This window comes from Phalangium opilio, unplaced genomic scaffold (assembly GCF_054372755.1).
Source record: "Phalangium opilio isolate 3A_F unplaced genomic scaffold, DU_Popi_V2 ptg001170l_1, whole genome shotgun sequence".
Classification (NCBI taxonomy): Eukaryota; Metazoa; Arthropoda; class Arachnida; order Opiliones; family Phalangiidae; genus Phalangium; species Phalangium opilio.
Window position 1 is genome coordinate 10,561,751 of NW_028324255.1, and position 144,179 is coordinate 10,705,929.

Genomic DNA, 144,179 nt, shown 5'->3' on the forward strand with positions numbered 1-144,179 from the left:
AGAATCTTCTTTGCTCAGTTACGTCGTGCGGCACCCTCATATGTACGATCGCCTTGATTTTATCTTCATCGGGACTAAGTCCATGCTCGTCTATCGTGTGTCCAACGAATTTCACTCGTGATACTGCGAATTTACACTTGACTGGATTCAACGTTATACCGGCCTCTTCCAAACGACGTAGAACCGCCCTGAGGTTGACATCATGTTCATGTTTAGTTGAGCCGTGGATTAAGATATCGTCCTGCAGGTTAACTTGGCCAGGCGTTCCTTCGAGAATTGTATTTATTTGTCTTTGAAAATGTTCGGAGGCCGAACTTAATCCAAACGGTAGTCGATTGAAGTAGTACCGTCCAAACGGGGTAATGAATGTTGTGAGAAGAGCGGATTCTTTCTCCAGGGGTATTTGCCAGTACCCACTGTTGGCATCAAGCTTTGAAAATACCGTCGCGCCAGCTAGCTGTCCCAAAAGGTGATCGACGGCCGGCAACTGGAAACGTTCTCGGCGGACATACTTGTTTAGGTTTGTAAAGTCGACGCAAATACGAAGATTTGGAGGCGTCTTCTGATTCCCATTTTCTGATTTCTTGAGTACTATAACCATGGGAGCGCACCATTCTGTCGGTGCCTCTACTTGTGTGATTACGCCTATCGAAACCATTTGATCAAGTTCCTTCTAATTGGCTTCCATTAGAGCTATAGGGACTCTACGTGGAGTTGACAACGCAAAGGATCGAGCACCGGGTTCCAACCGGATCTTGTATGGATTTTTCATTTTTCCAAATCCATTGAATAGGAGGGAAATTCTTTGATAGGGTCTACTGGCGATTCTTGTATTGAATCTTGCGTCTCGATGGCAGCTAATTTCTTGGCAATTCGAAGATCTTTACTCGCTGATAATCCCAAGAGGGGTACTTGTAAATCATGAATGACGTAAAGATAATCCTCTATGTCTGTATTCTTATGACGCAGGTTGACTCTAAGTCTTCTTTCTGTAGTAAGTTTCGTTCTTCCAGGACCATAAAGTCTTTTGTCTGATGGACTTAGTTGGACGTGACTCAGTGATGACTTGTATAACGATAGAGGAATGGCATTCACATCTGCTCCAGTGTCGACCTTGAATTGGATACTGATTTTGTTTACTTCAACATCCACGGTCCATTTTCTAGTTAGTGTTTCCAAGAACATCCACGTGGGCTGTACTGGTAGAGATTGTACTTCTATCAGCGCTGGATTCTTGAAACAACTGAGTAAGTCCGTAGTCATCGGTTTCCTGGTCTTGGTGGTTTTGGGTTGATATTGATCACAAAAAGACTGACTCTATATCCACTTCATGGATCTGTTGATTACGACACATCTTGGAGTAGTGTCCCATTCTCTCGCATCCATAGCATTAGGCGCTTTTAGCTGGACAACTGTTTCGGTCATGTGTTTGCGACAGCGGCCGCATCCCTTGCTGAATTTGTTTCCGCTATTAGAAGTTAGAGTTTAAGTTTTAGTATTGTTTCTCACCGGTGGAATGTTCTTGACTGGTTTAGGTTTTGACTGACGATGTTGAGGTCTTGGTTTGGCCTTCTGATAGCTTTGGCTTTTTATGCGATCAACATTTTTAGATTGTGTTAAACCTCGTAGATCCATTCTCTCTGTCCATCTTCTAAACTTCGCACTCTCTGAACTGTTTGCTCGAGGGTTAAATTTTCATCATCCTGTAGTCTTTCTGATAGAGCCTTGTGACGGATGCCAACGATTATCCGATCCCGTAACAACTCATCCTTGAGATTGCCATAGTTGCAATGTTCCGCCAAGGAATGGACTGCCGTGATAAATTCGTCTGCTGATTCTCCTTCTCGTTGGTATCGAGTGTTGAATTTGGCACGATCGTAAATTACGTTACGGCGAATGATGAAATGGCTTTCAAATTTGGCGAGTACTGCTTTGAAATCTTTTGCCGTTGCCGCGGATAGTCCAAAGGAATCAAATATATCGTCTGCCTTGTCACCCATTAAATATATCAGAGCGTTAACCTGTTCTTCCTCGGTTTTAGCACTGAGGCCTGAGGTACGCCGAAATCGTTCAAAACGTCTCTTCCATACTGGCCATTCGCTAGGGCACGCGAAATTAAAGGCATCTGGTGGAGTGACTTGGAACGCGGAAGACGTCTGCGCTGTAGGAATCGCCATTGGTAGCTGTTTGTGGTTCGCACTCCGTGAAAAACGTCCGAATTGCTGGAGGATTGTCTTTGCAAACCAATTATAGAACTAAGCCTTAGTCTATACGGTACAAACGCGAGCGAATTTTCTCTAATAAACGCGACTATAACGCGGTCAATTAACCTGAAGTAAAATTTTTCCGACTATTAACCATTTTTGCCCACGCTTGATTTTAAGTCTCGAAAAACCCTTTGAACTCGTAAATCGCGAAGGGGCAATGCGATTACCATATTCAAATCGCAAACGATGAAGCTTTAGTTGAAAAAACAAAGCAGCCATACTAAATAAAAATATGAACCGCAACCAAGGTGCCAGCAAAAAGGTACGGGGAATTTGGAAAAATACTAGAAAACTCCGGCGAAAGTTCCGCGAATCTAAGATTGATGGAGGGAAGGGAGGCGGTGAAAACTCCGAATGCCCGATTCGGCCGTCTCTTACGGCCGCCGAATGATTCGGAGAGGTTATCACCGTATGATTAGGATAAGGTGCTTACAGAATAGGTTTTATTTTCATTCGGAGAAATTGACTCCGAATGAAAAGATTCGGATCGAAATTCCTCCAAAAGGACCTTAGAGAATAGGGTCCCTGAACCCTTAATCCAACACAAAGCATCCCATGAATCAGTCCTATAATAAAATTCAGTTAATTCCTCATTCAAGATAGTCTTCAATTTATTCATTAACCTCGCCCCTATTAACGTAGCCAATAATTCTAATTTGGGAATGGTGATTTTGACTCGCTCTTTAATAGGTGTTACGCCTGTTTTGGAGGAAACTATTTGAACTTCAATTTTTCCTCCCTTCGTTTCAAACCTAACATAAACCACCGCCCCATAAGCTTTTTCGCTCGAATCACAGTAACAATGTAACTGTATATTGACTATATCTGTTTAGAATAAGGGTGGTAAAGGAATCTTGCAATCTTTTCATCTTTAAGGAGGGGAAGCTCCGAGGCCCATTGTTGCAATTCTGTCCTTGAAACCTTGTCGCAATATCTACCGGGAGTTCTTCATCCCATTCAACCTCGGTCGCCCACAGTTTTTGAAAAAGCATTTTACATCTTACCGTGAAAGGGGAAAGAAACCCCAAAGGATCAAAAACTCGCGCCGATATTTGCAAGACATTTCTTTTAGTACAAGCGCTAGTAATTTTATCCATAAAATTTAAAATTCCGTCTATTTTATAGGTAAAAGTGTCCGTACTTGGTTGCCAATATGGTCCTAATACTTTCGATGTAGTTAAGGCAGAATTAGCCATTTCTATCATAGATTTTGATTCTTCTTTGCTATGCCTTCCTTTTTCCACTCTTCTTTTAGAGCAGCCGCATTTGTTTCCCATTTACATAATTTCATATTTGCATCTGCCATGATTTTATTTGCTTCTTTTGATAATAATAAAGCTGCTTCTACGCTATCTTCGCCTGACACCAAATCGTCTACGTAGAAATCTTCTAATAAGGTTTGACAAGGGTAGGTGTTTTCGTATAGTTTTATGTGAAATTTCATTGTTGCTGCCAACAGATACGGGCTTGCAGTGACTCCAAATAGAACCCTCTTTATGCGAAATATTTCCGGTTTAAATTCATTGTTTGGGGAGCCTTGGAAAAACAAGAAGCGCACGGCATCTCTGTCTTCTTTTCTCAAAGAAATTTGCACAAAGCGAGGGGTAATTACTTGTTTAATCTGGTGTACACTCGTTGGGTAATCCCGAATAAAATTCAGTAATCCAAGATAATATTAGTACAAGGCGTCATGATCTGGAGGGCGTCGCTGAGTGCGTCTTTGTGGAAGTTAAGCTGCGCTCTGACGAGTCCCTCCTGATAGGCAACGTCTATTTTCCCCCTTCGTCCACTGACGTTCGTTACCGTACGTTTAAACAACGCCTTCTCCAGGACTTACCAGCCCAGGACACCAACATACTGCTCATTGGGGACTTCAATTTACCCGGTGTTCACTGGCTTACTAATGACTCTTTGGGCTGTACCACCCTTACTGTCAATAGGGCTCGTCACATCTTTGAAGTCTGCTTTTATTACAACCTTGTTCAATTTAATGATTTAAAAAATTCTTGTGATAATATTTTGGATTTATGTTTAGCCAATGTTAACACTTTAGACATTTTACATCTCTCTGAGCCTTACGTTAATCCGGATCCTTATCACCCTCCCTTTATCATTAATTATCCCATTCCTTATTATCCTCCCCCACCTGTTGCAAACCCAACCTTTAAGTTCAAGCCAGGGAATTATCACCTCCTTTATACTACGCTACGCGATTCTGACTGGCAGGCATTACTGAACTCCCGGGATGTTAACTCATGCGCGGAACTACTGACCTTGTATATTCAAGGCGCCATGGAAGCTGCCATTCCTCTCAGGGCTGGCAAAGGTACCGTTGCATTCCCTAATTGGTATTCTTCTGACTTGCGCTATGCGATACGAAGAAAGAAATACTACTTTAATAAACATAAACGTACCAATCTCATGGCAGATTTTATCAACTATAAAAAACAAAGAGCGTTAGTTAGGAAATACACAAAGCGTGATAAAAACATGGAGGGCAAACGCGTCTGTCAGGATGCCTTGACACGTCCTAAGAAATTCTGGAGCTTTGTGAACGGGAACATCAAAGCTGCTTCCCCTCGCATCTCTCTAAAATTTGGCCAAGAAATGGTTACGGATCCTCAGAAACTCGCAGCTCACTTCGGGGACCATTTTTCCCGTATTTCAGTTGATAAGCGCCCTTCCTGTGGCCGTTATGATTACGATTCGTCTTCTACGGAACACCGCCCTTTATCCTCCATGTTTTTCACAGAACAAGAAATCTACCGTGCTATTTTAAAACTACCTAATAAGCAATCTACTGGTACGGATAAGATTCCGGCCTTTATTATTAAGGGTTGCGGTGACCTATTACTGTCCTCAATTGCCCATATTTACAACTTATCTTTAAAAACCCAAACATTCCCTCCCATTTGGAAACAAGCTGTGGTAGCCCCCATTTATAAATCGGGTGCAGCATGTGATGTGAAAAATTATCGGCCTATTTCCTTATTATGCACCCTGGCCAAATTATTTGACATGTTGGTGCATGCTAGGTTACAGGCTTGGTTTTCCACCTTCCCATACGACTGTCAACATGGCTTCGTGCCGGGAAGGAGTGTTGACACTAACCTCGCGACATTCATGAACTACGTAGCGCCGGAGGTGGAAAGTCGTGGCCAGGTCGATGTTGTTTACCTCGACTTGGCCAAGGCTTTTGATCGGGTTTCCCATTCATATTTACTAGATAAGATGCGTATTTTGGGTGTGGGGGACCAACTGTTAGGGTGGTTTCGCTCCTATTTGGAAATGAGAACCAACCGGATTAAATGTAATGGCGTACTTAGCTCTAATATTTACCAAGTGAACTGCGGTGTTCCCCAGGGTTCATCTCTTGGCCCTTTATTATTCAATTTGTATATATATGATTTGCAATTTTCAATTAAGTACTCGAAATTAATAGCTTTTGCTGATGATCATAAAATCTGTACAATTATCAACTCACGTGACGACTGCCGCAAGCTCCAAGCTGACTTAACCGCACTGTCCTTGTGGTGTGACAAAAACAATTTACCGATTAATCCCACCAAGTCATTACAAGTGGCCTTCACCAGGCGCATTAGTAGAGAAATTTGTGTCTCTTACACCATAGGGAATTCAATTATTCCTACACGTTTGGACGTAACTGATCTCGGTGTTACCTTCGATCGCGCTCTGCTCTTCCGAGCACACGTAACGCAAGTAGTAAATCGTTGTCGTAGGACACTGGGGGTGGCGTTAAAGCTATGTCGCTCGCTCAGATCTTTCAAACACTTTCGAATGCTATATCTCAGTCTTGTGCGATCGAGACTTCTCTACGGTTCAGTGGCTTGGAGTGGCTGCAGCTCGTACTTAAGACAGCGTATAGAGGCCGTACAGCGTAAATTCATATCTTACAGTCACACTTTCTTTTTACGTCATGAGAATTACGATTACACACTTTTGTTAGCTCGCTTGGACCTTCCGTCCATTGAATACCAATTAGAATTATTAGATATAAAATTTCTGCATAAATTAATAAATAATCAAATAACGCTTAGCGACCTATTGGCTAATTTAAACTATCTAGTTCCTCATACTTTTCGAAATAATGTCACCTTTTATGTGCCATGTCAATTTTTAAATCCAATTTACCGCATTCAAAGAACGTATAATAAGTACTCATTAGTTTTTGATATTTTTTCCATTTCTATAAAACAAATTCGTTAGCTTACAAATGTTATTTATTCCACTGGACTAAAGTTATATGTTTATCCTTTACTTGTATTCCTGAAAATTAATGTGTATATTCTCGTGAACTATATGTATAGTTTTTTATATGCACAATAAACATCCTATTCATTCATTCATATTAATGATCTCAAGAAAAATCTGCAATTTCAAAATAATCTCCTTAATACTAAAAATTTAGGTTAATACCATATTAATCTCCCTTAATACTTGAAAATTGCCGTTAATCCCAAGAAAAACCACAATATTTCGTGAATCCCAGAAAAATTTTGATAATACTTACTATTTTTATAATCATAAATTAATAGCAAATAATCCCCCTTAATCCATGAAAAATGTCGTTAATCCCAAATAAAACTTAAAATATTTGATGGATTCTTATTTTAATACCAGTGAATCCCTCCCAAAAATCGTAATACCGGTGAATCCCTCCCAAAAAACGTAATACCGGTGAACCCCTGTTTAAAAACGTAATACCGGTGAATCCCTCTCAAAAAACGTAATACCTGTGAATCGCTATGAATCCCTCTTTAAAAACGTAATAAACCCCTGAATCCCTCCCAAAAAGCGTAATACCAGTGAATCCCAGCTTGAAAATTTAACCAGATTTAATCTTACATAAACCTTATTAATCCTAATGAATCTTCGAATTAAAAGTGTAATCCCATTTAATCTTGCCTAATATCAAATTAACCGCCAAGATATTACTTCGTCATTATTAATCCCACTTTTTGTTGAATAATCTCAATTTATTTTTAATACTTTGTAATATTTAATCTGGTGTACACCTTTTCAGGGAGTTATTTCCCCCTCGGCAAATAGGCTTTTTCTAAGTCAGCCATTATCGCTACTTCATGTAATCGAAATCTTAACAGAAGAAAAAATCGGCATTTAAATTAGGTCCAGATAATAAACAATCGTTTAACGAAGCTTCTTCCTGCGCATGCGATGACGCATCAAAAACAACCCTATAACTTTTGTGGTTGATCTTTCGTTTCGATTAACTGGTTGGTGGGGTAAATAATAGACAGGATGGCTAGTGTCCTCTGTATTTTCTTCAATTTTGTCGACTTTTTCGATGATGTTTTTTTTTTCAAATAATCACCAAAGACCGTCTCTCCGTACGTATGAGAAGATACCCCTAGTGAATCTAAAATTGTGATTTCTAATTCACATTAGTCATACAATTTTCTAAGGGCGTTAACATCGCTAGATTTCCTAACAGGTTCGATATCCATTAATTTTTGCATATGAGCATTTTCGACCCTGTCCTTTCTACCGAATCGATTTTTTAATTTGTCAACAGCGGCCACGTAATTTTCAGCGGTTAAAGCTAAACCTCCTACTGAATTATAAGCAGTACCTTTCAGATACGATTTTAAATAACTAAATTTAGATACTGGATCAAGATAAATTTGGTCATGCACATTTACCTTAAAATGATTCCAAAAATTCAGCGACTCTCCTGGTTCACCGTCATTACAAGATTAGGAGTGGGAATTGTTTGTTGGGAATTTGGTCTTTGAGTGTTATTAGCGTCGCTGTGTGACTTGCTGCCGAAGGGATAATTACAGTTGATATTGGTGACTCCTCTTCGTTTCTTCTTTCTTCTTCATGAGTAAATGGAGCATCATAGAAGGTCTCCCACGTTCTTACTTCTGGATGTTCTTCTCTTCTAGCGGTTTGATTGATATTTTCTCTAAGATCTTTGATTTTACATTCGGCTTGTTTTCTTCTTAATCTAACAATGTCCTGTCTTTCTGAAACAGCTATGTACTCGTCTTCCAGCAGGGAAGGGAACGAAATATCTTCCTTTGTGAAGCTTAAAAAGGACAGAGCTGTGCTAATTAATTAGTTAGCTAATTGAATTTCTAATTAATTAGCAACATTTACTAATTGAAAATGGTAATTGAATTTTAATTACCTTAGTGCTAATTGAGAAGTAATTCTAATTAATTAGTATGAATCGGAAAGGGAATTATCTAATTAAAATTTAATTAGATTTAGGATTAACTAATTAGCCAATTGGATTTTCAATTAATCTTTTACGCCAATTTGTTGTAAAAAAATCGAGGAATTAACTCATGATTCATCTATTTGAATAAGAAAAAGCCTTATTATATCAATGAGGAAGCCTTAGTGCTACTCTAAATTTTTCAGCTCCTCAAATATGAGAGAATACTAGTACTAGTAGAATATTTCGTAGTTCGCAACTGCCCCATTTCGAAATTTCGACTGTTTTACCTACTCGAATTAAAAGCAGTGCGCATGTATTTACTACTCAGGAGTCCATTATAGGAACTATGGCAAGAAAATGAAAAAATGAGACAAATTTTAACATGACGGAAGGCTCGAGGCTTGTCTCATTTTTCGAGAATAATTCTTGGCTTCCGTACCCGTTTATCAATTGCATTGAAAGATTAAACTTTGCATTACCAAAGTACTAAATCCATGGGCACTTTTAAACTTTTATGTTTACTTATGGTTTCTTTTTTACCTTAATTAGAAAATAGTAATTCTAATTAATTAGTTTGATAAATAAATGTCTAATTTCTAATTGAATTGAATTAGTTTCTATGTCTAATTGCTAATTGGCTATTTAATTAGTTCATAAATATTTCCCTAATTGCTAATTGGCTAATTAATTAGTTCAAAAATATTTCCCTAATTGCTAATTGGCTAATTAATTAGTTCAAAAATATTTCCCTAATTGCTAATTCTAATTCAATTAGTTGTCAGCTAATTAGCACAGCTCTGAAAAAGGAACACTTAAATTTAAATCAAAAATTTATACAAAAGATAAACCAAATCATAAAATACTACATCTGTTTATAGCATAATCCTTTCTTTTATGATTTCAAGAAGAACGCTACTATGTCGGTCAAATTAACTTTTATTTGTCAATAGGCCTAGTGAACCAAGAAGTAAACGCTTGGTTTTCGTTTCTGTAATGCAGAGACATTAACGGTTCAGAGTGAGCCGAAAGTTAAATACACTTTTAAATAATCAGGCTTAGATTTTATAATTGAAGAAAGCATCATGGTGGAAATCTGGGCCGCGTTCAGCAGATTTCAGCGCTGTTAACAGTGTCCTACAGAAACGGATTTTGTTTTTGAATTTTGACTGTACGGTGCTCAGCGCTGAGCCAGCTCGGTCACCAAAGAAAATAGTCGGGTTTTTGGATAACGTGACGTAACACGCATAGTTCTCAGCTTGGAGGAATTATTACGAATAGCTCTTGCTGAATCTGATGGAACTATACCTATTTAATTGGCGTGAAACCAGTTGATCACACGAGAATTTTAAGAGACATGTTAGTCTTTCTAATTTTAATTATGAAAGATGTTCTTATCTCTCTCTCTATAAATATTTTATCGTACAATTTTTGTTATGCCTTGGTACCTTGCACGCTTTATTGCGCTAGCGTCATTTTTAAAACACCGGAGAAAAGCGTTCAGCCAAGCTATGACGACAGAGCTCACTGGTAAAGGTTTTCCAAAATCCGCTGTCTTTTTTGGTGAGTTCTGCTAAACGCAAATCAGTGAAAGGTCTGATCGTACTCGGATTATAGCTTCGTGTTTTCATGCTTTTTGGTGCTCATTTACTTTCAGTGCATGTAGCCACAAATAAGCTTTGGTGTTATGTAACGTTAACAGTCATGTTGACAAACTAAGAAAATCGTTGAGGTGAAACGAGAGGGTAGTGTTTACACGGCAACCCTGTTGTGAATATGGCTTTGAACATAGAGGGTATACAGTTGAGGAGTAGAAAATTGGGCCTCTACAAACACGTAAAGGTAATATCCCTCCAAAGTTTTATCTCTTCATTTCCCGTTTTTTTTCCCCATCGGATGATTTTAATGTGTACAAGTATATCCTTATTGGATGTAAAATGTCGTCTTATTTACATTATATTCGCTATGCTTTGTATACTGCTTTAATATTTCATAAATTTTAAGTTCATTATTTGTTCATAAATAAAAAGAAACATTTCCATATCTGAGTAAATAAGTTTCTAAGTAGTCTTCTTCACTCGGAGAGGTAATATTTTGGTTTTCACAACTTGTTAATAATAATAAAAGTAAACTATTATCAAGATAAAAATATGTCGTCAACAGTAAAAAACCCCGTTTTTTATGTACAGTTATTACTTTAGTCTAAAACAAGGATGTTTATTTATTTTTGCCAATTCCAACAATTAGTGAGGAACTTCTCAATTTGCTTTAAGAGGGATTGAAGTTTGAAGTAAAAATAAACGTGGCAGTTGGACGGAATTGTAAACTTAACAATTGCGCTAAGCTGGTAGTGGCATTTTTTCAAACCTTTACATTCGGAGTTGCCAGGTTTTTTAATTGCGTTTTCTTTTTTACATTTTGCAACCACTCTGATTCAAAAACCACTTGCGTTATGCCAGCGAGACTCTAGCAAGATATTTTAAGGTACGGTTTAAATTCATTATCATGACGTTTTGTTAGTAGTCGGGATACCTCACATCGACCTGCAGTTAAAGAAATTGATCGAATTAATATAGTTTAGCAAAGAATTTAGAATACTTTTCATCTTGAAATGAGTTCATTAAGTTTGGATTATTTTTGTGAATCTCCGTTTTGGGTATGTTACGTGTTTATTGCTTTTCCTGGAGCTCGGCATTTCCTATTCATTATCCATAAATTAGTGATTAACCTATTATTTATAAGCAAAGTTGTGGATATAATACGATTTAACAATTTGAGGATAATTTACGAGTATGGATAAATATAAAATGACGTAAATAATGGATAGATAATGCCGAGCTCTAGCTTTGCCACGTCCGAGATTTAGCATTTTATAGCTTTGAAATAGGGAAACATGAAATAGGGAAATGTGTTGAATCATGGAGTGTGTAATTATTTTCAACAGGATGTCAATTTAACATGGAACACTGATAACCCCGATTTTACTCCATGTTTTCAAAAGACCATCTTGGTCTGGGTACCATGCGCTGTACTATGGGTGTTTCTTCCATTGGAGATTGCGCTGATCAGCAAGTCGCCATGGCGAAACGTCCGTTGTTCTCAACTTTCGATAACGAAAAGTGTAAGTCCTTAATGAGCAAGGATCATCGTTGTACGGCACATACAGTGGCGTCACTTTGCCTATTTTTGGAGGGGGCCTATAGCCCCCAAATTTAAAACTTAGTCCCCTCAAAATAAACCGCAAAAACCTACCAAAATAGTGGTCGTAGCCCTATAAAATTGTAGAGATTCATTTCAATATCAAACAGTACAATTTTGAAGGAAAAACAACAACAAATAAATAGAGACTATTCAATAAATGGATACATGTAAAGTGTTTCAAATTCTTTCAAAGGGAGTCAGAGTAATGGCGACTAAAACCTAAACTAAAACTAATCTTAAGACGAGAGAAATTCCTTCATCCAAATTGTCTCATGGTCAATAATTTTGTTCCGTACTCTTTATCAATAAAAGTTTGTATATCATTAAAATACGAATAATTTCACGTTGGCACAAATTTTCGGATAGTTATATAGGTCTACGCAAATTCCAATGAAACAATTATGCAAAATTTAGGTACTAATTTCTTATAATAACTTTTAAATAGTTTACCCAGATTACCCCCTCCCAAATTTCAAACCCTAGCGACGCTACTGAGCACATAATGTGCTTGAAAGGATGAACGAATTCTTGGCACTGATTATTCCCGCTCTCGGGATTTATTTGAAAAATTAATGTCCGGAAAGTTCTAAATGCGTAGATACTTGTTATATCTCCACGGACGCCGCGGAGAGGTATTACACTGGACGGATCTGTCAAGAGCAAATGTGTTTGCAGAAAGGAAGTTTTGGCTTCTACTCACATCGTTAAGATTAAGAAGTACGCGGAGATCGGCTAGGGTTAAGAGGAAGTCTAGCACCCCAATGGCAGGGTTCCCGCCAAAGATTCACGCAATTGTCATAAACTATGAATCAATCGCCTTATATACCCTAAATTTACAACAAGTTGGAAAAACCAAAATATTACCTCTCGAAGTCAAGAGGAGGACTATACCACAAACTGATTAACCTTTATGTGGAATTATTTCTTTTTTTTTTGAAGTAAAATTTACGAATTATTAAAGCAGTATTCCAAGCATAGCAAATATACAGTAGAATAGAACAGATTTTACACCCAATAAAGATATGTCTTGGACACATGGAAAATAGTCAATTGTAAAAACAACAGGAAATGAAGTGTTTAACTTTAGGAGAGATATAACCTTTATGTGTTTGAATAGGCCCAATTGTCAACGCCTCAACTGTTAACCCTATATTCTCATAGCTACTTTCACAACTGGTTTGCAGTATAAACACTATTGTCTCGTTTCACCTCAACGATATTCTTAGTTTGCCAACATGAGTGTTAACGTTAAATAACACCAAATCTGATATGTGCCTAGACGCACTGATAGTAAATGCGCCCCTAAAAAATAATGAACACTCCGTAGCTACTACCCGTTTTCCATTAGCCCTTTCACTGATCTAATTGAAACCATGGTGCTTACATCTGCTATAAAATCTAGACCTTATTAATTAAACGTGTACTTCACTTTCGGCTCACTCTGAACCGTCAACGTCTCTTCATTACAGACAAGAAAATCAAAACCCTTAGTTTACTTCACCTTGGCTCTCAATTATTTCCTCTTTGGTTCACTAAGCCTATTACGGATAATACTTGATTTACCCGCCTGGGTCTAGGTCTTGGCTTTCTTCTTGTTATAACTAAAGCAAGGATTATTCTATATACAGATGTAGTATAGCTTAATTTATATCTAAACAGCCATTTCAAATAATAATATTATAAAATATCCTTGGAATATCAAAATGAAACAGAGCTTGAAAGCTACGAAACTACTAAAATTAAGGCTTCGTAACTACGAAAAATATTTCCACATATTTATTTATATTATGGAAAAAGGGAATATTAAGGTTCTGTAGGATTGCTTTACACATCAACACAAGGTGAACTGCTAACGCGGCGCACTAGTGTAACAACGGACGGACACACACAGAAAATCACATAGACTGCTTTTTAACCTTTTTCGTATTCTGAGAGAGCGGTAGCTCTCTTGGATAAGACTTCATAGGAATAACATGGGAAATGTTTGCTGTGATAGTGAAAGTTTCTCGACCATTTTTTGAAGACTATATGTTCGATAGGTCTGAAAATGGTTTAAATGAAAGGTATAACACCTCTTTGGTGCCTTCGGAAGTTTTATTGAAAACAATTAATATAAAGTATTACTTTTTGTACTTTTAAGTACATAATTAAACCTACTTAGATTCAATCACACTTTCACTAAACCCTGTCACCAAATCAACCAATATTTTTACTTCAAGTCCTTCCAATCATTTGTACTAGGTAACAATTGAATTATTAATTATTTTGCGCCCAATCTAACGTTACCTAAGAAAACAATAAACAATGGCCAGATTGCCAACGATAAACAAACGCTACAGAGATTATTTCTGGTGCAACCGGTCAACGATAGCCACTGCGTAGATCATTTTGTTTGCTTAAATTAGTGGAAAAATAATTGATAGATCACACGATCACTAAACCCTGTCAAAAAACCAACCAACATTTTTTATTCTGGCTCTTGCAATTATTTTTATTAGATACATTTTTGATGTTTAAAGTACATTAATTCAAACTACGCAAAAGGGTTTATTCCCTGGTTTATAGACTGGTGCCACCAGCCAATGGCAACCGCTACGAAGATAAGTTTTTGTTTATATTGCTGGTAAAATAAATGATAGATTCAATCACACTATCACTAATTCCTGTCACCAAATCAATATTTTTAATTCAGCCTCTTCCAATCATTTTTATTAGGTATCAATTAAATTTTTAGTTATTTTGTGCTTATTCTAATGTTACCTAAGAAAAAAATAAACAAAGGCCAGTTAATTTATTTAATGGTCTTTTTAGTGCATATTCGAAAGTTACCTAAGAAAAAAATAAACAAAGGCCAGTTAATTTATATAATGCTCTTTTTAGAGCATATTCGAAAGTTACCTTAGAAAACAATAAACAATGGCTAATTTTCGTTTCTCACCAGGTACAACGATAACAGCAAAGAACATAATTTTTTTGCTTTAAATTGCTCGTAAAATAAATGATAGATTAAATCAAACAATCACTAAACCCTGTCACCGAACAACCCAATATTTTTAATTGTGGCTTTTCCAATTATTTTTGTTAGGTAACAATTATATTTTTAATTATTTAAATAAGGCTCATTTTAGTGCATATTGAAGCTACCTAAGAAAACAATAAACAATGGCCAGTTTTTTCCAAGATTATTAGTATGTATTCATGTCAAAATAAAAGTTTACTAAATTTATCATAAGTGCGAAATTACAAATTTATTAATTACTATTAATTAATATAAATTTTGGATAAATATGTAACACACTATCATTATTAAATTTCTGAAGAGAGGAAAAAAAAAGGTTGAAATTAATTTTTTTTTAAATTTAAAAAACAAATTTGGTTCAGAAAAAACCCAGCGTCTGAAGCCTGTCTTATAAAATGTTCACAAGATGATTCGTTCAAGAATATCTAGATTTAAGTCGCCTAGAAGTAATAAATATTTCACCTAAGTCAGCTGACTTGGCCGGTCAGGGCATAGAACATTTGATCCATGCTCACGGACGCTGCTCTGCATCTTGCGTCGTGTTACGCGTGATCGAGTGGGCTATGGGCAGGGTAAACAAATACGGGTCTGCCAGGCTGTCTGTTACACAACAATTATGGCCATTCTCCTTTAAGCTTTGTCCACATTGAACTCGCGCTCGCGTGTTCGCGCCATCGTCTATTCGCATCTTCGCAACAGATCACGAAAAACATTTGCACTTCTGTCCTGATACACGCAAAAATTTTGCTTTTCCCATTCTGAGAGCCAATAAAGTTTGAGCAATCATTGCGCCATCTGCCTGTCGATGGCGACGTTGTCCAAAGAGAAAATCGGAACTAATCGCCCCAGCCTTCTTCTCGTCTGTGATTGGTGCTTTTCTCGCGAAGGCGCGAAATTCTTGGCCTTGTCTCAAGAAATTTGTATGTTCGCGAGGTGAGGACGCAAAGTAGCGAAAACCCAATGTGGACAGTAGCACGATCTTGCAAACAAGCAAAGCGAAGATGCGAACTCGCAAAATGTGTCAGTCTGGACAGGCCTTTATGAGAAATGCTTTTTGTCCAGCGTGGGAAATAAGGCGGTGGCACAGGGCAAATGACCAGTTTAAAAATTAAACCGAGAGTTCAGACATTAACTCAAAAATTTTAATTGTCTAATTCCTAAATTTAGCAGACGACGTGACCTGGGCAATTATTTTAATTTTAAAATAAATTTCGAGTCCAGTTTTGCATTTTTGTATCCACTAGACTAGAGTCCAGAGAGATTTTTTTGGAATAAAGACGGACCACGGCGGCTGGGCCTAGGTCTAGGAGTTCTTCAATTATTTGAAAGAAATACTTATCTTGGTTTTTTCACCAAAATTATATTTGCATTGTTTTCGAAAGACAGATTATTCATTCTATATATATTTTTTGGTATTAACAGTTTTCGAATGAAAATAACCCATATCCGAGTACGGATATGGGTTATTTTTAAAGGTTTCTATTTTCGAACTATAAGAGAAAACGTTGTTTATACCGACTAAATGCAACCGAAGGATGAAATTTTATCTTTCATCATGATTGACATTTTAAACGACGCTTTAGGGTGCTTTGGTTTTTCGCCTGCATTTATACGACCACGATTCGATTGGGTCCCATTTTTAGGGTCGACGATTTAAAATGTTTTATAATTCAATCATTAAAATTTGGATAAAGATATTATTAACAAAAAACCTTTGGTATATTATTGCGTGCGTGAGAACTGTTTTAAATGTTGTGATTGAATTAGTTTGGTATTACTTAGATCTGCAATTTATGAGGAACACATTGTAGAGCAAACGTATAACACGAAACACGTAAATGGACACCGACAAATGGGTGGCTGTGTATTTATTTCACTATTGGGCTTAGTTTCCGGTCTTAAAACGTAATGTAGTTCAAATTAAAAGCTGCAATCCTTTTAAATATCACTAACGAGGAACTGTTTATATCATGGACTATACTGGAAATCTAGCTGTAAATATAAACGATGTCGCGTGTATCTGTTATATAGTGAAGCTTTGACAAGAACCATTTTGAAAGGAATGGTAAATTTAATGATACAAAATTTTTGGGCAAATGTAATTTTGGTGAAAAAAAACGAAGATAAGTATTTCTTTCAAGAAATTGATGTTTTATAATCATGTCTTCAAACTGAAAAAGTTTAATATCTGTTACTTCGGTCATTCCCTTTTCTTCTCTTATCATTTACTTTTTCTAGTCTTTGTCCACTAAGACATTTTTTTACCTCTCCGAGTGACGTATGTCACGGAGAGGTTCTGTAACGATAGTTTGTGTCTGTGTGTCTGTGTCTCTGATGTTACACCCACGTGACCGCGTTCGCAGATTCCAAATCGGAGCAAACGTGTTCGCCATTTCCGATCTGCTTTCAGAGTCACGGAAATGGCTCCTCTACTTGAGTTCTCACACCACCATCTTCTGGTCTTTGTCCATCCCACACGGACACCAGTCTGTACTTACTGGCATCTAGTGACCACCATATTTTGGTCTTCGTCCATCCCACATGGACACCAGTCTGTACATACTGGCTTCTAATCACCACCATCTTCTGGTCTTCGTCCATTCCACTTGGACACCAGTCTGTACATACTGGCTTCTAATCACCACCATCTTCTGGTCTTTGTCCATCCCACTTGGACACCAGTCTGTACACCTGGCTTCTACACCATCATCATCGTTGGGTTTAAGACATTCGCGGCGATCAGCTAGGGTTACGAGAAACGTCTAGCGTCCCTAGGGTGGGTTGTCCACCGGCGTATGCTTCATTTCAAACGCCAATATTAGTCAAGTCTCTCAAGAATGTTTAATTGTTCTTTATCAAAACGATGTAACGCTCAATAAGGCGAACAATTAACGAAGAAAATATTTAATATTAATTATATTTATTTTAATATTTAAGATAATCTTGTTTCTCAACTCAAAATTAATACGGAAAGAGTTAAAAAGCAGTCTATGTTTTTGTCTGAGTGTGTCCGTCCATTGTTACACTAGTGTGTCTTGTTAGCAGTTAGCCTTGTGTTGATGTGTTGAGAAATCATACAGAACCTTAATATTCGCTTTTTCCATAATATAAAGTGAATATGTGGAAGTATTTTTCGTAATTACGATGCCTTTAGTAGTTTTGTAACTTGAAAGCTCTGTTTCATTTTGATATTCCAAGGACATTTTTCAATATTATTATTTGAAATGGCTGTTTATATATTACTTAAGCTACACTACATCTGTATATAGAATAATCCTTTCTTTAGTTATATCAAGAAGAGCGCTAAGGCTTACACTCTGTCAGTTAAATCAAGTATTATCCGTAATAGGCCTAGTGAACTAAAGAGCAAATACTTGAGGCCCAAGGTGTAGTAAACCATGGGTACTGATTTTCGTGTCTGTATTGAAGAGATATTAACGGTTCAGAGTGAGCCAAAAGTTAAATACACGTTTAAATAATCAGGTGTAGATATTGTAATAGAAGAAAAGACCTGGCAATTAGACCAGTGAAAGGGCTAATGGTAAACGGGTATTAGCTACGGAGTTTTCATTTTTTTCATGGTGCGCAAGACCTTCAGTGCGTCTAGAGACAAATGAGCTGTGGTTTTATATACCTTAACACGCATGTTGGCAAACTAAGAACATTGTTGAGGTGAGACAAGACGATAGTGTTTACACTGCAAACCAGTTGTGAATGTAGCTATGAGTATATCGGGTAAACAGCTGAAGCGTAGACAATTGGGCCTTTACAAACACATAAAGGTAATATCTCTCCAAAATTTATATACTTCATTTCCTGTTCTTTTCCCCATCGACTGATTTCCATGTGTCCAAGATTTATCCTTATTTGGTGTAAAATGTCGTCTGCTTTACTGTATATTCGCAATGCATGGAAAACTCCTTCAATAATTCGTAATTTTTTACTTCAAAAAAAAAAGTGAAATAATTCCATATCTAGGTAAATAAGTTTGTAGTAGTAGACCTCTTGACTCGGAGAGGTAATATTTTGGTTTTTCCAACTTTTTATTAATTAATTTTGTGTTGGAAAAAAAACAAGATTATCTTAAACACTAAAATAAATATAATTAATTTTAAACATTTGAAATAAATATAATTAATTTTAAACATTTTCTTCGTTAGTTGTTCGTCTTATTGAGCGTTACATCGTTTTAAAAAAGAGCAATTAATCATTCTTGAGATACTTGACTAATATTTACGTTTGAAATGAAGCATATGACTGTTACTTCGCCTTACTTAATAGGTAGTATATAAAGGTTTTGAATCGCAGCTATAGGTAAGAACAGCGCAATTGCGTGAACCTTTGGTGGAAGCCCCGCCATTGGGAGGCTAGACGTTTCTCGTAACCCTAGCCGATCGCCGGGTATGTCTTAACCTTAACTTTAATGATGGAGATAGAAGCCAGTATGTACAGACTGGCGTCCATGTGGGATGGACAAAAGACCAGAAGATGGTGGTGTTTAGAAGCCAGTGTGTACAGACTGGTGTCCATGTGGGATGGACAAAATACCAGAAGATGACGGTGTTTAGAAGCCAGTGTGTACAGACTTGTGTTCATGTGATATGGACAAAAGACTACAAGATGGTGGTGTTTAATAATAGCCTGTAAGTGGAATACAACTTTCGAAATTTCCGGCAAAACTGTAAATGCGGTCCGGAAATTGAAAACACGTTTGCTCCGATTTGCAAACGGTCACGTGGGTGTAACGACAGACAGACAGACACGTCGAAATTAGAACCTCTCCGTGACATACGTCACTCGGAGAGGTAAAAACTCTTAAAGAGGCATACGCTAGAATTCAAACGTCAACAATAGCTATGTTTAAAATGATTTTAGGAATAACGTTTCTTAAAACGATCAAACTAGAATTAAGGTAATTTACTGACGATTAAAATAATTAATATCATTTATATTTATTCAATTATTTAAGAAAAACCTCTTAATTTTGTCTCGACTCGGAGAGGTTTGGTTTCCGAACTTTTTTTCTTTTGTGTTTTCAGCTCTTGGTTTTCTTACTGGCCGCTGTTAGCGTCTTAAAATTTCTTATAAATATATACTACGGCGATTTTCAAGTCGTTGACCATTTGGCTGTCGTCATTCAATTTGGAACTTATGTAAGACGTTTAGAACACATAGCTAACGTTTTGATGAAATAAATTGAACTTGCGAGTTGCAGATCTTGGCGTTATTCCTCATAATTTACGGCAGAGGGTGTGGCGCAGTGTTGTCCGGAATCCAGACAATGTTTTGGTTTCTCTCAACACTAACGCAAACTATCACATTGAGATCCGTCATTATGAAATACTATTTTCAAGTATGGGAAGATTTTCTTTCCATTTTTTAATAATATTACAGCAACAACAACAGCAAATAATAAAACCTTTAATATTTCAGAACGAAAAAGATGACTATTTCAGGTTGGTAATAGAGTCGGTAATTTGCTCTGTAGAAGCAGTTACACTTGTATTACACACACTGAGTGACAACTCTTCGCACTACGAAAAACATACGTACGCAATCGAACTCAAAATGGTAATACTCAATACATTTTTATTATAAGTTGTTTAAGATCGACACTGGTTAGCAGGAGCTTTAGCCTTCTTGATTGTTGTTCTCGAATTAGCTCTAAGTAAGGTTTTAGTGTCATATGGTACATATGACACAAAAACAGGGTTGTTGATTTTTTTTTTATTACTAGTTTGTAAATTACCAACCTGAAATCTTTTGAGTCAAAATTAAAAAACAGCAAATAATCATGACATTTAAGAAGCTTTTAGATATTTTCTACAGAGTTATTCTTATTGTTACATTCAAATGCTTGTACAAAAAGACTAGCTTGACCGCTATTTTATTTCCTTGCCAGTTTCAAATCTTACTCCAGTTAAAATTGACCACATGAGTGAGAAGACAATCTGGAGTTCTGGGAAAAATTTAAACATTAATATGCCAAAACAATGATAGTTTTTAATTAAAAGCATTTTCTAGCTAAGTTTCTTAAACTTTTTCTTAATATCTTAGAAAACATTTTTTAAATAAAGTAAATATTTGATTTTAATCAAATAATTTCAAAAAAATCGGTTGATTTAAATTAAGATTTAAATCAGTGATTTAAATCCAACTGATTTAAATCAAATAACCCTGCACAAAACATTTCTTTTATTAAATTCTATTTTAAAGTTCCTAAACTAAAAGATGATTATTTTAAAACATCAAGAAATCGAGGGAAAATGATGCATCGTTCTGTTCACGCATGGTTCATTCGTGGCTTACCAGGTATTTCTTTTCCCGTTCTCGTGTACATGTATATTGCTCATACTTGAGGAATTTATTTAATATACTTTATTTTAATTCAAACTTGAAATTTTTTCCATTCAATTTTAAACGATTTGTAGTACCCTGTTGAAAGGTTGGAAAAAAAACCTGGAGCCATCGGATGTGTACGATTTGAATGACTCTGAGCAAGCGCTAACAATCTCACGCCTTTTCGAAAAACGCTGGAAACCTGAAGCTAAGGCTAAAAGTGACAGCCATGAAATTGAAATGAAAAGATCTTCGAAAGAACGAATCAAAGCCAAATGTCACACCAAGTCAATCACTTGGCCCTTGTTGAGGACAGTTGGGCCTTGCTTGATTGTTGGAGTGATCTTACAAGTTCTATCCGATGTTGTGTCTATCGCTCCAGCCTTTTTGACAGGGTAAAAAATTACACTTTTTCAGTCATGGGGACCGTCCATAAACTACGTCACACTCTTATGGGGGGAGGGGGTTTCTAAATTTGTGACGGTCCGTGACAAGGGGGAGGGAGGGGGTTCTTCGATGCGTGACGTCACATTTAGCATTGATTTTGTTACGAAGTCAGTAAGAGGCAGGTTGGCTCTCTTATGTTATGGAAGAAGAAAGACAACATTCCATAGTCCACCGTTACAATAATTTACCAAAATTGTTATTCCATCATCGCTTAAACAGTAGAAAATTATGCAATTATCAACTATTTACACTTTTATATAGCCAATTTAAATAGCGCATTTAAAATAAACTGCGTAATCTCTCTTATGTCTTTGTTTATTCGCCCCTATTATTTGTGAGGATGAATCAAATTCCCCTGCCGATTGAAATGGTTTCGATTCTTTGGCAAATTTTCTAAATCTCAAGCTCGATTAGACTGTTTTCGGTGACAGTGTCGAAACCTAAAAAGTGTGCCCCTTTAACTAAGCTTTATGGAACTTTTTTGAAGCTTATAGAAAGCACATCCAGACATTAAAATTCTAAAGGTCAATCAGAGGGAAAAAGCTTAAAACGGAAGAGAACTTGAATTTTCAGCCGAGCAAAATATTTCTGAGAGGGCGGCATATCACTCAAGAAATTAATCAAATTTAATTTGTAAATTAAGACAAATCATAGTGCGGAGGGGGGGGGTTAAAGAAATGTGACGTAGTTTTTAGGGGAGGGGTCTGAGAAAAGCATGACGAAGCGTGATCTGGGGGGACGGGGGGGTCAGAAAATGCTTTTTTTCGCGTGACGTACTTTATGGACGGTCCCTAGGAAACGTCATAATTTCATGAGTGATTATTTATGGGAAATCAAGAATATAACATTAAATTCAAATAAAAAGAACCAGATTGCGTATGGTTTTTAGTTCCATTATTGATTACTCTACGAGCAAAGATCCTTTATGGAAGGGGTTTTTCTATGCTTGCCTTTACGGTTTGGCCGGTCTTGCACAATCTTTGTTACAAGAAGGCAGCACCATTTTCCACACCAAACTAGGACTAAGACTCAAATCCGCCACCATGCACGTTCTGTTCAAGAAAGTAAGTTAGTCCTATCGAGATAGTTTTATGCTAGTTCGTTAATTAGATTCGTCGAAGCAGACGTTTCGCTTGACAAGCAGTGATCGGCGTGACCTGACAATGGGCGAAATACTGAACACAATGTACGTCGACACGAACAGATTCCAAATTCTCTCCCCGCAACTGGGCCTCTTGTGGTCGGTCCCGGTACAAACAGTACTGTGCTTCACCTTCATGTATCAAGAATTGGGCTATTCAGCCTTTGCTGGCATCGTACCTATTGTGGTTCTTCTTCCATTGAACTATCTCAGCACCAAAAAATACAAAGAATTGCAGGTAGATGCTGTCCAACTAAAACAACACTTGATTTCAATCGGAACCATATGCATAAATTAATAAAAATTATCCGGTAGAACTCATCAGTGAAATGTTAACAGCGATATATAATAAGGCTTTCCAAAAAGATAGCATTCAGAAAAATGTAGCCAGGCAAAAAGCAGAGCTGTGCTAATTAGCTGACTACTAATTGAATTAGAATTAGCAATTAGGTAAATTTTTATGAAGTAATTAATTAGCCAATTAGCAATTAGACATAGAAACTAATTAAATTTAATTAGAAATTAGCCATTTATTTATCAAACTAATTAATTAGAATTACTAATTTCTAATTAATTACTTGTCTAATTAAGGAAAAAAAAGAAACAATAATTAAACATAAAAGTTTAAAAGTTTCCATGGATTTAGTACTTTGGTGAAGCAAAATTTAATGTTTTAATGCCATTGAAAAACGGGTACGGAAGCCGTGAATTATTCAATAAAAATGAGACAAGCCTCGAGCCTTCCGTCATGTTAAGATTTGTCTCATTTCTTCATTTTCTTGCCACAGTTCCTATAATGGACCATGAGTAGTAAATCCATGGGCACTGCTATAAATTCGAGTAGGAAAAAAAGTCGAAATTTCGAAATGGGACAGTTACGATTTACGAAATTTTCTACTACACTGAGAGAAAAAACTACCGTTGAAATTACAGTAAATTCATGGAAGTAGAGTAGCCATGACTCTCCTGTAAATAAAACTCCTATCCGGTATAGTGTTTTTACACCTAAACATATGTGGTATTTACATTATCAATTCCTGTAAAGTTCATGGAGGCAGCTCTGTTAATTTAACAGCGAATTCTTTTTTAAATACATTAACTGTAAATGTAGATTTTACTAAAAATGTGTTGTTTTAACAACTAATCTCGTAGAAAATACATACAAAATTCCTGTCTATTTTACAAAAGGACCAATGCCGCTTACACAGAGCGTGTGGTAAAATTTACGAGAACTAAATAATTCGGTTTTACTGAATAATTGAAGTAGTTTTATGATGAGTGTAGTGAAAAATACGTGAAATACTCCTGTTTATTTCACATCATTTATATGATAGTTCTAACAGAGGTCTCGTAAAAAATACGTTAAATGCTCCAGTTTATTTCACATCAGTTATATTGTAGTTTTAACACTGATCTAGTGAAAATTACGAGAAATACTCCTGTTTATTTCACATCAATAATATGATAATTTTAACAGGGATCCATTAAAAATACGTGAAATGCTCAAGTTTATTTCCCTTCAAAGACATGGTAGTTTTAACAGGGGTTTATTAAAAATACGTGAAATGCTCTAGTTTATTTCCCTTCAAGGACATGGTAGTTTTAACAGGGGTCTATTAAAAAATACGTGAAATACTCCTGTTTATTTCACATCACTTATATGCTACTTTTAACAGGGATCTACTAAAAAATACGTGAAATGCTCTAGTTTATTTCCCATCAAGAACATGGTAGTTTTAACAGGGGTCTATTAAAAAATACGAGAAATACTCCTGTTTATTTCACATCACTTATATGCTACTCTTAACAGGGATCTACTAAAAAATACGTGAAATGCTCTAGTTTATTTCCCATCAAGGACATGGTAGTTTTAACTGGGGTCTATTAAAAAATACGTGAAATACTCCTTTTTATTTCATATCACTTATATGCTAGTTTTAACAGGGATCTAATAAAAATACGTGAAATGCTCTAGTTTATTTCACATAATTTATATGATAGTTTTAATTGGGATCTAATAAAAAAATGTGAAATCGGACAAAATTTATGTTGAGACAAATAGTTTTTATTGTACGTTTAAATTGTTCACAGCATATCACTTTTAATAAACGAGATGTACTTAATCCTGACCTAGAAAAGAAATATTTATGTGGTTTATACGATTAACAATTTTACACAACAAAATACGTTACTTTCAGTCCAATACAATGACTTTTGGGTGAACATTATCTTTTTTGTTTTTATTTATTTTTGCAATAAATCTATGTGGAACAACAATAATTTTAATAATAAAACATGATTATATACTCAGACGAATCATTCCAGTATAAGTACATAATCATAAATGTGCCAGTACGAATAATGTGCTACTAACAGTCTTCACAATATTATTATTATTATTTTTGAATTTTGTAGAAAAATCGGAACGAGAATAATTAAAATTAAGCGCGTGTTATAATTAATTCCCTGAAGTTAATAGTTCTAAAACTTCGTCAGTAAAGGGAGCATGCAATGTTGAAACCAATTCGGTTTGATTCATTTGGAATGATAAAAAAAGGCTCAAAACCGTTATTAAAAAGACTGCTTACTATTGATAGATACATTATCCCTAGTTATGATTCATCATGTTATGATCAACTTATGCATTTATTATTAAATTATGTAATTAGCTATACCTTTGAAAAAATTCCATTGTTGAAATCACTCCTTCTGGATAGCAAACATTTTGAATAAAATAGGTTGAAAATAGCATTGCCAGAGCACATCCAAGTTTTTTGACGTCAACGTGATTGTTGACTATTTTGCCATCAGATGCAAGCATCAGCCCAACAGCTTCTGGCAAGCTTTCCCCTGGAAAAATTTTAGATTTTTAGTCGATCGAATAAAATTTAATTCTAAGCATTTTATCTTACCATATACGACCAAGCAAGGGTGTAATGGCAGTTTCGTTTCCACGGTTTCTTCAGGAGTGCCAGGCTGTATAAGGATTAAATAATATCAGTGTAATTAATACAAATTGAAGGAGTATCTAGGCTAAGATTGCCACCGCCTGTGGAATCCTGGTGCAGATAATTAAGCTAGTGTTTATCGTAAAAAAGTGTTTACCTCAAAAACCGGGAAAATTATTTCAGGGTTTTCTTTGAAGTGGTTCATAATTAAACTTATGATAGTTCCAACCACCATCTTATCCTCTCGCTTTTCTTTTAGTTTTTCCATGCTCTTTTTTGCATATTTCTTTTGTGCTTTTTGCAAAAAATAAGCAAAATATGTTGCTTCTTTTAATAAAAAAATTTTCAAAGAGAAGAAAAACATTCTTCCCTAACAGTTCTGTAATGTGTATTTTCATTCCCGAGGTTTCAAACAGAAATGGCCATAGTTTGATTATTTCCTCGATTTTTCTGCCATTGTTCAAATCCATCCTCTGAAGAACATAGCTTTGTAACATTTTAGCCTCCACTACATTTGAATTTTAATTAAATTCTCCCTTATTTCTTCACATTTTTTATAATCTAAATCACTAATGTCTAGATTGAACTTAAAATCACTTTTTGCCATCAGGTCAACCAGATGTGTCATTTTCTTTTTGATTTCTTTCATTCGTGGCATCACTTGCTCGCGTTCGCGAGAGAAATTTTCCAATCTTGTAATTAATTGCACCTCAAAACTATAGAAGCCGGAACCAATTACCTCTCCGTCAATTTCATCTTTAATCGCGAAAGGGAAGCTAGTAACAAATTTAGAAACGGCCTTTCGCATATCTCCTCGGCTTGGTCTACTACAATGTTTTATAGCATCGTCCACAAGAGTTCTGACTACTATGTTTCTGAATTTTGGAGACAGTTTCACAGCACCAGTTAGCTTTGCTTGGGTTTGTTTATTGAATATTTCCAATCGCGGAATATAGTTTTCACACCAAGTGCCGACGTTTGTTTTTTCAGATACCTACAGTTATAAAAATTGGATTAATTCCCAACCATGTGATTGATGGTAAACAAAAAGCTAAGGTCTGAGAATTTACCGTTGCGGTACTGGAATTGGAAGCCATTTCATCCGTTGATATATCCAAATCTAAAATTGAAACATGGATAAGATTACCCCCAAAATAAATATTTCATGATAAGTAAAATCAGAAGTCTATAAATAAAATCGAAATCGAAAAACTCCCGTTCATACTCCTTGGGTAGGGAGAAACGTTTTTTTTTTCTTTCCGATGGATATTTAAGGTCTGAGAAAAGCTACCACGAGGTTGCGAATGTATCGCGCTCCTTCAGTTCCTTTACACAAGAGAAGGTTGTCCCAGACCCCAATTTGGGTACTTCCTAGGCTAATTTAATGAACTTCTGATAACGTCTATAATACTGAAGCCGTCGATGAAACAATAGGTTTGAATTTCAAACGCGGTCCCCAACTGTAATCGTAGTAATAATTGACTAAGGGAGACTAAAGAGAGCTAGGCTTATTTGGAATTATTCTCATATTTGCGCGGCATAACGTCAGAGGTGAAATAATAAAGACCAAAAATTTTTAACACTGAGTCCGTGCTAGTTTGATAAATTCACGCTTAACAGTATTTCGTGAAGACCTTCCAATATACCAACCTTTTTCTGAAGAACAATTAATATAATCCAAAAGCCTCCTCGACTGGATTGGTTTTAGAGGTGTTTTGTTGAGATCCATTAGTGTGATATATTTCATGTCTTCAACTTTCTCCACCCCTATTTCATCGCTTTTCAGATATTCAGTTATTTCAAGCACAAGGCCTTCTGCCAAACCAGGCAGCGCTTTAATTAATAAGTTTTTTACATCGCAATTAGCCATCCTGAAAAACAATTGTATGTATGTATTTATTGATTTTTGACAACTTAATTTTACTGTGAAGAAGGCTATCGAAAAGAAAGAAAACTACTTTAAAAACAGCTACTTAGAATTGTCACAATCTTAAAAAAGTCAGGGTTTTACGCAGGATGTAGGATTACTCTTAACTTAAATTTCCAGTTCAGTAAGTACTGGTAAGACCCGATGACGTTAAAGATCGGCGTAAACGCTCTTTTCATTGCAAATTCCCTGAATTTGGGCACTCGTTTGCTTCGATTCCCAAACTGCGAACACGCATACGACATACACACACTCACCCTCACACGGACTCGGTCCTAGCAGAACCTCTCCGTGACATACGTCACTAGGAGAGGTAAAACGATCCGCCAAACAACTCCATTTAACAAGTAATAATTTTATTGATCTTTGATACATTAATTTTCCTAATTGGAAACGGCTTTAATAAGAATTATACGCGAAACCTAACGTATACATATATTTAAGGATGGTAAACGCTGTGCTTCAGGGTTATGATTTTTTTGCCGAAAATGCAATAACATGTCAAGGGATAGAAGTCACAGAGTTTAAGTATGTTTAAAATTCGGCTTTGATTCAACTCGTATAGCTCAAAGACATGTAATTTCCAGTTATATTGAGAACGAAACAATGAAGCAGATATGTTAACTTCATCGGATTTGTTTTGAGCAATAATCAATGTTTCTATTCGTCCAAATAATATTTCATCGTGAGATGCTTCTAAAACTACAAATTGGCCACGCTCATAAAGAGTACCTTTAAAGTCGATCTTTGTTGAGCATACAGTGTGCTCCATTCTTATCTTTAAATTTCTAAGTTTTTTTTATTAAATCCAGCGTAAAACATTCCTCTCGTAAAACCTCAGAATTATAGCACTTTAATAAATTAGGAAATGGAGAGCCACTTAAAAAATAGGCTTGCTGAATTTGATGTTTTTCGGCTAAAGTTTTGGTTAAATTTATGAAGTTTTTCGTGTTTTGCGCGTATTTTTTATATGTAGAGTGCTTGCTTTCAAATCTAAGTGTCCACACTCGAATTAATGGTCCGAATTGCACAATTAGTTCTGGATAATGCTCAAGCAAGTAATGATGTTTGGCTTTCAGTTGATAGCCCGGAAATGCCTTCAAAAGATCTTGTTTATACACTGAAAGCATTACTGACAAAGAAACTACTTCGTACTTTGATATTTTGGGAGCCGTTACAATTTCTACAATCTTTTTAAGTTGCAAGTAAAGTTTCCAAACTGAATCGGTGTAATCTCTCATTTTGTCTTTAAAAATTAAAGATAAAAGCCTTAAAAGGCACCAAATCTGGGAAGCATCTCCAGATAGTTTAATGCCACTAGCACTTCCACTACACGGTTTATTACCAATATCTTTCCCTTGATAAGCAAAATTATTTAACGCCCAGTTGTAATAGTTCCATGAAAACCACTTTTTCTCCCCTATGAAATATAGTAGAAAACGGTGCAAATCGTAGGCCACTACCCCTTCAAACAAATCGTGCGCTAGGCATGGAGCCAAAGCAGGCATACAGACGTGAAAATGATTTAACTGGTTAAAAACTGAATCTACTTTAACACCTTGGTGACTTTTGATGCCCACATTAATTCTTAGATTATCGAGATTTTTATTGTAACTTGCTACAGTTCTCCTAGGATAGTGTTTGTCCTCATGTAACTCATCTGCCTTTATGTGGCAAAAACGACAAACATAACCTTTTGAAAAACTCATATTAAATCCACCGATTTCGTGGTTACCAAGGTTATCACCAACAATACAGGTTACGACTACTTTGTAATTTTGACCGTTCACCACTATCCCTTCCGTTTCAAGCACCTTTAGATCGGAAACCAAGTATTCAAGGCATTTATTGCTCCCAAAATTTTTAAAATTTGAGCTTCTGCATAGCAACATTAACTGAATATGATCTACCGTCGATCTAAATTCTTTGGGAATGTTTAATATTGTGTAGTAAACGCCAACAATTTTGTGTATGCATTTAGCTGAGCCTAGCGCGTTAACGGTTTCAAAAGCATCTGTAAATGCTACTACATAGAGAGTATTGTTATTACTTTTGTAATTATAATCGTTTTGAAATTTTTTCCCATCACTAACATCTTCCAATAAGTAATTTTCACCCTTCACGTATGTGGGTTTGGGGCAGATCAACAGTTTATTAACTTCCTTGTTTGAAATAAGGGCTGTTAAAGATTCTTTCACCGACACATAGTGTAAAAATTGTTTTTTTCCTTTGTGATATCCAAGAAATATAGGAACAGGTTGAACATAACTTAAATTGTTTTTGTAAAACTTGTGCCTTCGGTGAATCGATTTAAAGTTCTCATTTGCTTTTTCAAATGAAGTTTCTCCAGAGCATATTCCGAGAACCTTTTTAATTATTTCGTCATTTACCCCACTGCTCTTGAGCTCAGAACTGATTTTATCAACCATGCAATGTTTCTCTAAATATTTCAAATCCGACATTTCTTCGGCAATATATTGCACAGCAGAACTTGGGAGAAATTTCTTAGCTTGTTAATACAGATAGAATAGTCCGAGGTTGTGAGAAAACTCATCATGGCATGATTTAGTTTTATCTAATTCTGTTTCTGAAATATTTACAGCATCACGCGTGCTTAATAACCCTGGATCTTCGCCTTTGGCATGACAGCTAGTATCTTCACTCAGATTTTTATCGCCTTCTACAAGAACCACATTTAAATTATTTTCTCGTCTTATTATTGGTAGTCTGTACTGCGATTTGTGCACTCGGCTAAAATGACAACTTAACGAACTCAAAGATTTATATTTCCGAGAAACACATTCTTCAACTGGACATGCGACTAACGATTCAGTTTCAAAATGTTCTTTTGCGTGACAGTAGAATTTTTTAAGATCATTACATTGGTAATCGCAATTCATCGCTGTGCATGCAAAGTTACTTGGCAAATTTTGATTCAGAACTACATCTTCACCCTGGGATGAGTTTAAAAGTTCTTTGTGCAGCCTGTAAGCGTGACTTTTGAATGATCCAAAATTTGAAAAGGTTTTTTGACATTCCGTAAAACCACAGTAAAAACTGGTATTGCAGAAATGTTTGTGCATAGAACAGTGTCTGAAGAAGGTGCCATATGAGTTTGATTTAAATGAGCAGTCACTTAAAGAACATTTGAAAATCATCGTACACGATCCTGTCAATAAATAGTATTTCTTCAGCATAAAGTACAATAATTCAGCAATATAAAATACAGCATCCAAGTTGTGACTTGGAAAGCAGACATTTCTTCAAATATTAATGATGACATAAGTACATTAACTACAAGTAACCAACTTTGAATGGGATCTATGAGGGACGTGCTTGTCCGCCTGCAAAAAAGAAACCCTATAGTCCTCTAGAAAACTGTATCACCAATACCAGTAAACTTTAACGGACAATGCCGCCGCGTAATGGTTTCCCCTTAGTAAGAAAACCTGAGAAATAGGAAACAAGTTGGGAAACCAAAATAAACCTCTCCGAGCCGAGACGAATTTACTTTCCAAACACAGATCCGCCAGCCAATGAGAGAAACCGGAATTACATAGTTCTAATCGGCGAGATATTGCCATGATCATTTGTAAAGTCTAAAGCGTTTAATAATTTCCTGCGTATCCTCAATAATTCTAATGAGGACCTAATATCTATCACTTAAATGTGTATTTAACTTTCGGCTCACTCTGAACCGTTAAGACCTCCTATAAGAGGACATGAAACAAGGTCAATTCTTATCTCATAGACCCAGTCGTTTCAAGTTTTTTCAACACGTTTGGAGAGATGAAGTATTAACATCCTTATTATTTAATGAAGCTAAAAGTTACGTTTACACTATATATAAATGTAGTAAAGATGAATTAAAAAGTAAACACCAAATTTTAAATGTTAATATCAAAAGATGTTCTTGGAATATTGAGATGAAACAGAGCTTTATACCTACACAACTACTAAATGAATCGTAATGCCGAAAAATATTTAAGTATTTCCATTTAATATTCTGCAAAAAGAAAATGTTATTGTTTTGTAAGAGATCTTTTCATCCTACTCGCTTTATATTAACTTTGATATGCGTGTAGTGTTTCGATTCAGATGCAATCTTCATTACTCGTTCTACATTAACTCTCACTTGTGTCAGTACGTAGAAATAAGTTTATCTTAAATAATTAATTAAATATAAATGATATTAATTATTTTAATCGCCAGTAAATAACTTTAAAAATAGTTAAATCGTTTAAAATAAAGTTGTTCCTATTATCTTTCGAAACTTTGCTAATATTGACGTTTAAAGTGAAGGGTGCCCCTCCTGCCCGCTTTCTTCAAATTTTGGGGTATATATACGATTCGTTTCCATTATAATAATAGATAACAAGTTGGGAAAACCAAAATATTACCTCTCCGTGTCAAGAAGATTATATAAACTTAAGTATCCAATGAAAACGTTATTATGTTTCTGAGTTGGGGTTTCCCATTTTTGTTGTTGTTTTGAAAAATATATCGCAATGCACGGGCCTTGATAGATATAGGAGGCAATGAATGAAATATATCACAATGCACGGGCCTTGATAGATATAGGAGGCAATGAATGAAATATATCACAATGCACGGGCCTTGATAGATATAGGAGGCAATGAAGGAAATATATCGCATGCACGGGCCTTGGTAGATATAGGAGGCAATGATAATCTCTCTCTTTGCACGAGAGGTTTATCTTTAATATTTAAATAAATATAATTATTTTTAATTATTTTAATCTTCAATAATTAACATTAATAATAGTTAAATCGTTTAAAATAAAGTTATACCTATTATCTTCTCAAACTTTGCTAATATTGACGTTTAAAGTGAAGGGTACCCCTCTTGCCCGCTTTCTTCAAATTTGGGGTATATATACGATTCGTTTCCATTATAATAGTAAGGAAAAAACGCAATTGCGAAACCTCTGGTGGTCGATCCCACCTTATGGAGGCTAGACGTTTCTCGTAACCCTAGCTGATCGCCGCGTATATCCTAAAACCAAACGATGATAATGGAGTAGAAGCCAATGATACAGATTGGTGTCTATGTGGAATAGACGGAAGACCAGTGGATGGTGGTGTTAGAAGCCAGTGTAAGTGCAGACTGGTGTCAATGTGGTATTGACAAAGAACAGAAAATGGTGGTGATTAGAAGCCAGTAAGAACAGACTGGTGTCCGTGTGGGATGGACAAACACCAGAAGATGGTGGTGTGAGAACTCAAGTAGAGGAGCCATTTCCGTGACTGTGAAAGCAGTTCGGAAATGGCGAACACGTTTGCTCCGATACGCAAACTGCGAACGCGGTCACGTGGGTGTAACAACAGACAGACAGACACACAGACACACACACAGACACACAGACAGACACACACACAGACACGGCCGTTACAGAACCTCTCCTGGACTACGTCACACGGAGAGGTAAAAACGCATTCGCGTGAACCGATGGTGGAAGCCCTGCCATTGGGAGGCTAGACGTTTCTCGTAACCCTAGCCGATCGCCGCGTATATCATGAAACCACGCATTCGCGTGAACCGATGGTGGAAGCACTGCCATTGGGAGGCTAGACGTTTCTCGTAACCCTAGCCGATCGCCGCGTATATCTTGAAACCAAACGATTACGAAGGAAAAGAAGCCAGAATGGACTGACTGGCGTCCATGTGGAATGGACAAAGACCTGAAGATGGTGGTGCATAGAAGCTGGTGTCAATGTGGAATTGACGAAGAACAGAAGATGGTTGTGCTTGGAAGCTTGCAAGTACAGACTAGTGTCCATGTGGGATGGACAAAGACTAGCAGATTGTGGTCCTTAGAAGCCAGTTAGTAAAGACTGGTGTTGGTAGAAGAATGGCCAAATTTCCGTGAACCGCGAACGCGTTCCGGAAATCGGGTATTTGTTTGCTCCGATACGCAAACTGCGAACGCGGTCACGTGGGGTCTGACAGACAGACAGACAGACACACACACAGACAGACAGACACGGCCGGTGTAATACCTCTCCGTGACATACGTCACTCGGAGAGGTAAAAAACCGAACGAATCTCTTATGAAGAATCTAAGAGAGGTTAGTTCATCCTCCCCCAAAGAAAAACGTTTCTTTATAAGAGGAGAGTTTTCATTTGATGTGACGAGTAATATAGAGATCAAGCAAACGACCGAAAAACGCGTACGAAAACACTCAGCGCTCTAGACATGCAACAGCATAACTTTTTTAAGTTTTAATTTTTTCAAAAACGGATGTTTCCTCTCTACTTTCACGTATGTCTTTTAAAAAATTAGACCAGTACGCCAAGGATGTTACGAATTCGACCTACACGTTTTCGAACGCGTATTTTCGGATGTTTTCTTAATCTATCTATTATCGAAAACAAACTCTCTCGACAGAAAGAGTGGGCCCTCCTTACAAACATTCCGACCCCCAAAAAAAATTCCACCCTGATATAATTACCTTTTAGCTCGCGAAGGGCGCCACTAGGGAACCGAAACTTCAAATTTTCACTCTAGCGGAAATACTTATAGTTCATGTACTTCTGATGATGAGGATATTTATAAATTCTAGGGATGTACCGATACCAAAATAATTTCAAGGAATAAGTTACTTCTGGTCCATATTTTTACTGTAACGCTACTTCTTGTTTAACAAGTGAGCCACACCTTTCCCAAAAACCGAGATAGGACTTAAGTTAGACCATATCATTTGATTTAGAAGGGGTTTTAAGACGAAATAACAAAAATGGTTCTAGGTGATAGTATCGGCCGATATAATGGCTATACCAATATCGGTGCATCCCTAAATTAAATTCAAGCGTATATAGCTTCTCCAAAACTAGATTGGGAAGCACACAGTGTCGATATTTTATAATTATTTATAAGAATGATGTACAATTCCGAGTGAAAATATTCCAAAATAATATAATAATTGAAAGCACTTGTCTTTGGGATTATTTAACTTAGTATTCTGGTTTGAAAAGTGAAATAATAAGTCGGATTAAAAGTGGAAAATTTTTAGGTTATATCATAAGTACGCCACTCCCTGTTTTTAAAATTCTGAAATCTTCAATCCCCATATACTAAAGAATGGACTGAGAACGCGCCAATATTAGTTTACGCAGGGACTGTGGGAAAAATTACTGTGGATCAACGTGAACCCCTTTGGTGAGCCATAAAAATATTTTCATGTATGCTATATTCATTATATTACCCCTTTAAAATTGATCAAAGCGCGCGCTATCATTGCGCTAAAGCTTTGGACTCCAAGGAGGGATACAATGGAAATAAAACTAGGTTCTGATCGAGTATCGCTTCCATGGCATAGTTATGGCTAATAGTTTTACTTATGATTAATAATTTTACTTATGGTTGGTTTCATTGGTAAATGAGAAGGATAAAATCCTTATCTTTGCCCCAGAGAAGGTGCGGCTCCCACTGTCCAGTGTCCACAACACTGCCCACTCTCATTCTTATTAAAGGGAGGGTGAAGAGAAAAATCAGGTGGTATTTTTAATTATTCTTCTACTAATTAAAAGACCTATTTGCTAGTTAATGATTCAGGAAATATATCAGAATCATTTTCAAAATCAAACTAGATTCAGATTATAACGCGAGATGTGATAAGAAATGCGCGCGAAGTGACAAACGTGGCGCGCGACAAAGAGCATGCCACGAGTATTTTGCTAGCTGGAAGGCGTTAGATAAGTGGCAATAAGTCGCAAGATGACTTGGTCCAATTAGCTAGCTGAACTTTATAGTTAAAGGCGCTGCGTTTAATGTAACATTGAAAATCTAACTCTATTTTTATTAATAAAATCTTTGGGAGATATTTCCCGATTGATTAGCTAAACCGATTGGCCTTACAATTGGTAGAAGAATCGATAAAAAAAATCACTTAATTTTTCTCTTCACCCTCCCTTTAAGGGGTAAAACCCCAAATACTTTCGCTTTCTTCTTAGCCAAGGTCGACTACAAGCAATACTTGTGCAGTAAAGTATACAGTTCCTTCGAATGCGCGCGATGTTTTTCACACGACCCGCCTCTGAAGTTTCGGCCCACGCTTTCGATTATATTTCGGAATTTTTAGATATATTTAAATCGAGGGGGGATGACACTCGGGGACTCCGTGCACACCTGAGTTTGCAGAGTTCAACTTTGACGGTGCATTGAGTTCAAGCCTTATTGTACACCTGAGCTCTCCAGTGTCTACCCCCTCGATTTAAATAATAGCTGAGTCGGCCGCACTTCGGGCGACCTGCCCCAGCTACCCTACGGGCGTTTATATATATATTTTAATTTGGATTTCAAATTTTCAAATTACAAATTTTAAGAGTTCGGATAAGCCTACTTATATTTCTATTTTTAATAATAAAGGAAGTCTGGTCATAATGTAATAATATATTAATATTGCAAGAAATGTCTATTTTCAAGTTCTATCAATGGGTTAAGAGTGAACAACTTAATCCTTATCTTGCTGCGATAGGGACTTGGCAATTTGGGGGTATTTCCACCCCTGCCGCCATTCTGGTATTCTTTTTTGCAGAGTGGAAGCTATTTCCGCCCCTCTTCTAACCCCCTCTTGGTATACTTTCTACCTAGAGTCGAAGCTAGAGTGAGGTTGCATGACGTAGTACTGCCAAGTCCCTATTCGACGCGTACCAGCTACCCTATACATAACATAGCAGGCTTTAGCCTCTAGTATCATCCTTGCATACTTTATTGAGAAACGTTTTTGAGTGACGTAGTTGCAACGTCATACATTCTCGTGAGGCGCTGCCAAAGGCTTAGTAAAAACTAAATAGGGAGATGGAATGCAAGGCCGCGTGTAGTCAATTCTCGCGTCGTTCTCGAACTAGCTCTCAGCCTTGCTCTCAGTAAATCTTAAGCGTTAAGAAGTATAGAAAGTTTCATACTTATAGCAAAAGCGTATAGAAAACCATAAAGTGAAGGTCTTTACCGCCTGGGCTGAACGTGTAAAAGTAGGAGCCCCCTCTCTATCGCGTTGTTCCGACCCCCCTCCTCGTTAGAGCCGGTACGATGCCGCTTCGTCGCGGCGGAAGATTAAATTCGCGTAGTGTTACACAAGGTACATGAGTGAGTTGGCTACAAAATATAGCTCCACTAAATTTCGTAGGAGTTGCGTCGGCTGCTTATATTATTAGGCCTAAAGACGAGTGTGCCGTCCAATTTCGGTAGTTGGAGAAACAACTTTCTTATCGGTTTCCGTTTGAATTGATATGTCCTTATTTAGTTTAGGAATGGGTATATTTATGATCGTTTGTACACCCAAAGTACGGCATTCTTTCACATAAAAATTGTATTGCGTACTTTGGTTTTTTGGCTTTAAAGCTAAAAGAGCAATCTGCTCTGTGGTTTTTTTCCGAGGCATTTCAAAAACGAATAATAATAATAACGGCTTTATAATATTTGTATCATTAAAAGAACTACCACGACAACTACATATTCTAAACTAAACTTAGTAAACTAGTCTACTTTAAATATTTATATAACAATTAAATTATCACCTTGGGAAGTTAGGAAAAAAGTCGGGGTACTTTAGGCCTTGCCGCCTGACTTAGCGTGCCGTGGCGTTAACGCGGTAACCGAAGAGGCGAAGACCCGAAGCGCTCCCGACTCCCGTTCCGGGGTTGTTTAAAAAAAGCAGACGATATTTTAGTGTTTCTATTTTTGCCCTGAAGTAGCCGGCGCCGCTAGCGTCGCAAAACTATTTCTTGCTTGAGTATGACGTCTGCCTACGATTCGGATGAGGTAATGCAAGTGGAAGGTGATTGGTTGTTTAATCGGAGGAGCTTACTTAGATCCCGCGAGCTTCTCATTTTACATGTTAACCAAAGCCAAAGCCTAAGATAAGTTACTGACCTTCACTTTATGGTTTTCTATACGCTTTTGCTTATAGAATATATTTTTAAACTAATAATTTAACAAACCCTATTAAAACTACCTCGATAATACCGAAAAATAACAAATATCTGACATCTGATATTCAAGATAAGAAGATCATTTTATTTGCCTTTCAATTTGATCCAGTCTTGTTTTGCGGTTCAGGTTAAATTCGATGTTTGTTGGACCTTGTAGCAATCTTTGTCCTCTCACTAAAATTATTAAGTGTGGTTAATAGAGTAATTTCGGTTGAGAGGGGGAGTGAACCGTTTATCCCCTGTTTCGGGGGCAAGTTTGTGTTAGAGAATACTATTTGCTCCTAGCAGGGGGGATATCACTAAGGTAAGAGATAGAGGGTTATGACGTTGCAGTGTATAGGAAAAACATAACTCTATATTGTTATCTCCTGATAGTAAAACAGGACTAGGAATTATAATTTGCTTGTCGGCCTGTCCTTTGTATTTATATACTCATTGTGAAGCTTCAATGGATATGCCCAGTTTTTGATAAACCCAACCCTCATAACGATTGTTACGTATAATTAAACAAGGCCATGAAACTTAATGGGCCCACAGTTTGTGTTAAGATATGTAAGAATAATATGGAAATTTGTATCTGAGACCTTGACAAGGTTACGTTAAAGTAGATCTATACCTTTAAATTATATAAATGTTTAAAATTTAAAATTAAACTTACCAATTAATACTCAGCCGCTTCGCAAAAAAGGTTTCTTTGTCCGAAAAATCTAGGGCAACTGGGCAACCCTTTATAAATGAAAATTTTTTCAAACTGCCAACGACTGCAGAGTGATTGCGCGGGGGATTTTGCAAAGGGGAGGTCGCCTGGTACTAAAACCTCTAGCAAAGACTGAAAAACGTAAATCAGCCTTTTGGGGCTGGATGGGAGAGAAAGTGGAAAATTTTGGATGAGTCGAATCCCATCATACTGTTTGGATTGGGGGGGGGGCACTCAGTGTTAGCATGCCTACTGATATGTGTTTGGGGTTTGGGTTAGAAATTCGTAAGGGGCTAGAATGTTGAGGTATTTTAGTATCTTCAAGCCACTATATTTAAGGCTTTTACCATAGATGAAAAATTTGTCCCACAGTTCCCACTTAATGGCAGATCTCTACCTTTGGCAGTGTGGGGCTCTGTTGGAAGATAACATGGCTGCGATTATTCTAGAGTATAAAAAGGGATGGGGAAGTTTGGAAAATCTGTATATAATTTTCACCAGTGATTTTAGATTTCATGGTATAATTGTGCGCATTTTCGGGTTAATGTCCGACCATTTAGTGAGTAATGCCAGAAGTATATAGTACTTATATTATCCCCTTACATAGAATTTAGCTTTTGTTCGAAATGCGATTTTCAAAATAAAATAAAACATTCGCAAACTATAATTACAGTTCATCCTCGATGGATGTAGGACAAAATTTTATGAGCAATTGCTGGTCCAATGATGCTGTTTACTTCTTCAGTGTGCGGTAATACGGTGTTAACAAGGTTGATCATTAAAATTAGATGGTTTAAAAAATTTGGGTTGGCTGTGTCTAAATTTCGGATTATTTGAGCGAAGTTGCGGGCAATGTTTAAATTAATTATTCTTTGGTGAACAGGATCCTTCAAAATGAAAATACCTTGGTTTAATTGAAGTATTTCCTAAAAGTTTAAGATTTCCGGTAAAATGTCTCACCATTTTAGACTGGACTTACTCCCTCAAGGCTCAAATGTTACTATGTCAGAGCGTGTTGCAACAAATAAATTCGAACAAAGTAGTACCCACGTGATCCCCTCCCACTCCACGCTCCCAAACCCCGGGTCCGAGGGGCTAGTCATTATCAATCGTCAAAATGGGGTTAATAATACCTACCAGGAATCACTGATCTTTAAAATATGGATTTTGCAGGTCTAAATTTCGTATTATTTCTGCGTATCTTAGGGCCATGATTAGATGAAATTGTTGTTTCCGTTCCGTAGCAAAATATTGTTAATATTTTAATAATCGTATTATTCTTATGCTTACAATAACGCCTCATCATTTCCCAATAGTGTCCACCGCCATAGGAAAAAGTGTTTAAATTTTCCGAAATACTTCGGTTATTCAGATCAGTATATTCTCATCCCCACCCTTTGGCGAAGTTGGTATTGGTACTATTTTAATAACGTAAGCTGTAATTGTTCCATATTCAGAAATTTTCAAATTATAATAATAAGGATTAAATTAAAGAACCAACTTGAGTGAAAGAAAGAAGAAAATTATTTGAGAAAGTGGTGGAAAAGCCTTTCCGATCTGAAAAATAATATCACCATTCACCAACAACGCTAAATATATCAGAGATCTTACCAAGACTATGAACAATATTTTTAAAGATTCTATTCCCTTAATTAAATGGAATATGCACTACATTGGAAATTCCTCTTTCCGAATTCCTGGGGTCAAGGGGGGAGGAATTACTCAAAATACCCTATACAGATATTTGGTATTGTCATTTGTCAACTTGTTAAGAAAAGAAAATAAAAAGCCCACAGCATTCATGCAGCCATGCTATAGCATTAGAACGAATTGGAAGTACCAAACTACTGGAATATAGGAATATATCTTATAAACTTATAGTATCCCCTAAGCCCGAACAGATGCAAAGGCACGGAGCCGGTATTGCTCTATTGAATCGTATTCGAGGTGCTCATCACACTCGGATTGCCTGTATACACCGATTACTGATTACGCATAATCATTTAAGCTTTGCCAAAAGCGGGGCTTTTAAAGATAACGCGTAATCATTTTAGCACTGCTTGTACAACGATTACGCTGAGTGACTGGCCCCTCGATCTTCCTCGACTTCACCAGTTTCTGCCCTGAAGGTGGTGCCATTTTTTCCAAGAATGGAAAGACTACGCGTGACCCGTCATTTTGTTGTAGGCCTCTCTTCTTCTAAAGAGTTCAAGGGCAACAAAAAGGGTTTATTTAATATGGTTTTTGAAATTAATTTTGTTTGGTGGTTTAACCGAAAATTTTCAGTTTCCAAATTGTTCATCTCTCATTCTAACGTTAGATTGTTTTTAAATTCTGTATTCAGAAACACATGATTATGACTAGCGAAATCAGGTTTAACTTTTAAAAACGTGTCAAAACTTGTTGATGTCTATACTCACTAATAATACCAAAAACGGATTTATGAGTGGAAGAACACCGGAGCATAGCTTTAGCCTCTAGTACGTATGTGATAATAAACTTAAATTATACTGTAAAGGGTGTTTCCGCCAGAGTAAAAAGGGGGAAGAAATAGGGGGCGAAAACCGGTTTTCAGGGGATGTCAACATGGCGTCCTAACGTGGCCAGAGCGGGCAGCCGGCAAGGGGAGAGGAAAGGGGGAAGGTAACTTGACGTCACGCGCAAAGACCCTATTCTAAATTGCATACCTTATTGTTCGTCTAAAATTAAAGCTTAAAGAAGGCTCCTCCCAGGCTTTTACATTTAAATGATGGAGGGTTTTATAAAGATGAAGGCTAGTGGAGGAGTAAAGCTGATTGGGCAAGAAGGGCCGGTCTTACTTTTGGTATCCCGAGTTGATGTGTCCCTATTGAATGAAGCCTTAAATGGTTTAATTTCAAACCTTTTTAGAGCAGGTATATGGGAATGAAAGAAAAGTATTGAAACCATTAATGGTTTGGATTTTTAGTGAAACTCTTACTAAACTGTTTTGGGTCGTTAAAACCTTCCAGGGGTTTTGGAGATTTTAGAAATCAGTTAAAAAGGGGATATATTCTGTAATTCCACTTTTACAGCCTCCACGTACATTCAACATTATCCTGTTATTTTTACGTGCCCGTGGCTGCATTCCCCAATCATTAAGAATAGTTTGTTGAAATTACAAACATGAGTGTTGGAATTACAGGCTTCATGTGTGAATTAGAGTGTAGGAAATTCCCCGTTTTGACAACGAGAAGTAACCAGTTAAAAAGGGAATATATTCTGTAATTCCACTTTTACAGCCTCCACGTACATTCAACATTATCCTGTTATTTTTACGTGCCTGTGGCTGTATTTCAAGAAACACCACACTGATGTAAAAATAACTACGAATATCGTGTAGAAATAACAAATGAATCTGTTAAAATTACAGGTCTTACACATCAATAACCAAATACTAATAATTCGGTAATAAAAACAAAATATGGCTGCGTAAAAACTACACGAAAATCCAGTAAAACCGTCACTACAGGCTAATTTGTAGATTTAACTGAAGGCATATCAGTTGAAATAACGACTTTTTCTCTCAGTGTAGTACTATTATTCTCTCACGTTTAGAGTAGCACTAAGGTTTCCTCGTCGATATAATAAGGCCGTTTTCATATTCAAATAGATTAATCAAGAGTTAATTCCTCGATTTTTAGTTTTCACTAAATTAAAAGATTAATTGGAAATCCAATTGGCTAATTAGTTAATCCTAAATCTAATTAAATTTTAATTAGATAATTACCTTTCCTATTCATACTAATTAATTAGAATTACTTCTCAATTAGCACTAAGGTAATTAAAATTCAATTACCATTTTCAATTAATAAATGTTGCTAATTAATTAGAAATTCAATTAGCTAACTAATTAATTAGCACAGCTCTGGCAAAAAGTAAAGGTTTAAGACACACTTCCCTGCTGAGAGGAAAGTAATTTCTAAAATCGTCTAAAAAATTCAGAGCCAGAAAAAACCAAGGTGCCTTAGGATGTTATGTAGCTTTTTCATGACCTCTCGAATAAACCAACTCCCAAAGTATAGATTCCAACTTAAAGGGACATTATTGACAGAAATTAAGTGTTTTTATTCTGATTCCTTATGTTGAAATATGCCGCCCTGAATTTTTTTCTGATTTTTTGAAAAGCTATTTATAGTATTAAACAATAATTGAAGTTTCGTATCCAAAACATGCATTTGAATTTTGGTAAAGAGACCTACCGGCCAATCAGCGCCCGCGATTTATAAGAGGCAATCCCCGAAGATTTTCTCAGTCGAGTCTCATTTACATCGTCTGCATTAGGTTCGGAAAACTATACTCTACTTTTTAGAACTCGAAAGAAAGGCGCGGGTTTGATCGTTTAACGAATGGTGGATAAGGAACATTAATAATTAGCAGGTTTGTGCTTTTACGTTTCACTTACACTCAAATTTTTTCTCTTAAACTTACTATATTAAAATGCGGCGTGTCGTAGTTTTGTTGTAAATCTGATAATCTGAGTGTCTAGTTATTAGTCTTAGGAATGGGAAGATCCGTGTTCTTTGTGACGTTCGGGATAGAAAAAATGAAAAAACCCATCTTTTAAACCTCAGCAGAGTCAAACAGCAACACAATTACTATCGTCCTCAAACTTTAGCAGACGACGGGTCCCGGGAAGTCAATGGTGACGAGGCCACTCTAAAAATTACTTATTTCCCGCCCTTGGAAACTCTGCTTTTCCTATTTGAAGCAGACAGCATACGGCTAAATATTCTCTAAACTTAACGGGATTGGCTGATTTGTCCCTATCCCAAAACAGGTTTTTATTGGCCGGTAGGTAAGAGTGCTAAAATTGAAACCCATAGCTAAGAGTAACAAATTTTAAAAAATTTAATTTTCATTGAAAAAAATGTTGTAACAATTACGCTATTATTGAAAATGGCAAAAAAAAATAAGAGAAATGCTACGGATAATAAGATAGGCAGCTAGAAAAGGTGGCGCTGTTAAAAAAGAGGCACGAATTGACTTGGTGAAGCATAAACCAAACTTATAGAACCGAGGCTTAAAATATCCCGTCTTTTCGAAGTGACCGAGCCTTTTTAAAAGCCTTTTTTTTCGCTACTATTTTCGTATTTTTTACTCATTTAAAAATGTTTTTATCTATTATGGTCCTTTAATTTTAAGCTACGACAGTTCACTTCATGCGCTTTATTGAGGCGAATATTATTTTTTTATTACTATATCATAACCGTTGGAGTTTATGTGAATGGTTTCATTAATTATCTCGTTAGATTGAGCTGATGAAGCTGAAGGATAACAGAATGAAAATGATGAGTGAAATATTGAGCGGAATCCGCGTCTTGAAATTGTATGCCTGGGAGAGATCATTCCAGAAAATCGTTCTTGAAATCAGGAAGAAAGAAATTGCACTAATGAAGACACAAGGCCTCTTTCAAGGAATAAATGTGTTTATAACTGCTCTTATACCGGTTTTGGTACGAACGTAAAGCATTTACGAGAAGTAGATTATTATTATTGCAACCAGACTTGTAAATAGGGGGTACCAAGGAGCCTGTGACACCCAAGAAAATTCACAGGACACCCTGAAAAAATACTTTTAGGGGGGTCGGGTACCATGCAACCGGGTACCCTGAAAAATTCGGGGCGATGAGAACTCTCCCCAATAACGACAGACCAAAACAGCTCTAAACAAGACGGCCCAAGGGCTCGTAATAGTAGCCATATCGTACGAGTGAATAGCCCATCTATACCCTACCCTAATGAGTGGATAACCCCTCTATACCTTACCCTAATGAGTGGATAGCGCTGTCTTTTTCAATGCATAAATGATTTACCGTGCATAAAATCAGAGTGAATAGCCCCTCGATTCCCTACAGTGATTAAATTATAACCGTATAAATTTACTTATGCTGTAATTCTAATATTCCGGCGAATCGAAGAACAGATAGTTTTTAGTGATAATCCCCTCGATGAGTTTACAACATAGACTTATGCCGATGCACAGTTATCGCATCTTATAAATTTCTAACAAGGACTTATGCCCAGAAACTTTTGAAAGAGAAAGTTTAGTTATAGTGATTACGCATTTTACTGATTACCCCCTCGAATTACCTTTAGCAATGCTAAAATGATCAAACGCATAACGCTCATTTAACACTATGTTAGCTCTATCTAAACCCACATTTGAATTAACCGCCAAAACGTTCCAGTCAAACATAACATAGATGACGATAGCTACCGAACGAGAACGAAACACATGAGGAGCGCGGTAGGAAACGGGGAAAATCGTTATCTATTTAATTAGCACATACATAAAAAGAAAATAAATATAAAAACCCCAAACATACAAATTCATAAGTATCCGACCCCACAGATAAAAATTCAAAAGTTTTCGACCCCACAGATTAAGAGGTACCCCACCCCACATCACCCCGACATTTTAGAGATAAGAATAAATAATAAAAAACTCGGAGTTTTTATCAAGTCTCTATGGTTCAGTTGGTGGAATGTCTGCCTATTGCGCCTGCGAGCCGGATTTGATTCCCGGGTCTGACCTAAAAAATTTTTAATTAAAATTAAATCTCTAACCGAGCCCAGTAACCCGTATGGGTGGGTTGTGATAATATAAAGTTCCTTTTAAGCTAAAATCTGACGATAACGAAGCGACAACCCCGGCCACTACTACTACTACTACTACGACGGCTCGGGTCAAACTATGGCTAAAAAAGAGTATAAAAAATAAAATGACGAATATTTTCCCTCAAAACTGTGGCAGGAAAGCCCGGAATGCATCCTTCCCTCCCTCCCTCACATTTTGTTTTGGGCTTGCTCCCTTACTCCCTAGCCTCTGTTCCTTCCCCCCTTTAGGCGAGTGTGACGCGGTTTCTAGGATCAAGAGTTCAAGAATCAAAAGTGAAAGTAAAAGTAAAAAATACGCGGCTTTTCCTCAGTATGAAATTAAGTTTTTTTATTTATTTACCCTTGTCCACAAGGGAGCCCCGGGTACCCCAAAAATTGGGATTCCTAAGAATACGGTTTAAGGTTTTACTGTTTCTGTCTTCTATTTTTATTAAACTATTCAACTTCAGGGCTTACGCAACCTTTTACCTCGATATCAATTTTAATTTCCCTCAGATATTGTTTCTACATATTCAGATTACTTCGCCGTGTTTCGCCATGTATGTGTTAATTGACGACGAGAACTATCTCACCTCGAGGAAAGCTTTTGTGTCCTTTCAATTGGTACGATTATTAGCGACGTCAATGGGAACGTTTTCGGATTTAGTAAATATCATTGTTTTGGTAAGAACGGTGGTCACAAGATAAATCCAGTATTTGCTTTTTCTAATTAAATTCATAGAGTTGTGTGGGTAGTGGTTTTAGTATATCGAATCACGATAGGGTAATCAAAATTTTAAATTTTACTTGCCATATACCTGATTCTTTTTCGGTTATATGGTTAAAAAGGCTTGACCGAAAAATACTTGTCGGGTACCAGTTGGTATTAATAGTTACAACTTATACTTATTCGGTAAAAATATTATAATGGGAATCTGTTAAGTAGAGAAAATTATCTAAATAATTTCAAATATTCAACAAAATCATTTTATTTTATAAAAATATACAAACCAGTTTGAACTTGACACGGGTAGAAGGAGGAAACATATTTCTAAGGAGTAGTCTCGCCGTCTCGGGTAATTTTAAAAGTCAATTTCGGGTATCGGGTGGATGCCTGATGGAATACGAGAAACCCTTAACATATAAACTGTTTTCCGATAGTCTAAGATTTGAAATTTTCTTGAATTCCAAATAGAATACCGAATAGTTAGACCTTAATAAATTTTTTTACTTCCCGACTAATAGCGAATAGTTAAGCCTAGTATTCGCGAATAATTAAACCAATTACTCGAGAATACTAGGCTAACTATTCGCGATTTATCGGGTAGTAATTCTAATATTCACGATTAATCGGGTAGTAATTCAACCGAATAGTCAGTTCGGTATTCGATATTCGTATCGAATAGTGAAAATGGGCTTATCGTATTCTGAGGTTCGATTGAAACGGTTATCCAGACACTTCAAGTTATTGGAGGCAATTCTCCAACTTTTTAAACGTGTTATCGCAAGTGTTAACAATCGTCTAAAGCGTTGCTGTCAACCTCGTGCCGTGTATGAGAGAGATATCTAAATAGGTGATTAGTCTTGGGTGTCATCAAACCTTGAACTAAAATCGGCGGATGTCTCGCGAATTCCCCTCGTGCTAATAAAAAACAAGGTGATCAATTTAAATTTTTATCGTCATTAGTTATAAAGCAAGCGATAACTTATCGACCAGATTAACCCTTTAAAATTTTAACTTGTACACCTTGTTTTTTTATTAGCACGAGGAGAATTTACGAGGAATCCGTCACTTTTCGTTAAAGTTTGCTGACACATAAATAATAGCCTGTTTAGATATCGCCCTCGGATATCGCGCTCTCATAGACGGGACGTGGTTCACACCACTGCACCTGTCCTTTAGACGATAGTTACCGCTTGCGACAACTCGCTTAAAAAGTTAGAGAATTGCCCCATTGTTTTAGAAAAAGAAGCGTAACGAATTGTCATGCTGACCTTCTCTTTCATTAAAAAATTTCAAATCCACTATGCAATTCTTTACAGACTTACGTGTCAGTAAGAAGAATTGAAAATTTGTTGAATCTCCGGGAAATGGAGCATTACGTGGATCAGATTTCTAGTGACGCTCAATATGGTAAGTCCATTAAATAGGGAATTGAAGAATCAAGATATGTCGCCAGGGCCGTCGAGAGACTTTGCGGGCCCCGGGAAAGGTTATCGGTCGGGCCCTTAGAAAAATTCACCAAGTCATTGGGAGGGTAAATATCTGGGTGTGCAGTGGTGCGTCTGCCAAGTGAAGCACTCCGTGAACTGCCAAAAGCACTCCAAACACCCTTTTCTCGTAGCAACTTAGGGTTTTTAAAGCGCCGGTATGTTCATTTTGGTCAAAGGTAAAAGTCTGAAATTTCATTAACTGATAGTACTTACTGTTCCAGCCTCTATCGCCAAAAAACAAGTTTTTACCTAATATACTTTAAAAAAATACCTAAAGTAAAATTTTCATTATTTCTTTCACTGATCGATCATGAAAAATCTAAGGCAATTCGAAAAGAGTTAGAAACCTAAAATTTGGGATTTTTTCTAGTACAGGAAAAATTTAAAAATACTGAAATTTCTTCAAATGGTTTTCTATTTCTCATTTTAAAAACTAACTTTAAAAAGAAGTGAGATCCTAACAAAAACACTGACGGGCAAAAAAATGCAAAGGTTAATTTTGAAACTGTTTCACCGTGTAAGTTCTAACATCCCATGGACAGCCAAGTTTCATATAAATATTTTTAATTTATACACTTAATATAAAACAGTGTCACACAGCCAAATTTTATATAAAACTTGGCTATAAATGGGATCTCAGAACATTTTACAGTGTAGCAGATGCAAAGAGAAGCTGGTCATATTTTTACATGTTACTGTTTTAGTACGGATAATTAGTTTAGAAGTTCATTTAACTTATTATTATTAATAGGCTTCTGTAGCTTTAACTCACAAAATATCAAGTTACAACTAAGCAACCCATTTATGAGGAACTGCGAGACGCTGTCTGTAATACTTGTTGTGTTGTTAAATTATTAGACTACTTTGCCTAAACCCATAACCATCAACTTTGAAGTTAGAAAGCTTTGGTATATGACTTGCTGGCTTATGATCTATTTATTAAAATTTATGACTACCCTATTATCCACAGAAAAGAAAGAGTTGTAAAAAAGTTTAAACTTTTCCGTGGCCAATATAGGGTGATTCCCGTGAGAAATAAAACTATAGCGCGAGCAGCTTGCGTCGTGACGTGCGTGATCGAGTGGGCTATGGTACAACGCAAGAGTGGTCGTAGTCATAGCGACCGAGGTAAACAGGAATTACGTATTTTTGGCCCTCCTTGTCAGCAATGTCACCAATACGTAGTTTTAGTGAGCCAATAAGATAATTTAATTTTTTGGTTACGTGTTGAAGGAAGGGGCTATATACTCGGCTATGAGTCGGACTGCAGTAAAGGCCAAACGTTGTGCATTCCGTCTTAAAAAAATAAATCTATCCCTGGTATTATATTTAAATTTGCACAACCATTATCCACTAGATTTAGCAAAGATTGAGGCCCGGCCGGGCCCCCGAAAGGTACGGGCCCCGGGAAAAAGGATCGAATTGCCCCCTCTCTCGACGGCCCTGTATGTCGCTTATTATTTCCGGCAGTTAGGAGAGGAATTTAAGCTGAAAATTAATTGTGGTTAAAAGGTAGAACAAGCGCGAAGTGAGCCCTGAGATATATACAATAGAAAGAACTACTTAACCCATCAATACGGAGCATTGGTAAAAAGCAAAAATATCCTCCTATAATTATCGGAGTTATTCCCATGGGAGTTTTATACCTCAGGGCAATAGGAAATTTATTTAATGCTGGAATATGATTGGTTAACTTATTTAAGTCATGCGCACCAGCGTCACGAATGAAAAATCATGCCGAGAGTGTAAAAAAAAAATACAGTTTCTTGAGTTTAATTAACGGTAGGGCATTATTATTTACTTTTTCCATTGAATTAAATTATTAATGTTCAAGATAAAAGAAAATAAATGGTAAGCAACTGTAATAGTTTTTCTCCTTAAAGAGTGAGAGAGAGAAATATATAATTTATTATAAAGCAAAATCATCTCTTTTCAAGTTAGGGCTATTGCCCTTGTGAAAGGCTTAACTACTTAGTAAATTGGTAAGTTAGGTTTTTCCTTAGAGTTTCTCTATTAATTTCGTTTTAAATGTTTTTAGTTGGTTTTTGTGTTGACGAAAAGTAAAATAAATCGTATCAATTCGATTTATCAAAGCGTTGAGATGATACTATCATGCTGGAAGCCTAGTTACATCATCAACCATTAATCAAAAATGTCTTGATTAGAATCAAGACCTAAAAAGTATCGATAAGACTGAGGTTATCACTTGTCTGAAGGATCAGATATTAATTTTTCTTTTTAATTGAAACTTAAATGCATGATTAAGAAAAAGAACGTTCCATTACCGTTTTCCGTTGAAATAAATTATTTTACTGGTAATCAATTTCAAAAATTTACTTATCTCGGCTTTTCGACCACAATTCCATTCCCCGGAAACATTTTATCATTACATTAATTACTTTTGGGAGAGTACGTGTATGGTTTTGCGTTTTAAAAGGTTCCTAAAGACGTTACATCCCCATTCGTGACCGGCACGCTTCGCAGTGGAACATTTTAATTATTCTTAAACCAATGGCGCCAAATACAATAGGGACATTAAGATTTTTACTCGCGGTTTTGCAAAATGATGTAATATCAAGTGTACTTTAGTCAACCGTCGTATTGTTCTTTCTCATAGTTCAGGGCATGATCAATGTTACTGCCCAATTTCTTTCTCTAGTTTCTAACAATGGTTAGAGACTATTTGATATGGCACGGCACAACGTTTTATACATTTGTAAATTCTAAGTAGCACAAAAGGAAAAAGAATCCATTTTTTTATATTTTGGTTTGAAGTAAATAAACTCATGATAGTAGTTATAACGAACAGAAAATCAAGAGAATGGCACCGGTAATGAGCAGCAAAAAGAGAGGAAAGTTTGCTTCAAGGTAGCAGAAGGACATTGTAGTGAAAATAGTAATCTAGAATTTTTATTCGTTCAAACCTTAATATATCATGAAAAATTCAAGTGAGGAGGCGGCACTACCTAGAAAAAAATGATTTTGGCAGATAACAGCGAAAAAATTATGTTCTACACACACTGGGACTATGGGAGAGTTTCTGGGCCGCAGTTCGCACATGATGATATTTCAACTTTAGTTTACATCAATTCTCCCTGGTCGTACTAGTAGCAGGTTAAGCTATAGTTTGCTCAGGTCCTGTTAGTCTCGAATGGGTTATATAGTCCTTGTAACTTTTAAAAGGTTGTTGTCATGGCTAAACAGACTGCTATTACAGTTTTTTATTGTTTTATAGGTTATTTTGACACGTTATCTCCCAAAAGTAATTAATGTAATGATAAAATGTTTTCGGGGAATGGAATTGTGGTCGAAAAGCCGAGATAAGTAAATTTTTGAAATTGATTACCAGTAAAATAATTTATTTCAACGGAAAACGGTAATGGAACGTGGTTTTTTCTTAAGCATGCATTTAAGTTTCAATTAAAAAGAAAAATTAATATCTGATCCTTCAGACAAGTGATAACCTCAGTCTTATCGATACTTTTTAGGTCTTGATTCCAGAGCTGTGCTAATTAGCTGACAACTAATTGAATTAGAATTAGCAATTAGGGAAATATTTTTGAACTAATTAATTAGCCAATTAGCAATTAGGGAAATATTTTTGAACTAATTAATTAGCCAATTAGCAATTAGGGAAATATTTATGAACTAATTAAATAGCCAATTAGCAATTAGACATAGAAACTAATTCAATTCAATTAGAAATTAGACATTTATTTATCAAACTAATTAATTAGAATTACTATTTTCTAATTAAGGTAAAAAAGAAACCATAAGTAAACATAAAAGTTTAAAAGTGCCCATGGATTTAGTACTTTGGTAATGCAAAGTTTAATCTTTCAATGCCATTGATAAACGGGTACGGAAGCCAAGAATTATTCTCGAAAAATGAGACAAGCCTCGAGCCTTCCGTCATGTTAAAATTTGTCTCATTTTTTCATTTTCTTGCCATAGTTCCTATAATGGACTCCTGAGTAGTAAATACATGCGCACTGCTTTTAATTCGAGTAGGTAAAACAGTCGAAATTTCGAAATGGGGCAGTTGCGAACTACGAAATATTCTACTAGTACTAGTATTCTCTCATATTTGAGGAGCTGAAAAATTTAGAGTAGCACTAAGGCTTCCTCATTGATATAATAAGGCTTTTTCTTATTCAAATAGATGAATCATGAGTTAATTCCTCGATTTTTTTACAACAAATTGGCGTAAAAGATTAATTGAAAATCCAATTGGCTAATTAGTTAATCCTAAATCTAATTAAATTTTAATTAGATAATTACCTTTCCGATTCATACTAATTAATTAGAATTACTTCTCAATTAGCACTAAGGTAATTAAAATTCAATTACCATTTTCAATTAGTAAATGTTGCTAATTAATTAGAAATTCAATTAGCTAACTAATTAATTAGCACAGCTCTGCTTGATTCTAATCAAAACATTTTTGATTAATATCTGTTCCTTGAGTCTTCGTTTTAATTAAGAATGTTAAGAAACTGTTTTACATTTTCAAAATCTCCACTAAGCAGAAACATATATAAAGGGGACCATAACTTTAGCTCAATCAGACATTTATTATAATGATACTTAAAAAAACGTAAATCAATGAAAGTTTGTATTCGTATTGTAATTAACATAATACAATTTTTTACAATCATTTATTGAAACGCGAGGCGCCCCCTAAAAATTCCAGAAATAGGACCAAATTGACAATTTTACAAAATTTTTAAAAATGCTGATTTATGTCCGTTTAACATTTAGCTCAAAATTGTCATAAGCACAATATGAAATTCGGATATCCTTAAAACTTCATAAAGACGATCCGAGATTTTTGTGGCATAAACTAACGTCTGTTTGATATTAAGCTTAAAACCTTAAACGAAATATAGTCAGGGCTACCCTAAAAGTTCACAAAGATGATCCAAGATTGTTGATACGCCTAAAAAGTGCCATCTTCAAAATATGTAGCCGGGGAAAAGAGAGCGTGATTGAGTGGGCTATGCTAGTGGTTGGAAGTCGCGGGGGTTGGGACAGGGATAAAGGAGTTGAGATGGATTGGAAATGATGATGGGCGACCTGCGGCACCGTGTCTCTCCCTATGTACCTCGCGCACGCCCCTACCCTTCGGTAGGCGATTGCTAAGTGCTGCCGCGTAGCGCCATTTTATTTGTATGAGACCTAGCTTCTATTTTGAAGATAAAAAGTACCTACACGTACCTACAAGCACCCACAAGTACCTACAAGCACCCACAAGAACCCACAAGTACCCACAAGAACCCACAAGGACCCACAAGCACCCACAAGCAACCACAAGTACCTACAAGTACCCACAAGCACCCACAAGTACCTACAAGTACCCACAAGCACCCACAAGTACCTAAAAGTACCCACAAGTGCCTACAAGTACCCACAAGCACCCACAAGTACCTACAAGCACCCACAAGTACCTAAAAGTACCCACAAGTAATTAAAAGTACCCACAAGTGCCTACAAGTACCCACAAGTACCTACAAGTACCCACAAGTACCCACAAGTACCTACAAGTACCCACAAGTACGTAAAAGTACCCACAAGTACCTACAAGTACCCACAAGTACCTACAAGTACCCACAAGTACCTACAAGTACCCACAAGTACCTACAAGTACCCACAAGTACCTACAAGTACCCACAAGTACCCACAAGTACCCACAAGCACCCACAAGTACCCACTAGTACCCACAAGAACCTACAAGTACCCACAAGAGCCCACAAGAACCCACAAGTACCCACAAGGACCCACAAGGACCCACAAGCACCCACAAGGACCTACATGTACCCACAAGGACCCACAAGAATCCACAAGCACCCACAAGGACCCACAAGCACCCACAAGGACCCACAAGCACCCACAAGAACCCATAAGTACCTACAAGCACCCACATGTACCTACAAGCACCCACAATTACCTACAAGCACCCACATGTACCCACATGTACCCACAAGTACCTACAAGTACCTACAAGCACCCACATGTACCCACAAGTACCTAAAAGTATCCACAAGTACCTACAAGTATCCACAAGCACCTACAAGTATCCACAAGCACCTACAAGTATCCACAAGCACTTACAAGTATCCACAAGTACCTTCAAGCACCCACAAGCACCCACAAGCACCTACAAGTATCCACAAGCACCCACAAGTACCTACAAGCACCCACAAGAACCCACAAGTACCCACAAGAACCCACAAGTACCCACAAGAACCCACAAGTACCCACAAGAACCCACAAGTACCCACAAGTACCCACAAGAACCCACAAGTACCCACAAGAACCCACAAGAACCCACAAGGACCCACAAGAACCCACAAGGACCCACAAGCACCCACAAGTACCCACAAGTACCTACAAGTACCCATAAGTACCCATAAGTACCTACAAGCACCTACAAGCACCCACAAGTACCTACAAGCACCCACAAGTACCTACAAGCACCCAAAAGCACCTACAAGTATCCACAAGCACCTACAAGTATCCACAAGCACCTACAAGCACCCACAAGTACCCACAAGCACCCACAAGTACCCACAAGAACCTACAAGGACCCACAAGAACCCACGAGTACCCACAAGAACCCAGGCAAAGCACCTACAAGCACCCAGGCAAAGCACCTACAAGAGCTCAAACGCCTTGTTTTTCTTGCTTAATATCCCTCTTACGGCGTGAATCACGACAAAAACGCCCTAAGTCCATTATAAAAAATTAGGGCTAAAATGCGTGTCTCTAACAGTGGTAAATCGCCGTAATTCCAATACTCAAAACAACGTAAGTCAAAGTATGTGTTAATAATGATAAAAATCAATACTTAAACTTAATTTATCTTAATGAAACTAAGAAAAGGCACATCTATGGACTGTTATCTTTCATTTAAGATGGTTCCCAAACGTAACGAATGAATAGTTTTCTTTATACACGATCCCAATTAAGGTCATTTTTCAAAAAAATCCCATGTTATCTCTATGGAACAATATAGTATTTTTCACCAAGTGTCTGATTAATTTTATGGATTCTAAAACCACCCTTAACAACTTTTTTCTTTATAGAATTAACTATTAGTTTGATCTCTTTGAAATTTTAACCACAAAATTAGGGCCCAAATTTTAGTTCACTGGCAAAATTTCAAAGCAGCAAACACAATACGAAAAAAGTTACGGCCAATCAAAGAACCCTCTTTTAGCATTAGAGGCAGTATCAAGTCTTATCTAAGAGAGCGACCGCTCTCCTAGAATATGAGTGGGTTATCCTTAAGCTTAGAACGATAATCAATTTTAGAAGGAAACCCCGCAAAGACTCGACTACCTCCTTTAGAATCTTCTTTGTAAAATAAGGCAATCGATATGTAGTTTTTAAATGGAGGGTTAAGAGGAAAATCAAATGACTTTTTATCGATTCTTCAACTAATTTTAAGACCATTCTGCATAGTGAAACACCTAGCAAATATCTCTGAATGATTTTAAAATTCGAATTAGGTTCAGATTTTATGGATAATTTGAAATTAAGACTCCGAACGATCGCGTAACGCCCTGCCTTCCTGTTAACAAAATTTCCGTTTCACGCTCTACATCTCGCGCCACGATTGTCACATCGCAAGCAATTTTTATCAAATCTCGGGCTAATTTCATTCGGCATGGAGCGTGCCACGAGAATTTTGTTGACAAGAAGACAGGGCGTTACGCGATCATTCGGAGGTCCATAATGAAAATTTTCCATAAAATCTCAACCTTATTTGAATTTTAAAATCATTCCGAGATATTTCCTGGATGTTTCGCTACGCAGATTGGTCTTATAATTAGTAGAAGAATCGATAAAAAAATCACTTGATTTTCCACTTCAACCTCCCTTTAAAGAGACTTCAACCGACGGAAGTAGATTTTAGATGATTTCGCGATGTTGTTTAGCTAACCTTTCACAATTGGTCAACTTTGAACAATATATACATGTTTTTCTTTGAATATTTCAGCAATTGAGATTAAGAAAGGAACGTTTCATTGGAGACTGGAAGAGAAGGCAGCGGCGTCTCTTCAGGACATCAATATGAAAGTGTCCCGCGGTTCGTTGGTGGCCGTAGTGGGTCCAGTGGGTTGTGGCAAGTCTTCTCTCTTATCAGCTCTGGTTTCCGAGATGCAGAAGATGGAGGGTGAAGTGAGAGTAGCAGGGAGTGTGGCATACGTCACTCAACAGCCCTGGATCCAGAACGCCTCACTCAGGGAGAATATACTCTTCGTTGACGACATGGACCAGGAAAGATACGACAGCGTCATAAGCGCATGCGCCCTCCAGCCGGATCTCGACCAGCTACCCGCTGACGACGAAACGGAGATCGGAGAAAGAGTATGTATTATTGAAAACAAGATGGCCCGGCCAGATTAGAGCCCCTCGTTTGTAAGGCTCTATCTATCGAGAACATTCTGTCTTTGGAATAGGCATTAGTTATTCTTAATCCCCATCCATTTTAAAACACCAATAAATCCCTATTACTTTTTAAAGCATCAGTGAAAATCACCAATGAAAGAAAATATTCATTAGCTGCTTTTAACAGTGTTAAAATGATAACCCGGAACCACTAAATAACCCTTATTACCAATCCCATTTTAAAATCGGCAATGTATTTTTAGTGAGTAGCCCCTCGACGCGCTACAATCATCGTTTCTTAAATAGTTGCATGAAACCCTTAAGTAACCCTTAAAAAATTCCCTTCTAAAATCGCTAATAAAAATCCCCAACGAGTGAAAATTATCATTAGTGAATGGCTCCTCATAGCGTTGTCTTTAACAGTGCTAAGATGGTTACCCGTAACCTCTATGTATACCTTAATAACAGAGCTGTGCTAATTAGCTGACAACTAATTGAATTAGAATTAGCAATTAGGGAAATATTTTTGAACTAATTAATTAGCCAATTAGCAATTAGGGAAATATTTTTGAACTAATTAATTAGCCAATTAGCAATTAGGGAAATATTTATGAACTAATTAAATAGCCAATTAGCAATTAGACATAGAAACTAATTCAATTCAATTAGAAATTAGACATTTATTTATCAAACTAATTAATTAGAATTACTATTTTCTAATTAAGGTAAAAAAGAAACCATAAGTAAACATAAAAGTTTAAAAGTGCCCATGGATTTAGTACTTTGGTAATGCAAAGTTTAATCTTTCAATGCCATTGATAAACGGGTACGGAAGCCAAGAATTATTCTCGAAAAATGAGACAAGCCTCGAGCCTTCCGTCATGTTAAAATTTGTCTCATTTTTTCATTTTCTTGCCATAGTTCCTATAATGGACTCCTGAGTAGTAAATACATGCGCACTGCTTTTAATTCGAGTAGGTAAAACAGTCGAAATTTCGAAATGGGGCAGTTGCGAACTACGAAATATTCTACTAGTACTAGTATTCTCTCATATTTGAGGAGCTGAAAAATTTAGAGTAGCACTAAGGCTTCCTCATTGATATAATAAGGCTTTTTCTTATTCAAATAGATGAATCATGAGTTAATTCCTCGATTTTTTTACAACAAATTGGCGTAAAAGATTAATTGAAAATCCAATTGGCTAATTAGTTAATCCTAAATCTAATTAAATTTTAATTAGATAATTACCTTTCCGATTCATACTAATTAATTAGAATTACTTCTCAATTAGCACTAAGGTAATTAAAATTCAATTACCATTTTCAATTAGTAAATGTTGCTAATTAATTAGAAATTCAATTAGCTAACTAATTAATTAGCACAGCTCTGCTTAATAACCATTTCGTTTAAAATCGACGAGTTTCTAGTGAGTAGCATCTCGATGATTAACCGTAATCCAGACCTAACCATCCAATTTAAATCCTTAATGGAAGAACAATGTTTTTGTGATTATCCCCTCGATGAGTATAACAGTGCTAAAATTATTACACACGTAACGCTCAATTGATACAGGCACTGAAAGTTTAAGTTTACAACATAGACTTATACCCACGCATACTTATAAATTTTTAACATTGTCTTATGTCCAGGAGCGTAAAACACCCAACTTAAAATTCTTTCTTTGTGTAAATTCCAAATTTTTTATTTTATAGAAAGTTGTTCGGGTTCTTAGAATATTTATGGCTTGAAAGTCCAGAAATTTTAAAGATAGTATAAAATCTGTCATTATTTGTAGGGCAATATGACAAATTTGTGTGTTCACAAAAGTCATACAGCGTTTCTGGTGCTCAAAAATCTCTTAGTGAAAAGAGATTATTAAATTTAACAAGAACGTCTATATCTACTGCTTGAATATTGTGGCTTCCAAAACCAATTTAATACCCTGTGCATTTGTACCAATTAATAACTTTCTGCCTTTTTCAGAAGTTTATAAACCAGATTTTAAACACAACTACCCTCGCTCACAGGTGTATATTTCTGCATGTAAGAACATTCCTCCCTATAGGATTAAAGGGATAGAATCAATCTTTTGAGTACTAATAAGAAGCTTTAAATTTACGGTTTCAAATATATATATAAATTATATATATAATATAATATATATATATAATTGATTGTTATTTTTAATTAATTTTTAAAAGTATTAGTTTTCGGCGCCGCTCCGATCACGGCCCCTCAATAGTCGTTTGGCAAAAACACGAGCGAAACACCTACATTACCCCGCTACCCACTCTCGCTTGGAGATATAGTAGATATACACCTAAAAGTAGTTTACAATTTTGCATTTTCGCCAATTTAACGTTTATCATTTCGATATAGATGCATTAAAAGTTATAAAGGAAGTTAAACATTTTCACTGTAATTTTGGTGTTCAAAGTAATAGCTTTACTGCTGCCTCTTGGCACTGGGGGTGAAACTATTTGGTTCACCGATGGTTCCAAGACTGATTCCGGCGCTGGCGCCGGCTATTACTGCCAAACCACAAGGGTCGGTTTTTCTGCTTGCCTGGGCACCTTCGCTAGTGTGTTCCAGGCGGAAATTGCCTCGATCTGTTATTGCGCAGATTACTGTATTAACAAAGGGTATACCGGACGGACTGTGAGAATTTATTCTGACAGTCAGGCCGCCTTGAACGCGCTGAACCAGTGTCAGATTACCTCTCAACTGGTGCGCAGCTGCCTTGATCTGCTAGCGCGACTGGCATCCTGCAACAGGGTTCTGTTGTACTGCGTGCCAGAGCATAGCGGATATCATGGCAATGAGCAAGCCGATAGATTTGCGAAAAGGGGTGCGGAGGCCAAGCTCTTGGGGCCGGAGCCGGCCGTCCCCATCCCCTACAGGCACGTCAAACAGTGTCTGCATGACAGGTTGACTGTCATACAAAACCAGCTCTGGCATAACATGGAGGGCCAGAGACAGACAAAACTTTTAGTCAATGGTCCCTGCAGGTCTCGTGCTAGAGACCTAATTTCGCTCAGCAGATGGGATATTAGGCTGGCCACCGGTCTTCTGACCGGGCACTGTCGGCTTAATAGGCACCTCCATCTGATGGGTTTTGCCGACGACCCTCTCTGTAGGTCCTGTTTGGAGAAGCAAGAAACATCCGCTCACGTACTTTGCGAGTGCGACTGCTTCGCCCCGCTTAGACTAGAATATTTTGATTCACACACTTTGGAACCCTCGCGGGTCTCCTCTATTTCGGTGGAGCGAATTCTTCGCTACGCTGTGGCCACGGGTCTATTCAAGGCCTGAATACGAGGGTGCACAATATGCCTGTGGCATCGGTGCTAGGGCGCGAGCCCCCCTACTCACTAATAATAATAATAATAATAATAATAAAATAGCTTTACTATATTTAAATACAAAAAAAAATATTAAAGACTAGATTAGGGCCATTAGGCTAAAATAAAGCCATACCATTATTATACATGGAACCTAAGCCTTTGCCAAAATAACTTAAAAATGTGGGGTTTTGGACATTATCTGTAACAGTTTTGACAAATCGCTATCATCATTACTCTACAACGTAACCAAGAGTTAAGAGAACAAAGGATAAAAAACATGAAAAATCAAAATTATCTTTACAAAGGTCTTCTAAAATACGCGCCGCTTCCCAGTGGGCCAGTGAAGGTGAAAAGCTATTATACAGTGGTCTAGAACTCCCTACATTCTCCTTTTTCCAAACAACCAATGAATCAAAGTCCCATTAGCAACGTCGCTACGCGGAAAACAAGTTGGGCGGTATTTCGCGGCTGCTTTCAATTTCAAAATTTCTAACGGACTTTTCTTAATTCTAAACGTTTCAATCCGATTTTTTTTGGCACACATAATTATCGGCACATTTGTTTACCTAAAACTGCTCTCATCTTGTACTAGTCGGAAAACATTGAGAGTATCGTTTTAAGTTCTTCTCTCAAGATGGAACACTGCTATGTATATAGTCACAGCACTAATTGATAATAATACTGGGGAATGGCGGATAATAAAAATTTAACTATACGATAAAACCATACGACTACTCGATATTTGAGTTATGCCTCATGAGTGGTCAAAATTTAGCTACCATAGTCATCCGTTTTGCTCTTAAGAAAAATACTTCTATTTCTACTACTTTCCTACCAAAAAAATCCCACTCTTAAAGGTGTTATTAGACACTCTTAAAGGTGTATAGCGACACTGTCAAAGGTGTTATTAGACACTTTTAAAGGTGTGAAGCGACACTGTCAAAGGTGTGAAGCGACACTCTTAAAGGTGTTAAGCGACACTGTCAAAGATGTCAAGCGACACTGTCAAAGATGTCAAGCGACACTGTCAAAGATGTCATGCGACACTGTCAAAGATGTCAAGCGACACTGTCAAAGATGTCAAGCGACACTGTCAAAGATGTCAAGCGACACTGTCAAAGATGTCAAGCGACACTGTCAAAGATGTCAAGCGACACTGTCAAAGATGTCAAGCGACACTGTCAAAGGTGTCAAGCGACACTCTTAAAGGTGTTAAGCGACACTCTTAAAGGTGTTATGCGACACTCTGAAAGGTGCCATGCCTCACCCTTTAAGAAATGCAAAAGGCTCTTATGTGAGTAAAAATTAACTTTTAGTGCGATATAAGAGTTAACAAGTTGGGAAAACCAAAATATTACCTCTCCGTGTCGAGATGATTATATAAACTTAAGTATCCAATGAAAACGTCGACCTTTTTGCCCTCATCCTTTCCCGCGCTTTGCGCTTCCGCATTTCATCCTTACTCTCTTCCTCCATTTTACATACAAAAATCGAATACTCACTAAAAGAAGCGGCAAAAACCTGCTGGCTCTTTACAACCACTTAATTTGACTTAATATCCAACTTCCAAACACAAATATTTTCTGGTAGATAAATTAACAACCTACAAGCAAAGGAAAATTCTCAAGAATGGCTCCCGCAAATTTAATAGGTCTATTTTCAACTAGGTGGGCGTATCTGATTAGATTTAAAATATATATTTTTAAAATTTTTGTTCTGGCTGTTATCTAAACCTAGATGGTTTTCAGTGAAACAAACAAGGAGCAAAAACACAATAGTGGAAGCTTCAGTCTTATTTAAAATATGTAAAACAATTATCATCTCTGCAAATAGCTCACACATGTCTTTTTTACCAATGCCTAACCGTTTGGATTTTTCTAAAGCAATCTCAGCACCAAAAAATATTTTTTGATACAAAATAAATGTTTTATATTCTTATTAAGAATAAAACAAGAGGATAAAAAGGTCTGTCCTCTCGTAATTTTTTAAGCTTTTATCATGATTACTCTATACAACAGTAACAAGGAGTATAAACCCATTAGTGGAAGGAGTATAAACCCATTAGTGGAAGCAGTATTTTCTTTTCGAAACAATCTCGCTTATGTTTATCCTCTCTAGACTTCGCTAAAAACGTATTACTCCTACGTAAAATATTAATAGACAGGCAAGGATTCATACCATTAAAGAAGAAGCGCAATATTATCCATATTTTCATTTCATATACAGAGCAAAGAAATTATTATGTTTCTGAGAGGATCGCTTCCCATTTTGGTTGTTGTTTTGAAAAATATATCACAATGCGCGGGCCTTGATAGATATAGGAGGCAATGAAGGAAATTTATCGCTTGCACGGGCCTTGGTAGATATAGGAGGCGATGATAATCTCTCTCTTTGCACGAGAGGTTTATCTTTAATATTTAAATATATATAATTATTTTTAATTATTTTAATCTTCAATAATTAACATTAATAATAGTTAAATCGTTTAAAATAAAATTATACCTATTATCATCTCAATCTTTGCTAATATTGACGTTTAAAGTGAAGTGCCCGCTTTCTTCAAATTTTGGGGTATATATACGATTCGTTTCCATTATAATAGTAGACAGTTTAAGCTGACCCCTCCAAACCGCGTACGGGTACGTGTGAAAAGTTTACACGTACCCGTAGGTTTTATCGTTAAGCTTGTCAGAAAGCATACCAAGACAAAACGCGTAAATATAGCGGTGAATAGCGCCATCTAGAGCGAAAATCTAGCGACTGTTCTCACTCGTTCGTCGCCGGCTCGCCGCCATTTTTATTTATTCAGTCTTCGCTGCATCGAAAAGATGTTTGTTTCTAGAATAAGTAATAATACTTCAAAATTAGTTCAGCCAAATTTTGACGATCTCAGTGATGACGATAGTTTCCAGGAAGAGATAATGGAACCTTTAGAAGAAAGGTTTTTAACGGAAATAAATGGCAACGAATATGAAATTGAGGAAAAAGAAAATTCACCTCAAAAGGGGAATAAAAAGTAAGTTTCCTAGAATGGCTTCTGTTGTTTACAATTAAATTGTTACTATTTCTCAACTAATCAAATTTATTTCACAGAAAAAATGTTCAAAGGTCTTCCGATGGTACTAAAAAACCTCAGTTTAGGTTTAATTGCCTTGCTGACATCAGACTGTTAAAAGAAGTTTTGCTGGCAAATCCATACAATTTGAAGTCACCTTCGAGTGCTTGGGCCAATGTGGCCGACAAGTTGAAAGCCTTCTATCCAAACATTTGCTCAAGGAGGTGCAGGGAGAGAACAACTCTTCTTTTGTCTGATTTCATTAAAGAAGATAACAAACACCTTCGTAAGTCTGGAACAGAAGAAGAAGTTACTGAAAGAGAAGAACTACTTCAAGAATTAAAGGAACTAAAAGAAGAGGGGGAAAACGCCATGAGTAACATCAGTGCTCAGGTGTCGCATGGAAATCAAAAGAAGCGCAAGGAAGCTGAAGATTCAGCTAAGGGAATTGAATTAAGAAAAATGGCGTTACAGTCAAGGACACCTGTTAATGGTAAGATATTTTAATTAGTAATTTTATGCACCTGTTAATGTAATTTTTCCGTGCTTTAGATATGAATGAAACCCAGGAATCGGTTTCAATGAACACAAAAAGGCCCAGGAAAGATGTTTTCCAATATTTACGAGAAAAAAATGCCGCAGAAGTAGAATTGAGAAAAGAAGAACTAAAGTTGAAAGAAAGAGAGCTCAATATACGGGAGAGAGAACTAAATTTGCAAGAAAAGAAGGAAGACGATAAAAGGAAAGAAAGAGAAGAAAGATTTAATCTGGAACAACAGGAGCGGAGGGCGATGTTGGAGTTACTTAGTAAAGTAATGGAAAAACTTGCAAAATAAAAAATATTTCTGTTCTCTTGAGAATTAAATTTAGCCTTTCTTTTGAGCTTAAAACTAAGATTAATTATAATTAGTCAAAAAGTTTAAAATTCAATAATTTCCAAACCATGAGGTTCCCATGGATATATTTTATAGCAGTCTGGGAAATAGCACACTTCCTCTGGTCCAAAACCAGTTTATTAATTGCTTGGACTAGTTTTTTAATTCAAGAAGTGGGGGGTTACTGGTCCTCGGGGACTAGTTTATTAATTGCAAATCTATAGGAAAACAAAGGCTGGGACCAGTTTATTATTTCGGACATAGGGGGGGGGTCACTGGTCCCAAGGACTAGTTTAAAAAATATCCTTATTTCCCAGACTGTTTTGAAAAAAAGAGTTTTTAGCGAATTTTTTCAAGTAGCAATTTAGTGATGAAAACTAGATTCATTTTAGAATTAAGCCTTTCTTCTTTTGAGCTTAAAACCTAGATTAACCGTAATTAGTCAACCAATTTAAAATTCAATAACTAACATAAGGTGTCCAGGGAAATACTTTATAGGAACAATAGGTTGTAAGGGAACGTAATTTAATCGCTATTTTTACAATGAAACTAATTAGCTCAATTCTTGATTTACCTTTTCAATCCCATCTTTTACGATGAAAACCTGAAACTAATTAGCTCAAATCTTGATTTACCTATTCAATCCCATCTTTTACGATGAAAACCTGAAACTAATTAGCTCAAATCTTGATTTACCTATTCAATCCCATCTTTTACGATGAAAACCTGAAACTAATTAGCTCAAATCTTGATTTACCTATTCAATCCCATCTTTTACGATGAAAACCTGAAACTAATTAGCTCAAATCTTGATTTACCTTTTCAATCCCCTTTTTTTTACGATGAAAACCTGAAACTAATTAGTTCAAATCTTGATTTACCTTTTCAATCCCCTTTTTTTTACGATGAAAACCTGAAACTAATTAGTTCAAATATTGATTTTACCTATTCAATCCCATCTTTTACGATGAAAACCTGAAACTAATTAGTTCAAATCTTGATTTACCTTTTCAATCCCATCTTTTACGATGAAAACCTGAAACTAATTAGTTCAAATCTTGATTTACCTTTTCAATCCCCTTTTTTTTACGATGAAAACCTGAAACTAATTAGTTCAAATCTTGATTTTACCTTTTCAATCCCCTTTTTTTTACGATGAAAACCTGAAACTAATTAGTTCAAATATTGATTTTACCTATTCAATCCCATCTTTTACGATGAAAACCTGAAACTAATTAGTTCAAATCTTGATTTACCTTTTCAATCCCCTTTTTTTTACGATGAAAACCTGAAACTAATTAGCTCCAATCTTGATTTACCTATTCAATCCCATCTTTTACGATGAAAGCCTGAAACTAATTAGTTGAAATCTTGATTTACCTTTTCAATCCCCTTTTTTTTACGATGAAAACCTGAAACTAATTAGTTCAAATATTGATTTTACCTATTCAATCCCATCTTTTACGATGAAAACCTGAAACTAATTAGCTCAAATCTTGATTTTACCTATTCAATCCCATCTTTTACGATGGAAACCTGAAATTTAATAATTTGATTTACCTATTCAACCCCCTGTTTAACGAAGAACATATTCTTTTGTTGTTAACTATGGGGTAAAATAATAAAATTAATCTTTATCAAATTCTAAATAATGTTCGACAGTCGGTGGATCTATTCCAAAATAATGAGACGAAGTGCTACCATATATGCAAGTATGCACATTTGTTAAAAGAGCACCTACTATATAGTAAACGCCCACTGGTTGAAGGAGAAGCTTTAGGTTCTTCTTAAAGTCCAGGAATGCAAAATTTTGCACAATTTTACCAAACCCCCACTCAACACTCTCCCTTACAGCACTCATTTTTTTGTTGAAGCTCTCTTCTTCTGGGGATAACTGTGCACCACGAAATGGCACAACCAAAACATTCCGTAAAGGATATCCAGGGTCTCCATATATACAAAATTCTTTCCCACAAACATTTTCTAGTTCTTGGATAATTCCACTTATGCGAAGCATATGCGAGTCATGCCTTCTCCCTTCTATTGGCCCAAACAAATTTACAATAAGTCCATCAGGTGATAAAATGGACTGATATTTTAGAGCGTGAATCCTCTTATGCCCACTGTAAAAAAGCCTCTGATCTCGTTTCGGTCGACAGATCGGTCGTGCCGTTCCATCAATAAAACCCCAGCAATTTTTTAACGGGGCTCCTTTTTCAGCAATTGCTTTTGCATATCGTAGTAAATCTTCCTTTAAAAGCCACTGCCGTTTCAAATCCTGAATCAAATGCTTGTGAGAATTGAAAATCAGGTTCAATGTTGCTTTACATATATACGAAAGCTCTGCTTTAGAGCGGGAAAATAAGGAACACAGGTCTCCTAGCCGATTTGGATAGACCATTCGCCTTAACAAAATACAAAAAGCCTCAACTTTATCCGACTTTGTTCTGTTTTCGCAAATTATGAAATCTGGTAATCTGAGCAAATCAGCAACTCTATAGATATCATCAGGTAAAAACCTATAACATGGGCTACATTGTAATGTGACAGATTATAAAATTTCTTATAGGAAAGCACTAACCTAAAGTTAAACTCGCAAAACTCCTCTGATAAGTTTTGTAGAGAAAACCGTTGGCAATACGGTGTCGGGTTGTAACTTTTCGCTACTCCCAAAATTAACAACTCTTCCATATCATCTCGTTTAACGTTGCTTTCCACAGCGTACAACAATAATTTATCGTTAACCTACAAATAAAAACAATTAACAGCGGCAAATAGCTACTTAAACAAACCTTTCTTTGTTCTTTTGACGGCTGTGCCAAACTACCAAGAAGTAGAAAACTCTAGCTTCAATTTTTTAAATTCCATAAGAAATTAATAAAAATATTACCATTTTCCTGATTTTCGTAAATTTAGTCTTCTTAAATTAAATTAATTGACGTTTACGCGCTATAAAGCTAAAATCTAACAACACGAACAAAGGAGAACTCTCAACGGAAAAATTTTAAATTTAAACCAAACTCGTCGTCTGCTTGGGGTTAAACCCTTGATAGAGGTCGCTAAGTTCCGCGAACCTGCCGCTATATTTAAAAAAAGGAGAGAAGTGAGAGACCGATCTTGGGGCCAATACGCGTAAAAAACCCGCCATTTCTAAAATTTTTGAACTACACGTACCCGTACGCGGTTTGGAGAGGTCAGCTTAAACTGTCTAGTAAGGAAAAAGCGCAATTGCGAAAACCTTTCGTGGCGATCCCACCTTAGGGTGTTGAATAATACACAAGAGCATCTCTAAAATTCTAAAATCTAAAAATTAAAATTAAGCCTAAAATTAAAATTAAGCCTAAAATTATAAATATAAATTAAAATTACGTTTAAATTTCTAGTAAAAATTAAAATTAAAAATCTCAATTTAGTTAAAAATAGGCCTTAAACAAGACGGCCCAAGGGCTCGTAATAGTAGCCATATCGTACGAGTGAATAGCCCCTCTATACCCTACCCTAATGAGTAGATAACCCCTCTATACGTTACCCTAATGAGTGAATAGCCCTATCTTTTTCAATGCTTAAATGATTTACCGTGCATAAAATCAGAGTGAATAGCCCCTCGATTCCCTACTCTAAACAGTGATTAAATTATAACCGTATAAATTTACTTATGCTGTAATTCTAATATTCCGGCGAATCGAAGAACAGATAGTTTTTGGTGATAATCCCCTCGATGAGTTTACGACATAGACTTATGCCGATGCACACTTATCGCATCTTATAAGTTTCTAACAAGGACTTATGCCCAGAAACTTTTGAAAGAGAAAGTTTAGTTATAGTGATTACGCATTTTAGTGATTATCCCCTCGAATTACCTTTAGCAATGCTAAAATGATCAAACGCATAACGCTCATTTAAGACTATGTTAGCTCTGTCTAAACCCATTTTTGAATTAACCGCCAAAACGTTCCAGTCAAACATAACATAGATGACGATAGCAACCGAACGAGAACGAAAAACGGGGAAAATCGTTATCTATTTAATTAGCACATACATAAAAAGAAAATAAATATAAAAACCCCAAACATACAAATTCATAAGTATCCGACTCCACAGATAAAAATTCAAAAGTTTCCGACCCCACAGATTAAGAGGTACCCCACCCCACATCACCCCGACATTTTAGAGATAAGAATAAATAATAAAAAACTCGGAGTTTCTATCAAGTCTCTATGGTTCGTTGGTAGAGTGGATGTTTACTACGCCAGCGACCCGGGTTCGATTCCCGGGTCTGACCTGAAAAAATTTTAATTAAAATTAAATCTCTAACCGAGCCCTGTAACCCCTATGGGTGGGTTGTGGTAATATAAAGTTCCTTTTAAGCTAAAATCTGACGATAACGAAGCGACAACCCCGGCCACTACTACTACTACTACTACCAAAAGGAGATGATCCAAAGGACATAGCTTTCCAGCCTAGGAATGAGGGTAATGTGTGTCAGGTTTTCTCTAACGAACGTCTCATCTCGAGTGTTCCTAAAACGTGATATCCCAAGGCTAGGCCGAATGTATTTACTGTAGAGTAAATGGTAGTTGAACACCCAAAGTTTTTCTCTACTAACATTTTTTCTCGGCGCAAACTAACATCAGCCGCGGAAAGCTGGGTCTCGCTAAAGAAATTCCACCCCCCTTAAAAAATGTACGAAACTTAAATTTTTCGATGGGAGGTTGGGTCCGCTTGTGATGAGCTTTTCAGCCAATAGAGAGACGTAGATCCGCTCGCGTAGATCTAAGGCGATCGGAGTTTACGTTATGGCGGAGCAAGTTAGGTGTAAATGTATTAATTTAGAAATGGATAAAAGGCTCTCAAAATAAACTCAGAGTATTTCCGCGCCAGAAAAATATAATTCCGTCGGCTTTCTCTAAAAACGTTTGCACACCACACGCCATAAAAAACGCAAACACAGTGCACTTGGATGAACCCTCCATGCTTGAACTTACTCGATAAAAAAATTAACCCCGCCTGTTTTACTTCACTCTCCACCGCTGTGGAGCGCTGCTTCAAAAGCTCGTTTTCGGTCGTGGCCGATATTTTAGAAATTTTATCTCTTCATTCACGCGAGCTCCGTTGGAAACTTTAAAAAGCTTAACGTCAGAACTTTCAGACACAGAGGCTACGGCAAAAAATCTTACATAGGAACTTGGTGTAAGATTATTCTACTTGTGCTACTACTACTACTACGGACGGCTCGGGTCAAACTAAGAGCCTATCGTATACTACGATATGGCTAAAAAGAGCATGCTAGTAAAAAATAAATCTAAAATGAAGAAAAACCCCAAGAACTCAAAACAAGATCCTACAAAAGTATTTTTCACCGAACTTTTCAATTGTAAAGAATGGAAAATTTAAACTGTGAAGAAAAACATGTTATTGTAAAGAAGCACGCTTCTTGAAATTTTGTCAACAGCAGAGAGAGGCAGGCTCGCAAATATCCAAGAAAGCTCGTAGCTGATTGGTAGTTCACTATCAGCCATGGTCGCAATACCCCAAAAAGCCCGTAGATGATTGGTCAAAGCTTTCAAAAATCGAGCGTGCCCCTCTCTCAAAAACTTATAAAAGGGTCTCCCTTTCAATTTGAAAACCACAATTTTACAATTTTTACAATTTCGACAATTTCTACAATTTTTACAATTCCCGTTCAATTGATACGATTTTTATGCGGTCCTCAATCTCCAATTTTCGGACGAGGTAAGACTCAATTATTGTCAAAGTCTTTACCAATTTAGTTAAATTCAGTTACTTTATGAAATAAAGTTAGTTTTTTTATTAAGTTTAAACTAAAAGAGCGCATCAATTATTTCGAATTATCGACTAGTAAAAACCAAATTATCGCGCTTCAATTCAAGCAATTTTAAATTCAATTAAGGACGTACGTTTCAATTCGACTCAGTATTCTGTTTCAGTCCGGAATGCTGATATCAACGTAACGCGCCTAGCTCTCCCACAATTAAAATTACACTACGGTCAATTATTACGCGGTGCAATTACTACACATCGTGTTATTAACTTCTGGTACTCGCGTACCGGATACCGATAGTTTTCATGGTGTCACGGAAACCCGGGAACTTGGACTTGTAGATAAATTGATAAGTTCACAACAATTACTTCAATTAAACTCAATTAAAATTAAGCGCGTAAAATGGCGGGAAGCGAGGAGACTGCTTCAAACAATGGAGCCAGCAGCGGACAATCAAACCGGAACTTACTTAAACTCGCGAAAGCTTCGCGGAAAAGTATCCGAACCGCGGCAACAATTAAAATTAATCAAATTGACGCTATGATGATCGCGCCGGAAACAACAGTGGAACAATTCGAAGACGCCCTAGACGCTATCATACAAAAAGAGGACGACTTGACGCAAATCGACGCCAAGATCGAAGCCTTAATCATCGAACCCGATGAGATGGAGAAGGAAACCACTGACGCAATTAACTACAAGGAGAAAATTGGAAAAATCTCACCGGCAGCATCAGGATCAACCATCTGCAGCCTCGTCCAGAACATCGCATCACCATCCAACGCTGGATCAAACATAGCCCAAGGACGACCGGAAGTTCGCCTACCAGAACTAACCATCCCACTATTTACCGGAAACCACGAGGAGTGGAACAATTTTTGGGCAAGATTTCGTACCACAGTGGACTTTAATCCCCGCTTAACTAAGGTAGAAAAATATATTTATTTAATTGGATATTTAAAAGGCGACGCGTTACAAACCGTTAAAGGCCTATCCGAGACGGACGCCTCTTATGATGAAGCCGTGAGATTATTAACTTATAGATTCTCGCTCGGTGGTTTAGATGTAAATTACCATATGAATAAGCTCAAAGAAATTCAGCCCGTGCATGATTCAAAAAATTTAAAAGCTTTACGAAATTTGTTAGATTCATGTGAGATCAGTTTTCGTAGTCTCGAGATCTTGGGGGTAGACGTAAAAGAGAAAGCATCCTTTGTTTGTCCTAGTATATTAGAATGTTTACCAGATGACATTAGAACCGATTACTGTGTTAGTCGAAAACCTTCGAGAAGCAATTTCAATTGGGATGCTAATGAATTAATGGATTTCCAGAGCTGTGCTAATTAATTAGTTAGCTAATTGAATTTCTAATTAATTAGCAACATTTACTAATTGAAAATGGTAATTGAATTTTAATTACCTTAGTGCTAATTGAGAAGTAATTCTAATTAATTAGTATGAATCGGAAAGGTAATTATCTAATTAAAATTTAATTAGATTTAGGATTAACTAATTAGCCAATTGGATTTTCAATTAATCTTTTACGCCAATTTGTTGTAAAAAAATCGAGGAATTAACTCATGATTCATCTATTTGAATAAGAAAAAGCCTTATTATATCAATGAGGAAGCCTTAGTGCTACTCTAAATTTTTCAGCTCCTCAAATATGAGAGAATACTAGTACTAGTAGAATATTTCGTAGTTCGCAACTGCCCCATTTCGAAATTTCGACTGTTTTACCTACTCGAATTAAAAGCAGTGCGCATGTATTTACTACTCAGGAGTCCATTATAGGAACTATGGCAAGAAAATGAAAAAATGAGACAAATTTTAACATGACGGAAGGCTCGAGGCTTGTCTCATTTTTCGAGAATAATTCTTGGCTTCCGTACCCGTTTATCAATGGCATTGAAAGATTAAACTTTGCATTACCAAAGTACTAAATCCATGGGCACTTTTAAACTTTTATGTTTACTTATGGTTTCTTTTTTACCTTAATTAGAAAATAGTAATTCTAATTAATTAGTTTGATAAATAAATGTCTAATTTCTAATTGAATTGAATTAGTTTCTATGTCTAATTGCTAATTGGCTATTTAATTAGTTCATAAATATTTCCCTAATTGCTAATTGGCTAATTAATTAGTTCAAAAATATTTCCCTAATTGCTAATTGGCTAATTAATTAGTTCAAAAATATTTCCCTAATTGCTAATTCTAATTCAATTAGTTGTCAGCTAATTAGCACAGCTCTGTGGATTTCGTGAGGGATCAAATTGAGAGCAGGGAAATGGCAGCAATTCTCGGTGGAAAAAATCATAAAACCAATTATAAATTTGAGGAACAATTTAAACCTCGCAACAATTTCAATTCAAATTCTAATAGTAGAGATAGGGATAGGCATAGGCACACGGCAAGGGCCTTTGGAACCAAGGTCAACAAAACAAATCAAAATAAAGGGTTCTGCATTTTTTGCAAAAGCGAAGATCATAGGTCCCTAGATTGCGAAATTCATACCCTAGCGAGTAAGATACAAATTTTAGAGGAGGCTAACCGATGCTTCAATTGTTTCCGCGTCGGACACTCTGCTAGATATTGTTATTTTAGGTATAATAGGTGTAAGGGGTGTTCCAAAAAACACAATTACGCAATTTGCGAGAACAACAACTCGCACAAGAAAATAAGTAATTCAGACAACACTGAGGCTAAGACAATTCAGATCAATTCAGCGGCAGCAAAAATGAATTCAGGAGAAAAGACCGTTCTGTTACAAACAGCTGTAGGAATTATGAAAAACCCCTCCCAGCCCCAAAGAATAGAAAAGGTTAGATGCTTTATGGATGGGGGAGTGAAGCCACTTTCATAAGAGAAGGGGTTATCTAGAAGTTTGAGACTTCCAATTGTAGGAGAACAAAATTTAGAGATATACAGCTGTGGAAATGAAAAACCCCAGGAAAAGAGGGCAAAATTAGTAAAATTGAGATTAGAAAACCGTAACAACCCCATGGAATTTTCAGAGATAATTGCCATAGAATTACCATTCATATGTCACGAGTCGGTAGCCAGTCCTAATACTTTGCAGGAAATTGAAAGTCAAATGACAATTAAGGGATTACAATTAGCCGAAGACTTAGAATGCGCCCAAAATTCAGAATGCGATTTGCTAATTGGGGCGGAGTGTTATTGGGATAGGTATCAAACAATTAACAATTCAACTAGCCACAGAGCAATTTGAGAGACTTTCACCCTTACTTATGGCTCAGAAAACCAAGCTAGGCTGGACAATTCAAGAGTCGAGTAAAACTCTATTTAAACCTGCCAGAATTAGCACAATTAATCAAAAACCAATTAAAACAATGTTAGTAAAATTAGGCCAAAAACAAGTTAACCAGACGTTAGAAGCGTTTTGGAATCTGGAAAACATTGGGATTCAAGGAAAGGAGCAGTTAGACAATTCAGATGACGCAGTTATGAGCAATTTTATAGAGGAAATTAAATTTAACGAGGGTAGATATAGTGTTAAGCTACCTTGGATTGTAAGTAAAGAAACATTGCCAGATAACAAAGCCGTAGCCCATAAGAGAATGCAAGGTTTAGTGAAGAAATTTGATTCAAACGCGAAATTTTATGAGGGTTATAAAGGTGTAATCAGTGAGCAATTAGCTAGTGGAATAATTGAGGAGGTTCCTAAAGAACAATTAGATATCAATTTGCCAGGAACTTATTATATTCCCCACCAAGGCGTTATTAGAGAGAATGTACAGACAACAAAATGAAGAGTTGTTTTTGATGCTAGTTCCCACGCGCAAAATGCACCCTCACTAAACGATTGTCCTGCGCAAGGTCCAAATTTGTATCCAGACCTTTTGTTACTTTTGTTGAGATTTAGAAAAATAAAATAGCAGTGTTGGCCGACATAGAAAAGGCCTTTCATCAGATTCAATTAGATAAATCAGAGAGAGATTCGACTAGATTTTTATGGGTCGTCGGGAAGGATGGGACAATTATTAATTCAGAATTTAGAACAATGAGAATGACCAGAGTCACATTTGGGGTAAAAAGTAGTCCTTTTCAGTTAGCGGCCACGCTAAAATACCATCTCCAACAATGTAGGGAAATTGACAATAGAGTGAAGGACAAGCTTGACGACTTTGTAACAGGTGCAGATGGGTTTAGGGAAGCCTACGAAATTTCTATAGGAGCGGCAAAAACTGTTATTTTAGCTGGTATGAAATTTAGAAAATGGGACTGAAATTCTCAAGAATTGATTCAATTGTGGAACGAATGTGAAGATGAAAATCTATTCGAAAAGGGGATTTCCCAAAAGGAAACCAAAATTCTAGGAACTTAGTGGGACCCTACTGCAGATACCGTTAGCATAGATCTTAGCACTATAATCTCAACTAGCGAGGAGGCCAAGAATACAAAGCGACACATCTTAAATCTAATATCGCAGGTGTTCGACCCCATGGGCCTACTTGCCCCCTTTGTTGTAAGAGGAAAAATGCTCTTTCAGAGTTTGTGGTTGCAAAAGGACAAGATAGGTTGGGATTCCGAAACCCCCGCTGATATTACGAAAGAATTTCAAACATGGTGTTCAGAGCTCCCAACTCTAGCCACACTCAATTTAGCTAGAAATTATTTCGCGGAAGCAAATGGGGAAATCAAGAACCTAGAATTTCGCTGTTTCTGTGACGCAAGCTTAAAGGCATTCTCAGCCGTAGTTTACGTTAGGTATCAAACAATTAACAATTCAATTAGCACAGCTTTAGTCGCAGCAAAAACTAGAATTGCACCAATTAAAGGACAGGGAAGTCAGGAACAAACCATCCCCAGACTAGAACTAATGGCATGTTTGATTGGCTCAAGGTTAACCAATTACATTAAAGAAACATTTGAGGACAAATTAAACAAAATTTATTACTGGACAGACTCGACCGTGGCATTGGGTTGGAATACTAGTGTAGCTAAGAGTTGGAAACCTTTTGTTTCCAATCGCGTGGAAGAAATTCAGAAATTAACAAATAAAATTCAATGGGGTCACTGCCCGGATTAGAGAACCCCGCAGATTGCCCAACCAGAGGTATGAAAGCAAAAAATTTAATTGAAAGCAACCTTTGGTGGAAGGGCCCAAATTGGTTAGGGAAATCTGAAAGTTTCTGGCCCAAAATCATACCGGAAACCAATTTAGACTCGGTAGCTCATGAAAAACGCAAGCTTACCCTAGGGGTTAGTATTAAACCCAAATTAGGAATTCAAAACTTAATTGATTTAAACAGACACAATTCAATCAGCAAAATTTTTCGCATAACAGCGTATGTGTTTAGATTCTTAGCAAAGGAAAAAAACAAAACTAAAGGCCCTATCACTGCAGATGAAATGTCACACGCCGAATTAACTTGGATTAAACACGTGCAACGAGAAGAGTATGGGGAAGAGTTAATGGCCCTTCAAAATGGGGAAAAATTTAACGCTCTTCGAAAATTTTATCCTTGAACCCAATTCTGCACGAAGGCTTGATCTGCGTAGGGGGGAGAATAGGAAATTCCAATTTTAGTTTCCAGAAAAACATCCCATTATTATGGATAACAGTCACAAATTTACGAAATTAGTTATGTTAAGAAGTCACGAGCAAGTTTTACATAACGGAATTAACGATACAATTACACAAAATAGGGAGCGGTACTGGGTACCTGCTAGTAGACAGTTAGCTAAGAAAGTTATCAATGAATGCGTAAAATGCAAAAGAACCATCGCTAAACAAGCTGACAGGCCCACAGCACCCTTGCCTGCCGACAGAATCTCAGAAGCACCACCCTTTTCAATAATGGGTATAGATTTTGCAGGACCTCTTTTTATCAAAAATGGGAAGGGAAACGAAAAAGTTTATATTTGTTTAGCAACTTGCGCGGTCACTAGGGCAATCCATCTAGAATTGGTTCCATCGCTCAGTACTGACGAATTCATCATGGCTCTAAGGAGAATTGTTTCGAGGAGGGGATTGCCTACCACAATTTACACAGACAACGCGTTGACATTCAAAAAGGCTAATAGCGAGATAAACAAAATTTTTCAAAATTTAAAAGAAAATCAATTGAGGGAATATTTTGGGAATCAGGGGATAGTTTGGAAATTTATTGTTGAGCGCGCCGCATGGTATGGCGGTTGGTGGGAGCGGCTTGTGCGCTCCACCAAAACAGCCTTAAGAAAGACCTTGGGACACGCAACTGTAAGCTACACTGAATTAGAATCGACTCTTTTAGAAGTCGAAGCTTTGATTAATAGTAGACCAATTTCTTACGTGTACAACAACATTAATGAACCTAAACCTCTATCGCTGGCTGATTTTCTTATTGGGCAAAGATTAAATTGTTTACCACCACTAAAATTAAAAAATGAAAATGTACCAAAATGTCGCGCTCAATTAACTAAACGGCTAAGGTACCGCGAAGAACTTTTAAACCAAACATGGAAAAGATGGCGACAAAATTATGTACTAGAATTACGGTCCGCTCATCACGTGAAATTCGGTAAAAATGACATTCAATTCAAAATTGGCGACGTGGTACTCATTCAAGAAGATAAATTACCAAGACATATGTGGAAGATTGGACTTGTTAATGAAGTGATTTACGGTCGCGACGGGAAAAACAGAATGTGCGTGATAAAACCCCAAACGGTAATATGATCCGTAGATCAGTCCAACATTTATACAATTTAGAATTAAATTAATTAAATTAACAATTAACGATTGCCTATCCTAATAATACCTATGGTATTAGGGAGAGTGTTGAATAATACACAAAAGCGTCTCGAAAATTCTAAAATCTAAAAATTAAAATTAAGCCTAAAATTAAAATTAAGCCTAAAATTAAAATTAAGCCTAAAATTCTAAATTTAAAATTAAAATCACCTTTAAATTTCTAGTAAAAATTAAAATTAAAAATCTCAATTTATTTAAAAATAGGCCTTAAAAAAAGAGCATGCTAGTAAAAAATAAATCTAAAATTAAGAAAAACCCCAAGAACTCAAAACAAGATCCTACAAAAGTATTTTTCACCGAACTTTTCAATTGTGAAGAATGGAAAATTTAAACTGTGAAGAAAAACATGTTATTGTAAAGAAGCACGCTTCTAGAAATTTTGTCAACAACAGAGAGAGGCAGGCTCGCAAATATCCAAGAAAGCTCGTAGCTGATTGGTAGTTCACTATCAGCCATGGTCGCAATACCCCAAAAAGCCCGTAGATGATTGGTCAAAGCTTTCAAAAATCGAGCGTGCTCCTCTCTCAAAAACTTATAAAAGGGTCTCCCTTTCAATTTGAAAACCACAATTTTACAATTTTTACAATTTCGACAATTTCTACAATTTTTACAATTCCCGTTCAATTGATACGATTTTTATGCGGTCCTCAATTTCCAATTTTCGGACGAGGTAAGATTCAATTATTGTCAAAGTCTTTACCAATTTAGTTAAATTCTGTTACTTTATGAAATAAAGTTAGTTTTTTTTATTAAGTTTAAACTAAAAGAGCGCATCAATTATTTCGAATTATCGACTAGTAAAAACCAAATTATCGCGCTTCAATTCAAGCAATTTTAAATTCAATTAAGGACGTACGTTTCAATTCGACTCAGTATTCTGTTTCAGTCCGGAATGCTGATATCAACGTAACGCGCCTAGCTCTCCCGCAATTAAAATTACACTACGGTCAATTATTACGCGGTGCAATTACAACACATCGTGTTATTAACTTCTGGTACTCGCGTACCGGATACCGATAGTTTTCATAGGGAGGCTAGACGTTTCTCGTAACCCTAGCTGATCGCCGCGTATATCCTAAAACCAAACGATGATAATGGAGTAGAAGCCAATGATCCAGATTGGTGTCTATGTGAAATAGACGGAAGAACAGAAGATGGTGGTGATTAGAAGCCAGTAAGAACAGACTGGTATCCGTGTGGGATGGACAAAGACCATAAGATGGTGGTGATTAGAGGCCAGTAAGAACAGACTGGTATCCGTGTGGGATGGACAAAGACCAGAAGATGGTGGTGTGAGAAGTCAAGTAGAGGAGCTATTTCCGTGACTGTGAAAGTAGTTCGGAAATGGCGAACACGTTTGCTCCGATACGCAAACTGCGAACGCGGTCACGTGGGTGTAACAACGGACAGACAGACAGACAGACACGAACGTTACAGAACCTCTCCTGGACTACGTCACTTCTGAGGAAGCAACGAAATTTTGAACAGAATTATTTTCGCCAAAGTGGCATCTTACTGAAAAAGGAGATGAAGTTATAAATAAGTCACGAAAAAAGAAGTCGAATATTCTTCTTGTAACGGTGCAACACTACTTGTTACCTCTCCGAGTGACGTATGTCACGGAGAGGTTCTAATTTCGACGTGTCTGTCTGTCTGTCTGTGTGTGTGTCTGTCTGTTGTTATTGACTTACACCCCAGGGGACCGCGTTCGCAGTTTTCAAATCGGAGCAAACGTTTTCCCAAATTCCGGACCGCATTTACAGTTCCCGGAAATTTGGAAAATTGTATTCCACTTACCATAGCTATTATCCATTACCTGTCTAACACCACCATCCTCTGGCCATTTGTCCATCTCATATTGACACCAGTCTTTACCCACTGGCTTCTATAGTCCACCATCATTTTGGCTCTTTTTCCATGCCACATGGACACCAGTCTGTACACACTGGCTTCTACACACCACCATTTTCTGGTCTTTGTCCATCCCACATGGACACCAGTCTGTACACACTGGTTTCTACACACCACCATCTTCTGGTCAATGTTTTTGTCCATCCCACATGGACACCAGTCTGCACACCTGGCTTCTACTCCATCATCATCCTTAAGGTTAAGACATACGCGGCGATCGGCCAGGGTTACGAGAAACGTCCGGCCTCCCTAAGGTGCAGCTTCCACCAAAGGTTCACGCAATTGCGCTGTTCTTATCCATAGCTGCGATTCGAAACCCTTATATACTACCTATTTTAGTAAGGCGAAGCAACCGGCGTATGCTTCATTTCAAACGCCAATATTAGTCAAGTCTCTCAAGAATGTTTAATTGTTCTTTTTTAAAACGATGTAACGTTCAATAAGGCGAATAACTAACGAAGAAAATATTAAATATTAATTATATTTATTTTAATATTTAAGATAATCTTGTTTCTCAATTCAAAATTAATACGGAAAGAGTTAAAAAGCAGTCTATGTTATTGTCTGTGTGTGTCCTTCCGTTATTACACTAGTGCCGCAGTGCGCTGCGTTAGAAGTTCGTTTTGTTTTGATGTGTAAAGAAATCCTACAGAACCATAATATTCCCTTTATCCTTAATATAAAGTGAATATGATGAAATATTTTTCGTAATTATGATGCATTTAGTGCTTTTGTAGCTTTAAAGCTCTGTTTCATTTTGATATTCCAAAGATTTTTTTTAATATTATTATTTGAAATGGCTGTTTATATATTACTTAAGCTATACTACATCTGTATATAGAATAATCCTTGGTTTAGTAATTTCATGAAGAAAGCTAAGATCTAGACTCCGGCGGGTATATCTAGTATTACTTGCAATAAGCTTAGTGAAATATAGAGTAAATAATTGAGGCCTGAGGTGAAGTAAACTTTGCGTTTTGATTTTCGTGTCTGAAATGAAGAGACATCAACGGTTCAGAGTGAGCCGAAAGTTAAATACACTCTTAAATAATCAGGTTAAGATTTTATAATAGAAGAAAAGATCATGGTGGCAATTAGATTAGTAGGGCTAAGCTACAGAGTTTTTATTCTCTTTATGGTGCGCATTGACTATCAGTGAGTCTAGCTACAATTTAGCTTTGGTATTATTTAACGTTAACACTCATGTTGGCAGGCTAAGAATATTGTTGAGGTGAGACGAGACGATAGTGTTTACACTGGTAACCAGTTGTGAATGTAGCTATCAGAATATAGGATAAACAGCTGAAGCGTAGACTTCATTTCCTGTTCTTTTTGCCATTGACTGATTTCCATGTGTCCAAGATTTATCCTTATTGGATGTAAAATGTCGTCTGCTTTACTGTATATTCGCTATGCTTGGAATGTTGGAATACTGCTTCAATATTTCGTAAATGTTTACTTCAAAAAAGAGAAATAATTCCATATCTAGGTAAATAACTTCGTAGTAGTAGACCTCTTGACTCGGAGAGGTAATAATTTGGTTTTCCCAACTTGTTTTATATATAAAACACGTACCTTTTCTTTCCGAGAAAATATCTCAATTTCAGCTGTATATTTTGCCACATTTAAACGCGGTTTTATTTCCAAACCTTACGAGGAACGATATTTTTACCTCTCCGAGTGACGATGACGTCACGAAGAGGTATTGCACTGGACGTGCATGTGTGTCTGTCACACCCCACGTGACCGCGTTCGCAGTTTGCGTATCGGAGCAAACGTGTTCCCAATTTCCGGACTGCATTGACAGTTCATGGAAATTTGGAAAATTGTGTTTGTCTCCGCTGGCTATTCTACTTGAGTTCCCACACCACCAGTTTTGGTCTTCGTCCACTCCACATGGACACTAGTCTGTACTTGCTGGCTTCCAAGCACCACCATCTTCTGTTCTTCGTCAATTTCACCTTGACACCAGCTTCTATGCACCACCATCTCCTGTTCTTCGTCAATTCCACATTGACACCAGCTTCTATGGGACCGTCCATAAACTACGTCACACTCTTATGGGGGGAGGGGGTTTCTAAATTTGTGACGGTCCGTGACAAGGGGAAGGGTGGGGTTCTTCTATGCGTGACGTCACATTTAGCATTGATTTTGTTACGAAGTCAGTACGAGGCCGATTGGCTCTCTTATGTTATAGAAGAGGGAAAGACAACATTACATAGTCCACCGTTACAATAATTTACCAAAATTGTTATTCCATCATCGCTTAAATAGTAGAAACTTTAACCAATTTTCTACTATTTACACCTTTTTATAGCCAATTTAAATAGCGCATTTAAAATAAACAGCTTAAACTCTCTTATGTGTCTGTTTATTCGCCCCTATTATTTTTGAGGATGAATCAAATCCCCCTGCCGATTGAAATGGTTTTAGTTTCTTTGGCAAATTTTCTAAATCTCAAGCTCGATTAGTCTGTTTTCGGTGACAGTGTCGAAACCTAAAAAGTGTGCCCCTTTAACTAAGCTTTATGGAACATTTTTGAAGCTTATAAAAAGCACATCCAGACATTATAATTCTAAAGGTCAATCAGAGGGAAAAAGCTTAAAACGGAAGAGAACTTTGAATTTTCAGCCGAGCAAAATATTTCTGCGAGAGCGGCATATCACTTGAGAAATTAATCAAATTAAATTTGTAAATTAAGACAAATCATAGTGCAGAGGGGGGGTTAAAGAAATGTGACGTGGTTTTTAGGGGAGGGGTCTGAGAAAAGTGTGACGAAGCGTGATTTGGGGGGACGGGGGGGTCAGAAAATGCTTTTTTTCGCGTGACGTAGTTTATGGACGGTCCCTATGCACCACCATCTTCAGGTCTTTGTCCATTCCACATGGACGCCAGTCAGAACATTCTGGCTTCTTTTCCTCCTTCATCGTTTGGTTTCAAGATATACGCGGCGATCGGCTAGGGTTACGAAAAACGTCTAGCCTCCCAATGGCATGGCTTCCACCATCGGTTCACGCGAATGCGTTTTTATCTATTATTATGATGGCAAAGAATCGTATATATACCCCAAAATTTGAAGAAAGCGGGCAAGAGGGGTACCTTTCACTTTAAATGTTAATATTAGCAAATTTTCGAAAGATAATAGGAACAACTTTATTTTAAACGATTTAACTATTTTTAAAGTTATTTACTGGCGATTAAAATAATTAATATAATTTATATTTAATTAATTATTTAAGACAAACTTAATTCTATGTAATGGCACAAGTGAGAGTTTATATAGAACGAGTAATGAAGATTGCATCCGAATCGAAACACTACACGCATATCGAAGTTAATATAAAGCGAATAGGATGATAAGATCTCTTACAAAACGATAACATTTCCTTTTTGCAGAATATTAAACGGAAATATTTTAAATATTTTTCGGCATTACGATTCTTTTAGTAGTTGTGTAGCTATAAAGCTCTGTTTCATCTCAATATTCCAAGAACATCTTTTGATATTAACATTTCAAATTTGGTGTTTACTTTTTAATTCAGCTTTACTACATTTATATATAGTGTAAACGCAACTTTTAATTTCACTACATAATTTGGATTATAATACTTCGTCTCACTGTCAGTGTTGAAGCGATTAGGTCTATGTAACAAGATACCCTAGATTTAAACCAGAATTGACATTGTTTCGTGTCCTCTTACAAGAGGTGTTAACGGTTCAGAGTGAGCCGAAAGTTAAATACACACTTAAGTGATAGATATTAGGTCCTGATTAGAATTATGAGAATACACAGGGAAATGTTAAACGATTAAACCTTTACAAATGGCCTTCGCGATATCCCGCCAAATTGAGCTACGTATTTCCGGTTTCCTCATTGGCTGGTGGACCCATGGACGAAGTATTACTGAAGAACCAATGGCAGCCCATTACTGCCCCCATTACTAAGCGACTAAACAACCAATGTAAAGCTTTTAGCCCCAAAATGGAGGGGGTTATGAAAATGCGGAGTCAAATCCCGGAAAACGCTAGCGCCATCTAGACAAAATAAGACGTTAGCTGCTTCCCTCGTTAGAACGTTGATTCCCCCACTATCCGGTTTGCTACTATCTGCCGCTAGAAGGCGAATCAACAAGTAATTTTCAACTTTCTCCATTTGCCATCCGTCCTTCAGTATTAGTTCGTCCATGGTGGACCTGAGTTTGGAAAGTAAATTCGTCTCGACTCGGAGAGGTTTATTTTGGTTTCCCAACTTGTTTTCTATCAGTGCGAAATTGCTGCCTGAGATCTCCCTACATTTTCTGTTACAGATAGAAAATAAGTGTAATCTGGCTTAGAATGGCATTATAAACGCTTTTGAAAATGACAACCTTAAATCTCAACTCCCCTAACACGAGAAAGGGAATCTTGAATAACTTGGTTGTAACTTATCACGTGACTAGAGGCATAAGTTTTCCCGAAAAATCTCGCACTGGGAACTGGACTCACACGATAACTAGATTAGGAAACAGGATGGCTTGAGCCAGCCAAAATTAAAATTTTGCGTGGCTACACGGCTGGCAACTTTTTCGGACGAACCTTGAATGTTAATTTCATTAGTCCATAATAGTCTAACAATTATTTGTCAATTTTCCATCAACTTTAGTTCAAAAAAAATTACATTTTCCTCAAGTTACATCAGTAAATAGTAACTAAACAAACCCAAATTTCAGTTCTCTAATTTACAGCAGTTTAAAGAGTAACAAAAGTTTAAAGGGACAGTGAAGATGCCATCGGCTGGCGGTTAAATATTATTCGAAATACGTCACTGGCACCACGTGACAATATGATAGAAAGACGTGCACATAGAGTGGGACTGGACACCTAGTCCTTTTTTTTGCGAGATTCCAGCGCCAATTACTGGAAGCGGTGGTTTTCTAAATAAAACGAACGAACTTAGTTTCTTTGAACCACGCCTCTCCTCGGTTACGTGCCTCTGACGTAATTCAAATCATTATTACCCACTCGCCGATGCCAACTTTACATTCCCTTTAAAGTGCGCGCCCTGATTCCTATGCCAGCGTTTCAGAGTTGCGTAGGTCTAATGTGACGGCACACAAGCGAGTTGTGGGAGAGAGAAATATTACGAAACGAGCGTGAGCACCCTTGCCTGTCTTGCACCACCGCACGCGTAAACACAAAGATCCCGTATATGGGACTTACGAGGTTACCGCCCCTTTTTGGAGAGTTGGTCTGTCAAGGCTATGGAGCGCGTTCGACGACAGGGAATCATGGGAATGTCGGCCACTAGCTAAGGGCCGCCGACAGGTTATGGCAGCGCCCACAGAAATACCTCTCGTAAATTTTGCACGCCATCTATGATGGACGTGCAAAATTAAAAATAAAGGTCCGTTAGCTATAGTTATATATTGAGTTATTTGATGGAACCAAATTAACCTCATTCGAGACAATTCTTGCAGTTTAGGTATTTTTACGACTCCCTGTTTTATGGGACTGCTATTTAATGGCGATGTGGTTTTAAAACAGAGCAAGGTTGGTAATATTCGTGGCTTCTTAAACACGTTTAGAAATAGAGATCAAACGAGCGTGAGAAAATGGGCGAAAACCGGAGGAGAATGAATATGCATTTCATAGGATGTAATACTATTGCAGTGTTAACATCCAGTGCGGCTTAACATGATTACACTATCAAGCCCTTGGATACACTAATAATAATGAAAGGTGTCGCACTTTCGCGCGCTTAACATAGGGCAGTGGATGTTACCGAACAATAAAGAACATTCCCAAGAATGTCTTTCGTATAAGGGCTGTTTTCTGTGAAGCTGTGGAATACACTGAAAATATAATGCGCTGTACTCGAAAACCTGGCGTGGCGACGTTTAATCAGAGGGAGATAATAGAAAAAGGATGACACTCTGTATCCTCATAATATTTTAGTTATGTAACATGATTTTTCCCTGGCTCACCCTTTTTGTTTGCTCCCCCGATCATCAAACTAATTCGGATGGGCTTCGCACCGCGTGGTGAATTCTATAACTGTTTGGTACTAAACCCTTAGCAATCAGCTTACAAAAGCGTGGGAAATAAGGCGGTGGCACAAATAAAATGACCAGTTTTAAAATTAAATCAGAGGGAGATTAGTGGTCCTCGGGACCACTAAGAAAATTCAAGGGTAACCAGAGTTCAGACGTTAAGTCAAATATTTTAATTATCCACTTCTTTAGTTTAGCAGTCGACGTGATTTGGTCAATGGTCATGGACCAGTTTATTTATTTCAGGCCTAATGTCCAGTCTAAAAAAATCCTTATTTCCCACCCTGGCTCACAAACATCGTCTTGACGTGGGATAAAAATCTTCAAACACACCTCGGCAAATAGTTAAGCGCTAATAAAGTAATTATGAGGGAACTAGTTGTCGCGTATGTGATTCGGTTTAACCATGCTCGATATTTTCTGATATTGGGAAGAGTGAAGTTAAAATTTCCCTGCTTTGTGGTACACTTCTCTCGAAGATAATTATTATATACTTATGGTTTTATTCATAGTTCCATATAAGGCTGCTTTCGTTAGTAATGTCTTATGTAACTCATTTAACATGTTAGGGTATCAACTTGAGTGGTGGTCAGAAGCAAAGGGTCAACCTGGCAAGAGCAATTTATCGCGATGACGATGTTTATCTCTTAGATGACCCGTTGGGGGCGGTTGACCCACACGTGGCCAAACATCTCTTCAACGAAGTCATCGGACCAAAGGGATTACTCGGGAAGAAAGTAAATAATGCTAACTCATTAGTATTTTCCATGAAAGCGCTTAAGGTCTATTAATCTTAATTTCGTTTCGTTAAAATCCCGATAGTAGTTAAATATGGAAATTAACCAGTGTCTTTACCGTGAAATATATTTCAGCTGATATCTCGTATATACATATTTATTTAAGCTGCATATATTTTGATTTATATCCATTCAACTTCAATGACAGCTGCTCGAAAAGTTGCGTTAGCTAGTGACTTTCCACATATATATGTTTTATATATGTGGAAAGTCACTAGCTAACGCAACTAAATTATTATGACGCCCATGCTTTTGAGAGCTACTTCTGTTCGGTAGTTTCTATCTCGCACGACAAATAGCTTTTCTATCTCTTATAGACGAGAGTTTTGGTGACGCACAACTTGACTTTCTTACGAGAAGTGGACGAGATCATTTTCATGGACAAAGGACGAATTACCGAGAGGGGAACTTATGACGAAATTACGAGTCGTCAGGGGATGGCTAGAGATTATTTTGTAAAACACTTGAGCGACGAGAAGAAAAAACCGTCGTGAGTAAACTTTTAGCCATATCAACATTTACTTGCAGTACGTAGATGAAAAGCGAAAAAAACTTTAAATCATAGAAATTAACGATGTACTGTTGAAAGGGACATGTAGCGTGTAGTTTTTGTAGAGATAATACTTATATGAATTTTTTGAATTGATTTTTTCGAGTAGAACACTGCAAGTTTATAGAAATTTTTAATACAATTTTTGTAGTACGTTAACTCACAAAGCTGAGAGACTTCATCTAGCATCCCAAGGAAAAGTCTCAGATGAAGATGAGGCAAAACTCATGACTTTAGAGCATCTCAAAGAAGGAAATGTATGTGCTCTTTAATATACGAGCCTATAGCTTGGTCTTTTCGTGGCTTCTAGAGAACTAAAACTCTGAACTCAAGTTTTTCCTCGTGATAATAATATTGCGCATTTGCAGATATCCGTTTCACAATACAAACAATATTTCAAAGCCTGTGGTATAACATGGTGTGCGATCTTCGAAATAACAACCATCAGTGGTATACTCTTTAACTTCGCGTCAGTATACTGGCTGTCTCTGTGGTGCGCTGATGCCAAGGAAGATTTTAAAGCAAACCCAGACTTAAAGGCAACCCGTATAGCTGTCTTAGTCGTTCTTGGTCTAAGCCAAGCCATTGTGGTATTTAGCTCTGTAATCATAAACGTCTTTCGTTGTCTACGAGCGGCAAACTGTCTACATGAGAAAATGCTCGACAGCGTAATTCGCTCTCCTATGTCCTTCTTTGACGCGACCCCCGTGGGAAGGATACTCAATCGTTTCTCTCAAGATATCGACGCCCTCGACCAGCAATTACCCTCAATGTTAAGGCTAACCAATAGAGGATTGATATATTTAGTTATTTTCCCATTAGGAATTGCAATGTATTTACCATTATTCATAATTCCCTGCATGGTTGTTTTCGTTGGATACTTTTCACTTCAGGTAAGAACTCGATTTTAGAGCTCGGCATTTTCTATCCATTATCAACAAATCAGTGGATAGCCGATTATTTATAAATAAAGTTGTGGATATTATACGATTTAACACGTAAGTTCTGTGAATAATTTTCGAGAAAAAATAAAGATAAAATGATGTGGATAATGGATAGGTAATGCCGAGCTCTACTCGATTTCAGTCTCTTGTCATGCAGCGTTCACACTATCCAACTTTAGTCAGCTGACATAGCCGACCCGGCAAGTCGGGTCTACAAGTCAGGTAGTGTGAACACCGCATCCGACACAACTTTTGTTAGATTATGGACAGGAATTTTGTCGGCCAGACGCTGCTGGCCCATTGGGTCGAATCCCATTAGACCGAATGTACCATTGAACCAGGGTTGGCAAAAATCCGCATTTTTCTTGAAAATGCCACTGGTATGGTTTTTTGCTGGTTTAAACCGGATTTTATTGGATTTATCTGGATTTTTTTAAACTACTCTCTAGTGCTTAATTTTAGCACTTTTTTTTACATTTAGTGCGCTAGTTGACTTCTGCTAGGCCGTCTAACTGAGAATCATTTTTATTGTACATAAAAATTGATAAAACTATAGACATTTCCCTTAGAGATGAGTAGGGCCCCTGATTTAATCGGGATTTTTCAATCCAACCCGACCCATATCGTTTTGGGTGAGAAAATTACTTAAAGTGTTTTGCTGGTCGGGTCGGGTAGGGTTATCATATCATCTACCCGGGTAGACATTTTTATTATCTTCACTAGGGCAGGGTTGGGCCGGGTAGGCTTTTTTGTGATCTTCAATAGGGCAGGGTCGAGCCCGGATAGGCTTTTTGTGATCTTCAATAGGGCAGCTAGGGTCGGGCCCGGTTAGGCTTTTTGTGATCTTCAATAGGGCAGCTAGGGTCGGGCCCGGTTAGGCTTTTTGTGATCTTCAATAGGGCAGCTAGGGTCGGGCCCGGTTAGGCTTTTTGTGATCTTCAATAGGGCAGGGTCTGATAAAGATTTTTCTAAATGCGCGGTCCGACCCAACAATATAGCGTTGCGAAAAATTCAACTCAGTCTCACGAGTTTCGGGTGGGTCAGTGGGAGGAGGGCGCGTCAAACTAACCCACAACATATGGGAATCGACCATTTCGATGAAATAAAGAGGTAAAGACATGTGGGTCAAACGTTTACTTTCATCTCACTTTATGGTGCCTGCGCTGTACTCTATTATTATATTTTTTGAAAAATCCACTGGATTTTTCATCGTGGCTTAAACCGGTTTAATCCAGGTGGATAAAACCGGACTGGATACCAGCGTGCCAACCCTGCATTGAACCGAATCCCATTTTACCGAATATAGCCAAAATGTGCGGGTTTATTATCTTAAAATTTTCATTGCTATTAAACGTACACTTTTCTATATCCCAAGTTTAAAAGGATGCCTCTATTGTAACCGAGCCGAATCAAAGCCAACCTGAAATGACCCGTAAAACAATCAATGTTTTGGAAAAGGCATATATTTATTGTTCAAATAATTTAGTAAATGCAGAGTTAAATGTTCCAGAATCTTTATAAAAATAATTTGTTGGAAAAGGCCCGCTTTAATTATGCAAGGATCTCAATGAAAATAAATTTTTTCGGAATCTATTTGTATTATTGCATCCACTGTGCTTTGCACGTGAAAACGACGGGAAGGCAATTTGAGTTGGACTGGGCGTTGAAGCAATCAAGATTAATACTTCTATAATAGATGGTTAGGGCCTTGTTAGTTCAAACGTGGTAACTAATATACGCGCAACACCACAAGACTTAAATGGAGCGCCTGCTTTTCAGTATACGTTTTAAAATACTAGTTTCTAAACTGTTTTAATTCATATTAAGACTGAAGTGACAGATATTAATCAAAACTGTCTTTGTACACAAAGACGCGAAAAAGTAAGAGATAAGTGTAGAAAATTAATTGTTTGAAGTAACAGATATTCAAATTTTCATTTTTGAAGACGTGATTATAAAACATCAATTATTTGAAAAAATTTCTTATCTTAGTTTTTTTCACAAAAAGTTCAGAGAAACTACCTTGATACTACTGTTTATTTTCGAGAAACATTTGCTTCGAGGAAGTTCAAATACTCGGATATCTGAAAAATAGAGCTAGTATTTATTTTTATATTTCAAAATTGAAAATATTGCGAACCGAAAATTACATTCGCCCTTTGACTGTGATGTAGTTATTAGAGTCAAAAGGATCTGTAGCTTTGAGAGATATACAACACGTCAATTTTTGAAACCTCGAAATCTTTAAAATAAACGAACACGTTTTGTTAAGTTTTCATGCTTGTTTTATTTTGTCTGCTATCAACAATTTTCTGCCCATTTTATTCTCCTTATAGGCCCGAATACTCAAACTAACTCTAAATTTTAAAAAGAAAATAAAATGCATACGTTTTCTATTTTTAAAATGATGCACATGTTTAAGGATAAAATATTTTACTTAAGGAATTTTGGTGAAAAAAACTAAGATAAGAAATTTTTTCAAATAATTGATGTTTTATAATCACGTCTTCAAAAATGAAAATTTGAATATCTGTACTTCAAACAATTAATTTTCTACACTTATCTCTTACTTTTTCGCGTCTTTGTGTACAAAGACAGTTTTAATTAATCGATCCAAGGACTGTCGCACGGTATTCCGATACTCTTCCACTGGGCCACGGCGGGATTTAAAATCATAATTCAGATAAAATCGGTCGATTGGGAATTCGGTCGAATGGGATTCGATCCAATGGGAGGACACCGGCCAGACATCCGACTTGAGTCAGTCAGAATAAAGTTGGATTGTTCATTAGCCAACAAAAAACGCGAGAGTATCCTCGTGATCAAAGACATCATTAAAGTTTTACACTCGCTTTCGGTTGTGGTCTGCTTGAGTAGGGGGAATAGGCTTAAGGTTTTAATGTTAAACATTAAAATATTTAATTTTTGGTGTTTTGATTCCCACCAACACTTCCACTTTCTTTTATAGAAATCCATTTCATGAAATTTCTAATGTACGCAATCGAGAATAAAGCTGAATAACAAATAAACCCCGAGAGGGCCGAGAGTAGATTCATTGGGCATTAGCAAATTACTTTTCAGTCGAAACTATCCCATAGATCAATTCAGTTGTTTATTATGTACCGGATAGGAAACTAATATCGGCTTGTCAAGATTGCTAATGTGAACGGTTGACATGACTCGAGGCTGACCTGATTAGTCTGTTAGACCATGGGCTATGGTTATACTAGTCTGAAAAACTAGTCAGCTGGCTAAAGTTGGATAGTGTGAACGCTTCTTAATAACTAATTATTCAGTAATAATCTCAATTTTTAATCGTCGTAATTAAACGGGGAATACGTATCGAGTGAGGGATGGTCGCTTATTGAAAAATAGAAAATATACCAATGAACATTCAAAATAGTCAAGATTACAATAGCCACTGCATAAAATTAACAGACATTTTATTTGATATATTTAAAAAAAATTACTAAGCACTTGGTGGTTGGTGCCATGAATGTACTAACTGAGACTTCTACACTAAGCAATTTTCCCACTAAATTAAAAAACTAGAAATCTTTGAAAATGAAATATTTTGGCACTAATATTTTTCTTGCAAAATGTTTTAGAAGGCATATAAAACTTACCCTTGTCGGGCTTCTGGTGTGAAATACTTTGTAATCTTCCATTTAAACTGATCTTTAATATCTTTTGCAGCGTTTCTTGATGTCGAGCAATCGTCAATTCAAACGGATAACAAGCTTGAGAAATTCCTTCTTGTTTTCGTACGTTCAAGGATCAGTTAGTGGTAGCACTGTCATCAGGGTATGTGACGCCGGAGATAACTTCGAAGGACACTTCCTGAAACTGATCGACGAATGCACTGCCGCTAATTATATGATGAACATGGCACAAAGGTATCTCATTCACAAAATTTTGGTAATTGCGTCGTAAAAACCTGGTTGGTGACGGAAAGAGACGGCAAGGGGTCGGGTAAAAGACGGCAAGGGGTCGGGTAAAAGACGGCAAGGGGTCGGGTGAAAGACAGCAAGGGGTCTGGTGAAAGACGGCAAGGGGTGGGGTGAAAGACGGCAAGGGGTCGGGTAAAAGACGGCATGGGGTCGGGTGAAAGACGGCAAGGGGTCGGGTGAAAGACGGCAAGGGGTCGGGTGAAAGACGGCAAGGGGTCGGGTAAAAGACGGCAAGGGGTCGGCTGAAAGACAGGAAAGGGTCTGGTGAAAGACGGCAAGGGTTGGGGTGAAAGACGGCAAGGGGTCGGGTAAAAGACGGCATGGGGTCGGGTGAAAGCCGGCAAGGGGTCGGGTGAAAGCCGGCAAGGGGTCGGGTGAAAGACGGCAAGGGGTCGGGTAAAAGAAGGCAAGAGGTCGGGTGAAAGACGGCAAGGGGTCGGGTAAAAGACGGCAAGGAGTCAGGTAAAAGACGGCAAAGGGTCGGGTGAAAGACGGCAAAAAAAGCCGGTTTTATCTAATGAACTTTCACGTTCCCTGGCACTACGCAGTATTGCGGGGCAAGTAGGACATTTCGACTCGAAAAAGTGTGGTGAGCCGACACTGCTGGCCAAAGCACGCCCAACAGCAACTGGGCCGTAGCCTTTGTGCTAGTAGGGACCTGGTTTCAATTGCGCCTTTTTCGATTTGGAGCGTCAGCTTTCTCATCATACATACTATATCTTTACAATTGAGTTGAAAAGCGCTGTGATGCAACACAAAGCGTGCATTGCAAGTCGTTACTCGTTTATCCAAGCCCATAAAATGCAATTTCATTCCAGATGGCTGTCCGTACGCTACAATATCTTGGGAAATTTCTTGATGTTTTGCACCGCGATTTTCATAGTTATGAGCAAAGGTACTCTGTCAGCTGATTTTGTTGGATTGATCTTGGCTAATGTCGATCGGGTAAGCAATACCTTTGAAATTTAAAAATTCAAAATATATTTTTTCGCTTATCTCTTGATACCGAAGGTTATAACAAAATGGACTTAAAGTTACTGAATTAAGATAGGGGTTTGAATGGGAGGCGAAGAGATAAAAAATAGGTATCAAGGCATGTTATCGCACCAAAAGTACGATTTTCCGTTTCTTAACTTTATAAGTCAATGGCGTTCCTATTAGAGCTCCTCGCAGTTCTAGTTACAGAAATTCACCGTCTTTTATTGATGCTACCTTCATTTTAGAGGTGGGATCTCAAAGCTTTCCAAAACTACACAATTTTTTTAGAATTCCACCAATATTTGTTCCGGTAAAGATTCATCCCATTCCTAAACTAATGATGCAGAGCTGTTAAAACCATATTTTTCTTATAATCGGGTTTGGGTCTATGAATCCTAAGAGATCATTGATTTTGATGAAGACCTTCAAAACTGCTCTTTTTGTTATAATGACTGATGTGATTGAATCGAGCATTTTTTTAAATTGGAATAAAATTGTATCTAAACTCGTATTCCAGGTTAAGCCCAGAACAATAGAGTTGTGAGAATCCAGTTTGCAATATTCTTTTTTACACAACCTCCTTGTTGCCGTTTGTTTCTCTGGACTTTGGAATTTGATCGCCAGTTTCCTGAGTCTTTCATTATCTCTTCAGCTTTCGAAGTGTTGTCATTTGTTGCACCTTATGCCACGACATTACTACATAGTTATTATCATGAATCATTGCAAACTAAATTGTAACGGAATATCCGATAAGTTGGGATTTAAATTAGTTCCATTGAGAAGGCACTCATTTAGTGAAACGTTTCTCCTTACAATGCTTATTTTCGTCGTTGTTCGTTCGTATTCTCACCCCCCCCCCCGAATGGGGTAGGTGATATACCTTTTCCTGTATGCTCCATTCTTCTTGTTATCAGTGGTGCCGCCAGAATATTCTTTGGTATAAACTAAAGGTTTCTCACAGATATGAATACCCCTTTATTTTTGTTAAGAAAATTAAAGTACTCAATGTTTAAATTGCTTTATTCGAAAAATGAAAGCTGTCTCTTAGTAGACTTGCTAAACTACTCAATAATGGATGACGTGTCTTCTATCAGCTTATTTCTACAAGGGGGCCGTCGAGATAGGGGGCTAATTAGGTCAGTTTTCTCGGGGTACGGACCTTCTGGGGTGCTATCTTGATAGGGGCCCGTGATTTTGTCATTTTCTCCAGAGCCCGCATACTCTCTACCTTTAAGAATCCATAATTTTAATTTTAACTGAAGAAGCTTCTCATTAAATAGCAATAAAAGATGCATAGTGAGGGAGAAAAAATGTCTCGTGCGCCTCCTTTCTGTCACTGGAACAAAACAAAAGAAGCAATTCTTAAATATTTTGATCTCACAGCTCTTGCAATATTTGAAGCTTTTTATCACTGCCACAACGGTTTTGGAATCAAATGTAGTTTCAATAGAGAGAGTTGAAGAATACTGCAATTTGGAGTCCGAGGCCGAGTGGGAGAAACCAGAATCTCAACCGCCATCTGACTGGCCTCAACGAGGACAGATTGATTTCCATGAGTATAGCACCAGATATCGAGAAGGATTGGATTTGGTCTTGAAGGACATGGATGTCAGGATCAAGGCCGGGGAGAAGATAGGCGTGGTGGGGCGGACAGGAGCGGGAAAGTCGTCGATGACGTTAGCGCTCTTCCGTCTCATCGAGGGGGTCCGTGGTCACATCGTCATAGACGGAGTGGAAGTGGAGGGTTTGGGTTTGTGCGATCTGAGATCCCGGCTGACTGTCATCCCCCAGGAGCCCGTCCTCTTCTCGGGCACGCTCAGGCTCAACTTGGATCCGTTTGGGCAACAAGATGACCAGCTTCTGTGGGCGGCCCTCGAGCACTCGCATCTAAAATTATTCGTGACATCACTCGAGCAGGGGCTGGATCACCCCGTTGCTGAAGGAGGACAGAATCTGAGCGTCGGGCAGCGTCAGTTGGTCTGCTTGGCTCGTGCCTTGTTGAGGATCTCGAAGATCCTGATCTTGGATGAAGCGACGGCCTCCGTCGACATGGACACCGACTATCTCATTCAAGAGACCATCAAGAAGGAATTTAGCGACTCTACCATTATCACCATCGCGCACAGAATAAACACCATCTTGGACTACGACAAGTTAGTTTACCAACTTATTAAACCAGCTAAATAAGCTAAATTGTCGTTATTTTACTCTTCATAGGGTTATGGTTCTCGATCAGGGTCGAAATGTGGAGTTCGACTCTCCAAATGCTCTCTTGAAGAATGAACAATCAATTTTCTACGCTTTGGCCAAAGATGCCAACATAATCTAGATCACCGTTAAATTAAGCTAAGCTTTACGTTTAATGTTATGTACAGAAAACCTTTATCGCTTATTTTCTTACCAATAGAAAAACGTCACTTAATGTAGTTTAATTGAACTTTTGAGAGGTATAACAGAATATAAATAGCGAACTCATAATTTTCGCTATAGATATATTTGACAAACAATGTTCAGTAATTCAGCCTCAATTTTGTCTTGAAATAAAATGATTAACTAAATATTCATTTCCCAAGCGCATCAAGTATCTTATATCGTGGAAGCATATTTTTGAAACAGATCAGATTCCTTAGGCCTGTGCGAGTAATCGATAGGACTCGAAAGCTCGATCGAGCCTCGAGCCAAGTACTCGGCTCGAAGCTCGATAAGCAACTTTTGAAAGGCTCGACAAGTTTTCGAGCCTCAGAAAAAAGCTCGATAAAAGCTCGAGGACCAAGGCTTAAGGTTATCGAGGTTCAGTCAGCTGTCTGTGAGATTCTAGATTAGGTTAAAGGTCAAGAATTACCATCTAACACAATCTACTGAATGTTGAGACGCTGCAGTGACGCGCGAAATAGGCAATTATTCTGGTAGGTGCCTTTTTTGTAAGCCCACATTTGATTGGCCTAAGTTTTATTTGCACTTTTGAGCAAAGAAAAAAAATGAAAAATCATTCTTGACAGTTACCATCTGTTATAGCTCAAGGGATGTCCCGCTTCATGGGAGAGTTAATTATAAAATAAACGTAGTCGACTTTGTCTATTCCATAAGTAAAACATTCTTTATTGACGAACGCGCGAATACCGTTTACAAGTTATACATTCAGTTCGGACGAGGATGTCCTCTCTCTTTCAGTTCGCGTGGGGCTCTCCCCAAAACCTCTTCTTTCTCGAGCGGGTAGCCGCTTTCCCCTTTCAGTCCCCTAACTTCTTTCAAAACCAGTTCTATTTTTCTTTCTTTTTCTTTTTTACTATTTTCAAATCCTTCGCGCGAAAGTCAGTTTCCACAGCTCCCCACCATGAACATGTTGTCATGTTCATCCCTTAATTTTTAAATTTTTAACAATAAAACATATTCCATTCAATTATTACCCGACACCATTCTATGCATGCATGCAATATTAATATTTTAAACAACATTATCAAATTAAATTTTTACATTACAAATGAAAACATTTTTACTATAAAATAAAATCAAAGTTAGTTATTATATGAAAGTTTAAACATCTTAAAACGTTATCCCTTCTCTCTTTTTTTTTTTTTTTACTTAATTTCCAATAAACACACTTGATTTATTGGCCGTCGCACAGTTCCACCTGTGGCCAATTTTAGTTCTACTGAACGGATTATTCCGTCTCTTCCTACTTTAACGTCTTCAATTCGGGCCAGTTTCCATTTTTGTCTAGGCGCATTTTCATCGTCAAGTAAGACAACATCACCTTTCGTCGGGAAATACCGCGTTTCATGTGTTTTTAATTTGTGAGCCGTTTGTAATTCGCGTATGTATTCTTTCTTCCATCTGTTCCAGTACCGATCTGTAATATTTTGTTGGTAGGCCAATCTTCTTTTCAACTCGTTCGCTTTCGTTACGCCCTTTTCTCCACGAGATTGAAATGGAGGAAGGCACGTAAGTCTCTCTCCTATCAGGAAATGTCCTGGGGTCAAGGGTACTGGGTCGTCAGGGTCCGAATAGGTGTACGTCAGTGGTCGTGAATTTAAAACGGCTTCTATCTCTCCTAATACTGTCGTTATTTCTTCAAACCTTAATAAGGCTCTTCCCAAAATTTTTCGAAGAGGTAATTTTACGGAGGCTACGAGGCGTTCGTAAAATCCTCCCCACCATGGGCCTCGTTCCACGATATATTTCCATTCTATTCTGTAATTGGCGAAAAACGCCTTAACCGTTTCGCTCTTGGTATTTGTCCAAAGAGTCGCTATTTCCTTTTCTGCTCTTTTAAAAGTCTTCGCGTTGTCCGAGTATACAACGCTCGGTATTCCTCTTCGTGAGATAAATCTTTTGAACGCCATTAAAAAATATTCTGAAGTTAAATTAGAAACTAGTTCTAAATGAACGGCGCGTGTATTCGCGCATGTGACGAGAAGTATATAACTTTTCATTGTTTCTTTGTTGTCTCTGTAAAAGATCGGTCCAGCGAAGTCCAATCCAACGATTTCAAAGGGTCTTGATATCAGAAGTCTATCCTTCGGAAGAGGCGCTGTTTTCGGTATACAATGATTTAGTTTCCATCGCCGGCAAATCCAACATCTACTAACACAGTTTTGGCGAGTAATCTTCCTTTTATTACCCAAAGCCTTTCTCGAACTTGAATGAGGGTGTCCGGAACACCACTGTGAAGAACCGTCTGATGTGCAATCTTCATCTGTAGCTCGGAGTATTTATGGGCATAAGGTAGAATAATTGGATGTTTTTCGGCGTAACTAAATGACGATTTATGAAGTCTTCCGCCTAATCTCATCAATCCTTTATCATCAAGGAACGGATCTAATTCAGCTATGCTTGGGTTTCTAATTCTTTCTTTGTTTTGGATTTGCTTCATTTCAACAGCGAAATGTTCAGTTTGCACTGTTTTTGTCCAATATTCTTCAGCCTGATTAAGTTCTTGTGTCTCTAATGGTCCTTTAACCTTCGTCATTGGGTGTCTCGCGTTATGTACGAATCTTCTTATCCAAGCCGTGACCCTTAACACTTTTCTCAAATCACTATAATTCTCTAAATTCAGGATTGGATGTCCAATTTTCAGAGCTGCGTTAAGGTTGGTCGCAGTTTCCTTTTTCTTACTTTCGCTTTCTATTATTTCGTTTTCTTCCTTGGTTTTGGGTACGCTGGGTGGCCAGTCTTCTTCGCGAGACTGAAGCCATGGCGGTCCTTGCCACCATGCTTTCTTTTCTTTTAAATCAGTAATTGTTAATCCTCTGGTTAAACAATCGGCCGGATTTTCAATTCCTTTGCATATTTTCCATGATTGGGGCTCCGTTAGTCTCTGTATCTCTCCTACGCGATTAGCCACAAATGGCTTCCATTTTCGGGTGTGTCCCTTTATCCAATAGTAGGTTGTGGTTGAATCTGTCCAAAGGTGTACCTTGGCCTTGTCTATTTCTAGAATAGGTCTAATCCTATTACTCAAACGGGCTCCAATCATAGCGGCAATCAATTCCAATTTAGGAATTGCTATGTTCTTTACGGGTGTTACTCTGGCTTTCGACGTTACAAAGTTGGTAACAATTTTTCCGTTTTCGTTGGTATAGCGTAAATACGCCACTGCCCCATACGCGTTTTCGCTCGCGTCGCAGAATATGTGCAACTGCTTGTCAGTTACAGTTTGATCTAGGGACTCTTCGAAATAGTATCTTGGCACCTGTATGTCAGGCAATTTGTCCAATTGGCTGTTCCATATTTTCCACTTTTCTGCGAGTTGAGGGGGCAATTCTTGGTCCCAATCCACTCCTTCTCTCCAAAGTGCCTGCATCAGAATTTTAATGATGATTGTAAAGGGCGTTATTAATCCTATTGGATCAAATACGCGTCCTGCGGCTTGTAACACGCTTCTTTTCGTATTCGAAACTGTCCTTACAAACTGGATAAGTCCAGTGGCTTCAAACGAAAACCGATCCTTTTCTGGACACCAGGAGAGGCCTAAAACCTTAGTATTGGTGTCATGATTTTGGAAAACGAGCTTTTCTTCTCTTCTCTGAGTTCCATCTAATTCTTGTCTTAAGGTTTTCGAATTCGTTTGGAATTTGTGTAGTGTCAGGTTAGCTCCTTTCATAATAGTGACAACTTCCTGGATTGTCTTTTTAGCTTCAAAGTCATCCTGTTCTCCAGAAATAAAATCATCCACGTACGTCTCCTTTTCGATTTTCAAACATGTTTTCGGATAGTCCGGTGCTTGAAGCTTAGCATGATGCCGTATGGTGGCGGCAAGCAGAAAGGGGCTACAGCTGAGACCAAACAATACTCTTGCAAATCGCCAGACTTTGATGTTTTCATGGTTGTCCATTTGATCCAAATCTTTTATCCAAAGGAATCGAACGAAATCCCGTTCTTCCGGTGCTATTGAAATTTGCAAGAACGCCTTTTGCATATCTGCGGTTATAGCCACTCGATATGTCCTAAATTTTAGGAGTATGTTATAGAGATCCGGGTTTAGGTTTGGTCCGGATTCGAGATAGTCGTTTAACGAAGCGGAATCGTTTTCTCTGGCTGATCCGTCAAATACTGGTCTGATTTTGGTTGTTATCCTATCTTTAACCACGGGATAATGTGGCAAATAAAATAGTTCGTTTTCCGGTTTATTGATCTCGGAGTCTGGTACTTCTTCTATTATACCTTGATCAGCGTATTCGCGAAGGATTCCGTCGTATTCTTCTAGCAGTTCTCTGTTGGAATGCAAACGGCGTAGCAAACCTTTGAGACGTTTTCTTGCCATGTGGTAAGTATCTGGTAAACAGCGCTCAGTTTTCTTCCAAGGGAATTTTACCTCGTACCGACCGTTTACCATTCGTAGACTGTCTTGGAACTCGTTCATCATTTCTTTATGGCCTTCATGTTCTGTTTCTTCGTTCTTTATTCCTATTGTGTCTAGTTCCCAGAGGGCCTTGAGCTCTTTTCCGACCACTTCTATCTCTGCAGTCGTCACGAAATTGACTGCTACTTCACTGCCTTTGACTGTTCGGTCTTGTTCGGGTCCAAGCAGTACCCATCCAAATTTACTTTCGTGCGCCACAAGCGAGTCTGATAATCTTAAATACCGTCCAGTCAGAGCGCGCCAATAGAAATCCGCTCCAATCAGCAGATCAATTTTCTGTTCTTCTTTTACATCAGATCTGGGATAATCGCCTAAGTTCAAACCTCTATTCTCCATCGTTTTCCTTATAGTTTTTCCTGGAACTTGAAGCCGTGCTCTACTAATCTCTGGAACTTCGACCGCGCTCATATGCAATGTTTGTTCATCAAACAAGCTTTTCAGAGTTAATTTGACTCTTTTACTGATCACCTGGGTTGGGGATCCTCCCAAGAAGACGTTAACATTTAACTGCTCTTCTCCTTCCTGTTCTAGTTCTAGTTTCTCAGATAGATCTTTTGAAATATAAGATCTATGTGCGGCGCTATCGAATAAACATCGAATTGTTTTTGATCCAGCAATTCCACAAACAGTTATATTTGCTGTTTGGAGTAAAAGCGATTCCGATTCTTCTTCCTTTTCAGCCACTACAGTGGTTGTCGTTTCAATCCTTTGTTTCGGTTCGGTTTCTTCTCTAGTATAGGCTTCTTTTGGTTCCTCTCTTCTCTGATCACGAGGTGTTCTCTTTTCTGAATCTTGGCAAAGAGAAGAGTGATGTCTTCGGTCGCAGAACTTGCAAGCTATATCTTCTTTGCAATACTTCGCGAGATGTCCCGGCTTCATACAGATATAGCAGCGTCCTTGTTTTCGTAGGATGTCCCTTTTCTTCTCCACATTAAGAGTTTTACATTCTTCAAAGGTATGATTTGTTCTTCGACAGAAAAGACATCTTGTTTGAGATACACTCGTCAAGGCTGCCGTGGAAAATGGTTTTGGTCTATATTCGACTTGACTGCGACGTTGGGGAGCTCTGGCTTCTGAATAGTGAGGTTTTGTTGCGGTTCCTCCGTCATGAGCGTTTGTAGTGTAAGCGCTTACTCGTTCTCTAGCCTCTACTTCTTCCCTTATGACTGTCAAGAGCTCTTTAATGTCCCATTCCATGTCACAGTCTCTTCTTCTGCTATACTCCAAGGTAACTTCCAGCGGAAGTAATTTCAAAATCAGAGGACACAATACTGGTCCATAGTATTGAAAATGGGTTCCCAAGGACTCCAATGACGTCACTTCTACTTCGCAGCGGTCATATAAATTTCTAAGACCGACGATATCGTTGGCCTTCTTTACTGGATCCAAGGAAAATAAATTCTGAATATGACCGTTTATTAACGCGTCCTTCCTTCCAAAACGTCGTTTAAGTAATCGAATTGCCTCGTTATAATTTTCTTCTGTTGCATCTAATTTTGAAATTGAGCTAGCAGCTGATCCTGTTAAAAACGATCGAAGGTACCCGAGTTTATGGGTAGCTGGCATAGGGGTATTGTGGATGGCCACTTCGTATCTAGACCAAAAATCCATCCATTTCGATAAATCTCCAGAGTACTTTTCTATTCTTAGCTCTGGCAGCTTCATCCCAAACCAGTTTTGAGGTGAAGGCGGTGGGAGATAACCACTAGTCATCGCTGTTAGTTGTTGGGGTGGGTGAAGAGAGCTAGCATGCGCGGCGCTCGTACCAGCCTGTGTCGTTGTCAAACCGGTCGTGGGGTTTGGTCCCCCTCCTGTTGTTACCCCTTGCAACAGCGTTGTAGATTGAAAAGTATGCGGTCCTGGCATACCAAGATTCCCCACTATAGGTTGTAAGAGCGGTTGGCTAGTTGGGGGTGGTCCCATAGGGGTAAAATTCGGAGATTGTATAGTGGGTCCGGTCGGCGTCAAAAATGGCGACGGATGTCTCGTCTCAACTGATAAAGGGGATAGCCCTCTCGCTTGGCCTTTTCTCATCTCTTCTAGGTTCTTATTAATTTTATCCCTTATCTTCCTTATAGCGTTGGAATAATGTTCCGATGTCGCTAATTCCAACCCCAATTCCTCTAAATCTTCGGCCTCATCTTGCAAGGCGTTATCTATTTCTTCTAATTTAGTTTCTTTAACTTTTAACTCACTAAGGTTGTCCAGGAGGCTGTCCTCATCGTACGTTAAATCCTTGAGGCTGTCCTCTATTCTTGAAAGCAATTTCGTAGTCGCTTGTCGACTGATCTTTCTTCTTTGCTTTATAGCATCCCATCTTGAAGGTTTTCCTCGTTTCTGTTGCGATTCTAAACTTGTCTGTTCCGTGTCCGCCATTTTCTCGTTCTAGTACTTTTTAGGGCGTTGTCCCGTTTCTGTGGTTCGGCCACTTCATTATCTAATTCCTAATCTAGTTCTCTTCTAACTTCTAATTCTTTTCTAATTTCCCGGGTTTCGGCACCAGTGTTATAGCTCAAGGGATGTCCCGCTTCATGGGAGAGTTAATTATAAAATAAACGTAGTCGACTTTGTCTATTCCATAAGTAAAACATTCTTTATTGACGAACGCGCGAATACCGTTTACAAGTTATACATTCAGTTCGGACGAGGATGTCCTCTCTCTTTCAGTTCGCGTGGGGCTCTCCCCAAAACCTCTTCTTTCTCGAGCGGGTAGCCGCTTTCCCCTTTCAGTCCCCTAACTTCTTTCAAAACCAGTTCTATTTTTCTTTCTTTTTCTTTTTTACTATTTTCAAATCCTTCGCGCGAAAGTCAGTTTCCACACCATCATTCAATTAAATGTAAACCCATCGAAGTAACTCCTCAAAATTACAAAATAATTTGGAAGAAGACTTTAGTTCTCCGGTAAAATATGATTTTGAAATTGGAGATATTGTTAGAATAAGCAAAAACAAAGGACTATTCGAGAAAGGATACGTTCCAAACTTTTAGGAAGAATTATTTCGAGTAATTAAAAGGATACCCGCAGCAGCCTAGGGAGCAATACCTGGACGCCCAGATTAGCCTGCACTGCCATTACGAACCTTCGAGGTTATTGTTCGGAAATATCATAATGGATTTGTAACGTGGAAATTATCATTTCTGTTCATTCCCTATCGTTACACTAGCTGTGAAACCATCTGGTCCGGGTGACCTACCTGTTCACTATTGGGAGGTGGTGCTAATGAAGAAACTGGACCAGTGAATCCAGGGTGTCTTTGGTTTCAGTTAAATTAATTAATGGTATATCGAATAAATAGTCAATATGGGGAAGTTACCATTTCAATTGACATTTAATATAAATGAATTATTAAGAATCATAAATAAAAAATATTACACTTAATAAACAAAATAAATAAAACTAAAATTTGAAGCGCTTCTTAGTTTAAGAAAAGGGGCACTCTTTGTTTGGAGTGTTTGAGGCCTCATTGTGTTAGATGTATTAGAATGATCTTAAAGATATTACTTAAGATATTACACTTAGGCTTCTCAAGCCACATTAATTAAACTTAAATTGTACTTTACGTGAAGTGACGTCTTTTAATGTCCTCGTCGGGTTGATCCCGAATGATGGGTCCGTAAGTACGGCGGCACGCGCACACACATGATACACGAAAGGTAATTAGTTCTTAATTAGTTCGGGCGCGATTATTTCACGTCCCATTGCTGGGTTTTGTTGGTTTCGCGTTGCAGAGCGATTTCTCCTTATCGGAGTTTATATTCTCCTAATTTTGAACTCGCGTTCCCGACATAAGCTTTTAACCATTTTTTCTTTAAATCGTCGTTGCTTTAAAGTTCAAGCGAACCATCTCGGCCGATGGGTCAGGAGCGAGAAAGTTAGTCCTCTCGCTTTTTCTTTTTACCCTTTCGGTTTTTGGGCAAGTCGTTGACGCCAACGATGACGTCGGGGGTTTTTTATTTGCTATACATTGATTTTAGTTGAAATGGTAACTTTCCATACAGGGGGACAGTGATTTTTGAAAAAGGGATTAGAACGGGAGTTAGGGAAGCCCTGGCCAGTAACTTTCCTAGATCTCCCGGACCACCAGGGTTGACAGCTACCACGCCTGAACCATGGTCAGCATTGAATAGACGTGAAGTGTGTTTGTGTTGTGAGAAGAGGAAGAATATTAAAATTTAAGTATCGAATTGGAATTAGTATAATTTAGCGTTACAATCCTCCCCAACTTAATGTCGAACGTCCTCGTGCGACCAACGTTACAATCGCGACCAACGTTACCACCTACCCCAAGAATGCCACTAGGAACGAATAAGAGGCATAACCATAAACTAATAAGCTAGCTCAACAAAAAATTATTGGGGGTAACATAAAAAAAAATTTAATTGGACGGGCGTGATCAAGACCCTGACCATGACATGAAATAAAAAAAATCTAGAATAGGGGAATAACAACTGAACCCATTTCAATATATACAGGTGCACCAAATAAAACAAACTTGCGCAATCATACAAAAACAAAACATAACGGAGAGCATTCATACTTGATTTGACTCTGCCAGTTAAGGGATCCCTGGGACGCAATGTGCGACCACCATATTTAACAGGTACCTCGTCTTCATCATCCTGAACCGCAGTGGGGTCAGAACTGGACGAATGAAAATCACTAGCCTGAAGGTTTAAATCCTTACGCTCGACGAATGGCTTTAATTGCGAAATGTGATAAGTTCCATAGAGGACTTTCTTGCTATCTACAGTTTCTAACCTATAGGTACGGGCGCTAAGCTTTTGGCTTATCTTATAAGGGCCTTCGTATTTTTCGTCTAATTTGGCTGCAAAGTTTTCAGCCGCATGGGACAGATGGTGAGTTCTTTCGAGCACTAGCTCGCCCTCCTCCATCTCAAAATCGCGATGACGTTTGTCATAATTTGACTTTTGCCTAATTTGGGCCTTTTTGACGTTCTCATATGCTTGCTCCAAAGCTTTTTGTACTTTTGGGAAGACTTTGAGGCCGTAGGTATTTGCGGCATCGTCAGAGACAGAATTGGCGGGGTTTGCAGGGGTTAAAACGCTGTACGCGGTACGAATCTCCCTACCAAACATTAACTCTGCGGGACTAAAACCCGTGGAGTCCTGAACAGCGGTACGAATGGCCATAGCATATTGGTTGAGCCCTTCGTCCCAGTCTTGATGATTGTCCGTGACAAAAGAAGCAATCATGGTTCCAATGGTTTGATTGAACCTTTCTTTTAAGTTTTCCTGTGCGTGATATAGGGAAGTAAATCTTTGCTTGATACCAAGCTTGTGAAACACGCTGGCAAATATTTTACCCGTAAATTGTTTTCCATTATCGCTGACCACCGCAGACGGTAGACCGAATCGCGAGAAAACATCGTCGATAAGATGTCGGACAATGGGTTTTGTGGTGGCGGCACGGAGTGGGAACATTTCCACCCACTTGGTGAGGTAATCAGAAATTACGAGTATATAATTATATCCCCTTTTGCTACGAGGATATGGACCTTTCAAGTCGAGTGAGATAACATCCCAAGGGTTAACAACGTTACTACTCTGCATTAGGCCTGCCGGAAGTTGGCGTGGAATTTTGTGCTTTTGGCACACGGTACAGGAAGTACAGTATTTTAGGATATCCTTCGTCATTCCATACCAGACGAAGTGACTTTGAATTCGCTTGATGGTTTTCTTGGAGCCCAGATGACCGGCGGATTGCAGATCATGGCTTAAGTATGGGATCCTTGGCTTTAAGGCATCCGGAACCAAAATTTTATAAGGGTTAGAACCCGTTTTTTCCCGTGTCTTTATACAGAATCTCATTCTGGAAATCGCATAATGGGGCGTTCCTTTCAATCCAAGCCCTGAGTTTAGGGTCGTTTGGTAAGTTATTGTCGTTCAAATAGGAGATCAGGGGTCCTAAATTTGGATTTTGTGAATGGGTTGTGATAATTTCATCCGTATCGTATATTAAAATGGGTAATTTACTGGAATTCGTGGCAGATATGGCCGATACTTGACCTATGTGACAAGGATTATCATTATTCTCGGGAATGCGAGATAAAGCGTCGGCGACGATATTGTCTTTTCCGGGTACGTGTTTGATGGTGAAATCGTACGCTTGGAGACGGCTATTCCACCTTGAGAATTTCCCGGTAGGGTCAGGGGCCTTATGGAGCCTTCGCAGCGCGCTATGATCGGTATATATTTCAAAATGAGTGCCGTCTATATACGGACGGAACTTTTCCACCGCGAATAAAACTCGTAAAAAAAAAAGACATTCCCTTTCCGTCGTTGAATAATTCTGCTCAGCGGTACTGAGTGACCTACTGGCATAGTGAATGACGTGTCGTTTGCCTTCAATTACTTGAGACAGAACCGCCCCTAGCCCAACTAGAGACGCGTCACAATGAATGATAAACGAGTGGTTGTAATCTGGTGAGCTCAAGATAGGAGCCTCGGATAAAAGTGATTTTAGCGCATTGAAGGCGAGCTCTTGATTCTGTCCACCTGACGTCTTTCTGTAATAACGTATTTAAAGGATTCGCTATTTTTGCAAAAATTTTAATGAAACGCCTATAATAGGACGCCAATCCTAAGAATCTACGTAACTGACGCACGTTTTTAGGCGTGGGGAAGTATTTCATAGACTCCGTCTTGCTAGGGCAACTTTAATACCGTCATAATTTACCACGTGCCCCAAAATACGGCACTCTTGTTGACAAAACTGCGTTTTTGAAGCCTTAACGGTGAGTCCGGCGTTTGACAACCGATGGAAGACTTCTTCTAACGTGGCTAAATGTTTTTCGAAGGTTGATGACGCGATTATGATATTGTCCAGGTACGCGCAAACTCCTGAACTACTTAAATCAACAAAGAGGTTATTAACCATTCTTTGAAAGGTTGCGGGGGCACACGTTAACCCGAACATAAGTACCTTGGGTCTAAAGAGACACCTATGGGTTACAAACGCGGCAATGTCCCTATGGTGCTCGTGCAGTGGCACCTGCCAGTATCCACTGCGCATGTCTAAAGTCGTGATATATTTGGGGTTTCGAATCGACTCCAATATATCGTCGATCCGGGGGAGAGGATAAGCATCCTTTCTAGTTATTGAATTAATTTTACGGTAATCTATGCACATATGAGACTCGTCTGAGTCTTTCTTTGGGATTAATATAACAGGAGACGACCATGGACTATTAGAGGGTTCTATAATATCCTGTGCCAACTTGTCGTCGATTATTTTATCTAATACTTCTCGCTTAACGGGGGATAGGCGGTAAGGGGCGCTAGATATAGGGATACTATCACCCACATCAATGTAGTGTTCTACAGCTTGCGTTCTCCCAGGAACCAAAGAAAAAATTGTCTGATATTTAGAAACTAACGCTCTTAATTGTGTTTGTTTGGCAAACCCTAAAGGGGAAGTTCCAAGTGCCGCATGGATGGAATCCAATTTTTGCTGACTGAACTCTCTGATTTCATTTCTTCAGCCAATAAAAATTAATGGCATTAAAAACGTTTTCGCGGGTTATTTCGTAAGTGCCAAGGTAGGTGATTCTTAAATAGTTCCACTTGGTGGTAAAAGTTACGTCGCGTGAAACGGATTTATTTACTCACTATTCCCCTTCAGAAGTTGGGCAAGTTGATACAACTTTTTGACACATATAGACATATCATTTAGTTAGATTTTCTGAGAGAGCCTTAAATTTTCCCACGTTCTTTAAAAAATTCTCAAAATTGTTTTCCATTATTCTTTCAGAAAAATGCTTTAACTAATCCAGCGTTTGCGGAAGCAATAAAGCGGGCAGAAGCGCATCCATATTCGTGTTACCAAGAATTCAGAAAAATAGAGAAATGATCTGAAATTCACTCGGGAATCGAAAATCGAGAAACATTTTACATTTCAGTGGACGAGTAATTAAGACCATATATGCCAAGACCGGAAATAGCAACATGAAACTAAGCAAACCTTTAATGATAACCTAATAGTCGATGTGTTTTAATCAAAGCATTTCCACAACTCTGATTCAGACCGTCAACTGAACGTTAGTATCAATATGAAGATTTGGGTGTGTGATAGTATACAGCTAATAGCAATCATTTTACCCTCATATATCACATGTTAATTTCTGTGCTGGTTTTGTGGGACAGGCTTCGTCACACCGCATAGCTTTCGACCCCGTTCAACCTGTTATTTCATTGGTTACTAACAACGCGAGGTAAGGCGTTGCGAGATAGATTATTTGATAGGTTTATAAGTCGTCAGACCTAATGATGAGTTTAGCTCGCCCCACAAAATTCGCCTAAATATGTTGAGAAAATGGTTACACAATGATTCTAATTAGCTTTATGTTTTCCTGTTAGCATTAAATTCCTAAATATTCAGATTGCGCCAATTTACTGAAGGTGACTGTTTCGTGGATCTGAAACAATCTTTCAATTCGGAGATGCATCCTTGTCAGAAAACGGAAACACCTGATGAATTCGTTGAAATCAACGTGTACGCTTCCATGATCATTTTACGTGTCTGTCTCTTAGGATTTTCTGCAACACTAATCAGTCTCATACTTAAATATGTTTTGATTATGTTTGTTTTAAAAGATTTTTAAAAGCATGATTCCACTAGCTTCGGGTATTTTAAAACTTGGTTTTTATTCAATCCCAGTTGCATTAAAATTCGTCAGTCGCAAAAGAATTGTGAAACTGTAGCCTATAACTTCTGAATCTTAATAACGTTTTGCAAAATAGTGTGTGCGATTACAGTTGTCAATAATACAAGATGTAACATTTTTGAATTCTGTGTGGTTCATTTATGGTTAGCACTGATTTGAAAAAGACAGTACGACGGTTTCCCAGCTTTAATCTTATAATTCTTGTTAAAATATTGAAACGCTTGGATTATAAAAATATTTAATACAGTTTTATCAAAACTTCTGATGCTTTAGTTATTCGCACTACAAATATGTACATTTCATGACTCAAGTAACATATTCTTTTTAAAGAAACCAAACTGTTACTCTCATCTTAAAGCTCATGCGTATTGAAACACAATTACATTTTGATTTAAAAGAGAGTAGTGATGATTAAGTGCACCTGAACATGAATATCGTTTTATACATCACAATTTTCCGAAATTCACTGAAAATCAGGGTTGTTTGATTTAAATCAGTTTGATTTAAATCACTGATTTAAATCAAGCGATTTTTTTAAAAAAATCATTTGATTTAAATCAAGCGATTTTTTTAAAAAAATCATTTGATTAAAATCAAGAATATATTTTTATTTTTAAAAAATGTTTTCTAAGATTCCAAGAAGTAGTCTAGGAAACTCGAAAAGAAACTTAACTAGAAAAGACCTAAAATTAAAAATAATCATGGTTTTGGTATATTTCAATGTAAGTTTTTCGAAGAGCTCCAGTTTGTCTTGCTGGAAAGGCTAGGAAATGAAATAGCGGTCAAGCTAGTTTTTTATACAAGCATTTGAATATTAATAATATCCAATAGCTGCTTAAATGTCATGATTATTTTGCTTTTGGTTACTTTTGACTCAAAAGTTTTCATGTTGGTAATTTACTACCTATTAGTTCAATAAAAATCAAAAAAATCAAATAAATCAATTAAAATCAAAAAAATCCGATTTAAATCAAAAAAATCCGATTTAAATCAAAAAAATCAATTTTTTTCATTTTTTTGAAAAAATCAAAAAAATCAACAACCCTGCTGAAAATTAATTTTATTTATTATAGAACAAGTTAGCCTAAAATGCGCTAATCCATCTATCAAGTATGTGGTATCAAACTTCGAACCGGGAACAACACCGGTAGATATAACAGAATACTTGGACAGCATTGGAATAAATATAATAGACATTCAGCAACAAGAAGGAACTGAGTGGAACGCCTCATTCATAATTAGTACAAGAAGATGCGACCAGGAAAGGATACAAAGCAAGCGCACATGGCCGTTAGGGATTAGGGCACGAAGATACAGTATTCAACGGAAGGCAGCAGACAGACAGGAAAATAAGGAGGCAAATACAAACAATTTCAACCAACAATGACAAATCCCTGCAACACCGAACTCACATTACCCAAAAGGACTTAGAATTGGACACCTGAATGTGAGAGGAATAGGGCAGAAGTTAGACGATTTAAGAGTGATCCTCGAGAACCATGATATTGGAATAATGGGCATAACAGAAATCTGGATCAAAAACGAAGCACCAGATTTTATATACCAAATAGAGTGCTACAATCTTTTACGAATCGACAGAGGCACAAAAAGAGGTGGAGGCGTATGCCTATATTATAAGGACCATCTAAAAATAGAAAAATATATACCACTGGCGGAACAAATGGAAGACTCTAAATTAGAGGCTCTATGGACAATAGTCATAGAGCCAAAGTCCCCAAAATTTATCGTCGGCATAATATATATCCCTCCAAGTGCGAAGCATGAAGCAACAATATACGACTTGAGAAGACAAATAGATGAAATAACTGACAAGTATGGAGCTGAGATGATAATACTGGGTGACACCAACTGTGATAAGATGAAACCAAAACCAGAGCCAAAAACGAAGCTATTAACAACGACCCTCGCGGAATTTAAGCAACTCATAGAACAACCGACCAGAATTACCCTCACCTCGCAGACATTAATAGACCATGTATATACGAACATACCCACTAGAATAATCTCCACAAAAATAATAAGAATGAGCATCTTGGACCAAGACCTGACAATGATAACGAGGAAAAGAAAATGCCCCAAGTTAATCAAAGAGTTAAAGGAGATTAGACAATTAAATAAACTAAACCCTATGTCCTACGTCACGGAATTAAATGACCGCCTAAATAATATGCCAGATAACGTAACGACCCGCCAGAAAATAAATAATTTCTATACAATATTAAAGGAAACACTGGACATACATGCGCCTAAACGTAGAAAATACATAATAGTAAAGAACGCGCCATGGATAGACGCAAGAATCAAACACATGATGCACATAAGGGATATATACAAAACTAAATCGAAAGCCAGTAATCGCACGGAGCACTTCCATCAATGCTACGCCCAACAAAGAAACCTTGTCAATAAAACAATCCGAAACAACAAAAAGACCCACTTCATAAATAAAATCAAAGATACTAAAGGAAATAGGTCTAAGGCTCTCTGGAAAACCCTAAAGCCATACATGGAAAATAAAAGAAGCAAACCCATAACAGAACTCAAGAAACACAGAGAGGTACATGTGACGCCACAGAAAATAGCGGAAGTAATGAACACTCACTTCCTCTGAACTGTAGATGAAATCATGGGAGCCCAAACAAGGCAAAATGGGATAGTAAAAATACCAACTCCTGACCTGTACGATCAGACTAGCACTCTAAACTCATATCAAACTACGACTGAGAAAGAAGTCCTACTTCTTATAAATGGAATAAGGAACAATCGTGGAGAAGGACCCGAGCTTCTTCCACCTGCAATCATTAAGAACACGGGAATCTTGACGGCTAAATATATAGCAAAGATAGTCAATGAGACAATAGAGAATGGCTTATTCCCGGAGCCATGGAAGTTAGCAAGAATAGTGCCAGCCCAGAAAGGAGGCGATACTAAAAATCCCGAGACATACCGACCACTATCAGTACTTGACATCATTAGTGGTATTGCAGAAAAAATTATCAACAAGCAACTAAATGAATACCTTAAAAAGAATGAACTGTTAGCAAGCAGTCAGGGTTCCGAACAGGTCACTCAACTATACACTCAATATTGGACCTGTACGAAAATATAATCGGCAGGCTTGCAAAAAACAATATGTCATTGTACTATTCGTGGAACACTCAAAAGAATTCGATACTGTGCGACAGGAGACCTTATTGCTGCAGTTACAAGGATGTGGAATACAGGGAAAGGCTCTCGAGTGGCTCACGTCGTACCTGAGTAACAGACAACAAAAAACCGGCATTAATGGCCACATCTCCACGAAACAAACCGTCAAGCACCGAGTCCCGCAAGGAAGCGTGCTCGGCCCGATGCTGTTCAACGTATACACCCGAGGAATACATGAGAAGGCCAAACACACAGACTCCAACGACTACGCGGATGATGATGCAACAATCACCTCACACATAGACCTACATACGGCAATAACTAACTTGGAAGAAGATCTCAAAACACTCGAAACTAACCTCCAAAGCTTGGGCTTAATTATGAACAAAACAAAAACAAAATTTATGATACTGACCCCGACCAGAAAGCAAAGAGATAAAACAAAATTTATAGATAAAGTGTCAATAAATAACGAAAACATCGGCCGAGTCAAGGAATTCAAGTATCTAGGAATATGGCTAGATGAAGATCAAATGTTTGAAAAACATGTAGCGTACCTGCATAACAAAGTACGACAACGAGTATGGATACTAAAGCCACTCCAAACTTCGTTAGACACAAACACTAGGGCTCGGGGTTTTTTTGATCGATTTTTTCGAAAAATACGATTAACTACAAATAATCGAAAACTATTCAGAAGTTTATTCGTTTAAACAATACAACAATTTTAGATGATATTTTTTGAGATTGAATAAGATTTTAACTGACAAATGTATTCAATCGACAAAATTTTCCGAAAAAAAATTATGTAGAAAAAAGGGTCGTACTCTACGTTCGGTTAAATTAAAAATATTTTCTATTTTCTAAATCCACTTGCTTTGAAGTTTAACTTTAAGCGTAATATTTTGATATTTAAGCTTTGTAAAAAATATCTAAATCATTTTTTTGTAGTATACATTCATCTGGAATACTGTCACTATTATTTTTTATCAGAATTTAACATGTATATGTTTTTCTCCGTATCAGTTATTTATGATAAGATGGCCTAACTCACTTATTGTTACTATCTTTTCGATAAAACCCAATTCCAAAAAGCCATAGTTATTACGTTAGTGGACTATATGCTTATATCCCAATGGATAGAATCCGTTGGGCAGAATTTCATTCGACAGAAATCCCATTCGGCCGAAAATCCCATTCGACAGAAATCCCATTCGGCGGAAAATCCCATTCGACAGAAATCCCATTCGGTCGGAAATCCCATTCGACAGAAATCCCATTCGGTCGGAAATCCCATTCGACAGATTGGTCATGTGAATGAAATCATTAAGTACAAGAAGAGAATCCAACCGTACATGGGGTAAGCAGCCATTCTCGTTCTGCCAAGAGCCAACGCTAGAGGTAGTGAACGATGACTGGCGTCGCTTTTTGGCCCAAGCTTGAAGCTGCTGTTAACGACGATTCCGGCTTATTTATGGAATAAATGAATTCGTCTATATCCGATTCCACACACCGAACCTAACCAAACATAACCTAACCTAACCTAACCTAACCTAACCTAACCAAACCAAACCAAACCAAACCTAACCTAACCTAACCTAACCTAACGTAACCTAACCAAACCTAACCAAACCAAACCAAACCTAACCAAACCAAACCGAACCGAACCAAACCGAACCGAACCGAACCGAACCTAACCGAACCGAACCGAACCTAACCAAACCAAACCAAACCTAACCTCACCTAACCTAACCTAACCTAACCTAACCTAACCAAACCTAACCTAACCTAACCTCACCTAACCTAACCTAACCTAACCTAACGTAACCTAACCTAACCAAACCTAACCTAACCTAACCAAACCAAACCAAACCAAACCTAACCTAACCCAACCTAACCTGACCTGACCTGACCTGACCTGACCTGACCCGACCTGACCCGACCTGACCTAACCTAACCTAACCTAACCTAACCTAACCTAACCTAACCTAACCTAACCTAACCTAACCTAAGCTAAGCTAAGCTAAGCTAAGCTAACCTAAGCTAACCTAACCTAACCTAACCTAACCTAACCTAACCTAACCTAACCCTAGGCCAACCTAGAAAATAAGAATATTTTGGAAAAGGCCCATGTTTATTTTCAAAGACCTTAATTAATATAGCATTATAAAATGCGAAATCGCACCAATGGGATATTCGCTCCAACGAGACTTCTGTCCAACAGGAATGGGAAGTCTGCTCAATGGGAATACGATAAAATGCGAAATCGCGCCAATGGGAAATTCGCTCCAACGAGACTTCTGTCCAACAGGAATGGGAAGTCTGCTCAATGGGAATTAGGTCCATTGGGAACAGCCGGCTAGCTTCGGTCAATTAGAACAACTTATTTTTTATTTCGGTCCAATGGAATTTCGTTCCAATGGAATTCTGTTCAATGGTTATATACCGACTATATAGCAAAATACTTTCCTCCAAACACCAAAAAAAGTATATCTGTGATACTTTTGCTATAGGGATCTCGCGATACCACCTTAAACTAGTAGCAAAATTACACACGTTTTAGTAGGCAAACTGAATTAAGTGTTTATGAACTTAACGTCTTTGATTACCGGGCTTGAAAATTACTTTTCCTTACCACATCGTCGAAATGGCGATAAAAGCAACAATTAATATGTAACATCAGAAAGGAATAATAGATAATGCTATCTTTTTCATTCGAAAATGGATGCCTTCGATTCTTGTTGCGAAACCCATCCATATTATCTAAACACGTGTCAATGGCGTCTGCATGGAAATTTCCACCCATCACAGCCCTTAAGTTTTTCCCAAAAACTGCCACTGCCAATGAAATACCTTGTTTGATTTGGATTGCCCAATGAGCAAGCTTAGGAGAGATAAGAGGAGATTTCTTTGGCAGCTGAATTCGGACACAGACATTACCTCCAATATTTTAATTATCCACTTCTCTAGTTTAGCAGACGATGTGCCCTTGTTATTTAGTCCAGTTTAAAAAATCCTTATTTCCCTTCCTGGTCCGCCAAAACCGAAAGACGTGACGTCATGCGAGACTGCGCAGTACTAATTTACTTTCGTCATCGCGAAAATTTGCCTCAGAAAAGAGCCATCTAACGGTTACTAAGCGCAAATTCAAAATGTCACAAAAAATGCTTCTGTTTTACAATTCAAGGCCTATAGGCAGTGATATTTCAGAGAGTCACACACTTGAAACATCTTATGATCATTTACTTCTAAAAGACTTCTCTATTCCATTTTTATTAACTAATGATATCAATACTCATCCTTTATTAACTTTGGAGAGTTTCATGGTACAGTGGAGTAAAGACTCAATATCTCGCTTTATACAAACATTTAAATGTATCCAGTCTTTCGACTTCATACCCAATCTTCGTTACTCGTCCTTTATAAACTTTGACTACAGATTTTCAGTTAAGAGAGGTTTTTCTCAAATAATTTATTAAAATTATATGATATTAATTAATTTTATGTGAAGTTACTTATTATTCATCTTATTGTATCGTTTTAAGATTCGTTTTTCCTAAAGTATGCCTCTTTCGCGAGTGTCTGAAAGACCTTATAATTGTGTAGTTAGATTGTTGATGACAGTTAATAGAATAGTGGTCAGTACAGTTTTTCAGATATCCGTCAACTGTGAATACGATTCGGAAATTGAGAACACTTTGGTTCAGATTAGGAAACTGCGAACGCAATTCCCTGGGGTGTGATAACATTCAGACAGACCAACAATTCAGAACGTTTCAAAAACAATCATCACTCAGTGAAGTAAAAAATCTAGCCTCTATATTGGCTTCAATATGAGTCCAATATATCGGTTAGAAATTAGCTTAAATGAGGGTTTGATTTTAGTCCTATATCGGTTAGAAATTTGTCCAATGTGGGCTTGATTGATGTGTGAATAATATCCTGACCATGTTACCACGCTTTGTGGTACACTTCTCTCGAGGATAAGTATTATATACTTCTGATAATATTGACAATCACAATGCTTTTATGTTCATTCCATTATCAGGTTTTTAAATACTATTACTTGTCAATGATTAAAACTTTGCGTTTTTTCGTTAATATAGACTTTAGAAAATTTAAAATTTATCAAAGTTTATCGTTAAAAAATAATAGTGGCGGTTACTCGTCCAAATACTAATCGATAAAAGAAACCAAAAGCACATTTGTATCAAGAAATGTATGGATCATAATTTTTTATTCGAAATCGAATACAACGTATCGCAAAAAAACTTTTTTGAGTAAAATTCTTCTGATTATGTTGAAAATTTTAGTTTTTCGGAAAAAATACTTACGATTAATAATTGCATCAATCTACCTTTTTCCATATCAAAACGAGACGAAATACTTATATATCATCTTCGTTTTACAAATTTTGGTATGTTAATATGTTTGAATAATAGTTAACCGATCCCCGAGCCCTAACAAACACGCTAAGAGTTCTTATAAACGCAATAATACAAACCTTATATGACTACGGCGATATCATATAAAATAGTGCAAGGAAATCTACATTAAAAAAATTACAAACCCAGCAGAACTATATAGCAAAACTTATATCCAAGGTCCCAAGGAGATCCTCAGCGACGGAAGCGAGGAAGAAGGCAGGGATGAATACGAACGAGGAAAGATATAAAATAAACCTGATGCTTCTCCTCTTCAAAATGAAACAAAACAAAACTCCAGGTTATATAAAAGACATTTTTCAATACCACACAGAACACGGTCAACAAACGAGGGGAGGACGGATAAATTTCCCGGTGGGAGCACTGCAAACCTCGCTGAGAGAAAAAAGTGTAAAAGAAGCAGGAACAAAGCTCTGAAACAACCTACCATATAATCTCAAAACAGAAACAAGCATAGCAGTCTTTAAAAATACAATTAGAAATAATACAGGGCTGCTAGGTATCTCAATTTAAACTCAGATGGTCAATAATACTAAATGCAACCGGTCAGGAACGACAACTAAGGGACCGTCCATAAACTACGTCACGCGAAAAAAAGCATTTTCTGACCCCCCCGTCCCCCCAGATCACGCTTCGTCACGCTTTTCTCAGACCCCTCCCCTAAAAACCACGTCACATTTCTTTAACCCCCCTCCCTCCGCACTATGATTTGTCTTAATTTACAAATTTAATTTGATTAATTTTTTTGAGTGATATGCCGCCCTCTCAGAAATATTTTGCTCGGCTGAAAATTCAAGTTCTCTTCCGTTTTAAGCTTTTTCCCTCTGATTGACCTTTAGAATTTTAATATCTGGATGTGCTTTTTATAAGATTCAAAAAAGTTCCATAAAATTTAGTTAAAGGGGCACACTTTTTAGGTTTCGACACTGTCACCGAAAACAGACTAATCGAGCTTAAGATTTAGAAAATTTGCCAAAGAATCGAAACCATTTCAATCGGTAGGGGGATTTGATTCATACTCACAAATAATAGGGGCGAATAAACTGAGACATAATAAAGTTTACGCTGTTTATTTTAAACGCGCTATTTAAATTGGCTATATAAAGGTGTAAATAGTAGATAATTGCTTAAATTTTCTACTATTTAAGCGATGATGGAATAACAATTTTGGTAAATTATTGTAACGGTGGACTATGGAATGTTTTCTTTTTTCTTCTATAACATAAGAGAGCCAATCGGCCTCTTACTGACTTCGTAAAAAAATCAATGCTAAATGTGACGTCACGCATCGAAGAACCCCTCCCTCCCCCTTGTCACGGACCGTCACAAATTTAGAAACCCCCTCCCCTCCATAAGAGTGTGACGTAGTTTATGGACGGTCCCTAAATTTTATTTATTTAATTTTATATCATTATACATTGTATACTTTAACTTAAACCAACGGACGCGACTGAAAACCAGGGCAACCTGAGACGATGTTCCAAATAAAGCTTTTATTTATTTATTTATTTAATAAAAGCAAAAATGAAAACCTAGAGACGCGCTTTTTACCTCTCCGAACTAATTATTTAACCTGGATAACAGGGATAAGAATGATATTTTTCACCACGAGAACTCGCTATGTACAAAGTTTGTGGGTCGAGCCAAAATATAAGGAGACGAGGTTTCTCAATGAAGATGGTTCTTACGACATTATTCAGTTTTTGACAATAACCATTTTATATTTTTCTACCAAATAATCCAAGTTGATAAAAAATGGGTACATGATAGAAGCTAGCCCCTAAACTAATCACGATATCGTGAATGAAGATTTATATTTTAAAACTTCCTAGAACCCTCTAAAGTAAAATCCCAAAGAAACTTCCATGACAATTGCACCAATCGCCGAAAGTTAAATAGACGTTTAAATAATCAGGTGTAGATATTATAATAGAAGAAAAGATCATGGTGGCAATTAGACCAGTGAAAGGGCTAATGGTAAACGAATATTAGCTACGGAGTTTTCATTCTTTTTATGGTGCGCAAGACTTTCAGTGCGTCTAGCCACAAATCAGCTTTGGTGTTATTTAACCTTAACATGCATGTTGGCAAACTAAGAACATTGTTGAGGTGAGACAAGACGATAGTGTTTACACTGCAAACCAGTTGTGAATGTAGCTATGAGTATATCGGGTAAACAGCTGAAGCGTAGACAATTGGGCCTTTACAAACACATAAAGGTTATATCTCTCCAAAATTTATACACTTCATTTCCTGTTCTTTTCCCCATTGACTGATTTCCATGTGTCCAAGATTTATCATTATTTGATGTAAAATGTCGTCTGCTTTACTGTATATTCGCTATGCTTTGAATACTGCTTCAATAATTCGTAAATTTTTCTTCAAAAAAAAAAGAGAAATAATTCCATATCTAGGTAAATAAGTTTGTAGTAATAAACCTCTTGACTCGGAGAGGTAATATTTTGGTTTTACCAACTTGTTCATAGTCTTAAACGCGCTAAAACTATTCTATTAATTAATTGGCAACAATAATGATTCTTTCTAAAATATAGTACTTGTTCAATTTTTTAACTTTGAATAATTGACGTTTTGCCATAACCATAAAATGTCTTTAAAAATATAGTAATTCAAACTAATCAAGTCCATAGAGAGTAAGGACGGCCTTATAAACCCAAAAATTTTACCCCCCTTCCTTCCCCCCCCCTTTCAGGGGGGGGGTAAAATGTTTTGGGTTTATAAAGCCATCCCTTGGGTGGGGAGGGGGGGGGATTGATGACGTCACGTGATGGTGTTGGGGGGGGAAGATGGGGGGGGAATTGATGACGTCACGTGATGGTGTTGGCGGGAAATTTGAATTTTGAGCCACCTGGTGGTGGTTTTCTTGATGACGTCACGGCTAATTTTTTTTGATAACGTCACGTGGCTGGTACCTCTAGGTGGGGGGGGGGAATTGATGACGTCACGTGATGGTTTTGGCGGGAAATTTGAATTGTTGCGTCCTTGGTTGTGGATGTTTTGGGGGCATATTTTAGCGTCCTTGGTTGTGGATGTTTTGAGGGCATATTTTAGCGTCCTTGGTTGTGGTTGTTTTGGGGGCATATTTTAGCGTCCTTGGTGGTACATGTTGTTCATTGTTGCGCCACCTGGTGGTGGTTTTCTTGATGACGTCACGGCTAATTGTTGATGACGTCACGTGGCTGATACCTGTAGGGATAGGCTTATGCTATTGTTGATCCTGAAAAAGATAGGCTTAGGGTTGGCTTATTCTATGGTAGATCCTGGTAGGCTTATGCTAGGTTATTCTATGGAATATCTTGAAAGATAGGCTTATGCTAGGCTTATTCTATGTTAGATCCTGGGTGGTTTATGCAATTATAGATCTTGAAATATAGGTTTATGCTAGGCTTATTCTATGTTAGATCCTGGGTGGTTTATGCAATTGTAGATCTTGAAATATAGGTTTATGATAGGCTTATTCTATGGTAATCGTGAAAGATAGGCTTATGCTATATTAGATCATGAAAAAGATAGACTTATTATATGGTAGATCCTGGCAGGCTTATGCTGTATTAGATTCTTTGGTAAATGCTACAAAAATATACTTATATGCTAGGTTATTCTATGGTAGATCCTAGGCGTTTTACAATAGCTTCGTACATGCATTTTATAACTTGATCATTCAAAAGGTTGTAGTGAAATTTCATAAAAGTAAATTTCTCGTTCAGTTTCCCTGTCTCGGCCTTTTTTAGAGTGAAGACGCTATCCTTGTTGAATACTATATTCCCCTCCATAACGGTTACTGTTATTTTCAAGTTTAAGTAACGATAATTACCCAAGTCGCCAGTTTCCAACGCTGAATAGATCTCCGTCCACTCCTCCATAAATTCCTTCAAAACGTCTTCCGAGATGCTAACAATGGTTCCTTTTTTTTTGTCAAAACTAGGCTTGGCTCGTATCACCCCGAAAACGGCATAACATTCATGCCCATAGTCTAACGAGTGCATTTGCGCGGTTTTCTTCAGAGTACGGGTTGATATTTAGCCTGAGGGTATATTGACTGATGCTTGTATTTTTTTTTTATTGTCCTTTATTGGCTACATACCAGGTGGTTTAGAACCTTAAAAGGGTGCGTGGCTAAAGCGTAACGAATTGAATTTATCCCCATCGGCTTTTTATTTATTTATAGGTAAACACGACCAGACGCGTTTTAATGATGTCACGTGTCTAAATCTTAGGCTTATGCTATAGTAATTCTTGAAACATAGGCTTTTGCTAGGTTTATTCTTGGTAAATGCTGAAAAATATAGTCTTATTCTAAGTTATTCTATGATAGATCCTGAAACACTGGCTTATGCTAGGTTATTTTAGTTGTATAGGCGGAAGAATCAGAAATTGTATTAGGTTTAGAACATTTAATGAGCAAGAAAGATTTTTCATAGAAATATTACTACAGTTTTTTTCATACGAATACTACTAAAATACACATGAATATTGATTAAAATACTGGCATTTATATAATACTACCTTAAAAAACACCAATTTTACCATGCACAAGTGTCTTATTAGAGACTAATACCGATTTTCTATACGAATAATAATACTAAACTACATGGGATTTATATAAAATACATGCAAAGGTTATAGCTGACTACTACTAAAATACCCATGAATATTGAATAAAATACTGGCATTTATATAATACTACCTTAAAAAACACCAATTTTACCATGCACAAGTGGCTTATTAGAAACTAATACTGAATTTCATACGAATAATACTAAATTACACGTGATTTATATAAAATACATGCAAAAGTTATAGCTGATTACTACTAAAATACACATGAATATTGAATAAAATACTGGCATTTATATAATACTACCTAAAAACACCAATTTTACCCTGCACAAGTGGCTTATTAGAAACTAATACTGAACTTATTACAAACAATACTAAATTACACGTGATTTATATAAACTACATGCAAAAGTTATAGCTGACTACTACTAAAATACCCATGAATATTGATTAAAATACTGGCATTTATATAATACTACCTAAAAAACACCAATTTTACCATGCACAAGCTGCTTATTAGAAATTAATACTGAACTTCGTACGAATAATACTAAAGTACACATGAATATCGACTAAAATACAAACATTGTTATGATGCAAAGTGAAACATACCCTTTTTTATGAAGCAAAAGTTGATTTGTATTAACTATGATGCTTCCACAATTCTATTTCATCTCGAAAGTCACTGCCGTACCTGATTTAAATCTCTGGTGAATCATCTGTCCATTTGTAACACGGGCACAAGTCCTTAATCCGGTATTTAAACTCACCGCACAGAGTACAAAAGTTTCGCTCGTCAAGAAGATGTCTTCGCTCTTTATGGGTCGACATACGGATAAGGTTTTTAGATTGAACTAAAACACAACGTCTGAAGTGCGCACAGTCACGTGATGTGCAGAAATAATTTAATTGGCCGCAGTCAGGCACGTCTTTTAAAGTCCCAGCACAATGAGGGCAATGTAGATGACCCGTACGTGGCATGGGGGCATACCCTAGTTTTTTGAGGTTTTCATGAACATTTTCGGCCATACCGAAAGAGATGTGGTCAGATGAATGAAATATACCGGAATATTACTTATTATGCTAAAACTTTTACCGATCTTAACATTTCCGAGTAAAGTATACACGAATATGGCTAGACTGTCTCTTATGTTTTCTATTTAGCACACATTTTAAGGGACATTTTTGCCAAAACAAGAATTACATACTACGTAAGGTGCATAGGAGGAAACACGTGATTTCTTACTAACCTTGTCACCAACCTTTCTCTCCAGAGTTCGGAAGTGAAATGACTCTCTATAGTTTACAAAATCCCCTTTTGGCCACCCAGGTGTGTGTTATATGACATTAAGGGGGAGGAGGGGGTCGAACATGGTTCATAACAAAAGAATTTATCCCAATGTGTTTTTTTTTTACTTATAGGTAAACACGTTCAGACGTGTCGTAATGGCTTTTGGGGGCGTGGTCGAACCAGTTGTATTGTTATCAATGGAATTTATTTTGTCCTTTCTTTAATTGGAACACCCACCAGGTTTTATGACATTACAAGGGGAGCGAGGGTAAACCTTTATCCCCATCTGTTTTTTTTTTATTTATAAGTAAACACGTTCAGACGTATCTTAGGGTCTTTGGGGGGTGGGTGTCGTACCATTTGTATTGCTATGAATGGAATTTGTATTTAGAGTGATTTATTGCTTTGTTAATTGGTGGCCCATCCTACCACCAAAGATTTAATTGATTCCAGGTGGTTGCCCTGAGGGCATTATCCGGACAAGTCTCAACAAGTTATGTTTTTGTAGCGTTAGCTGAGATACAACATATCATTAAACCGAAGCATTAACCTAATACGTACTATATTTATCAAAATTATCAACCTCGAAATCAAAAATTTGTGGAAAACATAAAACGGTATTGAAAGAAGCATCATTCACAACGCATTTCGTGTTCGAAGTAAAAAACAATCGAAACGTTTTTGATCAACTACGTTACATTTTTTCGAAACGAAATTGAGCATTTAAAATTCCTAAAATCCCATAGGAATACATGGGAAAATGAATAGACCACCGAAACGAAATCAGTCGTTTAGCATACATTCTACCGACACGAAAAGCGTCATTTGAAAAACATTTCAAATTGTTAAAAACGTTTCGATAAATTTTAGCTAAATTTATCAAAATTGCTCTATGTTTCACCAAAAAAACTTTTAATTTAGCACCGATTAAGAATTTAGGATACATTTCTTAACGGTATATACTCCACCCAAGGGGGGGGGGAGGGGGGTAAGGAGATCAACAAAGATGTTAACGGCATGATTGTAAAAATAACTCACTCTGACACGCTGAAGGGTCCGTTACCATTAGGTGCGGGAGGTTGCTACGTGCTCCCCATCCTCATTGTATGTTTTGATATGTTATGGAGGCAAGTACACAAAGGCTGACAAGAATACGCCAGATCTTGGAGATCAACCCCCTAAAAACTACTTATTGTACTATTTATTTTATTGATCTTGGGAATGCTGGAATTCCTTAATCCCTGGCTGGTTTCAGAGTTTGGACGAGATTGTTCGAAGAATGACGTCATCTTACAAACATGTTAAAACGCGCCCGTAAAGAATAACTTAATCCTTTTGTTAAGAAATACTCTTTGTAATCTCTTTTGTATTTTTAAAAAATAAATGTGTCACCTTTTTAATACTGTTTTCTTTTATTTCATATATTAAGTAAAGGAGGGGGGGTAAAAGAGGGGGGTAGGAACTATTGGTGATAAATAAATCGAATAATTCTATCATCATATTCATTCATCATCATGAACTCGGAGCTGCAGAGATATCATACTTTTTACTCCTGGCCACAAGATGGAAACTATAAAAAAGCTTTAAGTAGAGCGGGGTTTTATTCGTTACATACCGATGATCTAGTACAGTGCTTCGAATGCAACGGCATTTTATTAGCCTGGAAACCCACCGATAATCCTTACGAAGAACATTTGAAACATTTCCCCAAGTGCAACTTTATCAGAGGTAGGCACACAAAAAACATACCCTTTAGCATAGATGAAACAGAGACGTACACCAAGTCAATAAATAACAAAATCAAGACCGAGGAAAAAACACCTGAAAAACCCCAAGAAAACAAGGAAGAAATTTATCATACCTTTAAAGTTAAAACTACAGATCTCGAAAGATTAGTCTTGGAACTTTACGTTAAAAAACAACTAAACGCTTTGTATATCAAAGAAAAACTTAATGACTTACGTAAGATTTAAAAATAATATTAAAATTTATCATCTTCCTTATGAAGATAGAAGAAATTACTATAGGTTAAATCAAATGCAATTTAAAATGAAAATTGAAAAAATATCCTTATTGTTAGAACCTATACTTTTAAAGAAAATAAATAACTTTTTACTTTATATCATAGTCTTTATAAATTTATTCCTACAGAAGCATCCTTTGTTATAAGCTTTCAAAACTATAAGCCTACACAATCAATCAAATATTGACAGGTTGAGAAAAAAAGAGGGGAGTACGTAAAACCCGGTCCACGCCTTAACAGTGGCCGAGCATCTTGTTTCCCATGCATATTTATGGAATTACAGAAGATGTAAAATATTATTTTCGCTTTGGTCGGTGGCAAAGCAATTGATTCCAAAAAATATGTTGTTACACACAGATGGTGCACAGAACTAGGCATTATCTTCTATAAGTTCCGAATTGAAAAAGGGGAGGGGTTGCAAGAGCTGAAGAAACTCACTATCGACCAAACATCAAAGGTAAACCTAATTTAACAGTGGAACCTTGCGTTGACAAAGCATCCATTTACCGCCAAGGACGCTAAAATATGCCGCACAGAAACACACCACCAATTCAAATTTCCCACCAACAACATCACGTGACGTCATCAAACCCCCCCCCCGTCCCCCCAACCCATTCCTATTTCTAATTTAGTCTATGAGAGTTCCGTGATTTATGGCCTTTTGGGGGGTGGGCACAGCAGAAATTACACTACCTCAGAAAAAGTTTAATTATTATATTAAAAAACTCTTAAGGCATGACTCAAGCAAAAATATATTAGCACGGTAGAATGTCATTAAGAAAATACACTATTATAGGTACTATTTTAGACAAAATTTATATATAATGTAAGAAAACATCGTAGAAAAGTTACACTGCAATATATTCTGACATGGATAATAACATTTAAATGAAAGGCTAGTTGTAAAAAATGTAAGAAAAATATCCTAGAAAAATACACTATAATATATCCTGACAATTTTAGACAAAATTTATATACAATTTAAGAAAACATCCTAGAAAGTTACACTGTAATATATTCCGACATGAATAATAACATTTAAATGAACGGCTAGTTGTGAAACCCCCAAAAGGCCATAAATCACGGAACTCTCATAGACTAAATTAGAAATAGGAATGGGTTGGGGGGATGGGGGGGGGTTTGATGACGTCACGTGATGTTGTTGGTGGGAAATTTGAATTGGTGGTGTGTTTCTGTGCGGCATATTTTAGCGTCCTTGGCGGTAAATGGATGCTTTGTCAACGCAAGGTTCCACTGTTAAATTAGGTTTACCTTTGATGTTTGGTCGATAGTGAGTTTCTTCAGCTCTTGCAACCCCTCCCCTTTTTCAATTCGGAACTTATAGAAGATAATGCCTAGTTCTGTGCACCATCTGTGTGTAACAACATATTTTTTGGAATCAATTGCTTTGCCACCGACCAAAGCGAAAATAATATTTTACATCTTCTGTAATTCCATAAATATGCATGGGAAACAAGATGCTCGGCCACTGTTAAGGCGTGGACCGGGTTTTACGGACTCCCCTCTTTTTTTCTCAACCTGTCAATATTTGATTGATTGTGTAGGCTTATAGTTTTGAAAGCTTATAACAAAGGATGCTTCTGTAGGAATAAATTTATAAAGACTATGATATAAAGTAAAAAGTTATTTATTTTCTTTAAAAGTATAGGTTCTAACAATAAGGATATTTTTTCAATTTTCATTTTAAATTGCATTTGATTTAACCTATAGTAATTTCTTCTATCTTCATAAGGAAGATGATAAATTTTAATATTATTTTTAAATCTTACGTAAGTCATTAAGTTTTTCTTTGATATACAAAGCGTTTAGTTGTTTTTTAACGTAAAGTTCCAAGACTAATCTTTCGAGATCTGTAGTTTTAACTTTAAAGGTATGATAAATTTCTTCCTTGTTTTCTTGGGGTTTTTCAGGTGTTTTTTCCTCGGTCTTGATTTTGTTATTTATTGACTTGGTGTACGTCTCTGTTTCATCTATGCTAAAGGGTATGTTTTTTGTGTGCCTACCTCTGATAAAGTTGCACTTGGGGAAATGTTTCAAATGTTCTTCGTAAGGATTATCGGTGGGTTTCCAGGCTAATAAAATGCCGTTGCATTCGAAGCACTGTACTAGATCATCGGTATGTAACGAATAAAACCCCGCTCTACTTAAAGCTTTTTTATAGTTTCCATCTTGTGGCCAGGAGTAAAAAGTATGATATCTCTGCAGCTCCGAGTTCATGATGATGAATGAATATGATGATAGAATTATTCGATTTATTTATCACCAATAGTTCCTACCCCCCTCTTTTACCCCCCCTCCTTTACTTAATATATGAAATAAAAGAAAACAGTATTAAAAAGGTGACACATTTATTTTTTAAAAATACAAAAGAGATTACAAAGAGTATTTCTTAACAAAAGGATTAAGTTATTCTTTACGGGCGCGTTTTAACATGTTTGTAAGATGACGTCATTCTTCGAACAATCTCGTCCAAACTCTGAAACCAGCCAGGGATTAAGGAATTCCAGCATTCCCAAGATCAATAAAATAAATAGTACAATAAGTAGTTTTTAGGGGGTTGATCTCCAAGATCTGGCGTATTCTTGTCAGCCTTTGTGTACTTGCCTCCATAACATATCAAAACATACAATGAGGATGGGGAGCACGTAGCAACCTCCCGCACCTAATGGTAACGGACCCTTCAGCGTGTCAGAGTGAGTTATTTTTACAATCATGCCGTTAACATCTTTGTTGATCTCCTTACCCCCCTCCCCCCCCCCTTGGGTGGAGTATATACCGTTAAGAAATGTATCCTAAATTCTTAATCGGTGCTAAATTAAAAGTTTTTTTGGTGAAACATAGAGCAATTTTGATAAATTTAGCTAAAATTTATCGAAACGTTTTTAACAATTTGAAATGTTTTTCAAATGACGCTTTTCGTGTCGGTAGAATGTATGCTAAACGACTGATTTCGTTTCGGTGGTCTATTCATTTTCCCATGTATTCCTATGGGATTTTAGGAATTTTAAATGCTCAATTTCGTTTCGAAAAAATGTAACGTAGTTGATCAAAAACGTTTCGATTGTTTTTTACTTCGAACACGAAATGCGTTGTGAATGATGCTTCTTTCAATACCGTTTTATGTTTTCCACAAATTTTTGATTTCGAGGTTGATAATTTTGATAAATATAGTACGTATTAGGTTAATGCTTCGGTTTAATGATATGTTGTATCTCAGCTAACGCTACAAAAACATAACTTGTTGAGACTTGTCCGGATAATGCCCTCAGGGCAACCACCTGGAATCAATTAAATCTTTGGTGGTAGGATGGGCCACCAATTAACAAAGCAATAAATCACTCTAAATACAAATTCCATTCATAGCAATACAAATGGTACGACACCCACCCCCCAAAGACCCTAAGATACGTCTGAACGTGTTTACTTATAAATAAAAAAAAAACAGATGGGGATAAAGGTTTACCCTCGCTCCCCTTGTAATGTCATAAAACCTGGTGGGTGTTCCAATTAAAGAAAGGACAAAATAAATTCCATTGATAACAATACAACTGGTTCGACCACGCCCCCAAAAGCCATTACGACACGTCTGAACGTGTTTACCTATAAGTAAAAAAAAACACATTGGGATAAATTCTTTTGTTATGAACCATGTTCGACCCCCTCCTCCCCCTTAATGTCATATAACACACACCTGGGTGGCCAAAAGGGGATTTTGTAAACTATAGAGAGTCATTTCACTTCCGAACTCTGGAGAGAAAGGTTGGTGACAAGGTTAGTAAGAAATCACGTGTTTCCTCCTATGCACCTTACGTAGTATGTAATTCTTGTTTTGGCAAAAATGTCCCTTAAAATGTGTGCTAAATAGAAAACATAAGAGACAGTCTAGCCATATTCGTGTATACTTTACTCGGAAATGTTAAGATCGGTAAAAGTTTTAGCATAATAAGTAATATTCCGGTATATTTCATTCATCTGACCACATCTCTTTCGGTATGGCCGAAAATGTTCATGAAAACCTCAAAAAACTAGGGTATGCCCCCATGCCACGTACGGGTCATCTACATTGCCCTCATTGTGCTGGGACTTTAAAAGACGTGCCTGACTGCGGCCAATTAAATTATTTCTGCACATCACGTGACTGTGCGCACTTCAGACGTTGTGTTTTAGTTCAATCTAAAAACCTTATCCGTATGTCGACCCATAAAGAGCGAAGACATCTTCTTGACGAGCGAAACTTTTGTACTCTGTGCGGTGAGTTTAAACACCGGATTAAGGACTTGTGCCCGTGTTACAAATGGACAGATGATTCACCAGAGATTTAAATCAGGTACGGCAGTGACTTTCGAGATGAAATAGAATTGTGGAAGCATCATAGTTAATACAAATCAACTTTTGCTTCATAAAAAAGGGTATGTTTCACTTTGCATCATAACAATGTTTGTATTTTAGTCGATATTCATGTGTACTTTAGTATTATTCGTACGAAGTTCAGTATTAATTTCTAATAAGCAGCTTGTGCATGGTAAAATTGGTGTTTTTTAGGTAGTATTATATAAATGCCAGTATTTTAATCAATATTCATGGGTATTTTAGTAGTAGTCAGCTATAACTTTTGCATGTAGTTTATATAAATCACGTGTAATTTAGTATTGTTTGTAATAAGTTCAGTATTAGTTTCTAATAAGCCACTTGTGCAGGGTAAAATTGGTGTTTTTAGGTAGTATTATATAAATGCCAGTATTTTATTCAATATTCATGTGTATTTTAGTAGTAATCAGCTATAACTTTTGCATGTATTTTATATAAATCACGTGTAATTTAGTATTATTCGTATGAAATTCAGTATTAGTTTCTAATAAGCCACTTGTGCAGGGTAAAATTGGTGTTTTTTTAAGGTAGTATTACATAAATGCCAGTATTTTATTCAATATTCATGTGTATTTTAGTAGTAGTCAGCTATAACTTTTGCATGTAGTTTATATAAATCACGTGTAATTTAGTATTGTTTGTAATAAGTTCAGTATTAGTTTCTAATAAGCCACTTTTGCAGGGTAAAATTGGTGTTTTTTAAGGTAGTATTATATAAATGCCAGTATTTTATTCAATATTCATGTGTATTTTAGTAGTAATCAGCTATAACTTTTGCATGTATTTTATATAAATCACGTGTAATTTAGTATTATTCGTATAGAAAATCGGTATTAGTTTCTAATAAGCCACTTGTGCATGGTAAAATTGGTGTTTTTTAAGGTAGTATTATATAAATGCCAGTATTTTATTCAATATTCATGGGTATTTTAGTAGTAGTCAGCTATAACCTTTGCATGTATTTTATATAAATCCCATGTAGTTTAGTATTATTATTCGTATAGAAAATCGGTATTAGTCTCTAATAAGACACTTGTGCATGGTAAAATTGGTGTTTTTTAAGGTAGTATTATATAAATGCCAGTATTTTAATCAATATTCATGTGTATTTTAGTAGTATTCGTATGAAAAAAACTGTAGTAATATTTCTATGAAAAATCTTTCTTGCTCATTAAATGTTCTAAACCTAATACAATTTCTGATTCTTCCGCCTATACAACTAAAATAACCTAGCATAAGCCAGTGTTTCAGGATCTATCATAGAATAACTTAGAATAAGACTATATTTTTCAGCATTTACCAAGAATAAACCTAGCAAAAGCCTATGTTTCAAGAATTACTATAGCATAAGCCTAAGATTTAGACACGTGACATCATTAAAACGCGTCTGGTCGTGTTTACCTATAAATAAATAAAAAGCCGATGGGGATAAATTCAATTCGTTACGCTTTAGCCACGCACCCTTTTAAGGTTCTAAACCACCTGGTATGTAGCCAATAAAGGACAATAAAAAAAAAATACAAGCATCAGTCAATATACCCTCAGGCTAAATATCAACCCGTACTCTGAAGAAAACCGCGCAAATGCACTCGTTAGACTATGGGCATGAATGTTATGCCGTTTTCGGGGTGATACGAGCCAAGCCTAGTTTTGACAAAAAAAAAGGAACCATTGTTAGCATCTCGGAAGACGTTTTGAAGGAATTTATGGAGGAGTGGACGGAGATCTATTCAGCGTTGGAAACTGGCGACTTGGGTAATTATCGTTACTTAAACTTGAAAATAACAGTAACCGTTATGGAGGGGAATATAGTATTCAACAAGGATAGCGTCTTCACTCTAAAAAAGGCCGAGACAGGGAAACTGAACGAGAAATTTACTTTTATGAAATTTCACTACAACCTTTTGAATGATCAAGTTATAAAATGCATGTACGAAGCTATTGTAAAACGCCTAGGATCTACCATAGAATAACCTAGCATATAAGTATATTTTTGTAGCATTTACCAAAGAATCTAATACAGCATAAGCCTGCCAGGATCTACCATATAATAAGTCTATCTTTTTCATGATCTAATATAGCATAAGCCTATCTTTCACGATTACCATAGAATAAGCCTATCATAAACCTATATTTCAAGATCTACAATTGCATAAACCACCCAGGATCTAACATAGAATAAGCCTAGCATAAACCTATATTTCAAGATCTATAATTGCATAAACCACCCAGGATCTAACATAGAATAAGCCTAGCATAAGCCTATCTTTCAAGATATTCCATAGAATAACCTAGCATAAGCCTACCAGGATCTACCATAGAATAAGCCAACCCTAAGCCTATCTTTTTCAGGATCAACAATAGCATAAGCCTATCCCTACAGGTATCAGCCACGTGACGTCATCAACAATTAGCCGTGACGTCATCAAGAAAACCACCACCAGGTGGCGCAACAATGAACAACATGTACCACCAAGGACGCTAAAATATGCCCCCAAAACAACCACAACCAAGGACGCTAAAATATGCCCTCAAAACATCCACAACCAAGGACGCTAAAATATGCCCCCAAAACATCCACAACCAAGGACGCAACAATTCAAATTTCCCGCCAAAACCATCACGTGACGTCATCAATTCCCCCCCCCCACCTAGAGGTACCAGCCACGTGACGTTATCAAAAAAAATTAGCCGTGACGTCATCAAGAAAACCACCACCAGGTGGCTCAACAATTCAAATCTCCCGCCAACACCATCACGTGACGTCATCAATTCCCCCCCCATCTTCCCCCCCCCAACACCATCACGTGACGTCATCAATCCCCCCCCCTCCCCACCCAAGGGATGGCTTTATAAACCCAAAACATTTTACCCCCCCCCCCTGAAAGGGGGGGGGAAGGAAGGGGGGTAAAATTTTTGGGTTTATAAGGCCGTCCTTACTCTCTGTCCATTATGTTGAACCTTTTAATCGTTAGACGAATTGTATTAAAAATAATAGCAAATCATCTAAAGGAGAAAAATTAATTTATTAGATAGTGCAATAAGTATAAACATACGACGTTTCAAATTAATGTAAGGCTTGAAAATATGAACGTCCTTGGTAATTTCCAAATTCTAATAGATTGAACATTTTTGTCAACCTCCCACGTCCAAAGACTGACCAATAACAAAAACGGATTAATGTTTTGATGGGAGTGGCTTATAATTTCAAAACTCCGGTCTAATTATTTAACCTGGATTATAGGGATAAGAATGATATTTTTCACCACGAGAACTCGCTATGTACAGTACAAAGTTTGTGGGACAAGCCAAAATATAAGGAGACGAGGTTTCTCAATGAAGATGGTTCTTACGACATTATTCAGTTTTTGACAATAATCATTTTATATTTTTCTACCAAATAATCCAAGTTGATAAAAAATGGGTACATGATAGAAGCTAGCCCCTAAACTAATCACGATATCGTGAATGAAGATTTATATTTTAAAACTTCCTCAAACCGTCTAAAGTAAAATCCCAAAGAAACTTCCATGGCAAGAGCACCAATTGCCAATAAGTGACCAAAAAGGTATATTTTGAAAAGAGGTTTAAGTGTTTCAAAAAGCATTGTAGAAAACACAGCTTGGCTCCTTCTCTCCTTCAATATCTTATTCGTCTGATATGTAGATTGGATCATCCTCCTTGAGTGTTGACTGGTTCCAACATATCTCAAAATTCTGTAATCAATATAAGCGTCATCATGATTTAACATCAAATATTACAAATTTAAAAGTAATAGACCAGTACGAATATTACATGCAGGGAAACAAGCTTCCAGGAGCACACCTCTATAGTGGATAATTTCAATCATGTCAGGAGACACCGCTAGAGGCATGACCGAGTTGGCTAGCCTCTCAGATGCAGTGAGCTTGGACTGCCTCTAGTGTTGTCTTGTGGCGACAGGGAAATTATCCAGTATGTAGGCGTGCCTCTGGAAGTTTGTTTCGCTGTAGGTAATATTCGTTTTGGTCTATAGACGAAGTGTCATGCTTCGAAAAATGAAGCTGGGCTTATACTTCCTCAAAGTGTGGTTCATGCAAAGTATATTTTTTATGCCCGAAACCAAAGTGTTAAATGAATTTATATCAACTAATTTTTAAACTAAATTGGAAAAACTAATACTATTGCGGGCCTTAAGGCACTTTTCTGCAAAGCAAGAGAGAGCTAAACGTCAATCTCCAAATCGTTTTGCCACATCCACCTGAAAGGATGTAATTGTTCCAAGGGAACCAATTCACAGTCCTATCGTTTCCCATTCACGAATTTGAGAATATTTCTCTCTAAAATAGTCGTGCGTGGGACCAATTAGCTCCTTTTCTCCTAATTATCCTTCGCTGTTGGTCTAGGTTTTGTTCGAAACTAACTATAGGTTTAAGGTCGAGCTAAAGCCAACTTCACTGTAAAATATTGTGGTGTCTAAATAGTGCCATAATGGTGTTAAAACAATGTGCACTCTTTGTACACCTTGACAAGGTGCTGAAATAGTACGAAAATAGTTTGATATTTTAAAAACACTATTAGCTTAAACGAATGGTGTAGAAATGGGTTTATAAAACATAATTCTTTAAAAGGTGTGCAAATGATACCTTAATTATATAAAATAACCCCAATCGAATACCCCTTTAAATGGTGGTCATATGGCATAGAATTAGTGCGATAATTTTTAAACACCATTCGCTTAAATAAACGGTGTGAAAAAGGGTTGAAAAAGCCTCATTCATTAAAAGGCGCACAAATATATATAAACGATATAATATAAAACCTTTGCAAGGCCAATATAAAAGGTGTAGAAATAATGTGAATATAGAGTTATGTTTCGAACACCATTGGCTTAAATAGAAGGTGTAAAAAAGGGCTAAAAAAACCTCATCCTCGAAAAGGTGCGCAATTGATATAAAATAACACCTTCGCATTCTGCACTATTTGTACACCTTAACAAGGCGGTGAAATGGTATGAAAATAGTGCGATATTTTATTAACACCATTAGCTAAAATGAATGGTGCATAAAAGGGTTCAAAAAACATCATTCGATAAAAGGTGCTCAAATTATACCTAAATGGACAAAAATAACACCTTCGATTATACCATTAAATGGTTTTAAAATAATACGAAAATGGAGCTATTTTTAAAAAACTTACACCATTGCAAAACCCCTATTTACCCCATTTTAAGTCCTTAATTACCCCATTCCAAGTCTATATTTACCCCATTTCAAGCTCCCATTTACACTATTGCAAACCCCTATTTACTTCATTTCAAGTCCATATTTACCCTATTTCAAGTCTATATTTACACCATTGCAAAACCCCTATTTACCCCATTTAAAGTCTATATTTACCTTTTTAAAGTCCATATTCACCCCCATTTCAACTCTATATTTACGGCATTTAAAGTCCCTATTCACCCCATTTCAACTCTATATTTACACCATTTCAAGTCTATATTTACCCCATTTCAAGCCCTATTTACACTATTGCAAAACCCCTATTTACCTCATTTCAAGTCCTTATTTACCCCATTTCAAGTATATATTTACCTCATTTCAAGTCTATATTTACCCCATTTAAAGTCCCTATTTACCCCAATTCAAGCGATATTTACACCATTGCAAAACCCCTATTTACCCCAATTCAAGCGATATTTACACCATTGTAAAACCCCTATTTACCCCATTTCAAGTCTATATTTACCCCATTTAAAGTCCCTATTTACCCCAATTCAAGCGATATTTACACCATTGCAAAACCCCTATTTACCCCAATTCAAGCGATATTTACACCATTGTAAAACCCCTATTTACCCCATTTCAAGTCTATATTTACCCCATTTAAAGTCCCTATTTACCCCAATTCAAGCGATATTTACACCATTGCAAAACCAATACTTACCCCATTTCAAGTCTTTATTTACCCCATTAAAGTCTCTATTCACCACATTTCAACTATATATTTACCCCATTTCTAGCCCTATTTACACTATTGCAAAACCCCTATTTACCTCATTTCAAGTCCTTACTTACCCCATTTCAAGTATATATTTACCCCATTTCAAGTCTATATTTAACCCATTTAAAGTCCCTATTTACCACAATTCAAGCGATATTTACACCATTGCAAAACCAATACTTACCCCATTTCAAGTCTATATTTACACCATTGCAAAACCATTACTTATCCCATTTCAAGTCTATATTTACCCCATTTCTAGCCCTATTTAGACTATTGCAAAACCCCTATATACCCTTTTTCAAGTCCTTATTTACCCCATTTCAAGTCCTTGTCTACCCCATTTCAAGTCCTTATCTACCACATTTCTTGTCACTATTTTCCCATTTCAAACCCCTATTCACCCCATTTACTGGAATCGTTATTGACGTGTTCAGTGGGATTTCACTACCTTTCCTATTGTGTATATACACGTTGAAGGCTATTCTATTATATCAAGCTCAAATTAACACGACCATGAGTTGATGCCGTTAAAATTATCCAAATGAACTCTCTTGAGTAACTAATGTTAATAAAGAGCACATTTTACTTTTTAAACACGACCTTTCTTAGGTCTGTAAGCACAATTTTTAAAACTATACATATATTCAATGCATGATTTCAATTATTGCTCATTCGAAAATATTTCATGACATAAGAATTGTTATTTTTATGCTACAGATCGAGATTAACATTAGGTCATTGCATTATAAAAGCGGGCCTTTTCGAAAAAATGCTTTATTTCTTTAGGTCCTTGAACAATAACGCTAAATTCATTAAGGTTTTGTGAACAATAAGCATCTTCCTTTTCCAAATATTGCTCTTTTTATAGATCAGGTTAGGGTTAGGAAAGGCATGGGTTAGTTTTGCTTAGTTGTCTTTGAGACCTACGGTTCCAAATTTAAGCATTTGACCTCTTGATAGTAAGCGTATGCATATATTCATAAAATATAAATGGTAAAAATTGAAAAACAATTTCAATAATAATAAACTTATTCTCGGTGACAGCGTTCAACAAGTTGGGAAACCAAAATAAACCTTTCCCAGTCGAGACGTCGGCTAACATTTTCAATAAATAAATTACTTTTAAAACAAAGGTCAATCAGCCAATGAGAAAAACCGGAAATAAATATCACAAATTTGGTGGCACACGCCAAGTGCATTTGTAAAGGTTAAACTGTCACTTCTTTTACTACATAACCACAATAATTCCTTCAAAGGACATAATATCTATCACTTAAATTTGTATTTAACATTCGGCTCACTCTGAGCCGTTAAGACCTCCTTAAAAATTACACGAAAGAAGGCCAATTTCGGTATCTTAATACATTGACCAAATCGTAACAAAACTTGTAGAAAGATAAACTATTAACATCCATATTATTTAGTGGAGTCTAAACTTACGTTTACACTATATATAAATGTAGTAAAGCTGAATTAAAAAGTAAACACCAAATTTGAAATATTAATATCAAAAGATGTTCTTGGAATATTGAGATGAGACAGAGATTTATAGCTACAAAACTACTAAAAGAATCGTAATACCGAAACATATTTAAAATATTTTCATTTAGAATTCAGCAAAAAGAAATTGTTATCGTTTTGTAAGAGATATTTTCATACTACTCACTTTATATTAACTTTGATACGCCTATAGTGTTCGATTCAGATGCAATCTTCATTACTCGTTCTATATTAACTTTGATATGCGTATAATGTTTCAATTCAGATGCAATCTTCATTACTCGTTCTATATAAACTCTCACTTGTGTCACTTCAAAGAGAGACGTTTATCTTAAATAATTAAATAAATATAACTGATATTATTTTAATCGTCAGTATTTTACATTAACTATAGTTAAGTCGATAAATAATTTTAAACATAGCTATTTTTAACGTTTGACTTCTAGCGAACACCTAATTCAGAACTTTTGCAAATTTAGGGTATATAAAGCGATTGATTCACGTCAAGGAATAAGAAAATCCGCAATTGCGTGAATCTTTGGTGGAAGCCTTGCCATTGGGAGGCTAGACGTTTCTCGTAACCTTAGCCGATCGCCGCGTACATTTTAAGCCTAACGACGATGATGGAGTAGAAGCCAATGTTGCAGATTGGTGTCTATGTGCTATAAACCAGTAGATGGTGTCTATGTGGTATACACAAAGGACTAGTGAGTGCATGGTGTTGTTGTTAGAAGCCAATAAATACTGAGGGTATTGAGTAAAAGAATTGGCTGTTAGTCAGCAGATGAAGGTGTAACGACTAGCTAACGATTGGCGTTAAATAGGTACAGTTTTCGGAATTTCTGTTTACCGCGAACCCGGTCCGGAAATTGCGAACACGTTTGCTCCGATTTGCCAACTGCGAACGCGTTGACAGACAGACAGACACGTCCAGTGTAAAACCTCTTCGTGACGTCATCGTCACTCGGAGAGGTAAAAATGAGATATTTGCTTATGTCGTTTTTTAGAGGCACTATATTACGTTAGAAAATTGTTTTTGGGAACTCATTCTATGTTCAAACTTCATTACAGTGTGACATAATGCATAAGACTTAAATATTACAATTTGCTAATCGCTATATCAAGGTAAATTTCTTCGATTTGAAAATATTTCGTTCTTCTAAACTCTAAATTTTGCTTAATATTTTAAAAAATACATGGAATTATTACTCATTTTACCAAACCACTCAATCTTCATTAGATAATCAGATTGTCGAGGGTACAGAATCTTCTTGTTCCCGAGAATTACGGTTTTCCATCTGGAACTTCATCATAATATACAGAATCCAAAATCCGCCAAATTGCGGGGGTTTTTACCCGAATGGTTATTGGCCGTAGTAAAATCAACTTGAAATGGGGTGAACAGGGGAATGGAATGGCTTAAACTGGGACTTGAATTGGACTAAATATTGGCTTGAAATGGTGTAAGTAGGGGTCTGAAACGGAGTAAATAGGGTTTTGAAACGGAGTAAATAGGGTTTGAAACGGAGTAAATAGGGTTTGAAACGGAGTAAATAGGGGTTTGAAACGAAGTTAAAAGGGCTTTGAAACGGAGTAAAAAGGGCTTTGAAACGGAAAAATAGGGCCTTAAAATGGAGTAAAAAAGGGCTATGAAACGGAGTAAAAAGGGCTTTGAAACGGAAAAAATATGGCCTTAAAATGGAATAAAAAAGGGCTATGAAATGGAGTAAATAGGGCCTTGAAATGGAGTAAATAGGGCTTTGAAATGGAGTAAATAGGGCTTTGAAATGGAGTAAATATGGCTTTGAAATGGAGAAAATAGGGCTTTGAAATGGATCAAATAGGGCTTTGAAATGAAGTAAATAGGGCTTTGAAATGAAGTAAATAGGGCTTTGAAATGGAGTAAATAGGGCTTTGAAATGGATCAAATAGGGCTTTGAATTGGAGTAAATACGGCTTTGAAATGGAGTAAATAGGGCTTTGAAATGGATCAAATAGGGCTTTGCAATGGAGTAAATAGCGCTTTGAAATGGAGTAAATAGGGCTTTGAAATGGAGTATATAGGGCTTTGAAATGGAGTAAATAGGGCTTTGAAATGGAATAAATAGGGCTTTGAAATAGAATAATTAGGGCTTTGAAATAGGGTAAATAGGGTTTTGAAATGGAGTGAAAAGGGACTTAAAATGGTGTATTAATGGGTTTGTTTTACACCTTAAACGTGGTGCTAAATATAGAAAAAATATTTAACACCTTTTTCACTTCATTTGGTATAGTAATGTGATATACGTGGCGTAACCTTGCCTACTTTTAACACCATTAAACTAAGTAGTAATATTAGAGACCAACAGATTTCCTGAAAAGGGACCGTCCATAAACTACGTCACGCGAAAAAAAAGCATTTTCTGACCCCCCCGTCCCCCCAGATCACGCTTCGTCACGCTTTTCTCAGACCCCCTCCCCTAAAAACTACGTCACATTTCTTTAACCCCCCCCCCTCCGCACTATGATTTGTCTTAATTTACAAATTAAATTTGACAAATTTCTTGAGTGATATGCCGCCCTCTCAGAAATATTTTGCTCGGCTGAAAATTCAAGTTCTCTTCCGTTTTAAGCTTTTTCCCTCTGATTGACCTTTAGAATTTTAATGTCTGGATGTGCTTTCTATAAGCTTCAAAAAAGTTCCATAAAGCTTAGTTAAAGGGGCACACTTTTTAGGTTTCGACACTGTCACCGAAAACAGTCTAATCGAGCTTGAGATTTAGAAAATTTGCCAAAGAATCGAAACCATTTCAATCGGCAGGGGAATTTGATTCATCCTCACAAATAATAGGGGCGAATAAACAAAGACATAAGAGAGATTACGCAGTTTATTTTAAATGCGCTATTTAAATTGGCTATATAAAAGTGTAAATAGTTGATAATTGCATAATTTTCTACTGTTTAAGCGATGATGGAATAACAATTTTGGTAAATTATTGTAACGGTGGACTATGGAATGCTGTCTTTCTTCTTCCATAACATAAGAGAGCCAACCTGCCTCTTACTGACTTCGTAACAAAATCAATGCTAAATGTGACGTCACGCATCGAAGAACCCCCTCCCTCCCCCTTGTCACGGACCGTCACAAATTTAGAAACCCCCTCCCCCCATAAGAGTGTGACGTAGTTTATGGACGGTCCCCATGACTGAAAAAGTGTAATTTTTTACCCTGTCAAAAAGGCTGGAGCGATAGACACAACATCGGATAGAACTTGTAAGATCACTCCAACAATCAAGCAAGGCCCAACTGTCCTCAACAAGGGCCAAGTGATTGACTTGGTGTGACATTTGGCTTTGATTCGTTCTTTCGAAGATCTTTTCATTTCAATTTCATGGCTGTCACTTTTAGCCTTAGCTTCAGGTTTCCAGCGTTTTTCGAAAAGGCGTGAGATTGTTAGCGCTTGCTCAGAGTCATTCAAATCGTACACATCCGATGGCTCCAGGTTTTTTTTCCAACCTTTCAACAGGGTACTACAAATCGTTTAAAATTGAATGGAAAAAATTTCAAGTTTGAATTAAAATAAAGTATATTAAATAAATTCCTCAAGTATGAGCAATATACATGTACACGAGAACGGGAAAAGAAATACCTGGTAAGCCACGAATGAACCATGCGTGAACAGAACGATGCATCATTTTCCCTCGATTTCTTGATGTTTTAAAATAATCATCTTTTAGTTTAGGAACTTTAAAATAGAATTTAATAAAAGAAATGTTTTGTGCAGGGTTATTTGATTTAAATCAGTTGGATTTAAATCACTGATTTAAATCTTAATTTAAATCAACCGATTTTTTTGAAACTATTTGATTAAAATCAAATATTTACTTTATTTAAAAAATGTTTTCTAAGATATTAAGAAAAAGTTTAAGAAACTTAGCTAGAAAATGCCTTTAATTAAAAACTATCATTGTTTTGGCATATTAATGTTTAAATTTTTCCCAGAACTCCAGATTGTCTTCTCACTCATGTGGTAAATTTTAACTGGAGTAAGATTTGAAATTGGCAAGGAAATAAAATAGCGGTCAAGCTAGTCTTTTTGTACAAGCATTTGAATGTAACAATAAGAATAACTCTGTAGAAAATATCTAAAAGCTTCTTAAATGTCATGATTATTTGCTGTTTTTTAATTTTGACTCAAAAGACTTCAGGTTGGTAATTTACAAACTAGTAATAAAAAAAAAATCAACAACCCTGTTTTTGTGTCATATGTACCATATGACACTAAAACCTTACTTAGAGCTAATTCGAGAACAACAATCAAGAAGGCTAAAGCTCCTGCTAACCAGTGTCGATCTTAAACAACTTATAATAAAAATGTATTGAGTATTACCATTTTGAGTTCGATTGCGTACGTATGTTTTTCGTAGTCCGAAGAGGTGTCACTCAGTGTGTGTAATACAAGTGTAACTGCTTCTACAGAGCAAATTACCGACTCTATTACCAACCTGAAATAGTCATCTTTTTCGTTCTGAAATATTAAAGGTTTTATTATTTGCTGTTGTTGTTGCTGTAATATTATTAAAAAATGGAAAGAAAATCTTCCCATACTTGAAAATAGTATTTCATAATGACGGATCTCAATGTGATAGTTTGCGTTAGTGTTGAGAGAAACCAAAACATTGTCTGGATTCCGGACAACACTGCGCCACACCCTCTGCCGTAAATTATGAGGAATAACGCCAAGATCTGCAACTCGCAAGTTCAATTTATTTCATCAAAACGTTAGCTATGTGTTCTAAACGTCTTACATAAGTTCCAAATTGAATGACGACAGCCAAATGGTCAACGACTTGAAAATCGCCGTAGTATATATTTATAAGAAATTTTAAGACGCTAACAGCGGCCAGTAAGAAAACCAAGAGCTGAAAACACAAAAGAAAAATAGTTCGGAAACCAAACCTCTCCGAGTCGAGACAAAATTAAGAGGTTTTTCTTAAATAATTGAATAAATATAAATGATATTAATTATTTTAATCGTCAGTAAATTACCTTAATTCTAGTTTGATCGTTTTAAGAAACGTTATTCCTAAAATCATTTTAAACATAGCTATTGTTGACGTTTGAATTCTAGCGTATGCCTCTTTAAGAGTTTTTACCTCTCCGAGTGACGTATGTCACGGAGAGGTTCTAATTTCGACGTGTCTGTGTGTCTGTCTGTCTGTCGTTACACCCACGTGACCGTTTGCAAATCGGAGCAAACGTGTTTTCAATTTCCGGACCGCATTTACAGTTTTGCCGGAAATTTCGAAAGTTGTATTCCACTTACAGGCTATTATTAAACACCACCATCTTGTAGTCTTTTGTCCATATCACATGAACACAAGTCTGTACACACTGGCTTCTAAACACCGCCATCTTCTGGTATTTTGTCCATCCCACATGGACACCAGTCTGTACACACTGGCTTCTAAACACCACCATCTTCTGGTCTTTTGTCCATCCCACATGGACGCCAGTCTGTACATACTGGCTTCTATCTCCATCATTAAAGTTAAGGTTAAGACATACCCGGCGATCGGCTAGGGTTACGAGAAACGTCTAGCCTCCCAATGGCGGGGCTTCCACCAAAGGTTCACGCAATTGCGCTGTTCTTACCTATAGCTGCGATTCGAAACCATTATATACTACCTATTAAGTAAGGCGAAGCAACAGTCATATGCTTCATTTCAAACGTAAATATTAGTCAAGTATCTCAAGAATGATTAATTGCTCTTTTTTAAAACGATGTAACGCTCAATAAGACGAACAACTAACGAAGAAAATGTTTAAAATTAATTATATTTATTTCAAATGTTTAAAATTAATTATATTTATTTTAGTGTTTAAGATAATCTTGTTTTTTTTTCCAACACAAAATTAATTAATAAAAAGTTGGAAAAACCAAAATATTACCTCTCCGAGTCAAGAGGTCTACTACTACAAACTTATTTACCTATATATGGAATTATTTCACTTTTTTTTTTTGAAGTAAAAATTTACGAATTATTGAAGGAGTTTTCCAAGCATTGCGAATATACAGTAAAGCAGACGACATTTTACACCAAATAAGGATAAATCTTGGACACATGGAAATCAGTCGATGGGGAAAAGAACAGGAAATGAAGTATATAAATTTTGGAGAGATATTACCTTTATGTGTTTGTAAAGGCCCAATTGTCTACGCTTCAGCTGTTTACCCGATATACTCATAACTACATTCACAACTGGTTTGCAGTGTAAACACTATCGTCTTGTCTCACCTCAACAATGTTCTTAGTTTGCCAACATGCGTGTTAAGGTATATAAAACCACAGCTCATTTGTCTCTAGACGCACTGAAGGTCTTGCGCACCATGAAAAAAATGAAAACTCCGTAGCTAATACCCGTTTACCATTAGCCCTTTCACAGGTCTAATTGCCAGGTCTTTTCTTCTATTACAATATCTACACCTGATTATTTAAACGTGTATTTAACTTTTGGCTCACTCTGAACCGTTAATATCTCTTCAATACAGACACGAAAATCAGTACCCATGGTTTACTACACCTTGGGCCTCAAGTATTTGCTCTTTAGTTCACTAGGCCTATTACGGATAATACTTGATTTAACTGACAGAGTGTAAGCCTTAGCGCTCTTCTTGATATAACTAAAGAAAGGATTATTCTATATACAGATAATAATAATAATCTAAGCTTGGTCTAGGAAGGGATATCCACACTAAGTCAACTCGCGACTTATTTACAGGTGGGCCCCTTTACAATGCATAGAGGGGTGGTGGCTAGCCCCTATGCCACAGCTAACCAACAGCGCCCTATACTAACTATTACCGTTAACCTCAACAAGTTTTGATGGAAAGGAGAAACCGGGTTAGACCGCGGAGGAAAACTCCTTTTAACAAGTGGGGAGAGAACTTGCAAACTCTACGCAGAAGGATTTGTTCCCAGATTTTCACCCGGTGCCACAGTCCGGGATCGAACCCGGGATCCTCTTGCTGCGAGGCGAAAGCGCTAACCGCTACGCCACCCCACAGATGTAGTGTAGCTTAAGTTATATATAAACAGCCATTTCAAATAATAATATTGAAAAATGTCCTTGGAATATCAAAATGAAACAGAGCTTTCAAGTTACAAAACTACTAAAGGCATCGTAATTACGAAAAATACTTCCACATATTCACTTTATATTATGGAAAAAGCGAATATTAAGGTTCTGTATGATTTCTTAACACATCAACACAAGGCTAACTGCTAACAAGACGCACTAGTGTAACAATGGACGGACACACTCAGACCAAAAACATAGACTGCTTTTTAACTCTTTCCGTATTAATTTTGAGTTGAGAAACAAGATTATCTATCTTAAATATTAAAATAAATATAATTAATATTAAATATTTTCTTCGTTAATTGTTCGCCTTATTGAGCGTTACATCGTTTTGATAAAGAACAATTAAACATTCTTGAGAGACTTGACTAATATTGGCGTTTGAAATGAAGCATACGCCGGTGGACAACCCACCCTAGGGACGCTAGACGTTTCTCGTAACCCTAGCTGATCGCCGCGAATGTCTTAAACCCAACGATGATGATGGTGTAGAAGCCAGGTGTACAGACTGGTGTCCAAGTGGGATGGACAAAGACCAGAAGATGGTGGTGATTAGAAGCCAGTATGTACAGACTGGTGTCCAAGTGGAATGGACGAAGACCAGAAGATGGTGGTGATTAGAAGCCAGTATGTACAGACTGGTGTCCAAGTGGAATGGACGAAGACCAGAAGATGGTGGTGTGAGAACTCAAGTAGAGGAGCCATTTCCGTGACTCTGAAAGCAGATCGGAAATGGCGAACACGTTTGCTCCGATTTGGAATCTGCGAACGCGGTCACGTGGGTGTAACATCAGAGACACAGACACACAGACACAAACTATCGTTACAGAACCTCTCCGTGACATACGTCACTCGGAGAGGTAAAAAAATGTCTTAGTGGACAAAGACTAGAAAAAGTAAATGATAAGAGAAGAAAAGGGAATGACCGAAGTAACAGATATTAAACTTTTTCAGTTTGAAGACATGATTATAAAACATCAATTTCTTGAAAGAAATACTTATCTTTGTTTTTTTTCACCAAAATTACATTTGCCCAAAAATTTTGTATCATTAAATTTACCATTCCTTTCAAAATGGTTCTTGTCAAAGCTTCACTATATAACAGATACACGCGACATCGTTTATATTTACAGCTAGATTTCCAGTATAGTCCATGATATAAACAGTTCCTCGTTAGTGATATTTAAAAAGATTGCAGCTTTTAATTTGAACTACATTACGTTTTAAGACCGGAAACTAAGCCCAATAGTGAAATAAATACACAGCCACCCATTTGTCGGTGTCCATTTACGTGTTTCGTGTTATACGTTTGCTCTACAATGTGTTCCTCATAAATTGCAGATCTAAGTAATACCAAACTAATTCAATCACAACATTTAAAACAGTTCTCACGCACGCAATAATATACCAAAGGTTTTTTGTTAATAATATCTTTATCCAAATTTTAATGATTGATTTATAAAACATTTTAAATCGTCGACCCTAAAAATGGGACCCAATCGAATCGTGGTCGTATAAATGCAGGCGAAAAACCAAAGCACCCTAAAGCGTCGTTTAAAATGTCAATCATGATGAAAGATAAAATTTCATCCTTCGGTTGCATTTAGTCGGTATAAACAACGTTTTCTCTTATAGTTCGAAAATAGAAACCTTTAAAAATAACCCATATCCGTACTCGGATATGGGTTATTTTCATTCGAAAACTGTTAATACCAAAAAATGTATATAGAATGAATAATCTGTCTTTCGAAAACAATGCAAATATAATTTTGGTGAAAAAACCAAGATAAGTATTTCTTTCAAATAATTGAAGAACTCCTAGACCTAGGCCCAGCCGCCGTGGTCCGTCTTTATTCTAAAAAAATCTCTCTGGACTCTAGTCTAGTGGATACAAAAATGCACAACTGGACTCGAAATTTATTTTAAAATTAAAATAATTGCGCAGGTCACGTCGTCTGCTAAATTTAGGAATTAGACAATTAAAATTTTTGAGTTAATGTCTGAACTCTCGGTTTAATTTTTAAACTGGTCATTTGCCCTGTGCCACCGCCTTATTTCCCACGCTGGACAAAAAGCATTTCTCATAAAGGCCTGTCCAGACTGACACATTTTGCGAATTCGCATCTTCGCTTTGCTTGTTTGCAAGATCGCGCTACTGTCCACATTGGGTTTTCGCTACTTTGCGTCCTCACCTCGCGAACATACAAATTTCTTGAGACAAGGCCAAGAATTTCGCGCCTTCGCGAGAAAAGCACCAATCACAGACGAGAAGAAGGCTGGGGCGATTAGTTCCGATTTTCTCTTTGGACAACGTCGCCATCGACAGGCAGATGGCGCAATGATTGCTCAAACTTTATTGGCTCTCAGAATGGGAAAAGCAAAATTTTTGCGTGTATCAGGACAGAAGTGCAAATGTTTTTCGTGATCTGTTGCGAAGATGCGAATAGACGATGGCGCGAACACGCGAGCGCGAGTTCAATGTGGACAAAGCTTAAAGGAGAATGGCCATAATTGTTGTGTAACAGACAGCCTGGCAGACCCGTATTTGTTTACCCTGCCCATAGCCCACTCGATCACGCGTAACACGACGCAAGATGCAGAGCAGCGTCCGTGAGCATGGATCAAATGTTCTATGCCCTGACCGGCCAAGTCAGCTGACTTAGGTGAAATATTTATTACTTCTAGGCGACTTAAATCTAGATATTCTTGAACGAATCATCTTGTGAACATTTTATAAGACAGGCTTCAGACGCTGAGTTTTTTCTGAACCAAATTTGTTTTTTAAATTTAAAAAAAATTAATTTCAACCTTTTTTTTTCCTCTCTTCAGAAATTTAATAATGATAGTGTGTTACATATTTATCCAAAATTTATATTAATTAATAGTAATTAATAAATTTGTAATTTCGCACTTATGATAAATTTAGTAAACTTTTATTTTGACATGAATACATACTAATAATTTTGGAAAAAACTGGCCATTGTTTATTGTTTTCTTAGGTAGCTTCAATATGCACTAAAATGAGCATTATTTAAATAATTAAAAATATAATTGTTACCTAACAAAAATAATTGGAAAAGCCACAATTAAAAATATTGGGTTGTTCGGTGACAGGGTTTAGTGATTGTTTGATTTAATCTATCATTTATTTTACGAGCAATTTAAAGCAAAAAAATTATGTTCTTTGCTGTTATCGTTGTACCTGGTGAGAAACGAAAATTGGCCATTGTTTATTGTTTTCTAAGGTAACTTTCGAATATGCTCTAAAAAGAGCATTATATAAATTAACTGGCCTTTGTTTATTTTTTTCTTAGGTAACTTTTGAATATGCACTAAAAAGACCATTAAATAAATTAACTGGCCTTTGTTTATTTTTTTCTTAGGTAACATTAGAATAAGCACAAAATAACTAAAAATTTAATTGATACCTAATAAAAATGATTGGAAGAGGCTGAATTAAAAATATTGATTTGGTGACAGGAATTAGTGATAGTGTGATTGAATCTATCATTTATTTTACCAGCAATATAAACAAAAACTTATCTTCGTAGCGGTTGCCATTGGCTGGTGGCACCAGTCTATAAACCAGGGAATAAACCCTTTTGCGTAGTTTGAATTAATGTACTTTAAACATCAAAAATGTATCTAATAAAAATAATTGCAAGAGCCAGAATAAAAAATGTTGGTTGGTTTTTTGACAGGGTTTAGTGATCGTGTGATTTTATCTATCAATTATTTTTCCACTAATTTAAGCAAACAAAATGATCTACGCAGTGGCTATCGT

General features: G+C 37.0%; 8 protein-coding genes and 1 long non-coding RNA gene across 10 annotated transcripts; 4 read left to right on the forward strand and 5 right to left on the reverse strand.

Annotated features, from left to right (window-relative positions):
- Positions 1-11,002: 11,002 nt before the first annotated feature.
- LOC149587218 (ATP-binding cassette sub-family C member 1-like) lies at positions 11,003-20,412 on the forward strand. The gene is made up of 5 exons (XM_089863729.1): positions 11,003-11,125; positions 11,414-11,590; positions 19,729-19,842; positions 19,905-20,042; positions 20,123-20,412. Exons 1-5 carry the CDS (start codon positions 11,081-11,083, stop codon positions 20,285-20,287), a joined length of 639 nt encoding a protein of 212 aa, XP_089719855.1. The 5' UTR covers positions 11,003-11,080; the 3' UTR covers positions 20,288-20,412.
- Positions 20,413-21,104: 692 nt separating this feature from the next.
- Positions 21,105-43,821, forward strand: LOC149587219 (ATP-binding cassette sub-family C member 4-like). Its single transcript, XM_089863730.1, has 4 exons — positions 21,105-21,423; positions 22,365-22,539; positions 43,413-43,616; positions 43,679-43,821. Exons 1-4 carry the CDS (start codon positions 21,269-21,271, stop codon positions 43,697-43,699), a joined length of 555 nt encoding a protein of 184 aa, XP_089719856.1. The 5' UTR covers positions 21,105-21,268; the 3' UTR covers positions 43,700-43,821.
- LOC149587220 (uncharacterized) lies at positions 37,600-38,859 on the reverse strand. The gene is made up of 4 exons (XR_016380384.1): positions 38,641-38,859; positions 38,490-38,557; positions 38,104-38,302; positions 37,600-37,619 (listed from the first exon to the last, which is right to left on the reverse strand). It is a non-coding gene; the product is annotated as an uncharacterized LOC149587220 (long non-coding RNA).
- A 1,330-nt stretch (positions 43,822-45,151) lies between the features above and the next one.
- Positions 45,152-92,786, forward strand: LOC149587221 (ATP-binding cassette sub-family C member 2-like). The gene is made up of 11 exons (XM_089863525.1): positions 45,152-45,444; positions 46,804-46,894; positions 54,977-55,347; positions 83,695-83,862; positions 84,240-84,412; positions 84,624-84,729; positions 84,841-85,365; positions 89,113-89,312; positions 90,185-90,311; positions 91,728-92,497; positions 92,562-92,786. The coding sequence occupies exons 1-11, from the start codon at positions 45,319-45,321 to the stop codon at positions 92,671-92,673; spliced, it is 2,769 nt and encodes a 922-aa protein (XP_089719651.1). The 5' UTR covers positions 45,152-45,318; the 3' UTR covers positions 92,674-92,786.
- A 1,136-nt stretch (positions 92,787-93,922) lies between these two features.
- On the reverse strand, positions 93,923-94,687 carry LOC149587222 (uncharacterized). Its single transcript, XM_089863526.1, has one exon. It carries the CDS (start codon positions 94,685-94,687, stop codon positions 93,923-93,925), a length of 765 nt encoding a protein of 254 aa, XP_089719652.1.
- A 209-nt stretch (positions 94,688-94,896) lies between these two features.
- LOC149587223 (uncharacterized) lies at positions 94,897-99,582 on the reverse strand. The gene has a single exon (XM_089863527.1). It carries the CDS (start codon positions 99,580-99,582, stop codon positions 94,897-94,899), a length of 4,686 nt encoding a protein of 1,561 aa, XP_089719653.1.
- A 16,790-nt stretch (positions 99,583-116,372) lies between these two features.
- Positions 116,373-117,857, reverse strand: LOC149587224 (uncharacterized). The gene is made up of 2 exons (XM_089863442.1): positions 117,336-117,857; positions 116,373-116,707 (listed from the first exon to the last, which is right to left on the reverse strand). Exons 1-2 carry the CDS (start codon positions 117,505-117,507, stop codon positions 116,532-116,534), a joined length of 348 nt encoding a protein of 115 aa, XP_089719568.1. The 5' UTR covers positions 117,508-117,857; the 3' UTR covers positions 116,373-116,531.
- A 7,673-nt stretch (positions 117,858-125,530) lies between these two features.
- On the forward strand, positions 125,531-128,588 carry LOC149587225 (uncharacterized). Of its 2 annotated transcripts, XR_016380277.1 has the most exons (3): positions 125,531-125,667; positions 125,744-127,539; positions 128,168-128,588. XR_016380277.1 is itself a non-coding variant. In XM_089863436.1 (2 exons), exons 1-2 carry the CDS (start codon positions 127,368-127,370, stop codon positions 128,341-128,343), a joined length of 348 nt encoding a protein of 115 aa, XP_089719562.1. In that variant the 5' UTR covers positions 125,678-127,367; the 3' UTR covers positions 128,344-128,588. The 2 variants fall into 2 exon arrangements, 1 of the variants encoding a protein (XP_089719562.1); XM_089863436.1 differs by lacking the exon at positions 125,531-125,667 and having other exon boundaries at positions 125,678-127,539.
- A 7,887-nt stretch (positions 128,589-136,475) lies between these two features.
- Positions 136,476-136,924, reverse strand: LOC149587226 (putative ATP-binding cassette sub-family C member 13). Its single transcript, XM_089863529.1, has 2 exons — positions 136,902-136,924; positions 136,476-136,782 (listed from the first exon to the last, which is right to left on the reverse strand). The coding sequence occupies exons 1-2, from the start codon at positions 136,922-136,924 to the stop codon at positions 136,476-136,478; spliced, it is 330 nt and encodes a 109-aa protein (XP_089719655.1).
- Positions 136,925-144,179: the final 7,255 nt, after the last annotated feature.

What these genes read in the sequence shown, in the direction of transcription:
- LOC149587218 (XM_089863729.1), top strand. Translation starts at nt 11,081, where the DNA reads ATGAGTTCATTAAGTTTGGATTATTTTTGTGAATCTCCGTTTTGG. An exon ending in AACTTTCGATAACGAAAAGT is followed by an intron (nt 11,591 to 19,728) that starts GTAAGTCCTTAA and finishes TTGTGTTTTCAG; the next exon opens with CTCTTGGTTTTCTTACTGGC. An exon ending in TTATGAAATACTATTTTCAA is followed by an intron (nt 20,043 to 20,122) that starts GTATGGGAAGAT and finishes TTAATATTTCAG; the next exon opens with AACGAAAAAGATGACTATTT.
- LOC149587219 (XM_089863730.1), top strand. Translation starts at nt 21,269, where the DNA reads ATGAAAAGATCTTCGAAAGAACGAATCAAAGCCAAATGTCACACCAAG. An exon ending in TGCACGTTCTGTTCAAGAAA is followed by an intron (nt 22,540 to 43,412) that starts GTAAGTTAGTCC and finishes TTATCTCGTTAG; the next exon opens with ATTGAGCTGATGAAGCTGAA. An exon ending in CTGCTCTTATACCGGTTTTG is followed by an intron (nt 43,617 to 43,678) that starts GTACGAACGTAA and finishes ACTTGTAAATAG; the next exon opens with GGGGTACCAAGGAGCCTGTG.
- LOC149587221 (XM_089863525.1), top strand. Translation starts at nt 45,319, where the DNA reads ATGTATGTGTTAATTGACGACGAGAACTATCTCACCTCGAGGAAAGCT. An exon ending in TAGTAAATATCATTGTTTTG is followed by an intron (nt 45,445 to 46,803) that starts GTAAGAACGGTG and finishes AATTCTTTACAG; the next exon opens with ACTTACGTGTCAGTAAGAAG. An exon ending in TCTTGGCTAATGTCGATCGG is followed by an intron (nt 90,312 to 91,727) that starts GTAAGCAATACC and finishes TTGATCTCACAG; the next exon opens with CTCTTGCAATATTTGAAGCT.
- LOC149587222 (XM_089863526.1), bottom strand. Translation starts at nt 94,687, where the DNA reads ATGGCGTTCAAAAGATTTATCTCACGAAGAGGAATACCGAGCGTTGTA.
- LOC149587223 (XM_089863527.1), bottom strand. Translation starts at nt 99,582, where the DNA reads ATGGCGGACACGGAACAGACAAGTTTAGAATCGCAACAGAAACGAGGA.
- LOC149587224 (XM_089863442.1), bottom strand. Translation starts at nt 117,507, where the DNA reads ATGCACTCGTTAGACTATGGGCATGAATGTTATGCCGTTTTCGGGGTG. An exon ending in GTTGGAAACTGGCGACTTGG is followed by an intron (nt 116,708 to 117,335) that starts GTAATTATCGTT and finishes CTATCCCTACAG; the next exon opens with GTATCAGCCACGTGACGTCA.
- LOC149587225 (XM_089863436.1), top strand. Translation starts at nt 127,368, where the DNA reads ATGCACTCGTTAGACTATGGGCATGAATGTTATGCCGTTTTCGGGGTG. An exon ending in GTTGGAAACTGGCGACTTGG is followed by an intron (nt 127,540 to 128,167) that starts GTAATTATCGTT and finishes CTATCCCTACAG; the next exon opens with GTATCAGCCACGTGACGTCA.
- LOC149587226 (XM_089863529.1), bottom strand. Translation starts at nt 136,924, where the DNA reads ATGGTTCATTCGTGGCTTACCAG. An exon ending in GTTCATTCGTGGCTTACCAG is followed by an intron (nt 136,783 to 136,901) that starts GTATTTCTTTTC and finishes AACGATTTGTAG; the next exon opens with TACCCTGTTGAAAGGTTGGA.